The following is a 114660-nucleotide window of genomic DNA, read 5'->3' as shown; positions in this document are numbered from 1 at the left end:
CACATTAGAAAAATTCATTTAAAAGGCTTAATAAATTAGTCTGGGCAGTGGTGGCACACTCCTTTAATCCCAGAATTTAGGAGGCAGAGACAGGTGGATCTCTGTAAGTTTGAGACCAGCATCATCTACAGAGTTAGTTCCAGGACAACTCCAAAGCTACAGAGAAACCCTGTTTCAAAAAACCAAGAAGTAATAAATAAATAGATAAATAAAATAAATAAAAGGCTTAGTATTTTCATAATATTCAAGTTTTTCATTGAGAACTGATATACATTCCTGTCTGATTTGATCTTCTTTTAAGAGCCTTAATAATATTTTTGGGTTTCCTTAATATAATTTTTGCATCTCTCTGGATCAATATAAACCACACATAAATATTTTCAACTGTTTGTGAGAATGGTAAATGGAATCTTTTTCCAGTATTTGCAGATACTTGTGGGCACAAATCCCTCATGTTCTGCCACCCTTCTATGGTATGCCATTGAGAGGTACTTCACAACACATGGCATCGTGAAATCTAACCAGAAGAGAGTTGCTCTTGATCCAATCTGTGGACTGTCTTCCATTGTGTTTCCATCCTTATGATAAAACAGTATGACCAAAATAAAATTGGGTAATAAAAGGTTTATTTCATCTTACAGTTCACAATCCATCATCAAGGAAAGCCAAGGCAGAAACTCAAGACAGGAACATAGGATTCGAAAGCAGAAGCAAAGACCATGGAGGACTATTGCTTACAGGCTTGCTCGCCATGGCTTTCAGGCTCCTGTAGTATCCACCCCAGGACCACCTGCTCAGTGATAGCACTGCCCTGTGCATAGGATACACATCAATCGTTAATCAAGAAAATGTCCCACAGACTTGCCTATAAACAATCGTACGGAGGTATTTTCCTAGTTGGGGGGTCTAGGATAACTCTAGCTTATGTTAGTTGACAAAAAATTAACCAGGACAGTGACTTGGGCAAATTATTATCTCTGAAAAAAATTCCCTGTAGAATAAATAACGATGCTTCTAAAGGCTGTAATAAGAATTTAATTGAATATCACATAAAAAGACTTAGAACAGTCTTTGATACATATTAAATTATATATTAATATTTCATATGATTATAAAAAATGCCTTGTTTTTATGGTTCTGGGAATTGAAGTTTTGCTCATGCAGGGCACTTTTCTATCACTAAGCAAAATCCTAAGCCAGTTAATTAATTCCAAACATTTTAAAAACATAATATCTTGAGTTATCTAGGATACCTATAACTACAGGATTCTGGTTTTATGAAGAATGTGTCAGATCAGGTCAGATTCACAGACAAAAATCAGAGAAAAACAGGGAGCTATTTAATGAGGATTGTGTTTCAATTCTGTAAAACAAACTGCTTCTGGAAGTCTTGTGCAGCAATGTAAACAAATATATTTATGCTACTGAACTGTCTAAGTGTGGTCTGGTTTCTACAAATCACAATAAAAAATTTAAGTAAATAAAAATCAGGCTGGAGAAGTGGATCAAAGTTTAATCCTAGCACTCAGGAGGCAGAGGCAGGCAGATCTCTGAGTTTGAGGCCAGCCTGGTCTACAGAACAAGTTCCAGGACAGCCAAGGTTACACAGAGAAAGCCAGTCAGCGGAGAAAAAAACCAAAACAAAGCACTTACTGCTCAGTGAGAGAACCAGAGTCCAGATCCCAGCACCCACATGAGGTGGCTCACAAGTGTCTGTAGTTTGTGACTCTGGGCTCCCTTCTGATCTCTCTGGGCACACCCCTGCCTTAACACACACACACATACACACACACACACACACATACACACACACACACGCACACATACATAAACACACACGTAGATAAATATGTTTACAAACCTGTGACTACCCACCCCCACACTCACAACCACATGTACACATAAACATATACACATAAAAATATACACAGACCTATGTTCTCATTAGTCTTGCGGTTTTCTTTCTTTCTTTCTTTCTTTCTTTCTTTCTTTCTTTCTTTCTTTCTTTCTTTTTTTTTTTTTACTGTGATGCTGAGCTTCTTATTTTACTGGAATATATATGTTGGATTGACTTCCTTTTGTTTCTTCCTTTCTTTTTGTTTTGGTTTTGGGATCTCACTGATTTGCCAAGTCCAGCACTGGTTCTGAAGATGGCAGAAGCCCAGAGTGCTGCCAAAAAATGGCAAAATGAGGCACACACAGTCCCTGGGGACTTTTCTGAGCCTGGCATAAGGAGTCTCATTCCCTGCAGACACCACCCTCCCTCAGAACAGTTTTCTAGCTCTTCTAGTTGGCCTGGACGGAGCTTTGTATTTCTGCTTTTAGAGACTCCTTCCTGGAGTTGCTCTGCCTGCAGAGTGGGGAGGGGGGTGTCACTGAATATCAAACTCTTGGAGGCGTGATGGCCTCCTTGCCTCAGCACTAATTTATATTCCCAGTTCTATCTCATTAGAAACCAGCATTCAGAGCTATTAAATTTCACTCAACAGGGTCAGAGTTGAACTCTGCACACGAAAGGCTTTATGTATAAGCACAGATAGTCATTATCTCACCAAGGTTGTGCTTCCGTGGAAGAAAACAAGAGAACACTAATAGCTCAGGGGCCTGATCAGACACTGGCTTCCAGGTCTTAGCCCTAGAACCCTGGGCTATGAGTATGTTTTAAGGCACCTAAAAACCAAAGCCCATGCCGCTGACTGAGGAACGGGCTTATTTCCTAGATAGAGACAAGGACTTAGTCCCAACCTCTGCTTCTGTTCTTTCCACCAAGGCCCAGATCAACAACACTTTCTTCCTGAAGGCTTTAACGCACCCCTTAAGAGAAGCACCTTGGTTGATTTATGGTCTCCAGGAAATATCACATCACTGGACTGTAATGGAGCGCTAAGGAAATCGCTGAAGATGGGTAGGTCTTGCTAAGTGCCCTTAGGGGTGCGTGTGCAATATAAGAGAAACCATGGTAGTGCTTAGGCTCCATCTGAGCGTGTTAGAATATTCTATGTGTAGACAGCACAGCTCCTGTCTTCAAACGAAGTCCATGAAACCCCAGGGTTTTACCATTATGATCCAGGAGTCTTGCTGGCCAGTGCAAGCCTTGACCAAGAAGAGCACATGACTTAAAAAGGCTCTCTGAAGACCTTTCTATGGGCTGTAGACTGTGTTTCAATTCACCCAGGAAATGAAACTCCGACAGTGTAGCTGATTTCTCTCTTGAGTCTACGGGTCTGACCTCTGCTACTACACTTCCTGCCTGCATTATCTCAAAGTCCAGGATAATTCTCCTTCCCCATGCTGTCCAGAACCAGTGTTCCTGCTTTAAATGCTCTTAGTAGTGTGGTGCCTGTCTTAAAGTATGGCTTTCCTCCACCATGGGTGTGGTTACTGCTCCTCTCCTAGGTGAGAAGGATTAGTTAGGTTGGACAGATTTCATTTTCTTTCTTTCTTCCTTTTTGTTTTGGGATAGCACTGACTGGCCTGGAAACATATATACAGACCAGGCAGGTCTTGGGTTGTGGCAATACCTCTGCTTTGCCTCCTGAGAGCTAGGTGTACAGGATTGCCTCATCATACCGAGCTCAATCTCTCTTTCTTTTGGGTTTCTGTAGAAAGGCCACTATGTAGACCAGGTTGGTCTTAAACAAACTGTGATCTGCCCAGCACAGCCTCCAAAGTGCTAGGGTTACAGATGTATGCTATCATTCTTGGCTCCAGTTTCTCTTTGGTGTGAGCCACCAAGCATACACGCTCACGCTTTGGTACTCACTGGTTACACCCACCCATTCCCCACCACCCCCACTGGCCCAATAGGGTTTCTCTGAGTAGCCTTGGCTTGCCTGGAACTCATTCTCTAGCCCAGGCTGGCCAGGCTGTAGCTCTATCTGTCTCCACCTCTGCCTCTGCCTCCAGAGTGCTGGAATTCAAGGTGTGCACCACCACAGGCCAGCACTGGATAGGTTCTCAACAGTTATGGGCTAGCTGATATGTTTTTTTTTTTTTTTTTGGTTTTTCGAGACAGGGTTTCTTTGTGGCTTTGGAGCCTGTCCTGGAACTAGCTCTGTAGACCAGGCTGGTCTCGAACTCACAGAGATCCGCCTGCCTCTGCCTCCCGAGTGCTGGGATTAAAGGCGTGCGCCACCATCGCCCGGCTCTGATATGGTTATTTTAATAATTATGATAACTACAAGTTACCACATGCTTGCCATCTGCCTGGCATGATGCTCATCCCTTTATGTGCACTATCTCAGGTTATTGTTGAGATCACGCTGTGCTCAGCACTCAGTTACTCCACATTGTGTAAAACAGTGGGCTTTCACACCTCCTGGCTGCGACAGACTCTATTTCATAAGCAGCTCTTAACCCTGTTTTGAGGATGGAGGATGCTGCTGCACCTGGGTGGACATGTGAATGGCACCGTCTGTCCAGCACCCCCCATGTGTCCCAGACTGACAAACGTCTTAATCCTTGGAGAAGAAAATTTATCTGGGTGCAGTGAATTGGGTGTAATGACACACAGACATATGGAAACTATATCAAGAAAACCAGGCCCAAACCAGGCCCAAGAACTTACTGGGCAAGCTGACAAGGAGAGAAATCCCTTACCTGAACCCCGTAAAGAGGAGGACAGCTAGCGTCGCAATGCCGGTGAACCCCATCTATCTGGAGTGTGTCGAGGGGCAGACAGGCAGAGGGTTATCAATGAGACAGGGACATCAGCTCAGCTTGGCTCTGGCTGCTGAAGTAGGCTACTTAAATAGTCCCTCTGCTGTCCGTCTTCCACCTACATCTGTCTGGGCCTGAACTTGCCTGCTCATTTCTGCTGGACTTAATGCTGCAGCTCTGTTCCAACCTGTGACTGCTGGTGGCAGAGGCAGTAGCACCAGTGACAGCACAGGCAGTGGCTCTCCAGAGAATCCGACTGGCTCATTTATGTCACCCCTGCAGTCTCTCACTTCCCAGTTAATCTCTCAGTTTTTTCCTCTCAGGCCTCTTGGAAACTCCTTACCTCTTTAGACTTTTACAGCCACCCTATAGAACACACACACACACACACACACACACACACACACACACACACGTACAATTACTGTAAAGGTCTACTGTGTCCATGGAAAAATGCACAGACTCCTTCCGAGGATGGTCATAGAAGGGGAGACAGAAACATGGACCTGGGGATAGTCGCCTGTGGTACCAGTGCCCACCAAATTTGCACAGCTCCTCCTGAGAGAACACCTCAGACCAAAGTCTACTTAGATCATCTCCTGTGGGCCTGAAACAACACACAATAAAAGTCAAGACAGCTGCTAAATGACAAGCCAAAGCAGATTTGAAAAGATGAAGCAGATGTGACGCAGGTCTTAGACTAGGTGAGGGACTCCGACATAACTATGATCGAGATGCTGAAAGCCTGAATGGGAAGAAATGGACAAAATGCGTTATTAATTGCTGGGTCATGCAAACAGAAGTGAAAATAGCAAAAGTAATCTAAATAAAAGTGCCCCATTATAGACAGCCGCGTTAGGGAGCCAAGATCTCAGAACTTCTGATCTGTGTACTGGTCTGTCCTGTCCCTTTAAGAGACAAACCCCATCCACTCCCTCCCCTGTCTACCAAGTCAACTGAATTTTCCTTCTGCTTCCAGCCTGAGCTCCTTCTTTTCCCATCTCTCTCCCAAAGAGGTAACTTCTGCTCTCTCTCTCTCTCTCTCTCTCTCTCTCTTGCCCCTCTTCTCTCTCCCCTCTTTCCCTATCTCTCTGTGCCTCTCTCCTGGTCCCCTTCTCCCTCCCTTTCCCCTTTCCCCTTCCCTTCCATAACCCACTAAATAAATATCCAACCTCACTCTGCATGGGCCTGCCTATCCATCTCTCACCAGCAGCACTGAGGGACTGGCTGACGCTCCAAGCTCTCTCATCCACACTGCTCCCAGCCTGGGACCCACTGTCCCTCATCTCCCGAGGTCCATGGCCTGCTGCCCACTGCTGCCACTCAGGGACCCACAGTGTTTTATTTTTACCATAACAGTGGTCTTTTGTGGGACTTCTCCAAGACCCTGACATCCATCTCCTGAGCATCCGGAGTGTTGGGAATACAGAGTGTACCACTACACTGGCTAGTTAGTTCATATCGTCAGCTCAGACCTGGAGAGAACATTTCCAGATGTCATATTAGTCTCCCACAGCGCATTCAGATGAAACTTTGCACTTTGCACTCCTCATTTGGTGCTAGAGGTTTAGACTTTGCATTTGTATGGAATAAGTGCATATGAGAAGGCATGAGTTGGAGGGCTGGAGAAGAAAGTGTTCTCCCCCATGCTCATGTTAGAAACACAGACACTATCCAGTGCTATTGCTAGATGAGACATTCAAAAATATTTTAAATAATATTTTTATAAACATTTTATGGTTTAAATGAGTTCAAACCGAAAGCTGCTTCCTTTTTTAATTATTTATTTTTGTGTGCATTGGTGTTCTGCCTGCATTTTACGTCTGTGTGAGGGAGCCAGGTCCCCTGGAACTGCAGTTACAGACAGTTGTGAACTGCCAAGTCCTCTGGAAGAGCAGCCAGGGTTCTTAAGCACTGTGCCATCTCTCCAGCCCCTTTAAATAATTTTTAATTAAAAAAATATAATTATATAATTCCCCCCTTTACTTTCATCTCCTCACAACCCCCTTCCTTTCACTTATGGCTGCCTTTTCTTTAAGTGATGTTACATGTGAATGTGTGTATGTGTTTATTTGTGAGAGATTCCTAAATACATAAATACAACCTGCTCAGTCAATGTAACATTACTTGCACTTCTATGTTTTCAGGACCGACCGTTTGGTGTTCGATAACCAGTTTTCTCTGGCTCTCAGCATTGCTCAGTTGCCTGTACTTTTTGCAGTGTTGGAATCTCCTGAGGTTCTCCCACCCGTGCTAACAGCCTGTTGGTACGTGCTCCTTAGATAAACACATTTAAGATAGGATGAGATTAGGAAGGCTCCACTCTCATGAATGAATGCTGTATCAAGAATAGTTTCAGGTAGCTTTGTCATTGTCGGAGTGGACTCTGATGAAAGAATCTCCCTCTCACCACTGCTCATTTTCTTGCCCTTCTGTTTTTCCCCAGGGCCTGAAGCAACAAGAGAGGCTTTGTCAGATGCAGGTAGGTGTTAGGTTTCAAATCCAAGACAAACAGCAGAGGTGCCTATTAAACACATCAAAGTAGACACTGGCCTCCAGATTCTCTCAGCAGCCCTCAGTTTCTACCTGTTACAGGGCTCTCCTAGGTGATATACCTCACCCTGTATCCTAAATTTCTCCAGCCCAGGAGCTGGGCTGTCCTTACCTATACAATCCAGTCATTTTGGCTATGCCAGTCTCTTGGCCCAGGTTACCCCTCTTGGTTGGCAGCTCCTCCTTCCTCTTTCCCTTTCCCTCCACCTCTCCTCATATGGCCTGGCTGAATTTGGTTATGTCCAATCTGAACTCTTCCGGATGTGCCTACATCTGGCTATGCTCTTCCATTTATTTACAATAAACTGTTTCCTCCACCATGCGCAGGAGTGTCACATCCTTTTCTTTTCATTTTTTCCCCTATTCATCTGGAGCTGAAACCTGGGACCCATCACTGTTATAAATGAGCCACTCCCTTAGCCTGCCTTTCAGCGACATCAGTCTATGCTTATCTGTGCCTTTCTATGCTGATGGGTTGAAGAACTCAAGATGGCTAAAATGCCAACTGTGTCCAACTTGAACTACAGAGTCAATGAAATGTCAGTAAATCTCCAGAAGGTATCGTGTCGAGATCAACAAGTTGAATTTAAGTTTCTATGGAATGCAAAGAATTTAGAACCACTAATTTAGTGTTGATGTATTTTCACTACCCCATCTCAAGGCTTCCTAGACAGTGGCACTGGTTAAGACCATGACACAGCAACTGTACATGTGCCTCGTGCAGTGGAGAAGGCTAGAAATAGAGTCAGGCAAATGCAGACAACTGATCTTTGACAAATGCACACAGGCGATTCCAGGGAGAAAGGACAGTCCTTCCAATGAGTTGTGCTAGAACTATCAGATGAATATATAACATAAAGAAGACTCTAGATACACACCTTGACCCTTCCACAGAAGTTGATCAAATGAACCATAAGCCTGGCTGTGGGTTGAATGTGGTTAGTTGCCCCATGGGTTATAAGCTGAAAGCTTTGTCCTTAACGTAACAGAGAGGTGGTAGAACCATTAAAAGGAGGAAGGTGATCGGATCATGAGAGTACCACCCTGGAAAAAATTAAGTCTGCCTCCAAGAAACAGGCTGATAACCAAGAGAGCTGGTGTGAAATTTTTCTCCTTGTTGGGGAGGGGGCTTGGCAATGTCTATACTCATTTCTTCTAAGGTCCCAATGACAAAACACAGTAGGATTCCACAAAACTTCCTCTTGGGGAACCAGTGGGTTTATTGGGTTTATTTACAGATCATGGGTGAGGTTTTAGTTTTACTGATAGGAGTGTGGTGACCACAAGGCAGCCACACTGGAAATCCTTCACCCTGCATAAATGATGGCTTCTCATAGGCTCATAGATGGAGCCTTCTTCCTAAACTCCCTGTTTAACAATATATTTTAGCCCCTCTTCTGAGACCCCGAGGCCATATTAAATCAGGACAGAACTGTACACAAATGGCTAGGTGGAAAGTCTGGATGGATACTCAAGTGAGGTTCAAAAGACTCCCCAACTCCCTTTTTCTATGAGGGAAAGTCAACGGTGTACAAGCCCAGCTTGGTCTTTTGCTGCCAGGCACAGATGACCACATAAAGACAGCGACAGATTGCAGAGGACAGTGCTGCACAACAGCTGCTTAGTACAAAATAAGTCACTGTCCTCTGTCCTTTCTCTGGCTCACATGCCTCCTCTTTGCACATGCTGGATTACCCTTTTGCTTTTCAGCAACGTTGGAACACAGCATGATGCCCTTTTGCCAGGGACATGTCACACTCTTGAAATTTCTTCTCTGCCTCCAAAATCAATAGACAAGGCCCTACCCCCAAACAGAATAACAACAAAAAACCTAGCCAACCAACTAAAAACAAAGAAAACACCACCACCACTACCACAAAAACCCTTTCCATAATTCATGCGGCATTCAGTATTCTTATCATAGAAATAGAAAAGGGATTCAGACAGGACTAAGCATACAATAACATGACTTCCTCTTTGTGCTCTCCATTTCACTGATAGCACTTAACACTCTTATGGTAGGTATTCCTTAGCAGTAATGAGGAAAGTGCATGGCAAGGGGGGGTTGAACTTGGTAGGTGCTCAATAAACAATCACTATTAGTTTTGAGTTGTTCCTTGGTTTATTGTATAGCCTATCATTGAGACTTATAAAAGTCAAAGCAGGGGATTTTTTTTTACCTGAAATTGTGTGCAAATTAAATTTTCATGAAAATAAACACAAAAGGAAGCCCCTGGTATGGGAAGTCCTTCTGTATATGTGTGGCTTTTATTGGTTAATGAATAAAGAAGCTGCTCTCTGCCAATGGCTTAGCATAGTATAACCAGGCTGGACGATATCTATCTATCTATCTATCTATCTATCTATCTATCTATCTCCTATCTATCTATCTATCTATCTATCTATCTATCTATCTATCTACAGAGAGAAAGAAGATGTAGGATCAAGGAGATGCAGCCCTGCCAGAGACAGATGCCGGATGGAAACTTGCCAGTAAGCCACAGCCATGTGGCGATATACAGATTAATAGAAATGGGTTAAATTAAGATGTAAAAGCTAACCAATAAGAAGTTAGAGATAATAGGCCAAGCAGTGATTTAATTAATACAGTTTCTGTGTGGTTATTTCAGGGTTGAGCAGCCGGGAACAAACAAGTTGCCTCCTACAACAAGCCCCCCTTTTGTAAACCTTTTAAAAGTATTTCAAGTAGGGTGTAGTGGCACATACCTTTAATCCCAGAACTTGGGAGACAGAGGCAAGTAGATCTGTGAGTTTAAGGCCAACCTGGTCTACAGAGTTAGTTCTAGAATAGGCAGGACCACACACAGAGAAATCCTGTCTCAAAAAATCCAACCCTTGCTGCCTCCCTTCCCTCTTTGGGGCACTGGGGCTGAATCCCGAGGGCAACCTAGCGGTTGGAAGCTCCTTTGTTTCAATAGCCTGCCTGCAGCAAGCAAGGTAGGTGCTTTGTTTACGAGCTACCCAAGCAGCATGGAGATCTGATCTCAGCACCAGGAGAGCCATCATTGGGGTGAGTTTTGGACCTGCAGCAGCAGCCCGGGACAGGGAACTCAGATGTTCCTCATCCTCCCTATACTTCCTGGGCTTCCTGCTGGGCCTATACTCCCAGCATACTGCCTTTCTCTTCCTATCCCACCCAGCTTGCATCCAGAACCCTCCCCCCTTCTGCCTTCCTTCCCTCTTTTGGGTGCTGGGGCCTAATCCCGAGGGCAATTTAGTGGGTGGGAGCTCCTTTGTTTCAATAGCCTGCCTGCAGCAAGCAAGGTACGCTCTTTGTTTATGAGCTACCCAACCAGCACAGAGATCTGATCTCAGCACCAGGAGAGCCATCACTGGGGAGTGCCATCACTGGGAAGGTACATCAGTAGGCAAGGAGACCTGATCCTGTAAAAGAAGATCCATAGGGAAGCATTCGGAGGAAGAGATGGGCAGGCACCAATGCAAGAATTCACCCAACAATCTGAAAAACAACATGAAACCACCAGAACCCAGTGACTTCACAACAGGAGGACAGGAACACCTTAATCAAGAAGTATAAAAAATTGACTTTATGAAAGTGATTGATGCCCTTATATAGCATGTAAAAATGCCCTTATAGAAATGGGTAAGAATTATAACAGAAAGTTTGAAGAATTGAATAAATCAGTGAATGATACCCTAGGAAACCAAGGAAAAACAATCAAACAGATAATGGAAACAGTTCAAGACTTGAAAACTAAAACGGAGGCAAAGAAGAAAACCCACAGAGAGGGCCGGCTGGACATGGAAAATCTAGGTAAACAAATAGAGACTACAGAAACAAGCATAACCAGCAGAATACAAGAGATAGAAGAAAGAATCTCAGATTCTGAAGATAACATAGAGAAAATAAACACACTGATCAAAGAAAACAGCAAGTCCAACAAACTCTCATCACAAAACATTCAGGAAATCTGGGACACAATAAAAAGATCAAACCTAAGAATAATAGGAGTAGAAGAAGGAGAAGTGCAGCTCAATGGTCCAGAAAATATATTTAATAAAATTATAGAAGAAAACTTTCCCAACCTAAAGGAAGATGTACCTATGAAGGTTCAAGAAGCATACAGAACACTGAATAGGCTGGATCAAAAAAAAGTCCCCTCGCCATATAATAATCAAAACACAAAGCATATAGAATAAAGAAAGAATATTAAGAGCTGCAAAGGAAAAAGGCCAAGTTACTTATAAAGGTAAACCTATCAGACTTACACCTGACTTCTCTATGGAAACCATGAAAGCCAGAAGGTCCTGTATAGATGTACTGCAGAAACTAAGAGACCATGGATGCAAGCCCAGACTACTATACCCAGCCAAGTTTTCGTTCACTATAAATGGAGAAAACAAAATTTTCCAGGTTAAAAACAAATTTAAACAATATATAGCCACAAATCCAGCCTTACAGAAAGTAATAGAAGGAAAATCACTAACCAAGGAGTGCAACAATGACCACAATAACTCAGACATCTAGAGACCCTTCACCAGTGCAACTCAAAGAAGGGAAACACACAAACTCTACTACTAAAAAAGTGACCAGAATTAACAACCACTGGTCATTAATATCACTTAATGTCAATGGACTCAACTCACCTATAAAAAGGCACAGGCTAAGAGATTGGATACAAAAACAGGATCCAACATATTGCTGTTTACAAGAAACACACCTCAACCACAAAGACAGGCACCTACTCAGAGTAAAGGGTTGGGAAAAGGCTTATCAAGCAAATGGACCTAAGAAACAAGCAGGTATGGTCATACTAATCTCTAACAAAGTTGACTTCAAACTTAAATCAATTAGAAGAGATGGAGAGGGACATTTTATACTCATAACAGGAACAATTCATCAGGATGAAGTCTCAATCCTGAATATCTATGCCCCTAATATAAAAGCACCCACGTATGTAAAAGAAACATTACTAAAACTCAAGGCAGCCATCAAACCACACACACTAATAGTTGGAGACTTTAACACTCCTCTCTCACCAATGGACAGGTCAATCAGACAGAAACTTAACAGAGAAATTAGAGAATTAATGGAGGTAATGAATCAATTGGACTTAACAGACATCTATAGAATATTCTACCAAATAGGAAAGAATATACCTTCTTCTCTGCAGCTCATGGAACCTTCTTGAAAATTGACCACATACTCGGTAACAAAGCAAACTTACACAGTTACAAAAAAATATTAGTAACCACCTGTGTCTTATCAGATCACCATGGATTAAAGTTAGAATTCAACAACAATGCTATCCCCAGAAAGCCTACAAACTCATGGAAACTGAACAGTCAACTACTGAACCATACCTGGATTAAGGAAGAAATAAAGAAAGAAATTAAAGTCTTCCTGGAATTCAATGAAAATAAAGAAACAACATACTCAAACTTATGGGACACTATGAAAGCAGTCCTAAGAGGAAAGTTCATAGCACTAAGTGCCCACTTAAAGAAAACAGAGAAAGCACACATTGGAGACTTAACAGCCCACCTGAAAGCTCTAGAAAAAAAGAAGCAGACTAACCTAGGAGGAGTAGAAGACTGGAAATAATCAAACTGAGGGCTGAAATCAACAAAATAGAAACACAGAAAACAATCCAAAGAATCAATGAAACAAAAAGCTGGTTCCTGGATAAAATCAACAAGATTGATAAACCCCTATCCAAACTAATCAAACGGCAGAGAGAGAATATGAAAATTAATAAGATCAGAAATGAAAAGGGGGACATAACCACAGACACAGAGGAAATTCAGAGAATCATTAGATCTTACTACAAAAGCCTATATGCCACAAAACTGGAAAATGTAAAAGAAATGGACACTTTTTAAAGATAAATACCACATACCAAAGTTAAACCAGGACCAGGTGAACAATCTAAATAGACCTGTTAGTCGTGAAGAATTAGAAGCTGTTATCAAAAACCTCCCTACCAAAAAAAAGCCCAGGACCAGATGGTTTCAATGTGGAATTCTACCAGAACTTCCAAGAAGACCTAATACCTATACTCCTTAATGTACTTCACAATATAGAAACAGAAGGGTCATTACCAAATTCCTTTTATGAAGCTACCATTACTCTGATACCAAAACCACACAAAGACTCAACCAAGAAAGAGAATTACAGGCCAATCTCACTCATGAACATCGACACAAAAATCCTCAACAAAATTCTGGCAAACCAAATCCAAGAACACATTAGAAAAATTATCCATTATGATCAAGTAGGCTTCATCCCAGAGATGCAGGGCTGGTTCAACATACGAAAATCTATCAATGTAATCCATCATATAAATAAACTGAAAGAAAAAAAAACATATGATTGTTTCATTAGATGCTGAAAAAGCATTTGACAAAATTCAACATCCCTTTATGATAAAAGTATTGGAGAGATTAGGGATACAAGGGTCATACCTAAATATAATGAAATCTATTTACAGCAAGCTGACAGCTAACATCAAATTAAACAGAGAGAAACTCAAAGCCATCCCACTAAAATCAGGAACACGACAAGGCTGTCCACTCTCTCCATACCTCTTCAATATAGTGCTTGAAGTTCTAGCAATAACAATAAGACAACATAAGGGGATCAAGGGGATTCAAATTGGAAAGGAAGAAGTTAAACTTTCGTTAGTTGCAGATGATATGATAGTGTACATAAGCGACCCCAAAAACTCCACCAAAGAACTTTTACAGCTGATAAACACCTTTAGTAATGTGGCAGGATACAAGATCAACTCCAAAAAATCAGTCGCCCTCTTTTACACAAAGGATATGGAAGCAGAGAGGGAAATCAGAGAAGCTTCACCTTTCACTATAGCCACAAACAGCATAAAATATCTTGGGGTAACTCTAACCAAGGAAGTGAAAGATCTATTTGACAAGAACTTTAAGGCATTGAAGAAAGAAATTGAAGAGGATACCAGAAAATGGAAGGATCTCCCTTGCTCTTGGATTGGGAGGATCAACATAGTAAAAATGGCAATTCTATCAAAGGCAATTTATAGATTCAATGCAATCCCCATCAAGGTCCCATCAAAATTCTTCACAGATCTTGAGAGGACAATAATCAACTTTATATGGAAAAACAAAAAACCCAGGATAGCCAAAACAATCCTATACAATAAAGGATCTTCTGGAGGCATTACCATCCCTGACTTCAAACTCTGTTACAGAGCTACAGTAATGAAAACAGTGTGGTACTGGCATAAAAACAGAGAAGTCGACCAATGGAAATCCTGGATTTTAACCCACAAACCTATGAACACCTCATTTTCGATAAAGGAGCTAAAAGTATACAATGGAAGAAAGAAAGCATCTTCAACAAATGGTGCTGGCACAACTGGATGTCAACCTGTAGAAGAATGAAAATAGACCCATATCTATCACCGTGCACAAAACTCAAGCCCAAATGGATCAAAGACCTCAATATCAGTCAGAACACACTAAACCTGATAGAAGAGAAAGTGGGAAGTACCCTACAACAGATGGGCACAGGAGATCGCTTCCTATGTATAACCCCAGCAGCACAAACATTAAGGGCAACATTGAATAAATGGGACCTACTAAAACTGAGAAGCTTCTGTAAAGCAAAGGACACTGTCACTAAGACAAAAAGGCAACCTACTGACTGGGAGAAGATCTTCACCAAAACCGCAACAGACAAAGGTCTGATCTCCAAAATATATAGAGAACTCAAGAAACTAGACTTTAAAATGCTAATTAACCCAATTAAAAAACGAGGCACTGAACTGAACAGAGAATTCTCAACAGAAGAACTTCAAATGGCCAAAAGACACTTAAGGTCATGCTCAACCTCCTTAGCGATCAGGGAAATGCAAATCAAAACAACTTTGAGCTATCATCTTACACCTGTCAGAATGGCTAAAATCAAAAACACCAATGATAGCCTTTCCTGGAGAGGTTGTGGAGTAAGGGGTACCCTCATCCATTGCTGGTGGGAATGCAAACTTGTGCAACCACCTTGGAAGGCAGTGTGGCGGTTTCTCAGGAAATTCGGAATCAACCTACCCCTGGACCCAGCAATACCACTCTTGGGAATATACCCAAGAGATGCCCTATCATATGAAAAAAGCATTTGTTCAACTATGTTCATAGCAGTATTATTTGTAATAGCCAGAACCTGGAAACAACCTAGATGTCCTTCAATGGAAGAATGGATGAAGAAAGTGTGGAATATATACACATTAGAGTACTACGCTGCGGTAAAAAACAATAACTTCTCAAATTTTGCATGCAAATGGATGGAAATAGAAAACACTATCCTGAGTGAGATAAGCCAGACCCAAAAAGATGAACATGGGATGTACTCAATCATAATTGGTTTCTAGCCATAAATAAAGGTCACTGAGTCTATAATTTGTGATCCTAAAGAAGCTAAATAAGAAGGTGAAACCAAAGAAAAACATATAGTTATCCTCCTGGCTATGGGAACTAGACAAAATTGCCGGGGAAAAAATTGGGATCTTGGGGGTGGGTGGGATGGGGGTAAGGGGAGATGGGGAGAGAAAAGTGAGAAGGAGAGGATGGGGGGAACTTGGGGAAACAGGATGATTGGGATAAAGGAAAGTTGGATAGGGGAGCAGGGAAGCACAAATCTTAGTTAAGGGAGCCACTTTAGGATTAGCAAGAGACTTGAACCTAGAGTGGCTCCCAGGAGCCCAAGGCAATGTCTCCAGTTAGTTCCTTGGGCAGCTGAGGATAGGGAACCTGAAATGACCCTATCCTATAGCAATACTTACGAATATCTTGCATATCACCATAGAACCTTCATCTGGTGATGGATGGAGATAGAGACAGAGACCCACACTGGAGCACCGGACTGAGCTCCCAAGGTCCCAATGAGGAGCAAAAGGAGGGAGAGCATAAGCAAGAAGGTCAGGACCACGAGGGGTGCACCCACCCACTGAGACAGTGGAGCTGATCTATTGGGAGCTCACCAAGGCCAGCTGGACTGTGACTGAAAAAGCATGGGATAAAACCGGACTCTGAACATGGCGAACAATGAGGGCTGCTGAGAAGCCAAGGACAATGGCACGGGGTTTTGATCCTACTTCATGTTCTGGCTTTGTGGGAGCCTAGCCAGTTTGGATGTTCACCTTCCTGGATATGGACGGAGCGGGGAGGATCTTGGACTTTCCACGGGGCAGGGAACCCTGACTGCTCTTTGGACTGCAGAGGGAGGGGGAGAGGATTGGGGGAAGGGGGAGAAGGGTGGGAGGAGGGAGAGGGAAATGGGAGGCTGGGAGGAGGAGAAAACTTTTTTTCTTTTTCTCAATAAAAAATTTAAAAAAAAACAACAAAAAAACAAAATAGCCCAAGCTACCTAAGGTGAAACATTGTTGCTAACTAAGGTGAAACATTGTTGCTAACTAAGAAGAAACATTGTCCCTAACTAAGGTGAAACATTGTTGCTAACTAAAGTGAAACATTGTTGCTAACTAAGAAGAAACATTGTCCCTAACTAAGGTGAAACATTATTGCACTCAACTTTTTCTTTTTAACTTTGGGTAGGAGAATGTTCATGATAATAAAAAAAACTTCCCCCCCAAAAATCCAACCCTCCCAAAAAACCATTTTTTTAATTCTCTGAGATTTCATACATGCATATAATATATTTTGATCATATTTTACCTCCACTCCTCCTCTAACTCCTTCCAGACCCATGTCCACCTGTGTTATCTGTTTCTCTTTTATTTTGTCTTAATAATCCATTGAGTTCAGTTTGTGAATGGGGTCAGCTTACCGTTAAAGAAGTCTGACTCCCTTTCCTAGAAGTCATGACTGTGGCTAGCACTCAACTAGGGGTGTGGGCTCCTGAACCTCTTCCTCCTTCATGATGAAGTGTAAACTGGTTTAATCTTGTGCAGGCAACCACAGTTGTGAACTTATATATGCAATCTTCCTGCTGTGTCCGGAACATGCAGATGAATCCTCCTGGACTTCTGGCTCTTACAAGATTTCTACCCTCTTTTCTGCGACAATCCCTTGTCTCTCTCTCTCTGTCTCTGTCTCTCTCTCTCTGTGTCTGTGTGTGTGTGTGCGCGCGCACGTGTGTTTTGTAGATGCTTCCTTTGTAACAGAGCAGTAACAGCAGTCCACAGACAATTATTCACTCTTTGAAGCTCGTGAAAGAGTTCATTGTCTTCTGCTATTGCCCAAGATGATGGAACCGATACTAGGAGGCGGGCCTCTGGAGCTAAGAACTAACCACTTCAAAGAACAGTTTCCAGAGTTTGGGGGTGGGTAGGAGATAAGGGAGTTGGTCAAAAGACACATTTCCATTAGCCAGAAAGAATAAGTTCAAGGGATCTGTTGTCTAGTATGGAGACTATAGTTAATTGAAAAGTCCATGAATGAGAATATAGAAATGTGGATTCCAAAAATGAGAACAAAGAAATAAGGAAATCCAAGTTGTAAGACTAGGAGAATGAGAGCAGGCTGTCGGCAACTTTCGCGGCAGCTTAAGGGTTAACAGTTACAGCCCATAGCTCTATTTGTGAGGCTAAAGCCCCTCTGCAAACGTAGGGTCACTGGAGAAACTGAGGGTCAGCTCTGCAAACTGAGAAATAACCCCCTCCCCCCGCTATTCATGACCAGCAGTTGAGGTGAGCTGAGTTAACTTTTAAATGATGGGATGTTTGTGACTTTTGACTTTTTGGTTTTATATTTTCCCATAAACACCATCAGCAAGTACTAGAGAGAAACAATGGGCGAAATACAGACACCAGTTTAACTGGGGGGATAAAAAAACCCTTTTAATAAAAATTGCAAAGAAGGGCAATTTGTATCTGAGTTTTACCTTGAGATTGTCAAAATTCTTTTGTTATTGACTAATGCTTGCTATAAAAAGAGGAGTCCAGAAACTGACTTTTGCCACAGCCTTTCAAATCCACCTCTGGTTGTGGTCTCAACTATCTGATAAGCTTTTTGTGCCCCAGGGAGATTACTTTTTTATTTTTATTTTTCCTGGACTAAAGTTTGCTTCTGGTTTATTAGACTGCAGTGGTCTGCGCAACCCCCCAAGGACTCAACACTAATCAGGTATTGCATGTAAGAAGATCACTAAGAAACTAGATTTTAAGTGAGCTCACTACAAGAAAAATCGTAAGAATAAGTAATGCATCTGCTAGTTATCTCTCTTTAGTCATTTCACAGTGCAGTGTATACATATTTCAGATCATTATGTTGTATATTATAAATATATATAATTTTTTCTTAGATAAGCCTCCCCCCAAACAAAACAAAACAAGACCAAACAAAATGAAACAAAGCAAAGCAAAACAACACCCAAAGGGGGGAAAAAAAGCCTTAGTTGGTGGAACAGAGCAAAGTTAAAGTTATGAAGTACTGCTGCCACCTTGTGGCTACAAAACGAAAAACGTAGAAAGGACGCGCTGGAAGGAGGGTGGGATGTTGAGTTGAAAAGGGGCTTAAAACAATGTGAGCCCAGCACAATAACCATGATGTTAATAACCACGGCATCACCAGCATCTGGGGGCACTTCTTGGTGATCCAGACATCTCCTTCTAAGTGTTCTTCACAGAATAACTTAGAGAGAAGCTAGGAATGGGTGCGTTTCAGTGGCTTCTTCCCTGTTCAGACGATGGATAATCACATGATCCTGATGAGCCTCACCTCTCCTTCCCTGACCCTAACTTTCCCGTTGCACTGTGGGTAGGGAGACTTCTGGAAGCTCCCAAAGACCTGTTGAGCCTCAGCTAAGGACCAGTAGATTCAGAAGACCAACGGGGACAAATCTTACAGTGCAGCATTAATGCATCTGTCCTGCCCCATGGAGGAACAGGGTCCCAGGACTGTAGATCTCTCCCAATCCAGGCATCCAGAGAGCAGGCAGAAAGGGAAGCAGTCAGGTGTGTTATCCCATGACAGCCAGATACTAGAGAGTTTTCTATCACTGTGAACAGAGGGACACCATGACCAAGGCAACTTATAGGAGAAAGAGCCTACTGGGGATGTACAGTTGCAGAGGGGGAGACATGGCCACCGTGGCAGGGAGCATGGGAGCAGGCAGCGAGGCATGACACTGGAGTAGTAACAGAGCTCATGTCTCATCCACAGTCCTGAGGCAGAGAGAGTGGGGATGGGGGGGGGGGGGAGACAGAGATGGAGGGGGGAGAGGGAGAGCTAACTGGGTTTGGTGTCAGTTTCTGAAACCTCAAGACCTGATCCTAGTGACATACCTTTTCCACAAGAACTCAAACCTTCAAATCTTTTCCAAACAGTTGCAACAACTGGGGACCCAAGCATTCAAACATGGTCCCGGGGGACCGTTCTCATCCAAACTACCATATCATGTAACAGTCACCACGGAGCTAAACTACAAATGGGATTTTACACTGGTGAAGAGGAAGAATGCCGGGGTTCTCTGGCAAAAAGAGCAGGGGCAGAGCCCGACCCACCGGACTCTCCCTGGGGCTGAACGATGATGAGTGTCGCCACTCAGCCCCCCTTCCCTTGGCACCAGGGAGAAACACACCCACTGAGTTGGGAGTCTGTCAAAGCAGGATCTCATTTAATAGTACCAAGCAGGGACTTATATAGGGTTGTGATGGGGATGGAGAAACTTGGGATGGGCCAAGGCAGAGCAAGGAACAAGGGCCAATAATATTCTGCCACATTAGCAGTGGCTGGGCAGAGGTGGGCCTAGGTCGGGTAACCAGAGACAGGTCTCTAAACTCTAGCTAGGCTCAGGAAGTGACAGTGGGCCTCATGAGGCCCAACAGAAGAAACCAAGTTGTCCGTTCTCTTATTAACACGGTTGGCTTAAAATTATTTTCTGCAAATGAAATTTTTGCTTATATGTTTTGAACTTTATAAAGGGTGCAGAATCATGATAGAGACCTTGAAGTGATGCAGAAAAGCACAGCAAAACACAAATTTAGCAGTAATCCTGTCACTCTAATGGCCATCTTTCTTGTTTGTTCTCTGTGCTCGTAGATAATGCATTTGGTATGACAATAAGCAACTTATCACTCTCTCATCTACATTAGTGGAAAATTTCTATGACGAATTCTCTTCCACCTACCCAAATGCCTAAAATATTTAAGAAACTTAAGTGCCATGTCAAACTATTATTTTATACATGGTTCTCTATCTGTTCAGTTCACGTTTGTGCATTTTTGCCTTTGTTCTGTGAGGTTCTTAAGGAAATCCTCAGATCTTTTAAGAGAAGGCTAGATGCTAAGGGTCAGAATCTGGTGTATAAAACAAGATTCTAGAGTTCAATCCACTAGAAACCTGAAATGCCTACCGAGGATGGTTATCAGGTAAGTACCACTTCCTCTCTGGCTCTAGGCTGCCCTCTCGTGGTGGAGAGAGGCAACCAAAGTTGTTGCTAGCAACCTCCAATTAAGTTTGTCTTTTCCTTCTATCTTGTATTGAAGGAAAAAAGCTATGCAACGAGGAAGGGCTTGTGTGACCAAACTTTCCCTGGGAAGATGCGATGTATTTGTTTGCTCACCCCAGATAGGGATTATCTTAGATTGGAGACACTATGACTATGGCAACTATTAAAAGGAAAACATTTAATTAAGGCTTATAGTTTCAGAGGTTTAGTCCATTATCATCTTGGTGGGGAGCAAGGCAGCATGCAGGCAGATGTGTTGCTGGCTACATTTTGGCTTGCAGGAAACAGGAAGTCAATTGACTTGCTGGGAACTATCCTGGGCATAGAAAACCTCAAAGTCCACCCCCACAGTGACATACTTCCTCCAACAAGGCCATGCCCACTCCAGCAAAGCTATTCCTCCTAATAGTGCTACTCCCAATGTGATTATAGGGGTCAATTACATTTAAAATATCACAGGGATCCCATAAGAGACCAAAGTGCAGACAGCATCAAAATCCAAGTTGGTGAAACAATGAGTTTTATTGGTGTTACAGGAGATGGATGAGGGATTATTTACAGGTACAGAAATGACTCAAGGACAGCTACATCACCAAATCCCACCCCAGCAACACAGGTAACAGTTCACAAAGTTGGGAAACCTGGAGCACAGGCAGCTTAACCTGTTGGCGAGTGTACTTTCCATGTGCCCCATTTGGTCGAAACCTTTTCCTCATAGCTCAGCTAGATGCTTCTTCCTGGCAGCTGGTTTGGTCTCCCTCTTAGCAGGTTGGCTTGTGTGTGGCTCTTCTTCTGCAGCTGAGTTTGCTCATCTGGAAGGGACTCTCATCTTTTACTGTTTACTCTGGCAGGGAGGGGCCTGGTGGATTCAGTTTCAGGGACTTCCTGAAGCTATTTTTAGTTCTTTACCTTTCCATTTAAGGAGCTTCCTGCAGGATGGAATGTTTCAATGAAGGAGGCTATGCTGTAAGACAATGGTCTGTACCTTGTCACTTGTATTTTAAATAAATGCTGATTGGCCAGTAGGCAGGGAGGAAGTATAGGTGGGGTGACTAAGCAGGAAGTAGAGGGGAGGCAACAAGAATTCTGGGAAGAGGGAAGTTTCAGTCTGCAGTCATAACTCAGACACAGAGGAAGCCAGACACAGAGCAAGCAAGATGTATCTGCCTCGCCAAAAAAAGGTACCAAGCCACTTGGCTAACACAGACAAGAATTATGGGATAATATAAGTTATAAGAGTTAATAAGAAAAATCTGAGCTAATAGGTCAATCAGTTTATAATTAATGTAGGCCTCTGTGTTTCTTTGGGACTACAGGACTGGGTGGAACAGACACCTTTGTCAACAAGGCTACTGTTATACAACAGGGCTTTATTGAAATGCTGAGTCTCATGAAAAAACATTGCCAAGAATGAGGAGAACCCATCCCCTTTTGCCCCCACTCCCTGGCATCTGTCCTCCTCCCACACACATTATATGGTTCTTTTGCAGTACCTCATTTCCGCTCCCAATAGACATGTGAATTAACTCTGTGATCCATACCTGGGAATATTTTGGTGAATGACTTTGTGTGTCTATCTCAATGCATTAGTGTTCCAGTCAGGGTTCTCTAGAGTAACAGAACCTACAGAGTGAATTTCTCTTTATATATAAATGGGATGTATTAGAATGACTTACAGGCTTTGGTACAACTATTCAAACAATGGCTGCCTCTGAACAAAAGGTTCAAGAATCCAGTAGTTGTTCAGTCTACAAGACTGGATATCTCAGTTGGTCTTCAGTATACACTGCAATCCTGAATAAGTAAGCTCTAATGCCAGCGAAGTAATGGGCATGCTAGTGAGGGCAAGCACAAGTAGGCAAGAATGAGGCTTCCTTTTTCCATGTCTTTCTGTCTGCCATGAAAATATGAGCCCAAGATTAGAGGTGGATTTTCCCACTTCAAAGATCCAGATTAGATTTGGATCTTTCCACTTCAAAGGATTTAATTAAGCAAAATCCCTCACAGGTGTGCCTAGCCATTTGTGGATTTTAGTTAATTCCAGTTGTAGTTAAGTTGGAAACCGAAATAGCCATTGTAATTATAAAGCTCTCTCTTTCCATTTACTTCCTGGGCTCTCACAACTCCTGTTCTGGAAGAAATGCGGCCATAGACACTGACTGGAAGATATTTTACTAGAGAGAATTCTGTAAGTGTGGGCTTCATGGCCAGGAAAAAGTAATGGATGACACAAAGCAGAAAAAGACTCTTTCTCTCACTTCCACCATAAAGCTCCACCTTCAAGGTTCTCTACTTGTGGAGGGAGCAGGTGAGAAGGAGGAGGGAAAGGAGGAGGAGGAGATGGAAACAGTGACCTCTTGGCAGCAGAAACTTTCAGAACAAAGGTGTAAGCAGCCAATCCCATGAACGGGAGAAGGATGTCATAATACCACGTGTGAACTCCCATAAACACCCATGGGAATGAAAAAAGTGATCCCAGAGAGCACTCTTAATGTGATGATCTCAGCATCCAGTGCTGAGCTGGGGAAACAAGGGAAACACCCACTATGTGGTAAGTGCCTGTTCGTGCTAGTACCTCATGGGAACTGTAGAATAATTTTGTGAGGTAAGACCACTAACATTCTAATTGTAGGGGAGATGGGCTACAGCATCACAGAGAGGTTCAGTAACCTAATCTTTCTAACTGGTGCCAGAGTATAGATTTGCAAAGGTAATAACAGAACCCTGCCCCAACCCTTATGAGGTCTTTTTTTACCACCTGATTGGCTGTTACCTCTGTGGATGAGCTGTCTTTTCTCTTTCTCAAGAGATTTCTCTTTTTCAAACTGAATCTTTATTAATTTTGATGGTATCCATAACTTTTCTTCTCCTGTTGAAACAAGAGCAAAACCCCTTCTCCAAAATAGCACATCTCCTGACTTCCATTGTAAGGTCAACACATCCTTGAATTACACTGGCTGATTTAATTCAGAAGACTTTTCTATTATCCGATGTCTCTCTGTTGCTGTTGTCCCTTTCTTATTAGTGTTAAGAAAATTCAAGGTTAATAAAACATTATGTAACCTATTTCTGGGGGTATTTTCCATCCCTTTCTGTTTGTTTAACATATTCTTTATAGTTTGATTTGATCTTTCTATAATTATCTGACTTGTAAGGTTATTTGGTAAACTTGTAATATGCTTTATATTACAATACGCAAAAAACTGTTTCATTTTCTTAGAGACATATGCTGGACCATTACCTGTCTTTATTTGTGCAGGTATACCCCTGATGGCCCTAACTTCTAATAAATGTGTGTTTACTGAATCAGCCTTTTCTGAGCTCAAAGCAGTTGCCCATTGAAAACCTGAATAAGTGTCATTGGTGTGGTGTAAATTAAAATATGTTTTAATTTTCCAAATTCTGCAAAGTAGAACACATCCATCTGCCAGATTTCATTCCTTTGAGTACCCTTTGGGTTACTCCCTGCAGGTAGCAGTGTTTGGTTATAGAAAGAGCAAGTAGGACATCTCTTTATAATCTTCTTAGCTTGTTGCCATGTAATGGAAAATTCTTACTTTAAACCTTTGCTATTGACATGATGTTCCTTATGAAATTCTGAGGCCTTCAATACATTTCCAATCAATAACTGACCAATTTCTGCATTACCTTGTGCCAGAGGACCTGGCAGATCCATATGAGATTAAATGAGTGTTATGTATATATGTGAGAGAGAATATTCCTGATTATATCTTGAACTTGTATGAATAATAAAGTCAATTCTATATCATCTAGTATAAATTCAGTGGTTTCACTATGCAAAAAACCTCTTTCTGAATATTATGAATCAGTAACTATATTAAAAAATTCTTTAAAATCCCTTAGCACCATGAGAAGAACACATAATTCTGCCTTTTGGACAGAATTATATGGGCTTTGTTCCACCTTACTTAAATCTTCTGATTTGTAACCTGCCTTTTCTGATTGATGATTTGCATCAGTATAGAATGTACAGGCTCCAGTTATTGGTGTGTCTCGTACAATGTGGGGATGGATCCAAGTGGTTCTCTTTATAAGGTTAATTCTGTCACTTTTGGGATAATTGCTACTAATCTCTCCTAAAAAATTATCACAAGCTCTTTGCCAAGGTTCATTGTCTTCCCATAATTTTTTAATTTCATCAGAAGTAAAAGGCACTATAATCTCTGCGGGGTCTATACCTGCTAGTTGACAAAGTCTCAATTTTCCTTTTATATTTAACTCAGAGATTTTTCCACATAAATTTTTAATTTTTTGCTTGGTTTATGCAGTAAAAAGGCCCATTCTAAGATAATACCTTCCCTTTGCATTAAAATTCCTGTGGGGAAATTCTGGAATGACTAGAATGCAATTAAGATTTGTATTCACTCTATCCACATGTGCCTCCTGTAATTTTTCTTCAATGACAATCAATTCCTTTTCTGCTTTAGCTGTTAATTCTCTGGGACTATTTAAGTCTTTGATACCATTTAAGATTTTGTTTAAAAGAACTATTAGATTAGGTATTATCCCAACAGCTGGTTGTAGACCAGAAATGTCTCCTGACAATGTTTGAAAGTCATTAAGGGTCTGCAATCAATCTCTTCTAATTTGTGCCTTTTGTGTCTAATTTTCTATAAACCTATTTTATAACCTATGTATTTGACAGAATCTCCTCTCTGTATTTTTTCAGGAGCAATTTGTAATCCCCATTTTGGCAAAATTTTCTTTACTTCTTCAAACATTCTTTCTAAAGTATTTATGTTTGAATCAGACAGCAAAATGTTCTCCATGTAATGGTAAATTATAAATTTAGAAAAATTTTTATGTATTATTTCCAATAGCTGACTTACAAAGTATTGGTATAGGGTGGGCCTATTGAGCATTCCTGCGAAAAGACGATCCATTAGTATTTCCTAGTAGGTTGAGAATTATTATAAGTAGGCATTGTGAAGGCCAATTTTTCTCTGTTCTTTTCTTGTAAAAACATAGTGAAGAAACAATCTTTTAAATCAATAAGTATAAGAGGTCATCTTTTGGTAATAGAGAAGGCAAAGGAATTCCAGATTGTAGAGGGCCCATAGGTTGAATTACCTTTTTGATAGCTCTTAGATCTGTTACCATTCTCCATTCATCAGATTTCGTTTTAACAACAAATGCGGGAGAATTCCAAGGGCTCTGGTTGATTCTTCAATATGGTGAGCATCTAGTTGTTCCTGTACCAGATGTTCTAAAGCCTGCAGTTTATCTTCCGTCAATGGTCACTGTTTAAGCTATATTGGTTTCTCAGTTAACCATTTTAAAGGTAGGGCCCTTGGTATCTCTAAAGGTTTGCAAGTTGCTTTGTGTTCTTGTACACCTTGAATGGCTGGTGACCTTTGTGTATAGTACCTTATAATATTCTTCCCAGAATGTTAATCTGGGTATTCCATTGCTGCAGCAGGTCATGACCCCATAAATTCACTGCAATAATAGCCACATATGTCCTCAGGTTTCCTCTCTGTCCTTCTGGACCTGTGCATTCAACCCATCCTGTGCTTTGTTTCATTTGAGATAGGGTTTCAATTCCTAATAATTGAACATCTGTCTCTTGAAGAGGCTAATTTGGATGCCAAGATTCTGGGGTGATGATACTCACATCTGCACCTGCGTCTATCAACCCACAATTACAATGCCATTGATATGTACTCTTAGCTTTGGTCTTTGATCATTTCAGAAGTCTGCCAGCATATATGTTTCCTATTTACTATTGAAATTTTTGATTTGTCCTTCATGTTTATTCCATCATCCAGAAAAGTATGGACTTTTACAGAAGGCTCTGGATTTTTTAATGTTCCTAGTGAGACATGTCCTCCACAGTGACTGGGAATGACTGGAGGACCACTTTTGGCTTGGGGGCCAAAAGTTTCCTGATGGTATTAGGTTGCCTTGTCTGTTTTTTATTGATCTACATTCATTGGTCCAATGTTGGCTTATGCCATACCTTCTACATATACCTGAAGGCTTATTCTTGCCATTCCCAGAGAAGATATTATTCCTAGGAATTTCTTATCTACAATCCCTTCTCAGATGTCCAATTCTACCACAATTAAAACATTTGGCATTTTGATGTCTCTTCATTCCTTTGGAAATTGCTTCTCCTACCCAAGATCCAGTATTATAGTCAAATGTCTCAATGTTCATTCTATGCAGGATCCATCTATTCATTGGTGCTGATTTAAGCTTTAAAGGCCCAAGTATCTTTTTGAATTCTAAGTTGTCATTTTCAAAAGTCAGAGTCAGAGTACTCGTCTAGCAAATCATGAGTAGATCCTAGATACTGGGTGTTGGAATTTTGCTTGCTTTGGTTGTGACTGTGCCCTGATTTTTCTCTCTTGAAGTAAGAACATATTTTACTGAAGCCCACAGTTGAAAGGCTTTGAAGTTTGAAAGACCTTGAATTTTAAAAGATTGGCTATTAAAATTTCAATGTGTTTGAATTTATAAAGACTGTGGGACTTTTAAAGTTATTTCCGTTGTTAATATGAGATCTTTCTTTGGGGTAAATAAGAAAGGAAGGGTTGTGGTTTATTAGGGATGTGTTCATTAGTTTAAACGTTCTAGACATTATATGCAGAGTCTTTTCTAGTGCCTATAAAATAAGATTTAAAAAAGTGATGTATATGGGGGCTGGAGAGATGGCTCAGTGGTTAAGAGCACTGGTTGCTCTTCCAGAGGTCCTGAGTTCAATTCTCAGCAACCAATGGTGGCTCACAACCATCTGTAATGAGATCTGGCGCCCTCTTCTGGCATGCAGACATACATGGAGGCAGAATGTTGTATACATAATAAATAAATAAAATCTTTAAAAAAAAGTGATGTATATGTACATGTATCTGTGTAAGCACATATGTATGAATGCAGTGGTATTGACTTCCTTGGAGTTAGGATTATAGGCATTTGTGAACTTCCCAGTGTGGGTACCCAGAACTGAACTCAGGTCCCCTGAAAGTTCAGTATACACTCTTAATCCTGAGCTTTTTCTGCAGCCAGTTCTTTTTCCAGTGTCTTTTGTGAAACAATTTTGCCCAATAAACCTTACCTGCAATCTATACATTTTAAATTTTTTCCAGTGATGAGGATCAATATATGGTATCTCATATATGCTATGCAAATTCTGTGCCACTGAGACCTAGCAGCAGCCCTCTGATACTTTTGATTGCCCTATCCTACTTTGGCTAAACTTTCCTACATGTGGGAGTTATTCGGGCAGTGATAGGTTTGGGTGCTATGATTTTCTTCATGGAGATGATCCTTTTGAAGATTAATGGAAACTGTGCTAGTAAGTTTTTGGAATTAGTGTGTTTTGACCAGGACTCTAGGGAACATCAGATCCAGGAGACCTTCAGTAGAGTCAGTTTAGCTCCTGACTTTGGCCCTCAGGTCTGGTTTCTGGGAACTCTTCCAGGGATTCTCTTTCCTCTTGGCATTTGCTTTTTTGTTGAAAGACGTCAGAGGAACTTTACTTTTTTTAACAAATGGACGCAAACAGGAAAGATGGAGATCTGGAATTTTCCTTCACTCTCATGTGGCCTGGGTTGTGACTCAGCAGCCAGCCATGCAGCAGGGTCTAAGGGCTCAAACATCTGACCATCTTCATACTTAGATCATGAGTTTTAACACTGCCTGAAAATGTCATTTATCAGCCTTTCTTTGCTGACAGGCATCTTCTGATACCCACAGTTTTAATTGATTTAAGCCATTTCTGTAGTAATGAGGAGCGGGATGCGTCCCGCTGCCCAGCTAGCTTACATCCGAAATAATCATATGGAAATTGTATTAATCAACAACACTGCCCAGCCCATTAGCTCTAGCCTCTTATGGGCTAACTCTCACATCTTGATGAACCCATTTCCATTAATGTGTATCACCACTTGACTGTGGCTTCTCGGCATGAGTCTAACCAGCGTCCGTCTAGGGCAGGAGAATCATGGCATCTGCCACACTTCCCTTCTTCCCAGCATCCTGTTCTATCTATTAGGCCCACCTAAAGGCTGCCCTATCAAAAGGCCAAGGCAGTCTCTTTATTTAACCAATGAAAGCAACAAAAATACGGAAGGACCTCCTACCCCACATTTCTTTCTCTCACTCGCCTTTTATGTTTTATGACAGGTTTTCATGTAGCCCAGGTAGGCTTTGTACCCCAACTACTATGTAGCCAAGGATGACACACTGCTTTTGATTCTCCTGTCTCTCCTTTCTGAGTGCTGGGATTACAAGTGTGCACCATCATGCCCGGTTTATAGATTAGTGGGTTCCAAACAGGAGTCTTTATGCATGGCTGGCAAGCATCCCACCAACTCAGTTACCTCTCCAGCTCTTATTTCATTCTCACATTCTAAAAATATGTGTTATCACAAATCTTACATGTTTTTACTCCCCAAATTATTTGCCCACAGGAAGAAAAAGAAAATATACTTTCCTATAGGACAGTGGATCATGACCTTTTGGGGAGCGTTGAATGACCCTTTCACAGGGGTTGCATATCCTGCATATCAGATATTTACATTATGATTCATAATTACATTATGAAGTATTAATGAAAATAATTTTAGAGTTGGGGGTCTCCACAACATGAGAAACTGTACTAAAGCATCTCAGCATTAGGAAGGTTGAGGACCACTGCTCTAGGATAGGATTCAACCTTTTGATAAAATATTTATAATCTACATAAAAATATAAGAATGAGATTAATCAGTGCTTATTAGTCAAAGGATGTTTTCACTAGCAGATAATTTTGTCTCACTGGAAGAACATTGATTTATGGACTTCATCATTTATATTGTGAAAGCTTTATCGTTAAAGGACCAAGCATGAATATTTAAAGCTTCCTGTTTGGGATTATAAATGTTTAGAGAGTTAATGTAAGCTGGTAGTATAAAAATGCGTGAGGGAGCTTAAAAGATTGTGAATAATACTACCCATTTGAAAGCTCCAGGAAGGCTTCCTTTCATCAATGGGGCAGGAACAAGGCTGTAATTAACCTGGAGCCAATGGACTCTTACAGAATCCTGTTCGTGATCAGGGTTATTTGGCTTCCTCTGTTAGACTGTCAGGCATGTCTGGAATGGAACTGGCTCTTGAGACAGACCTGAGAACCATCTCTCAATTCTCTGACCATGGCCTCTGCTCATTAGCCTTGCTGAACCTTAGTTGTTTCTTCATCTGTAATGTGAGAGTTTGGAAAGCATCAATCACTTGGAAGTGTGAGAACTGAATGAAATCGTACATGGAAGCTTAGCCCCTTCCCAACACAGGTTAGATAGGTCAAGTAATTCACCTATTATGGGAAACTAAGCCTTCTAAACTATGTCCCTGAGTGAGGCAGCAAATGAACATGTTTTGAGGGGTGGGCGAAGTGTTCCTTTCTTGGCTCTTTGGGAGTGGCCTTTATCTATGTCACTTAAAAAAAGGCTTTGTTTGGGAATGTACTTACTCATATCTTCAATTTGTCCCTAATAAATGGAAGATGGGAGTCATTTAGTCCCCTTCCTCACTGTTGAGTCTGTCTTTCTAGCCTTCTGGAATCCAGACTGCCTATGTGCCCCTCCCTGAGCCTCTTGGACGGTTCCTCTAATCTCTCCTTACTTAGGCACAAGTGAATGCTCACACCTACCCTCATGCTCTTGCATGCGTCTTGCTCCTGGTCTGTGATGTGGTGTGTTCCCTGCACCAGGAATGTTACCGTAATCATTGCATACCTCCTGCATGCTCAGGACAAAATCCCTCACTTCTCTGTCACAGAAGCCACGAGAAGTAGGCAGTCGAGGTTGAGAGCTAGCAAGCCCAAGAACAAGGAAGGGAGGAAAACAGCGGTTTTTTTTTTTTTTTAGCTCACCTGTGAGAGCTAGGCAAGCTTGGCTGGAATTCACATACATAATGGTACCACCTAGAGAGAGGTTAGAAAGGTTGCCTCAGTGAAGGGATTCAACTCCCCTACAACACCGTGCCTTTCAGATGGGGCATTGACAGTGATCTCGAAGCACTGCCTGAAAAAGGGAAGAGGGTGGGAGCTTAGCCATAATACTTTACAGTGTTCAATCCCCGGACAAATAAAACTCTGTGACTGTGACAAGTTTTGTGGCTGTCATGGCCAGCACGTGTAAGTGCAGAGTCAATGGTTACGAAGGCATGTGGCTGAGGGTGTCCACGGAACCTAAGGAAATAGTAGATAATAATAAGCATCTCACTTCTGGCCTTTGGCTTGGGTGATATTGAGGCAGCTGAGAGATCCCAGGTTTGGGTGGTTTTTAGTGGAAATCGTCATGTGTTGCTTGATGGAGGGTTACATTTAGAGAAATCGGTTGCTAGGCAATTTTATCACTGTACAAACATCTTGATGTATACCCACAAACCTAGAAGGAACACCCTGCCATATGCCTAAGCCATGTGGGCAGCCTATTGCTCCAGGCTATGGATCTGCACAGCACACTCATTTAGAAAATATCTGAACGTCTCTAAACAGAGTGTTCACAGTAAAAGTGTGTTATAAAAGATGAAAAACTGGTATACTTGTCTGAAGGCGTAAGTCATAAACAATGCCACACCGGTTTGGAATTATGATTAATAGGGTGGTATTTATTTATAGGGGAAAAAACTTACAGATCACTGTCAGCCCTCTGCGCAACCAGGAAGAGAGTCTAGTCGCCGGTGGAGCAGGAAATGGAGAGAGGAAAGGGAAGTGGCCGCTTTTTTAAAGAGAGAGAGACCACGCCCCAATGGGCTGGTATCTCAGCAGCTATAGGCTGGAGGAACGGGAGGACCTCCCGCAACACCTCCCCCTTTTGTTTAAATAAGAGAGTTCTAAACCTACTATGAAATTATATACAATAAGTACAAATATCCTATTCTAACTAGCTTAGGTCTTGTATAATAAATAACTTGGCCAAGTCATGAGAGAAAGTAACTACATTTATGTAGTCTTCAACCCCATCAAAGATCTGAGAAGGGAAATAATGTTACCTGGGTAATCAGGAAGTTCAGTAAAACAACTTCCAAAGCATGCAACAAATCACAGAGACAACTAGCTACCTGGGCAATCACCAAAAGTCACGTTAGCAGCGTTGAAGCAACCAACTTTGGCTAAGGCCTAACATAACTGACATACCATTTTCAAAGGCAAGCAACTTTTCAAAACTATCTTACCCTGTCTTGGCAGGATATGACAGTCCTGTTTTATCCATTATGCACGCTCTGTATCTTTGTCAGTGGTTGAGGTATGGGCATTTCTTTGCCCCAAGGCCAGTTCTGCCAAAAAGAAAGGCTCCAGGTGGAGTGTCTTTGGTGCTCAACATTCTCTCGGGAATAGAGTGGTGTTGCCAGGAGCAATTGTGTCTCACTACCACAAAACTCTGAGTTAGATTAAAGGCCATTTTCTACAGCTCTTTGAAGAAGTTGAAGATTATCTATCTATACTGAGTATAATCTCTATATATCTAAAGAACCTGATTAGTCTAATTATAAATGACAAACTTAGATGACTATTAGTCTATATAATTCTCAATATCTATCTAACTTAAGGACTAAGACAATAAACGACTGTGTATCTAACTTAAAGACTAAGACAATAAATGACTGTGAAACAAATGAGGACAATGACCTCCAAATATAAACAATGTACAAATATACATTGCAGTAGGTAAATATATATCAATACACAAACATTATATAAGTATCTTAATCTGAGGTAGAAATGTACACTGCAATATGGTAAATATATACAATATATATATCAATACAATATATGTCAACACATAAAAATGTTTTAAACAGAGGTAGAAACATGCATGCATACAATAGTCAATATAATTTAACTTTGTATCAATATACAAGAATCTATACCAATATATTTGTCTAAAAATAGTAACTCACAATTACAAATCTATTATCCCATCATCCCTCTTTTTTTTTTCAAAATGATCCTTGAGCTTATAAAATTCCTCCCCCAACCCTCAATCGTATACTAATTATAATCAACCCCTAAATGATGTCCCTAAACCCAAGGGCAAACTTTACTGGGAGAGGGGACGTCGTCCTTTAGAATTACTTCCAGCTGTCATGGGGGCGACGTTCTTTCTGGGGGATCCTGTGAAAGTAAAATGATGGTTAAATTTCAAGATCAGTGTCTTTTAAAATTGCCAATAGTCTCTGAGTATTTTGTGCAGGTCTGGCCAAAATGTTGTATAAGATGTGCATCATTTCAGCTAACCAAGTTGGAACTGTCTTGTGCAGCTGGTACCCAAAGCAGGTCTTGTAGTAGCGCTATCAGTATCATGACATCATATCAACCAGGTGGTTATACGGCCCCATCTTCTTCCTGGAAACTTCAAATTTCACTTCAGGAAAAACTTATTGTTCATTGTGAAAAACTTAAACATTAATCATATAGACATATATATATATATATATATATATATATATATATATATTCACTGAAAGGCATGATAGATATATTCAATGAAAAGTATGATAGATATGAAGAAAAGCAAAGATGTTTTCTAAACTCATATTTCTTTCTGTCCCATATCACTTGTCCAGGACTTTTCTCATCAAGGGAGCTTGCAGGGCTGGGTATTGCTTTGGGTGGTTTCCGAGGTTGAGTATGCACTGACCATAATGGCTTAGGACATGGCTGTGGTGTTACTGCAACATTATAAACAGCTGCATGGAGGCAACATTAATTTGGGTTTCTTTCTTCCATAATAAACCTAGTTTAATGTAACTTTTTTATTTTATAGCAATGCTTACCTTAAAATTCAAAGACAAGCCAGGCGGTGGTGGCACATGCCTTTAATTCCAGCACTTGAAAGGTAGAGGCTGGTGGATCTTTATAAATGCAAGGCCTGCCTGGTCTACAGAGCGAGTTCCAGGACAGTTTCCAAAGCTACACAGAGAAACTCTTTATCAAAAACAAAACAAAACAATACAAAATAAAAAGGAAAGTACAAAGACAAAACTGTCCTTTTTTTTTTTTAAAAAAAAAGATTCCATTTTTAACCACGTGTATGGGTATTGTCTGTGTGTGCATTTGTGCTTGTGCCAAGATGCCAGAGCTCCCACCTGACGTGGGTGCTGGGAACTGAACTTGTGTCCTCTGTAAGAGCAACAGGTGCTCTTAACTACTGAGCCATCTCTCCAACCCCTTCTTTTGGTGTATTCTCATCCCTGTACTTTTCTGGTAAATTTTTTATTTTGAAAGCTGATGATTTAGCTCTGTTGGCAGAGCACTTGCCCTTGCTTAGCTTGTAAAGGCAATGGGTTCAATACCCAGCACCAGAAAGAAAACTATTTTAACCTGGGCCTGATGGTGCAGGCCTGTAATCTGAGCTATTCAGATGAGGCAGGAGGATCACATATTCAAGGCTGGCCTTTGCTCCTTTGTTAATGGTCAACTGAATATGCTTATGTGTGTTTTTCCTGGGCTCTTTACTGTGGTACAGTGACTAACTTTTCTACTCTTTTTTTTTTAAAAAATATTTATTTATTGATTGATTGATTGTGTACACAGTGTTCAGCCTCCATGTATGCCTGCAGGCCAGAAGAGGGCACCAGATCTCATTACAGATGGTTGTGAGCCACCATGTGGTTGCCGGGAATTGAACTTCGGACCTCCAGAAGAGCAGTCAGTGCTCTTAAACTCTGAGCCATCTCTCCAGCCCACTTTTCTACTCTTTAACCAAGAATCCATCATCTCAATCATGGTAGTTTTATTGTAAGACTTGACATTGGACAGGGTCCATTTCTAGCACTGTTCTTTGGGATGGCGTCAGCTTTGGGGGGGGATTTTTGCCTCTCCATAGGTACCTCATAACCATTAACTGACATATTAACACATGCTCTTTTGCTATTGTTTTTATTTAATTTCACTAATCTATAAAATTGACAGTAACTGGTAAGTTCACAGCATTCAGTCTTGCTATCCATGAACTAGAACGTTTTTGCCTTTAGTTCTTTGACTTCATTCATTGGAGCCCTGTAGTTTTCTTAATAAAGATGTGTGTGTGTGTGTGTGTGTGTGTGTGTGTGTGTCTCACTTGTTCCTAAGTATTTTTGAGGTTGTTAATTTAAATATTATGTTTTAATTTTGATTTTTGTGATAATTGCTGAAACTTAAGGATTTGATTGGCCTCTGCGTTGACCTTGTGTCCTGTAACTATTTGAAATCTGTTTACTAGTTTCAAGAGCCTTTTGTGCTTTCTCTCAGTTACCAACCAACAGTTGGGAAATCTTGAAGAAAGGCAATTTGACATCATTCTTCCCAAAAAAGTACATTGGTGTATTTTTCATTGTTTATTTGAAACTGATCTCTCATAAAAGCTCCTCAAGTTATCCGACTCTTGGACAGGGTCTCTTTCTAGCTTAGGCTGGCCTGGAACTCACTATATAACGCAGTGTGCTGTCAAATTCATGATCCTTCTCCCTCAATGTTCCAAATCCTGGGATTACAAGTGTGCATCTGTACGTATTTATTTTCCTTTGTTTTGTCTTATTGCATTCACATGATTTCAGCAATGATATTGAAAAGGACTCCGGCAAGAAGGAATATCCTTACCTTGTTTATGACTTTAGTGGGAACGATACTTGGATCTTGCCATTAACATTAGCTAAACCAGTTGTGGAATACTTAGGAACCTGAGGCATGAAGATAGTCTGAGGTCAACCTTAGGCCATCCTGAGCTACACCCTGACTTCAAGGTCAGCCTGAGCTATGTAGAGAAACTCTCAAAGTACATGAAACTCCCTGCATACACCAAAAATCTACCTCTGTAAAAAAAATTTTTTTTTTTGAGACAGGGTTTCTCTGTGTAGCCCTGGTTGTCCTGGAACTCACTTTGTAGACCAGGCTGGCCTATAACTCACAGAGATCTTCCTGTCTCTGCCTCCTGAGTATTGGGATTAAGGACATGAGCCACCACCAGCCGGCGATTTTTTTTTTAAAAATAGAATATAGAGGGGGAACTATTTGGAAAGAAGAAGGCAATCAGCTGGAGTTAGAGGCGGGAATGGGGTAGAAGGAGGTGAATATAGACAAAATACATTATGAAAATGCTCTAATGAAACCCATTCTTGGGATAATTAGTATATTTCTAATAAAACAATTTAGAAAGATCTTTGCATGATATGTAACTCAAATTTTATCTTAAGTATGGGCACCATTTGCTAATTTATAGACATTTGGTGACCCTACAAGGTGAAGGCATTGAATTATGGTCTCTGAACTTGAACCTGGGAATGTAAATGTGATATTTTTCAGCTTGGACACCTGGTTGCTAAGAAGTAGCATGGGTTTGAAAAGGTTGCGATTATTCTAAAAGCCCACAAGGTAGGGACATTTCTCAATGAAAAGGTTCTTGATGTTCACCGTGGGAAGTTGGCTTTTCCAACCTCCAGGTGGGCTCTCCCTATTTTCATGTCATTGTCTCCCAAGCAGCCTACACTGAGCCATGCCCACTTTCCGCCACTGTTTGTATTTATTTGCTCTTTGTTTGTGGTTGGTTTTCCTCAGGGTTCTCTGTGAGTCTAATCTCCCTTCTTCATCCACTCATACTTCAGCCCACTGGTTCTTCGAACATCATTGCTCTGTTAAGGCCCCTTCAGCATGAGCCTCATTGACTCTGGTATTCGTCATGTACTATTTTACACTGGCAGTCACAGCTCTTTGCTTCCTAAACACCTTATTGTTTAATGCAGGACTCTGACACAGGCTTAGGTTTCTTATTTCCTAATGTATGTCTGTGCTGTGCTGTGTGTGTGTTTTTGTGCGTGTGCAGAGCTGGTGAACAGCGTGGGATACCATGGCCACAATTGACTTTGAGTTTATTAAAAGTGAACTTGCCATGCTAGGGATGTAGTTCAGTTGGTAGAGTGCTTGCTTAGTAATCATACTTAGTAAGGCTGAAGTCCTGGGTTTGATTCCCCAATGCTACAAAACCTGGTTATGAAGATACATATCTGTAATCAAAGTATTCAGGAGGTGGAGACAAGAGGATACAAAGTTTAAGACCATCCTCTTTATACATCAAAGTTAAGTCCATCCTGGGATACACTGGATTCTATCTCAAGAAGGAAAAAGAATTGAAAAATAAAAATTTAAATGTGGGAACTGTTATGAGTGAATCAAATCTAATCAGGTGAACCCTTAAAGGGAATCAAAGGGATTTTCCTGCTGGCCATAAAGGAGGAAGCAGCATGCTCTAGAAAGGACTCAGTTTAGGGGGACAGACAGACCCCAGAAGCTGCCAGCAAGAAGGAAAGATTCCTGTAAGTGTGAAAAGGGGAATCTCATGTCTATGATAAGATGATTACCATGGTCATCACTATGGTTCTATCTCAAGACTCAATAAGCTGCTTTGTCGTATGGTCTAAGAAACTTCAGTGGGTACAGTTCTAAGTTGCTAGGAGGCAATATTTGTTACTCAGTGAAATAAATGTGTCTAGTATTCTATATTAATATAGAAGGCTTGTTCTAACTCTTGGATGGCCCAATGTGTCCCTGGTTCTTAGTTCTATAGGTTGGCTACATCTGTAGGCAGTGAATGCTAGCTCCACAGGGAGCTTGCTTCCAATGGAAAATGTCTTAGTTAGGGTTTTTATTGCTGGAATGAAACACCATGACCAAAGCAAGCCAGGGACGAAAGGGTTTATTTAGCTTACACTCCCATATCACTGTTCATCATTGAAGGAAGTCAGGACAGGAGCTCAAGTAGAGCAGAACCTGGAGGCAGGAGTTGATGCAGAGGTCATGGAGGAGTGATGCTCACTGGCTTGCTCAGCATGGCTTGCTCAACCTGCTTTCTTATAGAACCCAGGACCACCAGTCCAGAGATGGCACCACTCACAACGGGCTGGGCCTTTTCTATTAATCATTAATTAAAAAAATATTCTACAGCTGGATGTTAAGAAGGCATTTTTCTCAATTGATGTTACCTCCTTTCAGATAACTCTGCTTGTGTCAAGTTGACACAAAGCTATCAAGCAAGCTTGGAAATCTTTTTGAGGAATGTTTGTAAGAGCATTCTAACTTCAAGTTGACTTTGCATTGCCACCAAGAAGTACCATTTTCCCAAAAAGAGGAACATGGGATATACTCACTCATATTTGGTTTCTAGCCATAAATAAAGGACATTGAGCCTATAATTAGTGATCCTAGAGAAGCTAAATAAGAAGGTGAACCCAAAGAAAAATATATAGTCATCCTCCTGGATATTAACCTTCATCAGGCGATGAAAGGAGACAGAGACAGAGACCCACATTGGAGCACCGGACAGAAATCTCAAGGTCCAAATCAGGAGCAGAAGGAGACGGAGCACGAGCAAGGAACTCAGAACAGCGAGGGGTGCACCCACACACTGAGACAATGGGGATGTTCTATCGGGAACTCACCAAGGCCAGCTGGCCTGGGTCTGAAAAAGCATGGGATAAAACTGGACTCGCTGAACATAGGGAACAATGAGGACTACTGAGAACTCAAGAACAATGGCAATGGGTTTTTGATCCTACTGCACGTACTGGCTTTGTGGGAGCCTAGGCAGTTTGGATGCTCACATTACTAGACCTGGATGGAGGTGGGTGGTCCTTGGACTTCCCACAGGGCAGGGAACCCTGATTGCTCTTTGGGCTGATGAGGGAGAGGGAGTTGATTGGGGGAGGGGGAGGGAAATGGGAGGCGGTGGCGGTGGCAGGGAGGAGGCAGAAATCTTTAATAAACAAATAAATAAATAAAATAAAAAAAAGAAGTATCATTTTGCTTTGTTTGGCTTCAATTTACACTAATGGTAAAACTAAGCTGCAAAGTTGAATGCTTTTCTGGGATGATCTCACAGTACTTTATCATTTGCAAGGGTATGGATCATACAAAATAGTGGTCAATGGAAATGGTGACCTTGAAATAGAGTGTATATAGAATTTGTAATCATTTGCAAAAATACGCCACTCTTTGACTGAAATTCCATTAGACAATTCCAAGTTATGTCCAGCAGACATTTTAATACAGGCTTAAACATATCTAAGAATGGATCTGTGAGATGGTTTAGTAGGGCAAAAGTCCCAAGACAACCTGTGGACCCAAATTCCATCCTGAGAACCCATGTGGGAAAAGGAGAGTGCTGAATCCTGAAAGTTCCCATGTAACATGTATTCACATACATACAAGAGTACACACACTAAATACATAAATACATACATATTTATAATATATATTTAGATAAAATTGAGAGGGGGAGAAGGAGAGAGAGACAGAGAAAGAGAATGAGGAAGAAAGTGTGTGTGTGTGTGTGTGTGAGAGAGAGAGAGAGAGAGAGAGAGAGAGAGAGAGAGAGAGAGAGAGAGAGAGAGATCTGAGGCCTCTTCTGATAAATAGCAATACTTCTTCCTGCTCTGGCATCTTATAGAGAAGCCAGGGCTGGCCTGGAGTCTTTGACCTTTCTTGGGGTTGGGGTGGGGACAGTATCTCAGGGCTGCTCTCCTTTGTGATGTTCCCATCCCTTTCACAGGTACCACACACTCAGCATGCCACACTCTTCTGTCCTATACTTAAGGAAAAGTTACCTCCACCCAGCCATGGGATCCAGACAGAAAACATAGCAACCATTTTGGATGACCCACATTCCCAGTCTTGTTATCCTGTCACCAAATGAATCCCCTCTAGTTTCCCTTTGAACTATTTCTCATATCCACAAGCCAGCACACTGCATGATTAAGCTTAGCAATGCTTGCAGTCTATGCTTTCCATATAAGGGTAGAATATTGATCAGCTTTAAGAAGGAAGTTCTGATCCATGTTACAGGGTGAGTGAACCCTGAGGATACAGTATGCCAAATAAAAGCACTAAAGCCTAGTCATGAGAACACCAAGGATTACTACACAATGCTAAATCACATGTGTGTGCACACACACACACGATTCCAGTTATATGAGTTACTTGGAATAGTCAAAACAACCCAGACAAAGTAGAATGATGGTTTCTAGGGTTTGGGGGAAGAGAAAATAGAGTTATTATTCAATGTGACGGAGTTTTACTCCTACAAGGTAAAGGGAGAGTTTGGAGGCTTGTTGGTAGGGATAGCTGTATGGTATGAATGTGTTCAGGTCACTGAACTATGAATTTTATGTCAGGGACTTTATCACAATAAAAAAAAATGGAAATTTTTTTAAGTGTTGACATATAGTGAAGAGAAACACCTGTTATTAGTGCCATGGGCAGCCTCCATGACACCTGTAGGGATTCCCAGAGCCCTGACTGCAGAGCATAGCTAAAGTGAAGAAGAGTACGGGAGAGGGGCAAGCTTTCACACTGTAATGTGGGAGGAGAGGATCTCATTAGTGTGATGCCTTGTTGTATTTAATCTGTGGCCTGGGTTCATTTTTATCCAATAGCTAAAATGTCACATGATTAAACGTATTCATGGTTAGCAGACCAGAGCATCCGTAGACGCCAGCCTCTGCCTCAGACTCTTCAGTCTTAGCTGAGGAGAGAGCTCCTCTTGCAGGCCATTTTCTCAAGAGGTAAAAACCCGTTGAGGCGTTCCTGCAACCACCCCGGAGACACCTGGTGGAGATTCCTGTCTCCTGGTCTCCTCCTCAAGAGGGGCAGTGTCTTTCTGCAGGGCTGGGGTCTTGTTTGAGGAAAGCGCTTCAGGGAGCAGATCCTAAAATGAAAGCACAAAGGAAAGAAGGTAGAGATTAAACATGGGAATTGCAAGAGCACACAACTGCTGTTTTTATGCTGGGCACCAGCAGAGAACAAAGCTGAAATCAGCCTATTGCAAAGAACCGTGAGATCAAACCTGCTGGGATCAAAGTGGTCCCTAGGGACTCAGCAGCCTGCAGGGATAAAACCTCATACAGTGCACTCTAGAATCTCTGCAAACCATCAACCACAATGTTCTGCACACACACAGAAATTACTAGATAAACGAAGAAGTAGAAGAACATGAGCCATTAACTTCAGAATGTCAAAGATGATGGCAATAGTAGACAGGGACTTAAAAAGTCATTTAATATTTTCAAAACTGTATGGGAGAAACACAGATATAATAAGTAAAAATTAAAGTAGGTAGTCAAGAAAATGGAAACAGAGGAACTCTGCAGTTGAAAGGTATATCTGCACTAAAAGAATCATAGAGGGGTTGGGTCATAGAGATGAGTCAAGCAATAGAGAACTTGTTACGCAAGCAGGAAGACCTGTTTGGGTCCCTGAAATGAAGTAAACAACAGCAAACAAAACAAAACAAAACAAAACAAAAAGGCATAATGGTGTGTGCTTGTATTCCCAGTGCTGGGGAAGCCAGTGCAGGCAGATCCCTGGGGCTTACTAGTCTGTCAACCTAGCCTCAGAAAACAATATGGAGGCTAGACAGATGACTTAGTAGTTAAGAGAATTTGCTGCTCTTTCAGGGGACCTAGTTTCGGTTCCCAGTGCCTACGTGGATGCTCACTACTATCTGTAACTCTAATTTCAGGGGATCCAACACCCTCTTCTGGCCTTCATGTGTCCTGTATGCACATGGAACACATAAACACATTTATACAAACATTTGTACTCATAAAATAAATATAAATAAACCTTAAAAAACAAAAACAAAAGACAAGGTGGATGAACTCTGACTTCCATATGAACACACACAGACATAGCCACTTACACAAAAGATAGAGAAAATAATCCTGAAAATGCCTAAATAGGGTGCTGGCCATGGCAGAAGAAAGGTTTAAACATGACAGCAGAGCAACAGAAATGATCCAATCTGAAGCTGAGAAAAAAGCTTCTAAGAATAAGGGACTTAATTATTTAATGCTCAACTCTAAAAGGGACACCCTAAATCACCTCGTCCAAGGCAGCAGAGCGAGGAGAAAGAATGTAAGATCAGAAAGAAGGTGTGGAACATTGCAGAACACTGTCTTCTGGGCATAGTATGCCCAGAACAAAATGAAGAGAGGGTGAAAGAGATGGCTTGGTGGATAAGGCACCAGTCCCAAGAGCAAGCTAACTAGGTAGACTGGCCATATCAGCAAGCTCTCAGTTCAACTGAGCATTCCTGCCTTGATGAATAAGGTGGAGAGCACAGCCTCAGGTTTCCATATTCATGTGTACACATGTGCAGGTGTAAACTCGTACCACACACAAACATGTCCCACATACACATAAACACACACAAATCCAACACACGTAAAGCCCAAAGAAACCCAAGTCCCTGTGATGTATGGGGTTAATGCCTAAAAGTCTAACAACTTGGTTGCTGCAGTCCATGGCTGAGGAAAGAACCCTTGGACCTGACGCTTGATGGGCTAATTCTACCCAGTCTTTGCATGGACACTCTAGAAGTACATTCGACAGTGTGGACTGTTGAGAACATTAATTTAAGATGTGTTACATTCATTCATGCTGTGGAATATTTGTTTAGTGATGCAAAGATGTGTAATAGTTCTCTGATTAAAGAAAATTAACCCACAGTCAGGAGGCTGTCAGCAACTAGCAGACAGGAAATGGCAGTGAGGAACCATGTATAGTTAGGGTTCTTAAGTGGGGGTGCAACAGAAGGATGCCTCTACACCTCTTTGCTTCCTCTTTTCAAATTTGAGTGGGACATTAACCTACTTCTACAAGCAACATCCTATCTGAGAAACTCAAAGACTCAGATCCATGCACAGAGAGTTTTAAGAGAGACAGTTGGAATGGCATCTCATGACTTATATGTGAGCACTAGGAAAGTTGAGGCTGGAGGATTGCTATGAGTTTAGGGTCATCCTTGGCTACCTTGAGAGTTCCAGGCCAACCAGGGCCGAACAATAGGACCTTGTTTCAAAAATTTTAAAACCACAACGAACACCTCCCAAACCCAGAAAAACAATGCAAACTAAACAAAAACAAACCAAAAGATAAGAAGGAAAAATGAAAGTACATGCAAGGCATCAAGTAAAGCCGGGCGATGGTGGCGCACGCCTTTAATACCAGCACTCGGGAGGCAGAGGCAGGCGGATCTCTGTGAGTTCGAGACCAGCCTGGTCTACAGAGCTAGTTCCAGGACAGGCTCCAAAGCCACAGAGAAACCTTGTCTCGAAAAACCAAAAAAAAAAAAAAAAAATCCCAGGCCAGATGAGCTAGTGCCAAACTTATCTTAGGCCTGTCTGAAGCCAAGTTCCCCATACCAGTGGCACAAAATGATCTGAAATCCCCACTAAATCATCCAGGAGCCAGAACTTGCAATTTGTCACATTTGCTGCCTCTCCAGCTCCTTGCCTCATCTTCTCAAATTTGAGTTGGACATTAACCCACTCATGAGTCAGGAGGCCAGGTGAGTGATCCATTCAGCGTGGTTCAGTCTCAGGTTGTCCTCATCCCTTCTAACAAAGGGAATCACTGTCCATAGCTACAGCTTGCCCACAAACAATTTCCAAAGGAAGGGTTTGCACAGTCCAGGCATCACTGGCTCTCCTTTCCCACTTTCCTTACAAGGGCCGCCTCTCACACTTGCGAAAACAATGGTACACTTTTTGTCTATCTAATCTTAGCTACAGAATACAGAAACCTAAATGAACACAAAGGACCAATTCACAATATTAGTGTAAAGGAAGCGTTCTATACAATAACATGAATATATAATATAATATATTATAATGCAGCATAAAACACGGTGGTGCGGGGAGTCATGCCTTACCTTCTGTATTTCTTTTTATTCACAAAACAGTGTCGGGAAGTGATTAACATGGGCAGCAGCAAGTAGTGAGGACTTTGCTTAATGTGCCTCATCTCCTCCATCTCTGTTGCTCAAAGAATGAACCCTGGAGGGCAAATTCCTTTTCATGCACGTCCAACCTTTAATATTGCGAAACATGGCCAACTGCAAAGTTCAAGTCTCAGACCTACAATGGGACTACACGGAAATATATTGCAATATATTCAGCTGTGTTCACAGCTACTTAGGAGTGCATGGACTGGAGTCATGGGATTGTCAAAATTTACTATCAAAATAACTTCCTGATGAGTGTGGTTGCTTGTGATTGTAATTCTTAGCACTTGGGAGGCTAAGGCAAGAAGACTGAACTAAGTTCCTGGGCACATAGTGAATCTCTCTTCTCTACCCTCTCTCTTTCTATCTCTCCCTCTCTCTCTTCCTCTCCCTCTCTCTCTTCATTCTAAGGGATTGAACCCAACATTTGTACACACTAGCTGATTCTCTGATGATGTGGGATGCCCTTCTGCATATGTGTTGCTTTTATTGGTTGATGAATAAAGCTGTTTTGGCCAGTGGCTTAGCAGAGTACAACCAAGTGGGAAATCCACATATATATATATATATATATATATATATATATATATCTGAGAGAGAGAGAGAGAGAGAAAGAGTAGGCAGAGGCAAGAAGATACCATGTAGCTGCCTAAGGAGAAAAACGCTACAGGAACCTTACCGGTAGGCCACAGCTTTGTGGTGATACACAGATTAATAGAAATGGGTTAATTTAAGATGTAAGAGCTAGCTAGGAATATGCCTAAGCTATTGGCCAAACAGTATTGTAATTAATATAAAAGGGTTCCAAGAAATTTGAAATAAAAAATAAAAAATTAAAATATTAAGTTTTGAAAGCCAGTCATATTAATGACATTTTTTTTGAAATCTAAAATAAACCTGTTTGTTTTACACTTCATTTTTCTATTGTCAAGTATGGACAAGCTGTCAGTGAGACTGGCTTATGCCTAACGTGCAACTGTGAGGGAGAAGCAGGCCAAGGGTGGCCTTGGTGTGCTTTGTCCAGTGCTAGGGGCCTTCAGGATTCCTGGAGCCTCTGCCTCATTCTTCCCTCCTACCTGTCGACACTTTTCACACTTCTGTTGAGTCTGATATTCCTCTTGTTTCTGCATTTCGGTCATTTTCACTTCCTGGAGGCTTCTGTCATGCTCCTCTTTTAGCTGTAGCTCTTCTTGCTTTTCCTGGGGTAATATGACAGAGCAAATCAGGCCATATCCCTTACACAGGAACCCTCCCTCACCTGAGATTGGCCTGGATCGCTACCAGGCTCAGTGAACTTCTCATTAGAAGGATTGATTAGCCAGTAACTCCAAACCCAACTCTACCATCGTTTGAGCTAGATTCCCTCCTTAACCCTCAGAGTCCTCATACATCAGAAGTAGCTGGGACTAAGCAATCCTCACAAAGTGGATGAATCAAGAACTCTAGGCCAGCTCAGGACTCTACCTTAGATTTCAAGCTGTTCTGAGCAAGCCACCCCCTCCCCAAGCAGGCCCAGTTCACAAACACACCTTTTCTTTAGCGTTAGTCACATCCCTATAGTGGTAAAGCCAATGAGCCAAGTATTCTATTGGGTCACTAGGGCGCACTCTTGCCACCTCTGCCAGTGCCTGGGTCAGGCTGTTTCCAAAGGTCTTCTTCAGGTAAGCAGTTTCCATACCGGGGACCTTGGAAACATCAAATCAGATACTCTATGTTACAAATGTGATCTAACTTTTTAAATTGATCCATGCGAGCTCGAGAGTTGGCTCAGAGGTTAAGAACACTGTCTGCTCTTCCAGGGGTACTGAGTTCAGTTCCCACCAACCACGTGGAGGCTCACAAGCATCTATAGTGAGATCTGGTGCCCTCTTCTGGCGTGCAGGGATACATGTAGTCAGAACACTATACATAACAAATAAAAAATGGATCCATTCTAACAAACATGTGGTATTTTTGGATCACACTTGTGGTAGTTTTTCATTACAGTGACCTACTATTTGAGATCATCAACTAAAGAAGGAAAAAGTTTTTTTTTTTGTTTTGTTTTTGGCTCTATGACCTTTTGGTTCCATCATGCTGTGCCTATAATAAGGCCAAACATTGTAAGAGAAGGTGCACAGTGGGTAAGAGTAGCTCACTTCAGGAAGAGGGGGAAGGAAGAAAGGAAGGAAGGATGATGGAGGAAGGTCATTGGTTAAGAAATAAAGAAACTGCTTGGCCTCATAGGTTAAAACATAGGTGGAAAGAGTAAACAGAACAGAATGCTGGGAAGAAGAGGAAGTGAGCTCAGACTCGACAGCTCTCCTCTGGGGGCAGACGCCTCAGAGAGACGCCATCCTCCCCTTTCCCAGGCTGACACACGCGATGAAGCTCCGACCCAAGATGGACGTAGGCTAGAATCTTCCCGGTAAGCGCACCTAGCTGTGCTACACAGATGATTAGAAATGGGCTAAATTAATATGTGAGAATTAGCCTAGAAGAGGCTAGATAGAAATGGGCCAAGCAGTGTTTAAAAGAATACAGTTTGTGTGTTGTTATTTCGGAGCATAAGCTAGCCAGGTGGCCAGGGTGCTGGGGACGCAGCCCCACCGCTCCTATTACTACAGAAGGAAGGAAAGATGGAAGAAAGGAAGGAAGGAGAAAAAAAGAAAGAGAGAAACACATGCTTCCACCCCACATACAAGGGAGGGGAGGGGAGGGGAGGGAGAGAGAGAGAGAGAGGGAGGGAGAGAGAGAGAGAGAGAGAGAGAGAGAGCGAGAGAGCGAGAGAAGCTCCTTCCTAAGGGTGTGACCTTAATGACCTAACTGCCTTCTGAAGAGGGACACTAAAAATGAAATCCCACCCTAGCTCAGAATTGAGTATAATAAAAGGTTATTTATTTAGAGAAAGACTCACAGATCAAATCCTCTGCTTGAACAGGGAACAGCAACTGAATCCAGGAGCCAGAAAAGAGAGGCCAGATGCACACATTTTACAGCAGCATATATAGTATATGAGGCCACACCCAAGTGGGTGGGTAACTTAAAGGCTACTGGCTGCAGGAATTCCTACAGTATCCTTCTACTAGGCTTCACCTCTTACAGACTCTACCATTTCCCGATATTGCCACAGCCCCACAAATAAACCTTTAGCATAAGACTGTTTGGGGGATGTTTAAGATCTGAATCACAAAACTCTGCCTCTGGCTCCCAAAGGTGAGTACTTACCCCAACATAAAACATATATTCAGTATATGATATATATTCAGTATATGATATATATTTAGTATGTGATAATATTCAGTATGTGATATATATTCAGTATGTGATATATATTCAGTCTATGATATATATCCAGTATGAGATATATATTTAGTATGTGATAATATTCAGTATGAGATATATATTCAGTATATGATATATATTCAGTATGTGATGTATATTCAGTTTATGATATATATTTAGTATGTGATAATATTTAGTATGAGATATATATTCAGTAAGTGATATATATTCAATATATGATATATATTCAGTGTATGATATATATTCAGTATATCTTCAAGAGTCCCTGAAGTCTTTTGCTGTTGATTTGGGCTCTGGTTTTAAGACAGGTTTTTGTAGTGTATCCCAAGCTGGCCTTGAACTTGTCATCCTGCCTCAGTCCTCTGAGTGATGGGACTACAAGCATGTACAACTGTGCCTGGCACTGAAGTCTTTAATAGTCCCAGAACTATTCAAAAGTCAAAGTCCCGAGTCTCCTGTGAGAGTCGGTAAAACTCGAAGATGTGAGCCTCTGTGGAAATCAACAGAAGTGGGTCAAGGTGGCACATGTCTGCAGTCCCGGCCTTCATGAGGCTGAGGCAAGAGGATCAAGAATGAGATGTAGCAGAGAAGCTTCTCGCTGCAGTGGACAGCGGTTAATATAGGCTCCTGACTGGTCCAAGTGCTGAGATTAACTGTCTATTGAGTGTTCAGCCTTAAATGGGACATCTGCATCAGTCCCCACCCCAGGGTTCAAGAAATATCATAGAAGAGGGATGGAAAGAGTATAAGAGCTAGAGGGTGGGAATGGGGCTGTGGAATGCTCTCTTCGTGATATGACACGGCATAAACTCATTGCAGCTCTAGCTTCCTATACAAGATCAAAGTAGGACAATCAGCCACCACTCTGACAGGCAGCACTCATTAGTCTCAGTGTATTAATTAAGTAGTAAGAAGAGAGAAAAGAGAAAACAACTGCCTCGGAGGCCCATTGGAGGAGTGGGAGGATGAATCTGGGCTGGATGTGATCAAAATGTATTGATTAGATATGCGAGATATCTAAGGACTAAATAAATAATATCCTATTAAAAAGGAAAAGAATTTGAAGCCAGGTTGAACAACATAATGGAACCCTGTCTCAAAAAATTTAAAGAGCGAGTTAGCAAGTCAGTAATACATATTTCTACGAAACAATGGAGGTGAAGGGTGATGATGAGGACCTAAAATTCCAGGTACTTAGGAGTCTAGGGCAAAAGGATTGAAAGTTCAAGGACTCTGGGTGGCAGACCAAGTCCCTTGGCATCTTAGCTAGACCCTGTTTCAAAATGAAGCATCCTTAGAAGGTTAGAGGTATAATTCCATGGAAGAGTAGTTGTCTAGCATGCACAAGGCCCTGGGTTTAATTTTCAATACTACAAAAAGTGCAAGAGGAGGAGGAAGAGAGAAAGAGGGGAAAAGGTAGATGTAGTTGCCTGGAAAAACATTTCTACTCCTAAAGGATAAAATGGACAAAGGAGAAATATGACTTCAGCAAGATCAAAGCCCAGAAGGACAAACATTAAATGGTGTAATTCCACGTCTACTAGCAGAGTAGCATTAAATGGGCTGTAAGTGCTGGGCCGACTCTTTGCATACCTGGCTGTCAGCAGTCTACACAGCCTCTCTCTGGGGCTAGCTCTGCTGTGCACATTTCTGCCATCTCTAACTTTCTGGGCCCTCCCTTGGGGCTTTGGGTTCACTACAAAGCTTCAGATTCTGTCCACACAGGAGCTGCCTGCAGGGATTCTGTCACACACTGCCTGATCTTCCAGGACTTCCTTTGGGATTTAAGTGGAAGCCTTCATGATGCCATCGTTCATCTGTTCTGTGTGCCTGAAAGAACAGCAGGGCATGGCCAATGATAAAATCTGTCACTAGCATGAGCAGTAGTTGGGCCCACTTGGATCATAGATGCAGAAGTTTCTGAATGTCTGGATGGCTAAATACAGGGATAGGAGAAGCCCAGGGAAAGCAATTACCTGGGTATTTCTGAGCTCCTAGAATCCTCTAGGTCCTCTTGTCAATCAGGTCTTAAATATGTTATGGATAGGAACTTGTTGGCTCTTGAGATGCCCTCCAGGGATCTGTTCAACTATGCTGATGTGAGGTACCCAATTATGTCTTCTCTTTCTTTGATGTGTATGTGGGAGGGGGGTGCAGTTGAGACAGGGTCTGTGTAGACAAGGTCTAAAACCCTTAAAGATCTACCTGCCTCAGCCTCTTGAGTGCTAGGATTAAAGACAAGCCTCATTGCATCCATGATGTAGGTATTCTTGGCAATTATGTCCTCCTAGGAAGAGATCATAGAGATACTCCTCAAATTGCAAGTTTTCAAATCCTTCTACTCTGCTCTTTATTCCCACATCTCATGTTAAATCTGGTGAAAAGCAGCCAATGTTTAGCCTGAATACTGTACTGTCCAGCAATGTCTCCTGCCAGGTTATTCTTACCTTTAATTTAGTCTCACGGAAAATCTCAGGGCATGGATCAACCATGGACAAGAAGTTTGCCAGAATACAGCACAAAGGGCCTCTTGTTTGCTTTCAATAGAATTGTCATCTCTCTCTGAATCGGTATGAGTCTCTCCTAACATTCCACATATGTCCTATGCTTCACATCCTTATTGTCAGGTCCAGAGGAAAGAAACTCCACTTCCCCAAAGGCAGAAGAGACTATCTGTGGGGTCTGTTAACGTACCAAAGTGCATGCTGGCCTTCAGGATTCCTCAGTATCCCAGGGGTCTACTGCCCATTTCAAAGTCCACGCTAGCATCCTAGCTCTTCTCACCTCTTGCCCTACACCGAATTCCCCTAGCTCACTGGTTTTCCCTCCCCCAAGTATTCATTCTTCTTGTAGCCCCGCTGTTTTGTCTATGTGTTCTGTCTCCCTCCCCCCTCTCTCTGTCTCTCCCCCATCTCTGTCCCTCTGTCTCTATGTTCCTGCTTCTCTCGTGGTCAGGTCCAGTCCACTGGCCATTCTCTCTCTGCTCTGGCTACTCTCTCTCTCCCATCTACAAGAAATCTTCCTCTTAACCGTTCCATCAAGTGGTCATATCGTCAGTTTACAGCCTTCTCGGTACTCTGGTGTTTGAGCTCTTGCTAGAACTGCCAGTCAAGTTCTGCGTAAAGCAGTGTAGGCCTGTTTCTCCAAAATTTTCAAAATTCCTTCCACAAATCCCAGAGATTTCTGAAGCACATCTTCAAGTAATCAAACCAAGGAGCCTGATTTTGTGGTACCAATTTTCATATTAATAAACTCTGTTGCTAGAGCAAAATGCCTGAAGTAGTCAACTAAAAGAGGCAGGGTTTACTTTTGCCTATGGCTTTGATGTTTCAAGTCAGTCACTTGGCTTCATTGGTTTTGGGACTCTGGAAAGGCAGAGAGAGAACTTCAGGGTAGGGAGCAACACATTAGAACAAAGCTGCTCATCTTATGGAAGTAAGGAGAGAGGGAGGAAGGGGTGGGTCAGTATTCCACAGTTCCCGTCAAGGGTGGGTATGCCTCTGATGATGCACCTTCATCCTGTAGGCCCTACTCATTAATGATTCCTTCAGCCTCCAACAGTGCTACATGTATAAAGTGACCACATGACTTCTCTATGGTATGACTAAGGGGAAGGCTTTTATTGGAGACATGAATGTGTGAATAGCCAGAGCTGGAAGAGCGGGAAGGGGGTAGGGGAGTGAAGGTTGGGGGCAAAGAATAAAGTAGAACATGACCAGCAAACTTGACGTGACTAGGAGAAAGAGAAGCAGGAACAGAGCAGGGGGAGGGGTATGGGGGAGACAGAGAGCATATCAAAAATAGCAGGATTATAAGAAGAACATATAGCTGGGTGGAGGGAAGCCCATGAGTTGGAGGGAAGTCTAGGGTTATGAAAGAGGTGAGAAGAGCTACTTTGGAACAGGTACCTGTGATACAGACAGGGACGGAGCAGGGAGAAGGCAGCTCCCACTTTATGCCAATAGGCAGTACAGGTAGCTTCCCCCAATGATATCGGAAATGTAGAGGGGAACAAGCTTTGGCTTCAAAAGTTCCTGAGGAATGCTGGCTTTAAATAAAAGCCATCAGAAGTCCTCCTATGGTGCAAGTTGAGCCCATTTCTGAATATGTGGACTGCCTTTTGGAGTTTGGGGGAATTGCAAGCCTTCAGCACGTGGCTTTTGGGGGGTCATTTAAGATCCAATCATAACGCTACCTTTCTGAGAAGAACCAATCAAATCACACTTGCCAATAGCTGTTACAGTCACGTAGGCTTCTTTCCTAAGGCCTTCCAGTTGGAATATGTCAGACCATGAGTCCAGGTGGTTATCAGTCTTGAGAAGGCTTGGCCCTTTATTAGTGAAGGGGTGGGGTGAAGGTTTTTAACTAACCCACATATATTTGCCCCAAAGTGCAGAGAAACTTTGGGTAAAAGCAAGCTGTGCTATTGTGAGGTTGGAAGCTAGTCTATGACATAGACAGCAGAGGCTCATCTACTTTACAGGGAGCCAGAAGGAAGAAAGCGATGGGCCCTTCAAGCCACAGCTGACACACTCTTTCAGAGGAGACGATGCTCGATGCAAGATTTCCTAATAGGTGTCAAGAGTGGCAGGTAATGCAGCCAGAGACTGGATGCTGCATTAGGAGCAACGGGGAACCAAAACAGAGCCACAGCAGCGTAAAATACCTGTACCAGGCCTGGTGTTGCCACTTGCAGCTGTGTGATCTTCAGCAAGTTGCTTGTTGTCAGGGTCTTGGTGTGCTTGGGAAAACAGAAACAGAATACATCCCTCATAATATTGAAAGGAAACATTGAGCTATTAACCACATGAAAGGCTCCTAGCCTGGCGCACAGCAAGAATTTAATAAACACGAGCTATTATGGAACAAGACTGTCAATACAGCCTTAGCACCCAGTCTCCATATCCCCATTTTTTTCTTTTAGCTTAAGTATGGATAAGTAAACATGTTGGTATAGAAAACATATGTTTTCTACCCCTCACTACTATCATAGTCTGGGAAACCCAAACATTCTAGAGGCAGTGAGCCTCTGAACATTGTATCTATTTATCTCTTTCTCCTTTAAAAAACGAGACAGAGTCTCACTATGCATAGGTTAGCCTGCAGCTCCCTGAGTAGCCCAGGGTGGCCTTGACTTGTGCTTCTTCTGACTAACCTTTCCCAGTGACGGATGCGAGGTGTGCTCTGCCATATCCAGCTTCAAAGGGGAATGAAATATTGTTCATTACTTCAGGGACCAGAGATCTTTAGAGAAGAGGTTGGTGCCAGAGTTGGGGCAAAGAAAGTCTAACCAGTCAGAGGCAATCATTACACCAGAAAGTAAGAAAACTCTTAACAAATTAAATGTTTGTGGGCATGGGAGCCATCTGGAAGACTTATTCCAGTACTATATTCTTGCTCCTAACAGTGCCCATAGTCTCAAATCTGGAACCCGTGAATGTTACCTTATATGATAATGTTATGCTCAGATCATGGAGTGTCCTAAAAACCAACTAGGAGACTGAATCCTGTATGTAAAAGCAAAGAGTCTTTGTTATTATTCAAGGTGGAACTCGAACTCTCTGTGTGTCCAATGTATTGGTGTGATTGGAGAGCCCTGAACTCAGTTGCGCTGTTTTTTTTTTTTTATAAAAGCAGGGGTTGGGGTGAGGGATTTCTAAGGTTCAGGATCCCTTACTGGCTGGCATTTGTCTAGGGGTGTCCTGGTGAAAAGCTATGGGTTCATGCTGGCAGGTGATCCTATCTACAATGGTTAGATCATTAGGAGTTTCTTTTGGATGATCTGTTCCTGGGTGATGCCTGGGTGGTCTCAGTTTGTGTTCTTTCTTGGAACCAGTATTGCCTTAGGGTAAACTACTGAGCCTTGGGCCTCTGCTGAGCTTGCCATAGCTGGGTCCTCTAAGTAACAGGAGCTTTGCAGTAGTGATTAGGGATCTTGAGATAGTGCATTAGACAAGCTGTCCAACTTAGTTACTTTTCTATTGATATGAAGAGACACCATGACCAAGACAACTCATAAAAGGAAACATTTAATTTGGGGGCTTTATAGTTTCAGAGGGTGACCATTATGGGGGTGGGGAGAGTGGTAGCCTGCAGGAAAGCTTGGTACTGGAGCAGTAGCTAAGAGCTTACTTCTTACCTGCAAGTTGGAGGTGTGTGTGTGTGTGTGTGTGTGTGTGTGTGTGTGTGTGTGTGTGTGTGAGAGAGAGAGAGAGAGAGAGAGAGAGAAAGACAGACAGAGACAGACAGAGAGACACATTGGGCCTACTGTAGGCTTTTGAAGCCTCAAAGGCCACCTCCAATGACACCTCCTCCAACAAGGCCAGACTTTCAAAACAGTTGCATCAACTGGGGACCAAGCATTCAAAGATATGAGCCTATGGCAACCATGCTCACTGAAACCACCACATAGGCACAGCTGTAATTGCTAGGGTCATTAGTAAGGCCAGACATGTCAGATGGCCCAGTGACAAGACAGAGGAAAGAAACAACATAAGATTCAAGATCATGGGCCAATGTCAGCTTCTAGAATCCAGAAGACAAGGAAATGGAACAGCCCTCTATACAAACGTGTTTAAAGCCACTGAGTTTGGGGTAGGTGCAGAGGCTAGGAGATCGGGGCAGGTCATCTTCTCTTTGTGCCCGTGCGGATGAACAATCTTCCAACCCGGCTGCTCTGTGATCTGATGACAAATTGTTGATGGGCTTATTGAAATGCAACTCCCATCATCTCAGATTCAAGACATATATATATATATATATATATATATATATATATATATATATATATATATTTGTAAAATCTCCAATGCGATCCCTGGCCACTGATGTAGCCCTCTGTCATTCTGTCTTTCTGGCACAGAATCACCAGCTGCATTCCCGGGACACCTCCATTCCTGGGTCATTGAGTGACTGACACACTGCTTAAAGCCCTATCTATGAAGATGCTATCCCTGATACTTGGCACACACTAAGTATTCAGTAAATATGTCTGAGGGTTCTGTTGCTGGGCCAAAGGAAGGGCTGATACTTCGTTGAGCCTCTGTCAATGAGCAGTGTCATGATCACAGAAATTAGAAGATAACATGGAGAATCCTGCCCCCACCCAATGTGGTACACACACCATCAGGCCTGTGTCCTAGTCTGCTTTTTGTTGCTTTGATAAACACCATGACCAAAAGAAAATTGGGGGGAGAGTGGGGTAGCCTTGGGGGTGTTATTCAGTGGAAAGGTGATAGTCAGACCACTATCAAGGGAAGCCAAGGGAGAAACTTAATGCAAGAACATGAAGCAGAAACCACGAAGGGAATGCTGCTTACTGGTTTACTTCCCCTGGCTCACTCAACTACCTTTCCTTCTCTCTCTCTCTCTCTCTCTCTCTCTCTCTCTCTCTCTCTCTCTCTCTCTCTCTTCCCTCCCTCCCTCCCTCCCTCCCTCCCTCCCTCCCTCCCTCCCTCCCTCCCTCCCTCCCTCCCTCCCTCCCTCCCTCCCTCCCTCCCTCCCTTCTTTCTTTCTTTCTTTCTTTCTTTCTTTCTTTCTTTCTTTCTTTTTTGGTTTTTCAAGACAGGGATTCTCTGTAGCTTGGGTGCCTGTCCTGGCACTAGCTCTTGTAGACCAGGCTGGCCTGGTACTCACAGAGATCCGCCTGCCTCTGCCTCCCGAGTACTGGGATTAAAGGCGTGCCCACCTCCCAGCTTCCCAAACCCACCCAGGGATAGGCGCTACCTATAGTGGTCCTCCGACATAAATTAGCAATCGAGAAAATGCCTCACAGATATGCCCACAGATCAGTCTGATGGAAGCAATTCTTTATTTGAGAGTGCCTCTTCCCAGGTACGTCTAGGTTTGTGTCACACTGACAAAAGCTAGCAGAGTAAGGGGAGAAAGCATAAGAGTGGAGGATGTCTCTGGGCATCCTGGAGCTGCCTGCGCTTGAGTTGGCTCTGAAAGGAATCTTAAAACTTCCAAGTCACCTAGGCGATCAAAGGTGCCTCCTCTGACTTTCAAAGACCTGTTGATTCTCAGGGATCCTATCTAAGGATCCTTGGCCCTAAAGTCTCTGTCTCTGGGTTCCATCGCTCTGTCCTGATGCTACTCCTTGGTGCTTTCCTAGGAAAACCTGGTTCTCTCATTTGCACGTCCCTTCTCCCTGGCGCACGTTTCCAGTCCCTTCGTGAGCACCCCCCCCCCCCCACATACATCGTCCCCTGCAGGCATTCCCATACAATTTCCCTTTGCCCCCACTGCCTCAGTCTAGATGGAACCTTAGCTCTACCGGCAACTGTACACTCGTTGCCAGGCAACGGGACGCGACTCACTCGCCAGCGGCAGGGACCGGCGTCAGTTGCACTCACCAAGGAGGCTGGAGCGGTTCCCTTAGAACCGATCCTCTAGTGTCTCTGCTGAAGCAATTCTCAACATTACACTTTGCGCGGGTCTCGGGGATCTCACCCGGGGGCTGAGGGCGGGTTAGCTCTCCGGAAGGAGCCGGTGGGCCTGGGTGACTGTCCTTCCACTCTGCTGGCTCCTCCTCCCTTTTTCCTCCTCCCACTTTCCTGCCCTCTAGCCAAACAACACAAAAGGAAAACTAAGGTAAGTATCTAGGTTAGTGGTTGCCTGATTGAGTTTTATTTACAGGTAAACTGGTTATGTTCTAGCCCAAATATAGTATAAGATAATTATTCGTCGTGTTTCTCTGAAACTCAAATTGAACTGAGTCTGCTGTAGTTTTTTTTTTTTTAAAGTGTTGAATCCAGCGCTGATATCCAGGTCCCCTTTCTCTCGTGCCCTGGCAGAGTAACTCCTTCCCTGGCTCACAGTAGCTACTCCAGGCTGGAGGCAGTTATTTCTGTGAGAAGGGCTTTCTTCTGTGGAGCTGGATGCTCACTGATGTTTGTTGGGAAGCAACATTTCTTAGGGTAGAAGTGACGGCTATTATTTTCTCACGTAGACAGGAAATAGGTGTTACAGAGATGACACAGGGACCACATGCAAGCCCCACTAGGCAGCTGCCAGAAGTCCCAGATAGACCCTGGGCAACTCCTTAATTAGTTTTCCCCTTGATGACCATGTCCGGTTACCAGGTTCCATGTTTCTGGAGGTATCCGATGTTTTAAGTAACTAAACTTCAAATGGCATTGAGATGTTCATGTGGTGGTTTTATCTCTGGAGGATTTCCCACTGAAGAAGCACAATGGAGTCCAGTCAGTTGCCATAATCCTTTTCTCTATGTGGTTAGGACACGAAGGCAAGTTGGTAGATCAGCTTGTCAGTTCTTATGGCTACACTTATGCACACATACATTCCTTTGGTGGCAGAAGCAGTTTCTGTGCCACCCTGCATTGTGAGTCACTAGGGAACCACTCCCTATGTTAGAGAGCTTTTCCATTCTCACATATCATTACAAGATCCCACAGTATTGTACCCAATTGACCCTCTTCTTGGGCATTCAGGTGGTACTCCAGTCTGACTACCGTAATGAGGGTGCAAACGCTGTGTTCACATGTTTCAGTCTTGAGACTGCACCTTTGACATGGGACTCAAGAACTGCAATGGTGAACATACTGTGGTGTTTCTAGATGGGACCAAATCTCCCTCACCAATGTCAGTTTTACTCTCCCATCACTATTGCAGGCCAGGTTGGTGTCTACAAGAGGCAAAAATGCCTTTGCCCAGAGGCAAGTCTTGACACACTGGCACCCGGCACCCTGTCTCCTCTGGCTGCTAGAGTTCTTGCTCCTCTCTCTCTCTCTCTCTCTCTCTCTCTCTCTCTCTCTCTCTCTCTCTCTCTCTCTCTCTCTCCCTTATGAATGTTACTGTTTCTTTAGCAAACTTGAGCTTAGCTCAAATATCAACTTATCACAGAAAGTTTTCTTGGCTTTTCTGGTTTGTCAGGGCCCCTGTTGTCTGCTCTAAAGAAAACCTATTTCAGTTTTGATCTTGTATTTACTGATTCGTTATTAAAATTCATCTCCTCAACTCATCTCCATGCCATATGAGGTCAGAGATAGCCTTTAGGTTTAAATGCAGACACCTAACATATGTTTAATGAAGCAATATCAGTAGCCTTCCCACTGCGACATAATCCTCACCTCAGCTTCTGTGAATAACCCCAGTAAACTCACCGGGTCACAGGTCTGAGCTTAGGTAGACTCATTGTTTGGTCTGTTGTTGTGTATCTGCTTGTCCTTCCAGAGTAAATAGCAACAACCCAGGGGATGCCATGCAGCAGTCTTCATATCTGAAGACTGGGGATCAGCTGGAAGGGGGCCCAAACTTGTTCACTTGCCACCAGACAGACACAGGAGCATAGGATGCTCTCGTGCATTCTCTTTCTCAGGTACAAGAAGTAGGTACAAACCCTGTTTTCATCTGCCAGCCCAGCCATCTGGGTTGTTTACTTAAGTTCTTTGAGTCTGGCTCCCTATCTGCCCGTTTCCTGGGATGTTGTGGGTGTTAACTGGCACCAGCATAACTTGGCACAATGTGATGGACAATGCTAGTGTCTAGTTCTGACTCTGGGACTAAATGAGAACCTTCAGGATGGAGAAGCTATTTTAGCTAGGACTTTGACAGCGTCCTTTTGTAGACCATTTGAAGTTTTCTGGGGCCAGCTTGCTGATGTCATCCTTAATGAGAAGTACCCATGACCAGTGACAGGGTGGAATATTCAGGCAGCCTCCTTTGACTTTACTCTTTGTTTACTTTGGGACTGGGTTTTCTCTGTGTATTTCTGTGTATCCTGGAACTCACCTTGTAGCCCAGGCTGGCATTAAACTCAGAGATCTGCCTGCCTCCAGAGTCCAGGGATTATAGGCAAGGGCTACCACTGCTTAGCTTGACTTTACTCTTATCTATGCCTACTCAGAACACTGTTTGGCTCTAATCAAAACTTTTGTAGACGGTTTTGTTTAGGAGTTAGAAATGGAGTCAATGTATCTTCAGCAGTGCCTGGGGACATGCCTAACTCAAGGTCTCGCAGAAGTGGCAAGAGTTCGCCCAATGGATCCAATCGAATATTTAGCCTTGTGGATTTCTAAGTACAAGGACGTTGTGACCTTGGAGCAGCAGGTAAATATGGGTCTCCTTTGAGGGAATTAGAAGAGCACGATAATTAGTTCATATTGTCTATATTTTTATGTCCAATCTTGTTTTTCTATTACAAAAATGTTTATTATCTAAAAACTTTGGGCAATGTGTGAATGAATGTAGAGGGGAAGAAAACAGGAAGAAGGCTTCTGTTTTGATTTTAAATATTTTCAGCTCAATATTGGCTTTTTCTGACATGTTTGCTGTAGCTTGGTTTTCTTTTTCTACTTTTACTTTTTCTTTATATCCAACATACAATATCAATTGCACAGTCTTTGTTTGGCTAAAGCATGAAACTCCCCCAAATTGTTGCATAGTTTCCAAATGAATAGAGCACGGCTTTCTTGACCCTTCTTCTGAAGCTGGTGGTAGGGAGGTTTCTAACATTGCATTGACCGATTGGTCTCTAATAAGCTGTGTGCTGTTACTTTCTCACCAATCGCTAGAGACGGAAAGATATGATTGATTTGGAGCACGAGAGACAATTAGCACGGATGGAGCAGGAAATGATGGAGCGACTCAAAGCAGAGGAACTCTTGTTTCAGCAGGTGAGATAGGAGCTCCAATGTGACAGAAGTTAACAGCGGCACCCTTGGTGTGGTTAACCTGCATCCTGAAATACTCCCTGACTCTGGTCACTTAGACATTGCTCCCTAGTATCCCCATCCTTGTTTGGTGAAGAGGAAATACCATGAGGTAAAAAGTCCACCCAGATACTGGGTTGTTGTGGAAGCCAAGAGGACAACAGTCAACGGTAGCACTGCTCGTTGGTGCTCATTCAGTGCTCAGACAATCTCTCCAGGATCAGTGGTGAGAGTGGGCTATAGTGGGTAGGAAGGGGATGGCGAGTGAGATATTGCTTTCATGGAGTGTGTGAAGGGAAGGACAATGGGTTTGGTTTTGATTTAGGACCACATGGAACACAAGGAGTGGTGTTAGAAAAAATAGAAAAAAATGGTCTAAAACCTTTTATCCACAGTATTAAGAGGAAATGGGTCTGGAAAACAAGTGGATGAGCCCTCCTTTTATTGGAGCTCAGAGACGAAGCATAGGTGGCCCCGGTATAGGGGGGTGCATTGGCTTGTGACATGAAGTGGAAAGCTGACTGTTTCTGTCTTCCCTATGAAGTAAGAATCAACCGTGGCCACACACTTAAAAATCAAGGGATGATGTAGAGGGATAGAAAGAATGATGAAGGTTTGAAATAATAACCCTAGGAAGATGGAAGGGTGGATTGATCAAGCTTTATGTGTTGAACATCTCTAAAAAAAATCCAAAAATGTTTCTAAATATGAAACTTTTGCATGCTTTTGTGGTGTCAAGGAGTGGAAAATTCCACACTGTTAAGCTTGGCTTCCCATAAAAAGTACTAATATGGCATATCATTACTTTGTGTTAGAAGGTAAAATATAGCTGAATTTCATGTTTAGTCTTGGGCACCATACCTGAGGCATCTTATTACAGATTCATAAATATCTCAAAAATATGAGCTCTGAACCACTTCCAGTCCTAAATCACCTGTATAGTATAGCATTTGGGACCAAGTATTCCTAATAGTGCTGTCTGCTTGGACCTGCCCTTCTCTACAGAAGCAGGAATCGTCTGTCAGCTGCTCTCCTTCCCTGAGACCATGTGTTCACCCTGGGAATCTACTTCACTTTCTTTGACGCATCTCCTTCACCATACTGGAAGAAAACTTAGTGACATTAGAAACTCAACATTTCCCTAACATGTTAGCCAGCAAAGCTAATCTGCCTTGTGTTGAACCCAAAGCATTCCATTTGCAGGGGCTGTGAAATGTCGGATAACATTCTGCAGGAGATGCTATGGCTAATTAAAGAAGTGGATTGGTGGGCAGACACAGATGGGAGAAAGAGAGTGGAACCAACAGAAAGGAAATGGTTTAACAGGGAGTGGATTGCGAGGAGAAATAGCAGAGCGTTCTCTCTTGCTCCCTGAAGTATTTGAGTTTGGAGGCTGAGGAGTCATTTCCAACTCAACACTGATGGCTTCAGAGTAACTTGTGGGCACCTTGGGAACATCATATCCTAAACAAAAGCCAGAAAAAACTGGACATGGTGAGACATGCCTCTAATCCCCACCCTGGGAAAGCAGAGGCCTGCCTGGGATACATAGTGAAACTCTGTCAAAAAATAAAAGAAAGCAAGCAAACAAAAATCAACAAAAGTTGAGAGAAAATGCTCAAGGGCAGTTGACTTGATTTTAGTTGACAACTGATATTGCTCCCAGTGTCAACAAATTGACCAGTGAATTGTAGAAGCTGAGTATTATTTGAATATAATAATTTTCCTAATTTCCTGAAATTTAGTTGAGGACTTAAAAGTGACACATAAGCAGGTGTGGTAGCTCCAGTAACGTCAGCACTGGAGAGGTGGAGGCAAGAGGACCGTTATGAGTTAGAATCCAGTCTGGGCTACCTAGATGAGACCCATCCAAACAGACAGGAGTAGTAGAGCTGATGTCTAGCTACTGTTCTGTTCTATCTGCCATACGATTTAAACACCTGTGACCATTCAGCAGCAGCTGGCATTCCAACTGGAGCTGGAAATGCAAGAAAAAGAGAAACAGAAGAATGAAGAACTCCAGCAAGCTGAAGCGTTAAATAAGGTAATGTGAAGTTTGGTAAGTGTCTGCTCCTTAGAAGCCTCTAGACTCTTCGGGCTGTTTCTTTCAGCCATACCAAACACCTGTTCCCCATCACACGTGGGACTTCAAGCCTCAGCCTTTCTGTCTGCTCTCCTGATTCACAACAGCGGCCGCAGCTCAGTGCCACAGGCAGCAAGCAAGGAGTTTAAGTAGTCACGTGTGTGCCTTTGCCAGCCACAGGGGCCTCCAGAGGGGCACTGCCGGTGGCTTTGTCAGGCGACAGCTGTTAATTATGTTAGCTGATCCGAAGGTATTCTGGGGGATGAGATAGCAGTATGTTGCTCTTCTTCATGTTAGATAGACCAAGAAAGTCATTTACATTTTTAAAATCTGTTCTTATGTCGATTCTTATGTCTCTCATGAAAACAAACAGTGCAGTGACTTAGTTAAAAAAAAGTCCATTTTCAGTGGTAATACATACATAAAGTCAAATCTCTAGTTTGTCCATTAATTGCTGATCTACTGAAAAACGTGTGCCATACAGGCCTCACTTCTGAGTGACTACACAAATGGCTACTGTCTTCCCTACCCAACTACAGCTCCCTATATTGAACCCGCAATTAAAACTGAAATCAGAAGCAAATTTTATCAAATATATGTGATATATTTATTAATGGATTAAATGAGGAAAAAATAATCATTTGAAATGTTTCTTTTTTTCCTTCCTTCACTCCATCCTTTCTCTCTCTCTCTCTCTTTCTTTCTTTTTTCCAAGACAAGGTTTCTTTGTGTAGTGCTAACTGTCCTGGGACTCACTATGCATACCAGGCTGGCTTAGAACCCCGAGCTCCACTTGCCACTGTCTCCGGATTGCTGGGTTTAAACATAATTTCTTTAAAAACCTATAAGGTGGTGAATTGAAAAAATACATGAGATATTGGAAGGATAAATTCAAGTATCTGTGCATAGTTTTAATATCCAGATACTGGTGATGGCTTGTACAAGGGGCATTTTTGGAGTGATGTACATAAGCTCACACACGTATTAACACAGACAGCAAGCCTCTGTGACCAGTCAACACAACTTGAACACGTTCATGTCCACATTGGCCTAGTGTCGCCCATCTCTACCCTGGGAAATATCCCTGTCTCACTCACCACTCAAACTCCATCGATCTACAGATGCGCCGTGTAAATTGTCATTCTCAGAGATATCTGAAGAATCCTGAGTTGAACAGGGGTTGGACTCTGGGGTGTTTGCCTCAGACCCTTGGGGGCAAGAGAGTCAGGAGTTAGCAGGAATTGTCTTCCCTTTTGCTGACTGTCACTGATTTCACCTCCTTCCTGGTGCTTTTGTTTGTGGCAAAGGATGAGGAACTTGGGTCTGATTGTTGTACTTTCAAACATCGAGGAGGAGCAGATTTATTTTCTGGTTTTAGTTAAAAGAACTAGGGGAAAGATTAGTGTCGAATATTCATCTTTATGGTTTAGGGTAGTGGTCCTGTAAGAATATAAACTGCCTGGGGCTGCTGTGTGGATTCAGGATAAGAACTTTCTAGAAAATCCAGTACAGCAGTGCACACCTTTGATCTCAGCATTCTCATGGCAGAGGCAGGAGTACCTCTGAGTTCAAAGCTAACTTGGTCCTCAGAGCAAATTTCAGGATAGCCAGGACTACGTGGAGAAACCCTGTCTCAAACAGCAAAAAATAAACATAAGAATTTCCTAAAAAAAAAAAATCATCTTTGTAAAATAGTACCGCAGATACCCCTATAATTAGGGTGGCCATATGCGCAGTCACAAGATGAGTAATCTTCCAACTGCCAAAATGGCTCATTAGAGTATGAGTCATGTGACTTTGCTGCAAATGATGGAGGCCGTAGGAGGTTGGCTTGGTTAGAAGAACCTTTTCATTTAGTAGTGGCCTCTCGTGCTGGGCCCAACATTTCCCCTGCAGCATGTGAGTGTTGTTAAGGACCCATGGAGACCCCTTGGGCTTTGGAGAGTAACTTGCACATGGTGAATTCAATTAGGAATATGTCCTCCTGTCTTCTTGTCTATAAAGCCTGACTTCAAACTCTCTTTAAAAATCTCTTATTATGAAACGTTACTTTAACATTGTTGCTTTTCATAGTTGCTAGAACTTTTGCTTCAAGTTTAATGTTTCATTCAGCCTGTTTTTAAAATTCATATTTTTATTAAGTCTTAGAAAATTTTATACAATGTATCTTTTTATTTATTTTTGAGAACATATCATTTCTCTATTTCCTTTCCTCCCACTGAGCCCTCCCATATACCTCTCCTTACTCTCTTTCAAATTCATGGTATCCTTTTCATTAATTGTTGTTACACACACACACACACACACACACACACACACACACACACACACATATGTATGTATATATCCCTAAGTATAACCTGCTCTGTCTGTATAATGTTACTTTTGTGTACGTTTTCAGGGCTGACCATTTGAGATTGGACACTCAATTGGTGCGCTTGTCCATGGGGAAGACTGTTTGTCCTGTTCTCAGCATTTCTTAGTTGCCTGCAGTTCTTAGTGTAGGGTTGTGGTCTTATGGGCTTTCCCCTGTCCACTTTGATGTATCTATTATTGCCCTTGTTCAGCTCATGTTCTCAAAGTCATGCTAGTGAGACTTTATGGATATGACTTCTGACATCACGAGGAGACAGTGTCTCATAGCAAGCCCCCCATCCTCTGGTTCTTGTAGTCTTTCCACCCTCCCTGCTGTGTCCCCCGAGCCTTAGGTGTAGGAATTGTTTCGTAGATGTACACACTGAAACTGGACTCCACAATGCTGCATTTTAATTTTAATTGATTGTGGTTTTATTTTAATTTAATTTTAATGTGGCTTAAGTTGAATTTAATGTGGTTTTTCTGTAATGGTCTCTGTCTGTTGCAAAGGGAAGTTTCCCTAATGAGGGGTGAGGACTACGTTTATCTCTGGGTACAAGGACAAACATTTAGAGTGTAGTTAGGGATTGTGCTGGTGTAGTAAATTGGTTGCAGGTTCTTCAAGATCCATGAATTCGCTTGACCTGAACTAGGTTTCCAGTACCAAGCAAGACTCCACTCTTGTTAATCTGATCTTAAGAGATCTGGAGAGCGGTTGGTTACCACTAAGGTAGGTGTGCTAGGGTTATCGTGCCATGCTGGTCATCGCTGTGGTTTGTAGGCATCATAACTGGCTAGGACTGTTGTTTGTTTCTTTCCTTTGGAAGCTCTCATGGCACCTTCTGGTATCACGAAACCTTGTCCCCAGGAGAAAAGGCATTCCGGTCAGTTTCAGCTCAGGGCTGTGTGTCTGAAGTGTGTGATATCTTCAAGAATTGAGATTTATCTCCCATCTCCGGTCAGTCCATTTTGAAAGAGTTTTTATTTAATTTTAAAGAGTTATGTCCTATTAGTATATAGTAATAAACGAAGCTGTGATCCATTGTTTTGTGTGCACTATATTTTAGTCACTCCTTGGAAAGTGGCATTGTTTTTTTTCTATTAAACTGATCATAGCACTTTATAAAAAAAATTAAAAGCCGAACTTGAAATAGAAATGAACTATATTCGGTGTTTTCTTCATTTTTTTCTAGGAGATGAGTATGGAAAGCATCGCTCGGGGTGAGGAGCCTATACCGTCGTCAGAGGTGAGAAGGGATAGCTACTGTGTGTTCTGTGAAAGGAACACTTATCCCAGAAGAGAAACCTTACTTTTGCAACAGTGGCTAAAGTTCTAATAAGGGCACTGTCAGGACCTCTGGTACAGGGTGAGCGTGGAGGTGCACACGCTGTCATAGTGCCTGAGGCTGGAGAGTTGTGACTCCTGGCACGCCTAAAGCGACATAGTGAGGAATAAACAAAAGCAAAACCAAAAACCCCGTGAAAGCGACAGTTCAAATGGATATTCTAACAAGTCACAAGTGCGTGGTGCTTTGAAGTAAACCTCAAAATATATAAAATTTGGACATACAGTATGTACTTTTATATTTTGAAGCTACAATGTCCTGTTATATTGCACATAGAATTACTTATACATTATGGATTTTGAAATTCCAAATTATTTAAAAATAACTTTTAGTACTTCTTAATGTAATTCTCTTATCATTTACAGGCATTGGTGAATTCTACTAGTTAACAGTGTTTAGTTTGTGTGCTTAATTCAGAAATTTTATATCAAAATTGCAAGAAAAAGAACACGTTCATTTTGAAGGCATGTGAAAGTAAAAACTGCCTTTTATGACTGTAGGACTTAATGATGGACTCGGGCAAAACCCTGGCTGAAATAAGTGATCGCTACGGGGCTCCTAACTTGAGCAGAGTGGAAGAGCTTGATGAGCCCATGTTATCTGATGTAAGTATCAAAATGTATCCCAGAAGAGACTGTTTTTCATGTTGATGAAGTCTAGTATACGAGAGGTGGGTTGACAAATAATACCTTTCCCTCATGCAAAGAAGAACAAATGTGTAGGTGCTAACCAATTTTGAAAAAAAAAGTGCCTTTATTTTATGTGTATGAGTATTTTGACTGCATGTAGGTATATGTCTTTGTGTTATATGTGTATAGTGCCAGTGGAGGCCAAAAGAGGGTGCCAGATCCCCCGGGACTGGAGTTCCAGAAGTTTGTGAGCTGCTATATAGGTGCTAAGATTCAAACTCAGGTCCTCTAAAAGAACAGCATTGCTCTTGACTGCTGAGCCTCTTTCCCAGTCCCGCTAACCAGATTCTTAATTGGTGCTCTGTCTGTTGATGAGGCATCACTGGCATATGTCTAACTAGATATATGATATAGCATATATAACCTCTATAGCTTCATAGCTGTCTATGCTTTTAACTATTTCTAAACATCCATATCCGTGCATGTTACAATTAGATTTTGAAAACACAAATAGGGCAGCATTTGATGTTTATCGTTAGAATGACCGGGAGTTCTACTGTCCATCCCAGTGTAGTTCATGACTGAAGGAAGAGCCCGTGTTAACTGACTCTGATCAGCAGGGGACTGCCCTGAAAGGAAGGCCATGTGATGGCTAACCTTGACTATCAACTTGATACACCTGGAAATGAATTTGAACTGCCTCCGTCAGGTTAGCCTGTGGGTGCATTCATGGAGGCATTTTCTTGATAGCTGGTTGATGTAGGAGAGCACAGCCTACTGAGAGCTTGGTCTGAATAAGAAATAAGGAAAGTGAGGGAACGAAACAGTAAGCAGTGGTCTGGCCTGGTCCAGTCCGCTATAGCTTCTGCTTCGGTTATTTCTCCATCATTCCTCGGTGATGAATTGCAATTTGGAAGTGCAAGCCAAAAAGCCCCCTCCTTCCATGTTGCGTTGGTCATGGTGTTTTGTCACAACAGAAAGAAAACAAACGAAAACAGGTGCATCTTGTTACTTTGTTCTGTGGGCATTGAGAGGGTGGGCTATGATGAGGATGGAGGAATCTTGATGAGGAAAGAATTCCATGCAGAAATCCTAAGAAGAAGAAAGACCCAGGTAGGAGAGAGCAAAATGTGATGCATAGGGCAATAAGGGATGAGGTCAGGAGACAACAGGAGCCAGACCCTGAAAGGACTTGGAGTCCTTGCTCTGGATCTCAGATATTTTCCTACAGGAAGTGGAGACCTCTATCATCAGAGCTGTATTTTAGAAAGAGCGTCTGGCTACAATAAGGGAGAAGAGTGGGGAACTAGGTGTGAGGAGATCAACTAGGTTTTCATAGTAATCCAGAAAGAGCATGGATGCTAACTGAGATGAGGGAAGGAGCAAGGTGTTGAGAAGAGTGTACAGGGTGAGAAGGCCTGCAGGCTGGGGTGGGGGGACCCATACGGAATTGCAAGATTTAATGGTGGCTACTGGAAGTAAAAGAAAACATGTGTTTAGGTGTCTCCAAAGCTATTCAGAAAGCAGGGCTAGAAGTGCCTAGTGGCAGACAGTAGTGAGCTACAAATAATAAACAGCTCTATTCCTTTGAGCCCATAGGCCATTGGGAGGGGGCTATAAGAGACCAAACAATGAGACTTGGAACTAGAGATGGCAGGAAGCTGCCAAACAGCCCAATGTTCAAGCTGGGCTTTACAGAGCTGGGAGAGACATGAGACTTAACAGCAGGGAGCTGAGAAAAGCCAGATCACATGAGCATGTAGCTTACGCAGATGGGACTTAGGAGCAGAGGGAGTTATTGGGAGGATAGAGGGTTTTTTATCAGGTGGAGAGTTAGAAAAAGGCAGGTATTTAAAAGGGAGACCATATGGGGCTGTATTTAGTCATCTGCATGCTCAGATGTGACCAGAATGGACTTGAGTTTGGCTCAAGAAATGGGGAGAGGGGACCAAGAATGAATCCTAGCTTTTAGCCGTGAGCAACTGAGCTGTGAGTGTTATCCTGGGATGAGTTGGTAAACATAAGAAAAGGAAGAAGGGTTTTGAACAGGGAGGCTTTAGTCATGGAGACTTGAATTTCTGATGATTCTGGGATCTATATGCACATGACCAAAACCCATTTTATGTATGGTATAGCTCTGGTAGGGACAGGAGGGCCATGCAGAAGATTCAAATTCAGCAGCCAAGGATATATGTGTTAACTGATCTAGAGGAGGCGACATGGTGTTGAGCAATGAACACAGTGTGTGAAGGTCTAAGTTGTATGTAGGAAGGAGCCAGTAGGATTTCCAGTAAGAGGAGCCTGGACTAGAGAGATGACTACATCCTTAAAGGCCAAAGCTCACAAGGACGTTATTCCCAATGGCAGGTGGCTCAGGAAAGGGTGTTGCTCTTAGGAAGGGTGAGAAAGACAAGGGTAAGTAAGCCTTCATTGGGAGCATCAGTTATAATTATATACTACCTGGGTACTCTTCTAAAATTAACCGGAACTCAAAAACCTTCCTTTACAGGATCGCATTGACAGTAGTTAAGCTCTATTGTCTTTTGTGTCTTTTCATTGTAGTAAAGTTTATTTATTCTGTATTTTTCTTTTAGGTTGCATTAAACATTGATCAAGATTTGTAGGATCAATCAACTGTGAAGAAATATTGTCTACCTATTTCAGACTTCAAATCACAAGGGCCCTTATATGTAATTTCCCCCCTCCAAACTTGAACTCTACTCCCCACCACCACCCACTAACTTTGTAAATGGGACTCAAGGGTATCCTTAAAACAGAGTTTTCTCAGTACATCTGGTTACTTGTGTGATCTATTGTAGAAGCATAACAGAATTTGCTGAAGCAGCAAAAAGAGGCAAGAGATGAGCCAAAATAAAATTTACATCTCTACAAAGAACAAAATTACTTGGAAAGAAAGTTCTAGTAAAGCAACTACTACTGAACGAAGGATGGAGTTTCAACAAGTCTCAAATAGTGTGTCTGCTTTAGGAATGAACTGAAAAACATTTTTCAAGTTGCTGGCAGGTGGCACCTCATAGGAACACTTAATCAAAATTCCATGATGTAGCCAGATTTGAACAGAGTATTTTCCCATTGCTCTGTTGGTGGGTGTTTTCGAACTCGACTCAACTGTATCCACTCAGGAACAGGTCTGGGGTTTCCTTTTCTTTACTCTCTGTGCAGTTGGCTATCCAGGTCCCATCTTCCTTTACAGAGTTTGTGAAAGTAGGGTTGTTGAAATGAGTGTTCACACAGAGGCAGTGGAGTGGGAAAGTCTTGGAAGGTCTGGAGCATGCTTTTCTTTTCTTTTCCTTCCTTCCTTCCTTCCTTCCTTCCTTCCTTCCTTCCTTCCTTCCTTCCTTCCTTCCTTCCTTCCTTTTTTCCTTCCTTCCTCCCTCCCTCCCTCCCTCCCTCCCTCCCTCCCTCCCTCCCTCCCTCCCTTCCTTCCTTCCTTCTTTCTTTTTCTTTTTTGTTTGTTTTTTTGAGACAGGGTTTCCTCTGTGTAACAACCCTAGCTGTCCTGGAACTAGCTCTTGTAGACCAGGCTGGCCTCAAACTCACAGAGCTCCACCTGCCTCTGCATCTTAAGTGCTGGGGTTAAAGGCGTGTGCCACCACCGCCCGGCACTTGCTTTTTCTTGATCAGTCAGTAGGCTCAGACATTGGGGCACCATGATCAGACAGATTTTTTGGTCCCTTTGAAATTTCAGGATATGTCTAGCACCCTCGGGAGAATTTTTACAAAACGCTTCCACATCTAAGGCTATGGTGTTGAGTTTTCAGTTCTTAAAGACAAGGATATAAAACCACAAATGCTAGAAAGAAACCCTTTTGCTTTTAATGTTTTTTTGTATATAATATCATTTTTCCAAGCCATTGTTCAGTTGGAAAGTGAATCAGTGAAAAAACAGGAGAAATTACTTATTTTATTAAATGTAAATATTATCGTGTCATACCTGTTCTACACATTTTCACAAAAAGCTCTGGAGTGATGTGTTCTCTAGGAATCTGCCAGGCACTAGGGTACAGCATGACATACCATCATTCACACCCATAAACAAAAGTCTGTTAGAGAAGGGAACTTGTGGTGATACTTCATTTGTATTTTAGTAAATAAAGCTTGCCTGAAGATCAGAGAGTAAAACAGCCCCACTGTTCAGCCTTACAGACTAGGCAGTATTGGCACACACCTTTAATCCCAATAGCCACACTAGTTTGCCATAAGAACTGGGTGGTAGTGGTGCACACCTTTAATCCCAGCCCTCAAGAGGAATTAAGATGGGAGAAGACAGCTCTCACTCACAGTCTCATTCCGAGATTCTTGGAGGCAGGATCGCCATTTCAGACTGAGGTAGAGGTAAGAGTCAGTGGCAGGCTGTTTTGCTTTTCTGACCTTCAGGTTGAACCCCAACATCTGTCTCGGGTTTTTATTAATTGTGCTACAGGAACTGTGTCTTTGCAGGTCTACTCTGCCTAAGACTACTCCATCATGGATGGCTGGAGGTGAGAGACAGGAAGGAGATGAGGTGGGAGGGGAGGTGATATTTTTTAACTTTGCACAGCCTGGGACAGTTTTCAACAGGAATAGGTGGATTTGGCTGGTCACAGGCTGAGACATTGCGGTTCCAAGTAGGGTACAGTTTTTGTTTAAAATACTCCTGACCAGAACTAGGTGAAAAGGGGGAGAAGTGGGTATTCTTCACCTTTAAGTGAGTTGGGTGTCAAATAGGGCAGCTAATCCTGGCTGTCCATCAGAGCCACAGACTCCTTTGCTGGTGGAAACTAGGCTCCTTTTGATAGACTGTCTACTGTTGGACCACATCCTGAGCTTAATATGAAAGGACCTAGATCTTCTCTGTCTGAACCAGGCTCAAGGATGCTGAAGAATCCTGGAGTGGAGAAAGCAGATGGGAAAAGGATGCAAGCATAGGTAATTGTCTTAGTCAGGGTTTCTATTGCTATGAAGAGATACCATGACTACAGCAAGTCTTATAAAGGAAGATATTTAATTAGGGTGGGTCACTTTCAGTTCAGCTTTGGTCCATTATTGTCATTGTGGGAAACAAGACCGTATGCAGGCAGACATGGTGTGGGAGAAGGAGCTGAGGGTTCTTACACCTTGGCCTGTAAGCGTCAGGAAGTGGTCTGTCTCACTGGGCATGGCTTGAGCATATATGAGACCTTAAAGCCTGCCTCCACAGTGACACACTTCCTTCATCAAGGCCACACCTCCTTACAGTGCCTTTCCCTTTGGTGGGTATTTTCTTTCAAACCACCACAGTAATTAAATTAATTTCTTCCACTGCAAAAGACGAGACCATTAAAAATGACAATGTTTGCAGACACACGGAATCTGGAATGGAAGGATGCTGATACTGAGCAAAATTAAGGATCAAATTATGTATCAGTATAATAAAAAGTATACACAATTAGGCAACTTTTGTCTGTTCCACCAGCTCTCCACTCTCTCCTTTTTGAGAACCCCTAGATTTATCCAGAAGAGAGAATTTAGAATGTCATTACCACAAAGAAGTGGTAAATATTTAAGGTAACAGAAACACTAATTGTTCCATTAGTTGTTACCTGTATATATGTGTGTATGTATGCGTGCATGTATGTATGTATATATATATATTTAGCACACATAAATAATGTAAATTATGCGTTATTAAAATAAAATACTTTGGGGCTGGCGAGACAGTTCAGCGAGTAAAAGCTCCTGCCGTTAAGCCTGACTCTCTGAGTTCTCTACCCGGAACCCACATGGTGGAAGAAGAAAACATTCCTGCAGGTTGTCCTTTGACAATCACATGCACACAGCATGCGTGTGCCTATAACACATAATATACAATACACAATAATACACAATAAATACACAATAACAACATTTCAAACTTTTTCATATTCACTTTATTTTTGTGCCTGGAAATCTTCAGATTCCTCACGGGCAACGAGAAATTTGTATTTGTAGTACCTTAACTACGATTAACTACAATTCCTCATGTGAAAGTAAAATAACATTTAACTGTTTTGTTGATTACCAAGGTTAAAGTATGTAGAGTTTTATTTTTTCTGGATTTATTTTTAAAATCTAACTTAATGTGTGTGTGTGTGTGTGTGTGTGTGTGTGTGTGTATGCATGTGTATGTATGCTCACTCGTGCAAGGGCAGATGTCTGTTCCATGGTGCATGCATAGAGGTCAGAACTATACCGGCGACCAGGTTTTTTCTTCTACATTGTTAGGCAGGGTCTTTTCTTCCCACTCTGCTGCATATTCTAAACTGACTCAGGAGCTTCTGAGTAATTCTCCTGTCTTCACCTCCCATCTCACAGTACTGGGACACGTGCTATGAGACACATGCCACCACAACCAGCCCTCTCCCCCATTTTTAACAGAAGTTCAAGGTCAAACTCAAATTATCAGGCTCATATAGCAAGCACTTTTATCAAACCTCAGTTACCCTAGTTTTCCTTTAATCGATGCTTATTTCTATGGATTTATGGTGTTTAATTAATTTGCTATTTTTAAATTGTGCTACAAATATGATGATGGGGGGGTGGTGTGCATGTCCCTGTACTTGTAGAGGTCAGAGGTTGGCTTTGGGTCTCTTCCTCTCTTGCTCTCTGCTTTTTAGTTTTTGAAACAGATTCTCTTCAATGAACATGGAGTCCACCTCTTGGCTAGACTGGCTGGTCAGTGAGCCCTCAAGACCCGCTGGGGCTATAGGTATGCACACTCACCTTTGACTTCTAGGTGGCTGTTACATATCCAGCTGCAGTTCTCATGCTTGTGCAGTAAGCACCCTGCACACTCAACCATTTCTCCAGGTTCAGTGTTTTAAAACCGTTGGGAATGCAGATTGCCTTTGCTGAGGACCCGAGTTTCGTTCCCAGCACACACATCGAGAGCTAGAAATGTCTTCTGTTGTTCTCTCTGACTTAGAGGGTGTGACGAGAGGACTTTTCTGGATATATGGGAACCGACACAGTGGTTACATTTGCCAGGAGACTGGCAGCTGAACCACATGATTTATGTATACAAGGAACCCGTTACCAAGTGCCCTACCCATTGAAAAGACCAAGCAATAGCGGATGGGAAGCAGCAAGTAAAAAAGTGAAAGCAGGAACCTTTTGGAAAATCCAGGAACCCAGATATGAAGGATTCATTAAGTTGTACTTGTTTCTGGTTATGTGCCAAGCTGTAACACTTCTTGTCACCACTAGAAGTCACAAAGGTTCAATTTAGGTCCTAGAGCCTTACAATGTTGGACAGCTCAACAAATCCACGTGTAATATTGCCATTCTGCCAACCATTATAATTCAGCCGAGCCCAACCTAACCATGTCAGGGACACTTACTTTAAGCCTATAGTTAGACAGAATCCCTTAAAGCCAAAGTTACAACAAAGGGTTTCATACCTGTGAGGCTTCTTACATGCTGTGTAGAAAGTGAAAACCAGAACGGTTGAACAGGTTCTTACCATTAACCCATAGAGCTGAAGGTACTTGCTGGCTTGAGGATACTGAAACTGAAACATCTCACTAAGATCACTGGCTGGGAGCTATGATGACGTAATCATCATTTTCTCTCTTTTCTGATGAGACTCAAGTACAGGAAGCAGAAGGTGCAAAGGTGTGGACACCCACTGTTTGAGCAGGTGCAGAATTCTTTGGGCAGACGCAAGTGTTGACTGGGTCATTTGTTTCCCCCTTTGATGTTGTTTCTTCATGGTGAGCAAGAGCAGCCTGCATCTGTCTGATCCCATGAACCAGTGCTGTCCACCTTGCCTCATTTCTGTCCCCTTTGTTGAGAGTGTCCTTTCCCACTGCCAGAGTCTTTGTTGTGAATCTTCTTGCTTTTAATTCTTCCTTTTCTACCACTTTGTGGTTTTTGTTGTCATCCGATTCCTTCTGTTCATCATTGGAAGCTCTTCAGTCTCCCTGCCAAGGGGCTTGTGAAGATCTTTATCAGCAGTCAATTCTGGAAGTTTCCCAACTAACTGTTAGCCTAAGTCTGTTACAAGTCTTAGGTCACATGCTAATTATGCCTGCTTCCTTACAGTGCAAGACCTCTCTACTCTCCCCAGAAACTGTTGAGAGTAGAAATCTTGCCAAACAAAGCTGTGACTGAAGCTTTTTACCTCAGACTCCTGCCATACTGCTTGCTAAGATGCTAATAAACCTTGTACATCGAGGACAACCCTAACCTTTGGGTGTGTTTTTAAATTGTTCTTCCAAATGCCTATAGTGTGTCTGGTGCGAGTTCTGTCCCTGCAGCATTCTGGACAGCAGAACGTTAATATTATTCAAGGATCCTGGCAGCTTTCATCCATATTTGATCACTTCCGATGACCTACGCAATCATTTGTTGTAAATAGGATGCTTTGGCTAAAGCGCTCGCATGTTGGTCCATTGGTTGGTTGAATGAATGCAGTTACAGTTGGTGGTAGACACACAGCCTTTACGCTAGTGTGGATTGTGCCCATGTGCTGTGGCTATCCATTAGACCAGAAGACTCTTGAATTAAATGCTGTTTCTGTTTATAGAATACTCTTGTCTGTAAAATAAAACAGTTCAAAAACCAATCCTTAGGCGATGCTGGTGTTACCCAGGCTCTCTCTTTCTTGTGATAATAAACAGGGAAAGTCGGCTTGCTCATGTTCTTGAATGTTCTAGGCTTCTTTAGCTGTAGGAAGATTTTTATTTGTACCCTACAACATCTCCACCCAAAAGCAGCATCTCACAGTCTTTAAATGCATAGTCTTCATGCTTCTAAGACAGGATCATTTCATCAATGTTAAACAGTTGGTTTTACAGATTTTTCTCAACCACAGAAACCCCAAGCAGCTTGCTCATCCTTCTGGATCAACACTTGCTACCCACTTTAGGTCTTCAGATTTGGAAAATTATGATACTCCAACTCCCACTACGCAAGCCTGGGCTGGGGCAGAAAAACTTATACTCCTTCCTGCTTTGCCTTTATTTATTTAGAAAGAGTCTTCCGTAGCCGTGAGCTCCCAATTCTCTTGCCTCCACCATCACACCCCAGCTGAGAATTAGTATTACTACCATGTTTCCGACTTGAGTGTTTGAGAGTCAGAAGCGGTGCGTTAGGGTACACAAGGTACACTTGTGAAAGCTCTGGGCACAGGTTGTGCTTTCCAAAGTCCCACTGCTCTCAGCAGGTTGTGGGTGTCCCTATCGCGGTGGCCCTGCTGGTGCCTGGTAAAGCTTCACTTCCGCCATCCCCCACCACAGGAATACACTTTGCAGTTTCTTTGTGGTTTAAGTCACATTTTCTTCTATTGCTAGTGCGATGCAGCCTCTTCTTGTGTTTGCTGCGGATTGATTTGCCCATCTGTGCACGGCATGCTCAGTATTTGCTTACACACCGTATTGATTTGTTTGTCTCTGTCTTATTGATTTTCTTTGTTGATTATGTGTGTTGGGAAAGTGTTCAGGTGGTAGGCTGACTTTGCCTGTTTTGCTGTGCTTATCGCTTGGTAAAATTGTTCAGTTTTATTTTATTTAAATATCGCATTCATGACTTCATTCTTTCATTAATTAATGAACCGTTTTCAAATCTCCTAGGGTAGGTCACTTGATCAAAGGATTATTTTTTCAAGTTAATTCTCTGTCTATCTGATCTCTGTCCAAACTTACAATTTAAAATTATGGCAAAGTGTGCTTTTAGCAGTTGTACCAAATAATAAGAATTTTGGCTCAGGATTTGAATGGTGGTGGCAAATGGCATCTCAGATACTGAAGTTAAGTGTGTTTGCTCCAGTTTAAATGTGTCAGCCTCTTCTAGCTGTTTGGTTGAAAGTGAGACCCCAGCCCCCTGATACCCCTAAATCCAAGATGTCTGGGATGTTTGGGTGAAAGCGTCACTCCAGCCCCTGGCACCCATCCTTGGAGTGCCAATGGAGCAGGAAGCTTCATTTCAAGCCCCCTCCCCTGTGAATTGCCTTGGTCCAGACTCCACCTCTGGGAAAGTTTGCCAAGCGCTGACCCCTGCCCAGGGAGGGTGAGGACCACGCCCACAGGCTATTCAGGCTGCAGCCCAGAAAAGGAACACACAGTCTCCGGGTTTTGCATGCTCTCTCCTTCTCTCTTTCCCTCGCCGGTGGGCCACCCAAGAGCACTGCATTAAACATGGGCATCTTTTATTTGGTCTAATTTGGTCTGATTAGAATTATTTGTGTTGGTGGAGAGGCTCGTCTTAAGAAATATTCCTAACATATGGAGGTTCCACCTCTCAGCGAGGCTTGGCTTTCATGGCATGATTGTGACTTCAACGGAAAGCCTGAAAATCAACAAAAATAAATGCGAATGGGTCCCGTAGCCCTGCTGGAATTGAGCAAAAAATAAGGGGGGGGGAACTCAATGAGACGAAGCCGATCTTATCTTGGCGGAGAGTGTGCAAGAAGGGCGTTTTTCCAACAAGTGGCCCTGGGCCCATGGGAAAAACAGGTCCCCTCGGTGGAGTCCTCCATAAATTAGGAATATTTCATAAGACAAGCCGCTCACCTGATGCAAATAATTCTAATCAAACCAAGTTAGATCAAATAAAAGATGCCCATGTTTTATGTAGTACTCCTGGGTGGCCTGGGAAAGAACTTGCAAGGGAAAGAAAGAAGGGGAGACCACATAAAACCTGGAGACCATATGTTTCTTTTCTGGGCTGCAGCCTAAATAGCCTGTGGGAGTGGTCCTGACCCTCTCTGGGCAGGGGTCAGCTCTTGGCAGGCTTTCCTGGAGGTGGAGTCTGGACCAAGATGACTCCCAGGGGAGAGGGCTTGAAATGGAGCTTCCTGCTCCATGCCTGCTCCATTGGCACAGCCTTGTCTTTATTCTCAGTGTTTTAACTTCTTTTCTTTGGGGTTAGTGTGGGAGGTGGGAGAATCCACAACTATGAGGTACACGGAATGACTTCTCAGGCTGAGAGAGACTGGCCCTCGTTGATGGATGGCTCTTACGAGTTACAAGATATGTTCACATGCTCTGGAATGACTCCCACAGGGCCATTCCTCCTAACTAGGTGTTTGCTTTAATCTATTCTGTCTTGAAATTCGGTTGTCTCTGACATTATGGTTCTCTCATTTAAAAGGAAAAAAAAAATCACCTACCACCCTAACCCTGACTCTACTGCATTATCTGGACTGCATTTAGTTTAGATAGCACTTGTAGTTTATAGAAGCAGAAGTGCCAGCTCCAACATCATGGTCTGGAGACCAAAGGAAAGAAGTTTGACAGACATGCATGCTGGAGAGGTCTGAGGGCTGAGCATCTGCCCCAAGGAAAGCATGGAAGGGCGGTAGGGGAGAAGTGGGTGGTAGACTCAATGCTGGTCAGCCTCTGGGCCACAGTGTGGTGCCGAATCCAGTCCAAGCACTGTTGTTGCTTTGCCCTTTCTGATGTCTGATGACTCTATACTCAAGGCTTTGTTACCAGGGATAATTACAAATCAGAAGACACTGGTATAATAACCCCAACACTTAGCAGACAAACAGAAGAGAACCAGGAGTTCAAGGTCATCTTTGGCTATGTAGGTGTTTGGGGCCTAAGGTATATAAGACACTTGGGAGGTAAAAATGACAGGGCAGCAGGATGACGCAGCGGGATGGGGAGGTAAAAATGGCAGGGCAGTAAGATAATACAGCAGCAGTACTTGCTGCCAAGCCTGATGAACTGAGTTTGATCTGAACTCACATGGTGAAGGACATAACTCCTGCCTTCTAAGCCAGTGGTTCTCAATCTGGGGATTGAATAACCCTTGCATATCAGATATCCTGTATATCAGATATTTATATTACAATTCAGAACAGTAGCATTATAGTTATGAAGTAGCAATGAAAGTAATTTATGTTTGTGAATCACCACAAATAAGGAATGGTATTATAGAGTTGCAGCAATAGGAAGGTTGAGAACCATTGCTCTAAGATACCCTGTGACTTCTACAAAGAACCATGGCATGGCTTCCCACCCTCTCCGCAAAGTAGATAAATGAATGCAATCAACAAAATTAAATCAGTCAAAGCACATTATATGAACAGCAGAATTAGAGATGCGTTTCCTTTGTCCTTCAAAGATGCTTTGTTTATAATTATAGAAGATTCAAAGTCAAGCCCTCAGTAGTTACAACTGTGAAAGGTCTTCCTCCCCATAGAAAAGCAATGGAACCGAGGGGAACTACTAAATAATCAACCATTGTGTGTAAGTAGCCATAATAGGCAGTCATAATCACCATTTATAGGGAGCTACTTTAATTATCTTGAATTACTCAGGAAAAAGGAATTGAAGCCTGTTGGGTGGACAGTACAGAGCAGTGAATTAATACATGGAATAGGAAGAACTGAGTTTAAATGTTGTGCCACCTACTGATCACAGAACCTGAATAAATCACCTAACGTCTGTGGACCTGAGCTTTCTCCTCTATTAAGTGGGATCAGTACTGATCGCAACATACATTGTGAGAAGCTGAGGGGGCCAATGTATGCAGGAATATTTTATAAATTACAAGATATGATATAATTGTTGATAAGAAAAATTGTTAGCAGAGAAGATGAGTGGGCAGCTTTTTTCCACATAAATGTTTTCAAACTCTGCTCTCAGCTCCTCAATGAGACAAGTTTACAGACATTTCCAGACATGAAACAGTTTGGGGCCAAGTCTTGCGTAGTTTTTTTTAAGTGAAAGCTTGGGTGGAAGAGATAGGCTGGCCAAATATAAGTGACTAAAGTATTTTAGCTTCTTATTTCATACAAAAATATTTAAACTCGAACATTCAATTCTAATATATACATATATACACACATATATACATATATATGTACACACACACATATGTAATTTCCCAGGGAGATAGCTGAAAAGAAGGTTCAGAGGGTAAAATGCTTACTTTGCAACCATGAAGATCTGAGTTTGATCCCCAGAACTAATGTAGAAAACTGGGCATTGTGGCATTCACTTTTAATTCCAGCACTGAGAAGGCAGAGACAGGATGATCCTTAGAACTTTCTGGTCAGCCAGCCTAGCTGAATAAGCAAGCCTCAATCAGGTCAGTAAGAGAATAATCTGTGAAATATAGAACAAAGTGCAGGGCTCCAGAGAAACGACATTCCAGGCCATCCTTTGCTCACCATTTGCATATACACATGTTAGAATACAAGCATTCATACATGAACATACACAAACACAAATGAGAGACAGAGAGACACATGGAGACAGAGAGACAGAGAGATACACAGAGAGACAGAAAGAGAGACAGAGATACAGAGACAGAAGACAGAAGACAGATAGGCAGGCAGACAGACAGACAGGGACACGCATATATACCCCAGGGGGGAGGAATGAAGAGATGCCTTAGCAGGCAAGGACTCTTGCTATTCCTGCAAAGTTTAGTTACCAGCTGTATCTGTAGCTTCAGGGGATCTGACATGCTCCATGGGCATCTTTACCACAGACAGACAGACACACACACACACGGACAAACGTAAAGAAAAAGAAAATAAATCTGATTTTTCTAGAGCACAAAAGATAATAAAATACGGAGAGCTATCATTTTCATGCCCCCATACTTTTTGTCTTTGAAGTGGTACAAATCCCTGTTTTGTTGACGTGATCGTGGTTTGTTTAGTAGAGAAGTAGTTCTGGGGAAGCATGACTTGTCAGTGACTTTGCCACAGCGGTTGGTGATATTACACAACCTTAGGCTGATGACCTAATAGCAGCTAGGGAATCAAAGGCTGAGGTCATTCAGTTTTGGCAGTGTGCAGTTTCTAGCTTTCCTGTCTTTGTTGTTGAATTTTGACGAGTTGACTTAGACTAGTTTACATTTCTATAAATTTAATAACGGTGATGAAGACCATCTTCAGTTTCAAAAATAAGACCACTTTATATATAGTAGCTGTGGCCATGATGATCTTATTTCAAAGTGGCCTCAGGGATGCATCCAGATCTCTAGTGGAATATTCTCAACACATCAGATCAAAGCTCTAAGTGAAAAGGTTTAGAACTGAGATGTGACACCTGATTCCCTAGTAGAACATTTAGTAAATTGATTGCTGTAACTTTTCTCCTTGAAAAATATTGGAAACCCTTCCCGAGCAGAGTTCCATGAGCTGGGCAGAGTCCTTGGCTGCACTCCTCATTCCTGATACACTGGGTGTCATTGCCTTCCTTCTTCCTCCCCTCACTGTGGTTACCTTGGTTGGGAGATAAACTGGCCAATCCTGACCTGCTCTTCAATCCCACCCAATTTTGTATTTTGTCCACTGAAATTATTGGCTACTTCTAAATACACCCATGTTCGTTCTAGCTTTGACACAGGTGGAACATTTGTCTTGGTGAGTGTATTTGCTTATGCAAGATGAGTATTGTTGACATAGTGATACCAACAGGCTTCAGAATATTGCCTGGTTAATAGAATCATATATTCTTAACATTCTTTGTAAAAATTACTCTTCTTGCCAGAGTTTGGGATTACTTTTGTATTTTTTTTTTAATCCAAGAAAGAGTTTTAACTCATACTTCTTGGACGCTCGTTAAAATACATCCTCACACACTGACAAGATGTTGAGTTATCATACAAGAGCCTACCAGTGTCAGCAGAGGAGGGAGGCCACGTGAGATCACTGAGCATACTCTGTGTACACTGAGATCATCTTCATCCAGGGCACAGCACTCGCCTCCTGCCTATGCTGGACACATGTTGGTGGTACACTGTGTTTGTGCCTATTGCCATTGTTGTTTCTTCTGGGCTACTGCATGTTTATTTAGGCCAGAAAGTTGGAAGTCACTCCCGAATCTTGCTACTCCCCTGCTTACCACACTCCACGAAGTAGCAGACCCTAATCCTACTCTGACTACATGAATCAGTTAGCTCCTGCAGGGCAGTCTTGTCTAGTCCAGTGACTTGACATAGCTATAGTTTGCAGCGTTTCTACAAGCAACTGTATCTGGTTACGTTCCAAGTGGACTGACATAGTTTGTTTGATATCCTTCTTGCATTTCTCTCTGTCATCAAGGTAAACGCTAAACTCTTGATAGGACTTAGAAAGCTCTTTGTGGTGTGGCTTCTGCCTCTTTCTTGGTACCCTGACTGTTTATTAAATCACACTCCATGACATATGAAGCGTCCCCAAGACTCCATGCACTCCCATTTCCCGGATGTAGTACCTTTTTTCCCTCTTGCACCAGGTCCTTTTACTAGCCTACCATAGGATTGGTATATGGCAGTTGTTTAATTTACATTCAGAGAATGAAAAGAATGGAAGAATGGAGGATGAATGTATGTCTAGATGGCTACTTCAGAGACAGGATTCCAGCAACACAGGTAGATTTCTGCTTAAATCTTGATCCCCAGAACTGATCCGATTTAGAAAGGCCAAGAGTCAGTCTGGCTTTACGACGTAACTCTAGACTTAGAATCATAGTTATTAAGATAGTGAGGATGGGTCTCTTCCCAGAGAATCTGAATTAATTGGTTGAGGGGCTGTGTTTTGTTCCTTTTTAAAAATCAAACTATTTGATTATCAAATAGCCAGGTTATGTGGTGTTGAAACCTTTCCCCAAGGTTCTCTCTATAAGAAAGACCGAGGAAGGCAATTCTTCATTTTGAAAATAGTTACTGATTTGTTCTATGGCTTAAGCATTATGTAGTACTCATGGTTTTGCTTCTCACTGGATGATAAGCATAGCAGGAGGAATAAGAGGAAGTTGGTCATATTTAACCAGGACCCCATGGAATGATGCCACCCAATCAGCTTCCTAATTAACCTAACCCAGAAACTGCCCCAACAGGAGTTCACAGAGCTTTGCTCCCATGATGGTTTTAAATTTCATCAGGCTGTCCATTAAGATTAACCATTACAACTCTACTTCTTGACAACCTTTGTACTTAAACACATCCCTTTAGGCCATAACATTCTACTCTTTGTCCCCATAGGCACATGGACCTCTCAAAATACAAAATGAATTCAGTTGAAGTTAAGTTTCCACAGTCTTTAATAGCTATAACACTGCTCAAAAATTTAAATTTTGTCTGCAAAGTTTTTTTTCTAAAATCCAGCCAACTTCTTAACTATGAACTCCTAACAGTCAAATAGTCAAACCAGAAACAAATTATATACTTCCAACATACAATAGTACGGAGTAAATAAATATTCCCATTCCAAAAGGGAAGAGGGGGAGGCATATCTAAGACAGATAAGACAAAAGCAAAGCAAAAAAAAAAAAAAAATCCCAGCATGGTGAACAGCAAATCATGTAATTCTATCTTCAGTATCCAGGGCTCATAACACATTATCTGGTCTCCAAAGGGCTTGGGTAGCCATTTTTTTTTCTAGCCTTGCTACCTGCAGTACACATAGCCTCTCCCTTAAACCAGCCCCACGCCGTGCATGCAACATTACACAGTGTGTTCCTTGATTCTGTATCTCTAACATCCTGGAATCATCATTGTAACTTTAACTTCACACTGTAGTTCCTCAGGGTCTCACTGCTGGATTCCAACTCTTTCACACATTTCCTTGCTTCAGTATCTCTCTGAAATTATGTTTCAGGCCTCCATGGGCTTCTGCTGAGTCTCTATGTTCTGACTCTGGGAAAACATCTTCCTAGACAGTTGATTTTGACAAGGGAAACCTCTTCAGTGACGTTCTCAGTTTAGGCTCCCTGCTTTTAGATGAATCTTTGCTTTTGCAACATGGAGCTTTTCATCTTGATAATCTGGGAGCCCTCATCCTATTGTAGTAATGCAAAGGACTGGGTATTTCTTTAATGGTGCTAATCTCTTTAACAATTATAGGTGCTTCCAAACCTGCCTTATCTTCAACTGCTGGTTTTGTTTTCTTCCTCCTCCACATTTTGCTACCTGTCATTGTAGGGCTGGATAGGCACAGCGAACAGTAATTATGAAACAGTCACTGTGATATTATCTTGAAACTTCCTATGCCAAACAAGCTAATCCATTTTTGTTACTTTTTATCTTAGCCTCACTCAAGTTCTTAGGACTCGGGTAGAATGTAGGCAGATTCTTTCCCAGACTATGACATTAATAGCCTCCAGTTCAGTTCCCAGCAGAGTCCTTGCTCTCTTCTGAAACCTTATAAGCTAAGACTCCAGGGTCCTTGTATCTGTTAGGATTTTTGCCTCTCAACCTCCCACTATAATGGTCTACTGGTCTCTGCTGATAGCATTCTAGAGTTTTTCTAGCTTAACGTTCCAAACTTGCCTACATTCCTCTTGAAAAGACTTTCCAAAGACCTGTAACCACACAGCCAAACTTATCACAGCAATGACCCCACTCCTGGTGCTGTTTTTTTCCCATTAGTTTCTGTTTTTGTTTCTGTGATAAAACACCTGGAAGAACAACCTCAGGAAGGAATTGTTTATACGGGCTCACATTTAGAAACTATAATTCACAAGGCAGCACAGCAAGAGCTTGTGAGCTGATTAGATTACCATGAAGCAAAAAGCAGTGAATTCTGGTATAAAACTCACTTTTATTTTCTACTTTTTATCCAGTTCAAGACTTCAGCACTTTGAATAGTACAATCCACATTTAAGGTAAAAAATTCTCCACCTCAGTTAACATAGTGAAGAAACTTCCTCAGAGACATATCCAGAAGTTTCCATGGCCACTCCACATCCCACTGTGAGTTCACAACCAAGCTTATCCATCACAGTTAGGGATTATGTATCTAGGGATTTGTTCATTTCTTCTAGATTTTCTAGTTTATTGTAATATAAGTTTTCAAAATATTCTCTGCTGTTCCTTTTGAATTCAGTGTATTGATCTGTTTTAACATCACTTTTAGTTTTAAAATTTATTAATTTGAATATCTTTTTCTTTTATTTATTTGGCTGTCTTATTTATCTTTACAAATAATGATTTCATTGACTATATGTATTATTTTTTCATCTCCGCTTTGTTAACTTCCACCCTGATCTTTATGATTTATTTACATCTCCAAATTTAAGTTTGGCTTGTTCCTGTTTTCCTAAGACCCTGAGTCATATCATTAGGTGATTTATTTGAGAACAGCCTCATCTTATATATAAAACACTCACAAACTTTCCTTTGAGAACTGTAAGCCAAGTTTCTTCAGGGATTTGTCAATTGTGTTTCAGAGATTGAGGTTGCTACATGAAAATGAGGTCAAATTTGACGTTTCACATGTTGAACTTGGGTTATCAGTGGGGCTGGGGGAGGTATGAGGACAATTCATGCATATGGGAGACCAGGGCAGTCTGCGCACAGGAGGATTCAATTTACGTTTAGTTGACAATTTAGAGCTATGAAGTCTTTGTGGGGTTGTCTCTTAGAGTAATTATACCTCTGCGAGGATCTGTTAGTTCTTTTTGGAGAGGGTAGACTAGACCTACTATTTTAGTTCTTGGGTAGATTTGTGTTCATCTTATCTAATTAATAACATTTACAATGGATGTTAAATCTTTAGCTGATTTGGCATTGCTAAAGCCTGCGTATGTTTTTGTTTGGAAACATCATCTTGCTATGAATCCAAAACTGGCCTCCAACTCACAATCCTCTTGCCCCAGACTCCTGAATGCTTCATTTTATAGGTGTAAACAGCCACACCTATTTTCATATTATATTTTACAAAAACATGCATATAATGAATTTATTTGTGACAGCATTATTGTGATGTTAATATAATTGAAAAAACAAAAAATTTAACCATCAGGCAATGAAGAGCCAAATAATATGAAGTAAATTCCCACTGTGGGATACTGTACAGGTGCTAAAAGAAATAGCTACTGTATATAGACTATAAAAAGGACTAAGCATATGACATGGAAAAGAGTGAAATGTTAATATATGTATGTGGATAAACATACAGACAAACACAATGTTCTATTTTTCTTCAAAAGAACACTATGCTTACATGTATAGCTTGCTTAATTATGTTTATTAATATTTATAACTTCATATTGCTTTCTAGCAGTATGTTAAATACTCATAATGTCTAAGTGGTCTAATCTCATTCTATAGTCTTACAGTCATTCTATAAAGCAGGTAATTATTTTACCTGCTGCAGAACTTTGGAGGTCTGCGCTGGGTTGCTTAGTGTTGGTCGAGCCCCAAAGAAGCTTACAAGCTCCTTTTATAGTACGTTAGAGAAACAACTGAGGCTCCAGCCGAGAAGCCTGTACTTCCAGCTGCCATGGTCTGTGATGTGATTGCTTATCATCTATTCTGTGAAAGAACACAAGGCATCCTTGTATTTAGTGGCCATGTTGTACGCAGGTCACACACGAGCTCATCTGAGTAAGTTGCTTTCAAGATCGTCCCTCCTTCTGAATTGCTGCTCCCGCTTCAGAATCCTCCTGCACACACTTCTGAAGGATCTACTTCTATATAAAAGACACCTTCAAATGGCACCATGATGTTACTACTCATTTTAGAATTCAAAAAAGAGTTGGCTTCTTGCTGGATTTAGGAACTTTGATGAATTCTGGATTTAGACTTTAAGTCCCTCTTGAAACAAATTTGTAACAATGTAACGTAATTGTTACAGTTCTAGCTGTTAGGGTAACCCAGGTCTACAGTCCAAATTAAACATTAGCTTGTACTGTGTCTAGGCTCGAAGCTGATGTACCCAAAAGAAATTTACAGAGACAATGATGTTGAAATATTTTAAGTACAAACAGGAAAGTTCTGCGCAGGCAATGAGATGGCCATTTGATCTAGTTTCCCAATCTGATTCATTTGTCGGTCCTTTCCCAGTGACACCCCCCCCCCCAACTTTTAGCAGTTAACTTAGCTCACTCTTTGTTAAGAGTTTTTGACAGCTGTGTATACACAAGTTGCCTCCTAGCCTTCCATATTGATTTAATATAGTTTGAATTCCATAGAGCAACTGTGTTCACTGACTAACCTCAAGGTTTGGAATACTAAAATTTGTGCCAGAGGGCAGGGGGAGAAAGTTTTAAGTGCCTGTGTAAGTGCAGAGGAGAAGGTTTTCGTCACTAAGATTATTTTTTGGGAGCAATCAATTCCCCCCTACCTTGTGCTTTCCACAGTCCAACTTGTACACACAAAGTTTTGGTTGGTTACTTTTTAGTACATTCTAGAAGGAACCGGTTTCTCACCATTCTCTGTGATTTCCATTACCTGTTTTTCAAAGGTTGTAGGTCTGAGAGTGGGAGAAAAGCTGGGGACAGATGCTATTGTTTATGACACAGCTAATTAAGGGTATCTTCATCCTGCTTACTCCCGTTTTTGGGCAAATCAAAAAGCATGAGAAGTTAAGTTATAGAAACAGGATGTTTAGGAGAGGAACAGAACCAAATACATGGAAGTTTATCACGTTGGGGGATACTAACTTGACTACCAATTTCCACATAATGGATCTGTTTCTCAAAATTACATTATTAATAAGTAAAGATCTTTGTTACCCGGATCACCCGCTGCCGCCACCCCCACCCCCAAACGCCTTGCTAGCTAATTTGTTTGCAGGCCTCTTAAAGACATTGACAGTTTAGGTGATTTCTGGTGGCAGAAAAATGCGGGCTCCAAAGCTTTTCCTCTAACTGCAATGAATCTGTTGTGTAACGCTACAGCTGGTTCAGAGTACAGGTGCGTGCTCTTGGCTCCCTTTCTGCCCTGAGGAGGTAGAGGGGGTGAGCCCAATCAGATCAGGTGCGGGGGAGGAGAGGAGCGCTCAGCAGGGACGCACTGTGTTGCAACCCTAGCCCATACCAAATCTCTGGGAGAGTTTCTGACAGACTGTAAGTCTCTGTGAGTTACTCCAGACCCCCAACTCTCCAGAGTAGAAAGTTAACCCTGGAACCATTCAGATTCAGGGAATCGATGCAACTCTGAGAAACACTTCCGGTCTGAGAACCTACACAGTTTTCTTCACCTCTCGTGAACCAAAGGCTTCACATTTGAGACATCAGAACTGAAGGCTGAAATTCCTCAAGGTAAGAAGTCTCCCCTCCCAGGAAATGGACTCCTCCAATGTCCTTTTATGATTATTCAGGAACTTTCACTTTTCCATATATAGGAGTCACCCGGGAGCAAACTGTGCCGGCCGAAGGGAGCGACACATCTGTATTACATCCATTCTCTCCCTCTGCCCATCCTTACCCTGCTCTCACCTGCTCATAGGTACTTAGGCAGAAGTCATCCCCGCGACTCCGCCAAAGACCAGCCTGTTGGTTTTGCAGGGGGAGGAAAAAGGAAAAAAGAGACTGCAGGCAAAGTTACAGCATTTTGAAGTTGTCACCTTGGAAAAGTGAAGTCGGAAAGTGTGCCACAATGAATGGACCTGTGGATGGCTTGTGTGACCATTCTCTAAATGAAGAAGGAGCCTTCATGTTTACATCAGAATCTGTAGGAGAGGGGCATCCAGGTAAGTGGGTTGTCCTGAGCTCATAGGCGAGCCTGCCATCTCCAGCCTGTGCCCAGGGAGTCACTTTTACTAGACACCTTAAAAAAACGGTTCATCAGTTGCTGTAGAGACTCTCTCCAGAGTGTGAGCTACTTCTGAAGCTGTCACTCATTTTGACGCCTAGGTTGATGATGCTGCCGCCCGGCATCTCAGCCACAAGGAATAGTTGCTATATGCTATGTGTATTAACGGAACTGAATTAAATAATACATTTTTAAGTAATGCTTTCATCTATTACTGGTGACCTATTAAAGTCAATGAAAAATGGTCCTCAAGCAGGAACAAGTTTTGCACATAGATTGTGCGCAGATTAGAAAGGAACAGCTCTCAGTTCTAAGGACGGTTGAGCCAGAGCTCCAGATGACAAGGTTCTCAGAGATGTTTTCTGATACAAGTATAAACTTCCTAAAGATCAGTGATTCTCAACCTGTGGGTCATGTTAAACAACTCTTACACAGGGGCTGCCTAAGACCATGGGAAAACACAGATACTTACATTGCAAAACACAAAAGTAGCAAAATTACAGTTAAGAAGTAGCAAAGAAATTTTTTCTTTTGGACTTTCAAGACTTAGTTTTTCTCTGCAACAGAACTTGTTCTGTTGACCAGGCTGGCTTCAAACTCACAGAGATACACTTGCCTTCACCTCCTGAGTGCTGGGATTACAGGCATGCACCACCATGCCTGGCTAAGAAAATAATTTTATGGTTGTGGCAGGGGGAGTCGCCATAACCTGGGAAACTGTATTAAAGGGTTGTAACACTAGAAAGATTGAGAACGACTGCTATAGAGGAACATTCAAGCATTGTTTGTTGATTGTGAGGTAGGGAAGCTAAAGAGAATTCTCAGTAACAGGACTATGAGCCAGAAGCTCTGATTAAGCTGTGGAATGCAGATGCATCACCCTGCAAGGCTTGATGAAGGCAAAGGCTGGGACTGACTCCCATAGTGTCCAGTTTGCTACGTCTTGGTAGAACCTTAAGAATTCTAATTTGTAACAGCTCTAGAAGGGGCTGCTTCTGCTAGTACTGGAACACCACATTGAGAACCAGTGTTCTGGAAGAACTCTGGGAATAGGCACCTGATTTGAAGATTTAAGCACTTCTTCACGTTTATTTTGAGTGCTTATGGTGTGTGTTGACTTGCCACAGAGTCTAACTTTCCCACCTTCCTTCTTTCTCCAAGAGATTTAACTTGAAACTTGGCTTTGGACTTTTCATTACACTACACCTGTGTGCCTCATCCCCTGGCCCTCAACTGAAGGCAATCCTGGCTGCCTTCTTCTGGAAGCATTTGGTTATGTCTAGGAACATTTTTGATTGTTACATCCTAGGGCTTGGAGGCAAGATGCTCTTGGAGTCTGTTGGGTAGAGGCCAGCCATGAAGCTAAACATTGCACAATCTATTCGAGAGTTCCCACAACCAAGAATTATTTGATGCAAAATGTTTGAAAAATCTTAGGTTGGGGCTGGAGAGATAGCTCAGAGGTTAAGAGCACTGGCTACTCTTCCAGAGGACCTGGGTTCAGTTCCCAGCACCCACACGACAGCTCACAACTATTTATAACTCTAGTTCCAGGGGATCTGGTACCCTCACACAGCCGTACATACATGTAGGTAAAACACCAATGCACATAAAATAAGTATAAAATTGATTAAAAAACTTGGGATAGATTATTTAGTATGAGGTTTAATGTGCTATAAATAACTGTCCTCATCATATTTCTTTGTAGATCAATTTCCAGATCTATGTATGATTTTAGATACATCCCTAGTACTTGACCTATATTTGGCAGCTCTATAGTTCCTGAAAGTCATCTCTATGTTAGAAGAACTTCCTATGCCCAGAGGAAGTGAGTTCTTTGGCTTCCAGTGGCTACTTGCCTCAAGTGTGGCCCATCGTACATAGCAGCAATGTGCTTAGTGGACAGAGCATGAAAACTTGCACCATTTCACTGACTCTTTTCCTTCTTAGTGGTCTCACTATCAATTTATTTCATCTGCCATTTACTTTCTACTATACATATAATGTCCAAGTAAATTGGTTTTCTCTAATGCTGTTTACTGTTCCATGGTTGAATTCTCCCTGATCAGAAAGATGAAATTCATGTTTCTTCTTAATCTTCCAAGAGATCTACCATTGACTGTCTTAACCCTACTGATGAGACTTTGAAAGCCCGAGCTTTCTCAGAAAGAATCTTCCAGGAATGGATGTGGTTCAGTGGTACAGAGCTTGCCTGGCATGTGAAAGGCCCTAGATTTTAGTGGATTTGCCCCCAGCAAGAGAAAGAAGATTTGAACCGTAATCCCAACACTTGGAAGCTGGAGAAAGTGGGGGTTAACATATGAATATTATCTTTGGCTAGATAGCAAGTTCAAGGCAAACTTCATGTGTGACTGTGTCTTAAAATTCCCAGATAGAAGGATTAGGGAAGAGAGAGAGGTAGGTCCCTCAGGGGATTTAGGAATTATCAATCAGCTATCTAGCTGAACTTGCCGAACTCTAACTTGCCCCTAGATGTATAATTCCCTACATAGTGGTACCTGCATGAGCTGGGTCCTTTAAATAAATGGGATATCAGAAGTCTGTCCGTAGTTAACCTATGAATTGCTTCTAGGCATCCAGACATGTCAACACTGGCCATCTGTAATTTTTTTAGGATGTCAGGAGGCCTTTCCTGGTAGGAGTGGCAGGAGCCATGGACTCACATGTGCCAGCCTTTGCCATTGCCGGGAGGATGGCTAGGACAATCCACTGTTTCTGAAGGAAAAATCAGAAAGTTTACCTTTAATGGCAAGTTAATCAATATCTTAGTATCTACTTTTGAGAGCTAAATTTCTTGACTCAGGATCTGAATTTTCAAAACTAATCTGTTGGGCCAGGAGAGATGCACAGTGGTAAGAGCAGTCCCTGCTTTTGCAGAAGGCTAGAGCGTGGTTCCCAGCATCCAATCCATCTTCAGGGGACCCAGCATCCTCTTCTCAACTCCACTGGCATCTGTGCTTGCACATGCACATTCTCCCACACAGATTACATACATGTATATACACAGTTAAAAATAAATCTTTACAAAAATACTCTTCAAGAACAGACTCTCTGGGCATTTTGAACATTAAGTGGAAAACAATATTCATTAAATAGGAGTCTCTTTTATTTCTTAATCTGTCAGTAGACACACTCTAATGGGAAAGCAGGAGTGAATCTGTGCACAGTGTCACTTGGAGATCTCCACATTAGACCATGGGAGTCCTTCAAGGCAAACATCAGAACAATGTCAGTTCCCAGGTCCTGCTGAGTTATATGTCAGTCCTAGTTTAGCTCCACTATCAGGACATCTGCCTTGAGGAGGCTGAATGACCAGAGGGAGGTTCTGAGGGCTTATAGGAATGTTCAGCATTAAGCTTATAGGAATGAACAGCACTGGTGCTGATGGGTTCCCCTGTGTTGGTCTCTAGGGTGGCACCATCTGCCTGGCTTTGTGTTTTGCATCAAATTGATTGCATCGATGGAGCCTTCAGTATGGCATTTATCTTGCCTTATCACTTAGTACCCAATCTTACAGATGTTATGAAGGATTTTAGACTGCATCCATAATTTTCCAGATGTTAGAAATAAGGAATAGGTTTGGGGAATGAAAGACTTTTTATTATAATGTGATTGTGAATTGCTTAGACTCTTAGATAAGCTAGCTTTGAAATCTATTTTCCTTTTAAGGAATTCTATAATTTTTTTTCTTAATGCATACTATCCAATATGAGGTGGGAATTAGAAGAAATTAAGAGTTCAAAATATTTTTTATTTCTGGGACCTCCTAGGCCAAGGAGCTGTTATATTGGCAGTTATTGGCAGCTAAAGGAGGGAAGGTAATTTTCCTCCTGTGCTATAACCACTGGCAAGTCTGTCGTGCTTCAGTAAATAGCACCTCACCCACAGCCAAACTCAGTGGGTCACCAAAGCAAAACACCAAAGTAGAGGCAGAACCTTAGAAAAGGTTCAGAGGGACTTGAGGGGCATAAGAGAGAGCAGTGGGAATTGAGTACGATCAACATGTATTATATACACTCATGAAAGTGTCAGAAAATAAGTAAAAATTTCAAAATCTGCAAGGAACCATCTGATGAAATATTTATTGTATTTAAGAAAATATCTTTTTTATTTTGATAGATTTGATATGCAGACTGATAAAAATGTCAAATTATTTTTAGCATTTAGTTTTGTCATGCTTAACAATGGTGTAATCGGTTACACTTAGTATTTGTTCCTTTTTAGATAAGATCTGTGACCAGATTAGTGATGCAGTGCTGGATGCCCATCTCAAGCAAGACCCCAATGCCAAGGTGGCCTGTGGTAAGAGACAAGTACCCTTTTTGCTGGAGACCTAAGTATGTTGGACAGAGAAGTTCATGGTGGACATAAGACCATATCATCAGGTCCAAAGTCAATGTTCTCTTGTCTGCAGGAGATTTCTTCTTCAAGTGACCTTCCTATGTTGTATCAGGGAGGAAAAGCATTTCTATCCATGAGATAGATTCAACTAGGATTTGACATTAGATGTCATCACTACCATAACTACCAGAGGGCTGGGTAGAAATATGATCCTCCTAACACAGGTTTCGTTAGGAGTAAGGGAGCCTCTAAAAGTTCTTGGATGAATCTTCCAGAAGTAAAAAGCTCAAAATGTCTGGAGTTGTCTAGAAACTCATTTTTGATGGCTCTGCATGTCTGGAACCTCCTCTGGTTTTCTTCCCTAGCTTGTGGTATACCTCACATGTTAAAATAATTTAGGCATCTCATTTACCAGTGTCTAGGAACAGCAGTTCCATCAATTGTTCAAAATCAAACCAACAGCTTTCCAGAGGGTTATTATTGTTGAATAAATCATTGAGGCCCTTGTCTACTCCCATACCCGCTAATGTTTCTTGGAACTCCATGTAGGCAAAATACCTTTACTGTTGCTTGTGGGATAAGTCCTCCAACGTCAAATCTTTGCCTGATAGAAGGCCTTGTCACACAAGATAGCCCTTGACTCCAGAGCCTGAAGACCCAGGTCTGACTTCTGACCTTACTAATGGGTCCACAGTGTTGGTTGTACCTGGACCTTTGCTTATGGGGCAGGAAGCCTCAGTGTGGAGACCAGAGTCCACTGTCAGTGTCTGTTCTGTGTCCCCTCATCTAGAGGCATCTCAGCCCATGTCATGTACATCAGATCCCATGCTACTCTGAGGGTAGATCCCCACACTGATAGCTTTGAAACAAATCGTAGCACTTTCTGGAAGTGCCCATGCACACTAGCTTCTTAGATAGGGCTCTCGCTCCAGTTCTGAAAGATTTCATGAGATATCTCATCAGATATTACATGCAATTCCAGTTTTAAATGAAAATTTTCCTTTGAGAAAGTTGGTTTGTCTTGATCCTTGGATGAGGATCTCACTCATTATAGCAGAGTTTTGGCATCGTGTATATGTGTATGTGTGTGTGCATGAGAGAGAGAGAGAGAGTAAGGGGGGGGAGAGGGAAAGAGAGAGATTCATTCATCATGCTCATTATGAAAGCTACATTATTTGAGAAAGATTAAGTAGGTTGTCCAAGATAACAGAAGCAGTGAATTCTTTGCACAAAACTCAAATATAAGTCATTCCTCCCAAAGCTCTATTCTCTGGCAGCACTTGAAGATACTCAGTGTTTAGTGCTGACTTTGCTCTTTTTGTTGGCACAATTATGCTTTCTTAGAAAGTACTCCTTGTGAATTTCCTAATGAGTCTTTTCATCTCCATCTTGAGAAGTCTAGACCCTTGAGCTTCTGTCTGCTGTTCCATGACTCTTTCCTGCCTTCCTTCCCTTCCAGAGACAGTGTGCAAGACAGGTATGGTGTTGCTGTGTGGGGAGATCACCTCAGTGGCCATGGTTGACTACCAGCGGGTGGTGAGAGACACCATTAAGTACATCGGTTATGACGACTCTGCCAAGGGTAAGGATGGGCTTGCTGCTTCTCTGTGTGTAGATCTCTACTGAGTGCACCCGTCTCCCATAGGGAGTCAAATCTGGTGCTTCAGTTTTATAGAAATATAAATTCTGTTAGGAGGGCAAACAGCTGTGACTGCAGCTGGTGGGGCCAGCATGTACCTGTCCACTACTGACAGGTCTCATTTAAGGTCCAGCCTTCCTGGTGCTGGCAGATTGGAACAGACCTCTTAATGAAGACATCTCCCCTCTAGTGACAGCATGCTCTGTGCCAAGGACAGGTGCTAGTGTCTACATATGTCCTCTGACTTCATCATTCCAGAACCCCTGGCGTGTTTCTTATGGACATGAGGCTATCCCGATTTAGAGTATAAATACAGTGAGATGCCACGGGGTCAGTGCTCCTATACTTTCTACTGAGCTATACTGCATCTCACTGTAGATGCAGGGAATGGAGCCTCATTTTCAAGCACCAGACCCTGATCACAGGTAAAAGAGACAGGGCAGCTCAGGTTAGCACCCATTCCAGGTGGTGTAGAAGCTGACACCCAAGGGAGGAGTATAGACCAGGTGAGGAAGGGAGGGGACTGGGAAGCACCAGGTAATGCAAGCAGAGGTGAGGGCTTCTTGGGAGATGCCACTGCTCAATGCCCATGTGGGTCAGGAAACCACCAAGCCTGGGAGTGCATCAGGAGACTCAGGGCATAAGTGCCCTCTTTGCAAACATGTTTTGCTAGAGCTCCCAGTGCCCTTTATCTCAGTGCCCATGTGGGTCAGGAAACCACCAAGCCTGGGAGTGCATCAGGAGACTCAGGGCATGAGTGCCCTCTTTGCAGACATGTTTTGCTAGAGCCCCCATTGTCCTTTATCTACACGGGCTTCCTGCATAGGGTTCTGACCTGACTTCTTAAAAGTTCCACTATAGTCTCTAACAGTAGATACTCAGGTAATCCCAGTCTTAACCTTTTTTTCCCCAGATTTATTTATTTAAAGAAAAACTCCCTTTGTGTCTCTGTTCATTCTCTCTCAATTCCCAGAGGTCACTGTGAGAGATGTGTTGACTTTGAACAATCATAGGAAAGCCTACTTCTTGGGGGTTGGGGGTGTTTAAGAGTGGCTAGAAAGAGAAAGAGTGCATGCAAGTTAATTTTTCACTTAATATGTGAGGGCTTCATAGAAGAAACATCCTCCCGGAGAACAGCATCTTGAGATGTTACCATGTATAGCCTTTTCCCATTATACCTTAAGAAACAGTTTATTTATTCAATACCAAACCTTGCATTAGATAACAAAGAAAATTTCCATGTCCTTTAGAAAGGGCTAACTGAAACAGCCCAAGTCTGGCTGAACTGTACTTGCAAGGTTAATACTAGGACGATATATTATTTAGACTCGATGATTAGGCAAAATGAAAAAAGTCATAATAAACAGATCAGAGACCTTTGGCACCTCTAAAGACTATTCACTGATTTCTTCACCACAAACATCCACTGGGGGATGGCGGGGAGTGGGGAGGGTAGGCAAAGAGCAATGATGACCACATGCTTGGGGTAGGGGGACTGCTTGTCCTCAGATGACCCACTGTGAGGTATTCTACGTGAATCTGTTTTCATCTTATGCAATAAGGGAGGAGAATTGCATAAGTAAAATGTCCAGAGACACTAACTAGAAGCTAGTCAAGTTTGGGTGTGTGGGGAGGAGCCATAGGAGGAACATTCTGTCCAGAGATACCTAGAGGAGGTGGAAAAATACATAATGCTTAAGGCTAGCTCTAAGTTTGTTGTCTAAAGGAGTTCTGGCTCCGTGACAGGGGTTGCTGTTAGTAAGGCTTCCTTGAGTTAGCACCCAGAATGCCAGAGAGGAACCCCCAACTCTGTGCTGCAGATTTGAAGAGGGGGCCTGGGCCCCAGATGTTTAACTCTTTTATTTGTCATAGGATCCCAGATCTAGAAGACCTTCTAGATGATTCACATACATGGTGCTTATTATTCAGGATGTGTGTATATAATAAATATAGATATATGTGTGGGTAAAGCGTATAGTTCGACTTCTAAGTGACAACATTGGAAAGAGCCTTGCTCTTCAATAAGTATAGGGATAATTTCTCTTTCCCTTCCACTCTCTTCTTCCCCCATCTCTTCCTCCCTCCATCCATTTCTTTCTCTCCTTTTCTTTTTATTAGATAGGGCTTAACATAGCCCAGGCTGGCCTAAAACTCTGAATGCAGCCAAGGACAGCCTCCTGCCTTCACTTTAAAAGAGTTGGGGATTACAAGCAGGCACCGCCATGTCCTACTGGTGCTGTGATTTTCAGATGGGATTCTGGATGGAGGGCTCCTCTGTGACACTCAGGGAAGCAAGGCTTTAAGTTGCTCACCTCCTTGTCAGAGTGTCCTTCATGCTGTCTGGTTTGGGTCATTGTTGTGGGTTGTTACATTTCTGTGTAGGGTATACTTTTTTTTAAACCAAGATATAATTGAATACAGTAAAATATGTCATGGGGAATCTTTTCTTTTGAAAGAGTTCTATATGGCCAAGGAAGAAAATTTAAGGTCTTTCAATATCCTGAGTCTCAGCTGGGAACAAGAGGCTCCCTCCCCTAACACCAAATGCCACTTCAGTGATTTCGAAGCCCACCAAGAAACTTATAGTCCTGTCTTGATACATGTCCCCACTCGCCTTGCTTTTGCCCAGGCTTCGACTTCAAGACCTGTAATGTGTTAGTGGCCCTGGAGCAACAGTCCCCAGATATTGCCCAATGTGTCCATCTGGATAGAAATGAAGAGGATGTCGGTGCAGGAGATCAGGTATGTTGACTGTGTGAGGGGTGAACCCTGTGGTTTGTTTGGACTCAGCTGTGATCCATGATGTATGTGAAGCTGGTCTGGTTAATAACACTATGGGTAGTCTCATCACTCTAGAGATCCTGTAATAAGCTAAATACTGTTTGCAACCTGGCAGGCTGTGTGGTAGAAGGCTCTGCTTGCTAATAACAGATATAGGCTTGCCTCTTCCTTCCAGAGTGTTGGGGGTCAGAGGCAATGCCTTCCCCTTCTAAAATGCCCAGTGCAAAGTGTTCTGTAGAGGGAACCCCCATAACTGTTGAAACACCAAACAAAATATGAGATCTGGAAAATGTTACTGCTCTGAGCTCTAAGGCAGGTGTCTTACTCCAGGGCCTGATGTTCGGCTATGCCACGGATGAGACAGAAGAATGTATGCCCCTCACCATTGTTCTTGCCCACAAACTCAACACCCGGATGGCAGAGCTAAGGCGCTCTGGTGTACTTCCTTGGTTGAGACCTGATTCTAAAACTCAGGTGAGCTGCATTCATCGCCTCCTGCAGGAGCTTCATGTTCAATAAATCATTTTTGGTTCTGGCCATATTTATTTTATTTTAAATTAACTGATTTTACAACACACACACACACACACACACACACACACACACACACACACACACATTCTCTGTGTTTGATTTGATGCCCTGTTATCCTCCCTTCTCTCTCCCACTTCCGTTAAGCCTTCTTTCTAACAAGTTCTCCCTCCCACTGCTTTTAATTATATGAGTTCGAGTAGGGGGGTTACTTACTTGAAGAAAGGTACCTTGCCGTTTATTGCCTATAATTCTTCAGGGAGAGTGGGATGTTATGAGCCTGTCTCCTTTCCATAATAAAAGTTGGTAGGCCCAGCCTTGTGCTGATATTATGCAGAGAGCCAAAGCTGCTGTGGATTCATGGGAACAATGCTATGTCCGATCCAGAAATCAGCATTTCACAACATTCCTTCCCACCTTCTGGCTCTTCCTGCACTCTTTCCACTGCCCTGTTCCCTGCATTTTCAAGGGTGCAATAGAGACATTCCATTCAGGGAGAGGTATTTAACGATCACTTATTCTTAGCGCTTTGACCAGTTATGAGTCTTCGCATTGCTGTCACCTAGAGCAGACAGGATCTTTTCCCACCAAGGCCAATACATCAGCAGTTTATGAATATAAACCCAACTATTTAGAAGGCAACTTGACACCACATGTATTTAGTAAAGCGATGGTAGTAGGTTCCTTAGTAGGGCCTGTGCTCTCCTCAGCTTTTGACCAGGTTTACAGTACCAGGTATGAATTTCCTCCCGTGGGGGAGCCTCAACTCTATTTAGAAAGTGATTACACCTCGGTCCTGTTTTTAAGATGAAAATATTCTATTCCGGCACTCCATTTTGAAAACAATCATCATTTGAAAACTTTCAGGCTAAACAAAAAATCAGGCAGGCTGGAAATATAATTCTATTTTTTGTTTTGTTTGGTTAGCATGTGCAGACTCTAATGATTCTTCAGTTCCTGTCACAGGCTTATTCTTCACCAGCTTCAGACATGGTGGTTCCTGTCTTTATATGCACACAGGTCTGGTCTCCTGACCGTGAGCAGATTTGTCTCTCTGAGGTCACCTTCCTTGTCTTTATTTCTCGTATACCCTTGATGTGTCCAGTTCCCACCCCGTTGGCTCTGGCCTCCCACCTCCCCATCATGTTGAAACCCGTTTCTGTTTCAAGGACAATGGTGATGTAAACACAACCCACGTGGAGCTCCCATATCACTCTTCAGTCTCCCGATGGCCTTTGGCCAGTGGCTGCCTGCCCTGGCTCCTTTCCTGTGTTCCAAAGTGTGACGCCCCAAGGTCTTGGCACATCTTCACTCATGTTTTCTCCATCTCGTCACACCCTTGGCTCATACATCTTCTACCACGGTCCCTCCAAAACAGTAGCCCCCTTTCTTACTCACTCTGCAAACTCACATGCTGAGAGCCCATTAGATGCTTCTCACTGTCACCTCTGACTAAGCTGACACCTGCCCAGTACGTTCTTCAGTCCAGCTTGGTGTCTTCTGTCTCCATGGTATTGGCATCTCACGTTTTGTCAGATGAGCATCCCTCTCCCTGCCGGCCAGCTTCCCTTGGAGTGGTTCCCACTCCACCCAAGGCAGAAATAATACTCTCTGTCCCCGAAAGGTCCTCCCTGCTTGAGAACTGCAGTTAATGTTTCCTCTTAACTGTCACATCTCTTCAGAATTCTCATGAGTTCCTACTTCCTGTGAGAGGGGGGCAGAACCTACTCGTCATTCTGCATTCAGACTTTCATGATATTTCCACCATAACTTTGCCTGTCCCCTTCTTGGCATTTCCACTTAACTGGCATCATTTCTCTCAGGTTGTCCTTGGATTATAGGACTTTTGCTCTATCCTTCATCTTGTTTGGGTTCCTTTTCTTGGGACAGTAAAGTCAATATCCTTGTGACCGCCACTTCTGACCCACCACTAGGTAGTCTTCCCCACTCCTGGCCTTGTAATTGCTTTATATGCTTTGATGATAAAGTGTGTCTGTCTGTGTCCAGTTCCTCCAGCAACCAGATAGAACCTTCTCAGTGAGGTGGGCTTCTCACTGAGCAGAGATCTCACATTTTTCCACCTAAAGCAAGTGAGGGGCTTATGACCCCAGTAGAATATTGTCTTGGGTTTTCATGTGCTATTCTTATGACTTTCAAGGTGGAAATGGGGTCATCAACACCTCTCAGGTATAGTTGGAGGTTATGGGACAGGACAGCTAACATGTAGACTGTGGTGGTACCAAAAGAAAGGGCTCTACAGAAAAGACAACTCCAGAACAGGGGTGGGAAGAAGGCAACAGGCCCCTAATGTCTTTTCCCTCTGGTAAGAGAGGAACAGAGGGAATGCTTTGAGAGCAAGTGTGGTAGAAAAGGCCTCGTTCATTCTCCCTGCTTAAAAAGAAAGAGCTTCCCAAGGCTCAGGAGCACCAAGGAAAAGAGGGAGAGGATGCATTGAGTTCTCATAAGATGCTAGTATTTGATGCCTATCATGGAGGACCATGAGCCTACTCTAGTTAATGGGGATATATGCCTGCTGGTGGTCCTATGTGGGGCTTGTCAGCTGGTCACTTGTTAGCCCCATGGCCTCCTTGGTCTGCCTCCATGCTGTGTCAGGAGAGTAGCCAGCTTCCTCCTCTATAGTTCCTTTGTAAAGGATTTCCACTGTCACCTGTGTTGACTGTGGCCAGGATGAGTCTTTCCACCTGAACAAATTGCTGCTGCTGATATTGATAACCAGGGTTGGCAGTCCAGAGGCTATTTTTGTACCAGGTCAGAGCTCTGGTTTCCATAGTGTATTTTTCCCCGTATCTGCTGACATGGCAAGATAAGAGCGGAGCTCAGGCCCTTCACTCTGCTACCCCGTTCCAGGAGTTCTGCAAGGATACAGCATGGTATTTGCCTAGGAGGGATAGAGACATTAGGGCTCAGTTGGAAACTGCCAGGTTAGAGCATTTCCTCGAGACTGAGCCTCCTCCAAGGCTACAGGAGATAACTCTGATCCTAGAGCTTGCCATGGGTCTCCTTGGGAATCCACATCCCACACTCTAGCTCCCTCTAGCCCTATGCCTGGATAATTCCCATGGATGAACAGTGTAGAATTTAAACATTAGTCTCCAATGATTGTACACTTGCCCATCTTACTAAGGTCATATGGCAAGTGGCCAGGGCTCTTTCTCTCCCTTCCTCTAGATCATACTCTGTTGCTTTTTGGATCAGCAGGACACACAGAGTCAAAGTATAATATGTATCTCATTGGCTATACTCGATCTTAGCCAAAAGACTCAAAAGTTGTAGATACCTTTGGATGGCTGTCTAAGGCACCTTGGGTGCCTTATAATAATAAGACCTCATTGCAGCACACCTCAACAGGGCAATGCTTGCTGCAGGGTCTGAACTGGGCTCTGTAGTGGAAAACTGTTCTATGCCTGCCAGCCAGTCAGTCAGACTCCTACTTAGGTATTTGGTATAGGCACACTTCTGCAAGCATCTCATGCCCCTAAACTTTGTAGATACTGATCTGATGGGTACATACTGTCTCAAGCATGGAACATGTAGTTCAGCATATAGTTCATGGACTTAAGTAGCAATTTTCTGCTAGTCAGAGCCTCGGCTATAAGTCTCTGGGTCACACCTCCACAATATTTTGTGTCATCCTGATGAAGGTGTTTGTAAATCTGCAACCTAAGTTTTGTTGTATGTGGAATGGGGCAACGATGGCACCCAATCTTTGATGTGGCTTCCAGCATGCAAAGCTTATTCCTTTATTGCTGCTTTCTTGACCCTCATTTGCTGCCCCATCCCACTTTTCCACTATGCAAGCCCAGGGCATCCTATCTGCTTTTCCCTGCCACCTGAGATATCAGCTGTCTGTGCCCAGTGATGTATCAGTAGAGCACTGGGTCTCCTGATAGCATTATGTCTGTGCTACTGTGGGAATGAAGAGCTTTGGTTCAGCCTGAGCAAGGTTTGGCTCTTGGGCATTTCACAAACTGGCTGTGTGATGTCAGGCAAGTTCTGATCTCTTAGTTTATTTCATTTGTAAAGTGGGGGTCACAACACCTCCTCACTTGGTAATATACCGGATGGGCACAGGACTGGACGTGGTGGAGGTGAATGGTTAAGGCGTTTGCATGGCTCGAGCTGTCAGGAGCTTGTAAGTCGGAACCCGATCCCCACTCACGTGGCCACCACTTTACCTTCTTTGGGTGAAGCACCAAGACAAAGGGGATTCAGAGCTTGTTGCCCTTCTGACTTAACTGTCCTAACTAGAGATGCTATCATCCTGTCCCTACAGATGACAAAGTTTGCTGGCCCATTATCCTTCACTGAGGGTAGAGGATCACTTGCCAGGCTTTTTTTCTGTCTCAGAGGCTCAATATATGCAAAAATATGGCCTTGGTGAAAGATTCTTCTTGGTCTTTCACATTCTAGGACCAAGGTACCCTTGTCTCTGCCAATGACAGGTGGACCGTGAATGCCTGTGTTCACTCATAGAAGTGGGGCCAGTCCAGAGGAAGTGGCAAGAGGGTTTTGGCTGGAGAGGGTCATTGGCACTAACGGTGTCTGGGATAGAAGAAAAGCCTGGTCATCAGTTGAAAGACAGTGCCCCACGTGTGTACATTACGCTGTCATCTGTGGTACTGAGCAAATTAACAAATGTACGCATGTGTCATAGGAGCTCTCCAAAGAGGCTCTAAGGACAAGGGGACTCACTTGGTCCCTCAGGACCTCAATCGGCTTCCTGGGGGATCTGTGCCTGGCAACCATGTGGCCTCAGCTCAGGCCTGGGTCTCACAGTATCTCCCTGATGGACAGGTGACAGTTCAGTACGTGCAGGATAATGGTGCGGTCATCCCCATACGCATCCATACCATCGTCATCTCTGTGCAACACAATGAAGACATAACGCTGGAGGCCATGCGCGAGGCCCTGAAGGAGCAGGTCATCAAAGCTGTGGTGCCAGCCAAGTACCTGGATGAAGACACTATCTACCACCTGCAGCCAAGTGGGCGGTTCGTCATCGGAGGTCCCCAGGCGAGTACTTGTCTCCAGGAACGGCCCTGCTGCTAGATCTTGGTGACTAAACTGCTTGTTTTTCAGAATACACCCATGACAAGAGGTCGTTCTGAGTGGCTTAGCAGTGTCTGCCAATCAGCTAAATTGCTCGGTGATCTTTGACCTATTTTGAAGATACTCTGTATCTGTTAATATGTCATAAGTGGGAACATGTCTATAGCAATCTCCACTTAGGGCTGTCAAGTCCTATCACCCAGCTCTTCCAGATGTTATCATGCTTGCCCACAGCTGCCACCACCTCCCCGTACTCGGTTAGGCACTCACTCATGCTTGCTCATGGCAGACGTTCCCGGGCAGTGCTTGCTGAATATTTGCTCTGGGGTCCCTAGCTGTTATAGGCAGGGCAATGGATCTGGGTTTTATAAAAGCATATAGAGCTGTTGCTCCTTTCTCCTCTATGCACACAGCACTAGGGAGGTTGGGATTGGCAGAGCTGATGGTGTCTGTCAAGGCTGTGTACCCATCACAGGTTCTGTGGTCAAACAGTGTTGGTATTGGGCAGGAGGAAGGTTAAAGTCCTTGTTCTCTTGATGGATGTCTCAAAGTCTAGATAGGTAAGTGTGACATGTGGATCTCTAAATAGGATTAGAGTTACTGGGTTCTCTCGCCAAGTTGTTAAATTTAGCTCCGTTGCAAGGTAATCCTGAAGTGCCGCTGCTCAGAGCACATTTGTGAAGTGAGCGACAGGAGGCACTGGCCTGAACCACACCCCCAGGTTGTATTTACTGCAGTACAATTCTGCCACAGGTGGACCGCTTCTTATAATGGACTCAAAAGTGAAGGCATGACCCCCAGATGACCTCTGGCCCGTTTCCTGCACTTTCCAATGAGGCCTTGGCAGGTTGCCCGATTTTCATAGCTGGTCAGTGCCAGGACTGGGACGAGAGCCTATGGTTTCTGCCTGATTAAAAAGGGCCTTTGAGAATGCCCACAGGTGACTCAGGACATCCTTTCTAAGGCCTCCTGCTTTCTCCAGCATCCGGGGCCTCTGGTTCTCATCTCTTTTCCATTCGTTGACCTCTGCAGGGGGATGCAGGTGTCACAGGCCGCAAGATTATTGTGGACACGTATGGAGGCTGGGGTGCTCATGGTGGCGGTGCCTTCTCAGGAAAGGACTACACCAAAGTGGACCGCTCAGCAGCTTATGCTGCCCGCTGGGTGGCCAAGTCCCTGGTGAAGGCTGGGCTCTGCCGGAGAGTACTTGTTCAGGTAGGCTGCCCCCATCTTGTTCTTGCCAAAGACCTCAGTCCCACCTGTGGTTGGGAGATACTGGCTTAATGGGAAAGCCCCCTCTTTGACATTGGTTGCAACCCTGCATATATTGCCCTGGTCACTATGGCTGGAGCTGTGGCAAACTAGGGAAGGAGAGGAAAGAAGGGCTGCCAGGCAGGAGAGGTAGTGGCCCTGTCAGTAGGGGAAATGTGATCCCTGCTGCTCTGCTCTGTGAAATCTCTCCGATGACGTGAGTCCCTGAGTCAGATCTTTCTGGAAGGTGTCCTACGCCATTGGTGTGGCAGAACCGCTGTCCATTTCCATCTTCACCTACGGAACCTCCAAGAAGACCGAGCGGGAGCTGCTGGAGGTGGTGAATAAGAACTTCGACCTCCGGCCTGGTGTTATTGTCAGGTAAAAACGCTAGCATGCTGCTGTTGCATGGGACCTTGCCACGCCTACACCCAGGTGGACACCTGCACAGAAAGAGCTTTGCAGCCTCTTAACCAGCAAGAGGCTCTCAAGTTCTGCCCTGTAGCACAGTTCATGACCCCAGTGTGGGTTGCCTGCTTTTCAGCTAAAGGAGGCCCTGCAGACATGATCCCTGGTGAGGCCATCTTTTCTCAGCTGTGGCATCTCAAGCCAAAGACTAGGAATCCAGTAGGCACATCCATTCCTCCAGGCTCCCATGGCATCTCTATTTTCTGGTTCTTGGCTATGATAGCACTGGCCTAGGCAAAGCCAAGAGAGTGCAGAGAGTTCCCTCAGGTGGTGTTTACATCCTGGTGAACCCTCAGCTGTCTCTGACCTTGGAGCCTTCACTTCCTAACCTGAACAGGATAGGGCTGTGGTATTGATAGGGAACAGGTGTGTGGGGGGAAAGCTCTCTGAGGACACCCCTGTAGTGTAACCTTTCCCATTTAAAAATGATCCTTGCCTCCTCTGACTGCAGGGACTTGGACCTGAAAAAGCCTATCTACCAGAAGACTGCGTGCTACGGCCATTTCGGGAGAAAAGAGTTTCCCTGGGAGGTCCCCAAGAAGCTTGTGTTTTAGAGCTGATGGGAGGTTTGGCTTTGTTTCATACTCTCCTTTCCTCGACGGAGACTCCCAGGTCTCCTTAGCCTCTTTCTCCCCGCTCTCACCCCGGAGGCCAAGCCAGCTTCTTCAAACTTTCTCCTACCCCGCAATCTGCAAGCATCTCATGAATGACATTGGCAGATGGCTTTCTGGTGTGAGGTTACCAGGTCTCCTTGCAAGGATAGTCAATGTTCCCTGTCTGTCTCTCAGATAACAGCAATGTTGATTTTGTGAAAAAGTCACCCCTGTTAGGCATGAAGTCGCTCCCTCATCTTTTCCCATAGTCTGAACCTGACTAGGCCATCTCTTCCTCCCAGCTGGGCATGGGCCCAGATGAATATATTGCATATACCTCAGGCTTCCCTTCACATTTGCAACCAGAGCTCCTGAGCCAGGGCTTTTTCAATGAAATGTGGTCAGTGTCCCTTGAGCAACTGCACTGTTTGAGGGACTGAGCTGTGTTTTCTCCATCACAGCACAATAAGGTGGCCTCCTTACCCTCCACACTAACAGACGAGGAAACCGAGGCGCAGAGAGTCTACAGAGCTCTTGCTGGTTTCCACAGCCACGTGTATCAGTGCCAAGAAATAGAGTTGGAGTTTTGACTTTATCACTCTCATATCTGCATCCCAAACCAGATGTTGGCTTGAGTGAGGACCAAGTGGATTGGCTTGAGGCTGTGGGGCCTTCCTGGGAATTAGGAGATGAACTCGGTGGCTCTTGGTAAGCTCTGGAAAGTGTTACAGAAAATCACATTTGTTCTGGAAGAGAGCTGAGGGCAAAATTGTCAAGCTGGCTGTAATCTGGAACTAAGACGCTTCATGGTCCTTGCTCCCATCTTTCAAAGACAGGTGTGCGAGTGCCCTGGCAATGGAGTTTAAACACAGACAGCCTCGTGTGTTTTCATCCCCATAGAGGAGAGGCCTCTTGTTTCAGCACAGGCAACCAGTCTCTGATGGGGACCCTTCCCCCTTCAAGGCTTTCTCCTTTCCTGGACCTTCATGAGTATGCAGTCTAACTGCTGCTTGGGAAATGAATGACTTAGGTGCAGAGCCAGCCTCCAAGCAGTGGACAAGTTACCCAAGATCTCATAAGAACCTGCTTTAACCAGGTGGCCTTTGAAGGGCGTGACTATCTACCAGGGTCCTGGAAGCCCCATGTTCCTATGCTGTCTCATCATGATTGGCACCACCTATCCAACCTGTCCCTAGCCAGGACCTCCCCACATCAGAACCCTTCCAGCTTCCAGAGCCACGGGTTCAGGAAGGGCCCTGGTTCACAGTGCTGGGTCTGGCTAGGAGAACCTAGCTGGGGCAGCTTTTTCAAGGAGCAGATGCCTTGACTGGCCCACAGAGACCTCAGCATTTCCCTTTCCGTCAGGTTGAGGGATAGCAGAAGGGAAAGTCCTAATGGCCAAAAAACCCTGGAGCCATGTGTGACATAGAAGAAACCTGGGTCTCTCCATAGGTTTCCTGGCTGCCTGGAGCCAAGTTCCTCATCCCAGAGGGTAGGATGGGTGTGCTGATGGCAGAGTTCCTGTAACTGAAACTATATCTAAACACAAAAATCCAGAATTGTATACTTCCCTCAACCGTAAGAGTAATGAGACTCTCTTTTTTTCTTTCAACATTTCAGATGAAACAAAGCCAATATTTGTTACAATTACCTGCTAGTACCGTGAATAAAAACCCAAGGAGCAACGACTCTGTGTTTTCTGTCCCCCTAGTGCGTATGTGTGTGTGTTCATGCATGTCTGGAGAGGACACTGGCTGTCTTGCTCCATCAAATTCTGCCTTATTCCCTTGAGAGTCTCTCTTATCAAACCTGGAGCTAGGCTGGAGGTCAGCAAGCCCTAGTGATTCTAGTGATTCCTTATCTTCATTCCCCAGCATCACTGTGCTGGAGTGATGGGTGAGTGCAGGACCACACAACTTTTAAAGATGAGTGCCAAGGATTTGAACTCAGTATTCTTTTTTTTTTTAAATTTATTTATTTATTAAGGATTTCTGCCTCCTCCCCGCAACCGCCTCCCATTTCCCTCCCCCTCCCCCGATCAAGTCACCCTCCCTCATCTGCTCGAAGAGCAATCAGGGTTCCCTGACCTGTGGGAAGCCCAAGGACCGCCCACCTCTATCCAGGTCTCCTAAGGTGAGCATCCAAACTGCCTAGGCTCCCCCAAAGCCAGTAAGTGCAGTAGGATCAAAAACCCACTGCGATTGTTCTTGAGTTCTCAGTATTCCTCATTGCCCTCTATGTTCAGCTAGTCCGGATTTATCCCATGCTTTTTCAGACCCAGGCCAGCTGGCCTTGGTGAGTTCCCGATAGAACATCTCCATTGTCTCAGTGTGTGGGTGCGCCCCTCGCGGTCCTGAGTTCCTTGCTCGTGCTCCATCTCCTTCTGCTCCTGATTTGGACCTTGAGATTTCTGTCCCGTGCTCCTCTGTCTCTGTCTCCTTTCATCGCCTGATGAAGGTTAATATTCATGAGGATGAACTCAGTATTCTTATCCACAAAGAAGTCTCCCCGGCCCCACTACGCTTGTGTGTGTGTGTTTTTTTTTGTAAAGCACTTCTGACTTCCCAACCCCCAGAAATTCTGGGTACCTTTTTTTTTTAAAGAAGATTTATTTATTTATTATGTATATAGTGTTCTGTCTGCCCTTATGCTTTCTGGCCAGAAAAGGGCACCAGATCTCATTACAGATGGCTGTGAGCCACCATGTGGTTGCTGGGAATTGAACTCAGGACCTCTGGAAGAGCAGTCAGTTGCTCTTAACCTCTGAGCCATCTCTGCAGCCATGGGTACCTTTTTCAGGATTGCTCCAGCCTTGACCCGTATGACTTCTCCCAGCCCCTGTGTACCAATGCTTTCTCATCAACCAGCTCCTGTACTGTGACTGAGTTATTAGAAGTGCTCCATGGCCCTCTGAGTTAGAGATGCTTTGTAATTCCCCTTGCAGTGGCCATCAAACCCTGGGGCTGTGTTGAAGCAAGTGGGGGCTGGGACCTTTGCAGTCTCCTAGGAGGAGGTTGGGGGAAGGTGTCAGTTTTGGGACACGTGCTTACATGCAGGCTGAGAGCAGGTCTATATTGCTCTTCATTCTCATCACCTGGATGCCAGGAAAGACTGGGGTGTAACTAAGACCCAGGCCTATTGAGGAGAGGAGAGACAGCTGGTCTCAGGTCCTGTGGGTGACTGATTCTGTATCTCAAGCAGCCTCTAGACCTCATAGAAAACGGGCACACCTTCTGCAAGAATTTCTGTTGAGCATCAATACCACCCACCAAACACCTGGGTGTTGCAGGAGCTGCGGTCTGCATTCCTGCCACCCTAGCTACCTAACTTTCTGTCCTATCAAAGGGCCAAAGCAGTGTCTTTATTTAACCAATGAAATTAACACAAAACAGAAGACTCTCCCCATCACCTGGGAATGCTTATTTGTGGGAGGAAGGTTTACGAACGAAAAGGGAAAACCATTACTAAAAATAAGAAGCAAAGGGCTCAAAATTCCAGGCTGGGTGGGAGGGGTGGTATGAAGTTCTACCACCTGCTGAGGACCTATTGGCAATTGTTGATGCTGAGGAAAGGAAGAGCAAGTCCTGAGAGGCTCCAGGAGATGAACCTATTCCCATGCAAATACAGGTAACACTACGTGCAATCAGTGATTTTTTTTTTTTTGCACATGTAGTTGGGAGAAAATAGGGGTGGGTACAGGGGTGGAAGTGGAGGGGAGGGAAATGGGTGGATTAGGTAAAAGTACATTTACATACATGTATGACATTCTTAAACAATAAAAGAAGAAAGAAGGGTTAGGAACATGGATCAACAGTTAAGATGCTTGATGTGCAAGCAGCAAGCATAAGGAGTAGTGTTCAGGTCCCCAGAATCCAGCTTAATTTTGGATGGGCATGAGAGCCCACCTATAATTCTAGTTCTTAGAAGGTAGAGGCAGGGAATTCCCCGAGAGCAAGCTAGACTATCCCAACAAGCTCTGAGTTCAACGGAGAGATCTTGCCTTAAGAAATAAGGTGGAGAATGATTGTGGAAGATTGCCAATGTCAGCCTCTACTTGTGTGTGCACATATGCATACACACATGTGCTCACATACACAAGGACATGCGTATTCACACCACACACACATGCAAAAAGAAAATAAGAAGGAGAATATACCTTTTGAGCTATGGAATTCTCAAAAGTCAAGATTGTAGCAAAATAGGGATGTCTATTTTCTATCCCTGTGATGAAACGCCATGACCAAAAGCAACTGAGTGACAAGGGATTTATTTCAGCTTACAGCTGTAGTATATCGTGTGATGAAGTCAGGGCAGGAGCCCAGAGCAAGGAACTGAGCCATAGAGGAAGGAAGTCAGGGCAAGAGCCCAGAGCAAGGAACTGAGCCATGAAGGAACACTATTTACTGGCTTGTTCCTCTCAACTGGCTCAGCCTGCTTTCTTATACAACCCAGGACAGTCCGGAAGTGACACCATTCCCAGTGAGCTGGGACTTCACACTGCAATTATTAGTCAAGACAATCTCCAAAGGCTTGCCTGTGGGCAATCAGACAGAGTTATTTTCCCAACCAATGTTTCCCCTTCCCAGATGACTCTAGTTTGTGTCAAGTTGACAGAAAACCCAAGCAGCACCGTAGAAGAAGCAAAGGAGGTTGGGAAGGGACAAAGGGCACAGAGGAGGGGACTCAGGAGGAGGGTTGTCTTTGGAAGTCAAGACTGAGAAATACCGCTATGAGTTTGATAATCTGAGGTTTAGAAAGGTCTTACTGTGCCAAATCTCTGCTCTGTGTGATGTTCTATGTAATTTTTTTTCAAGATAGAGTTTCTCAGTAGCTATGGAGTCAGTCCTGGAACTCACTCTGTAGATGAGGCTGGCCTCGGACTCACAGAGATCCACCTGTCCCTGCCTCCCATAGTATTTTAATTTTAATTAGCTAAAAAGGAAAGCATCCTTTTTCCTCAAACTGCATCCCAGCACTATTATAGAATTTAATAATTCGTGGCCACTTAACTATCCACATTACGATTTCTAGAATATACAAATCATTAGTTTTAGCTAGGTGTTTGGTAATATGGGTGTTCCTAAACATGATGGCCCAGCTGATCTGGGATCAGCTCAGCAAGAAACCTTTAAAATGTCAGAACATTCTAGGTTCCTGCTTTTGTGTGGCTCAGTGAAGAGATCAAAAGAGGCTCTCAGTAGCTTTCCCTGATTTGATGCAATCATGATTGGATTAGGGTGACTTCGGGCAATGTAGGTGTAGGAAATGAGGGCCCAGGGGGGGCGTTGCTGGTCTGGCTTCAGCAGGGTTGTTACCCCATGGCTATCGGATACTGGCCATAGTGGGGCTGAGCTCAGCCTTCATGGAAAGGGAAATTAAGTGGTCTTTTGTGTCCCTCAGCCCTTCTTCACCTCATCAGAACATCTGGGCCACAACACCTGCCTCATCACCACCACCATTCATCAGGTTCCCATCCTGAGGGCTTCAGGGTAACCTGTATGGGGTTTGTGGTATCTGCAACCTCGGGGCCAAGACTGCTGAAGTCAGTGCTGTTATGCTCAGGACCCTGGCTGAACTAAGGTCCAACATGTCAGGGCTGTGTGCACCATGGACAAAGAATAAGGCCAGAGCTTCTAGGTGATTTCGGGGGCAGTCTGGAGAGCTGAGGCCTGGGCCGGGTCAACCCTGAAGATCGAAAGACTAATCTGAGCTTGCCGCATGGCTTTGGGTATTGTGGACAGACAGAGCCTGAACTGGAGTCTTTATGAAAACCTAAATAGAGCTTCCAGGGCCACGCAAGATGAGGTGTGAACCAGGCTTATGAGCTATAATGAGACTCAGTTCCTTCATGTGATGTTGGGAATAAAAGACAGATCCTGCTGGAAGGTGAGTCAGAGATGGATGTTGAAGGCACAAAGGGCCCATCTAGTACCTACTACTCTCTAGCCTCTAGTACCTAGTACTACTATTATCTAGTACCTAGTACTCAAGATCTAGTGTCTAATACCCAGCACCTACTATTATCTAGTGTCTCGCATCTGGTACCTCACAAGAAGTCTGGAATGTGCCGTGGCTCCTGTTAGGCGTCTCCAGGTGTACAGCACCGATCTGCACGCTGTGGGGAGCAGAGATGGGCAGGCAGTCATAAGAGCCCTGGCTAGAGGAAACACACAAGAACAAAGATTCTGCCTCTCAGACTAGGAGAGTCGAAGCAGGAGAGAAATTCACTAGAAGGTTTAGTGAAGTCACCCCATATCCTACCTTATCAGGCCTTCTGAGTCAAAGCAGCCCTCTGTGAACCTGGAATCTGATGAAGAGGGCGCATTCTGAAGGCTTGTTTGCACAGCCCTCCAGTTGGCTGCAATTTTCCATGCAGCCAGCAGAGGGTAGAGCTGACCCACACAACCATTGTGGAAAGGCCCCTCTGACAGTAATACTCATTCAAGGAGACAGGATGAGCCCCCTAACGGATGTTTTATTACTTTTCCTACCCATCCACCCAGGGCTCTTGGATGCCTTAGTGTACCTGTGCCCCAGAATCCCCCTGTCCCATATAAAGCTTCGTTTTTCTCCTTTGTTGAGAGAGTCCTTTATTAAAGAGTAGAACCGAACACAAAATGTTATATCATGCAATACTTGCAGCAAAGATCAACTATGAACTGTCTATATTACAAATGTAAGATACCGAGGCCTGTTGCAAGGTTACTATGGCCAACAAGTAACACAGCCCAGGAAGTGTCGAGGTAAATTCTGTGGGTCTGTGTTTCCATCTTTCCCCAACCACCCTCCCCTTCCCCCCAGCCTGCTTGAGGTACTAAAGCATGGTGCTTATGATGGTTTCCCACCTTTTCAGAGTTGGAAATAGTGGCTGAAATTAATCCCTGCTGCTCTCAGAACAGTTATTTTAGAGTCCAAAGTAGAAGGGAGCCACAGGCTTAGAAACAACCCTCTACGTGGGTTCTGTGGGTATTTCTGCTTAAGGACACCAGCCCATATTTCACGGTGGCATATGCTGCGGCGTCCTGGAGCTTTATAACCCCCCGCCCAGCACTGTTTTGTCCATCCTGACCTCGGGGGGGGGGAGGGGCTCCATGATAGAAACAGTGCCGCTGTGTTGCTTCTGGGGACATCAAAGGATGCAGCACGTCCGCGCGGGGTTCTTGCTTTCTTTGGAGGTGCTCAGGTAGGTAAGCAATCTACCAGACCTATTCTCAGCCCCCTCTTTTCACTTTTCTTATTTTTTTTCAGATACTCTCTCACTAAGTTGTTCTGGCTGGTCTTGAACTCACTCTTTAGCCCGGGCAAGCTTTGAGTTTGCAATCCTCCTGTCTCAGATGCCTTCATAGTTAGAGCTATAGGCCCGTGCCAATAGGCGCATCTACCTTTAACAGAAATATTTAGTACACTGACATCTAAGGAAGTTGCTGATGAGTAACCATTTTTGTTTATTTGGTTACTTTTTGAGACAGGAACTTATTCTGTAGTGTAGCATTCCTTTGAATTTCCCAAGTAGCTACCCTGTCAGCCTTGCAGGGACTAGGATTATATGTATGAGTTGCAACAAAAGCAAGATGTTATTTAGCTAAATAAACGTCTTTTTAAATGCATTATCTGGGATCAAATATTTTGTTGTAAAAACAAAAAGTGGATTAATATACATTTTACAAATGTCATCATTTTAAACTGTGTAAGCAATGGCCTTACAAGTTGTTTCATTACCATTATTTAATTCTTGAATATTTTAATTAAATTTATTTATTCATTTTACATTTCGACCCCAATTTTCCCTCCCTCCTCTTCTATTCCCTCTTGCCACCTCCCCTCCCCAATTCACTCCTTCTCTGCTTATGTTTAGAAACAGGTAGGCCACCCATGACATATCACATTGTAGTAAGACTAAGCACATCCTTTGTACTGAGACTGGGCAAGGCAATCCAGTATGAGGACCGGGTCCCCAAAAGCCAGTCAGAGCATTAGGGACAGCCTCTGCTCCCACTGTTAGGAATCCCACAAGTAGACCTAGCTACACAACTGTCAACAAGTATTAGAGGGTCTAGGTCTGTTCGAGACAGGTTCCCTGGTTGCTGGTTCAGTCTCTGTGAGCTTGTATGAGTCCAGGTTAGTTGTTTATGTGAGTTTTCTTGAGTTGTCCATGACCCCTCTGGCTCCTACAATCCTTCCTCCCTCTTGTCAGCAGGATTTCCTGAGCTCCGCTTAATGTGACTGTGACTGTGAGTCTCTGTGTCTTTTTCACCAGTTACTGGATGAAGGCTCTCTGATGGCAATTGTGGCATCCACCGTTCTATAAGTAGAGCAGAATGTTATTAAATATCATCATGTTGACTTTTTCCCCTCTCCTGTCATGTTTGGTTCTATCCTGGTCTCTGGGCAGTCTGGCCTCTGGATCCTAGCACTCCAGGCAGTGCCAAGAATGATGGGCTTGCTTTCCTAGCATGGGTCTCAGGCTGGACCAATCACTGGCTGGCCACTGCCACCAGGGGGCTCAGCCCCCAGCAGGTTCTCAGCCGGTCAGAGAAACTGGAGAGGAGATGAGGATAGGTGAATTATTGAACAGATGCACAGAGATACACTTTATCTGTGGACCAACACTTAATCCTTCATTTTATTTTTCTCTTATCCCTTTTATACCACCCAAGACAAAAATTTCTATGCCAGGAAAGATTACTTCATAACCGCAAGTTACATATTTTCCAAAACCAAATTAAAGTCTTTACATAGGAAGAAATCACAATAAGATCACAAGTCACATGTTTCCTTGGAAGCCCACAAGTAGTTAAACATTTTTCTTTGTATTAATTTTCCCACCATAACATCTTCACTCCACAGTAATGATTTTTTTTATTACTGATTAACAAAGTTTTAAGCAAACAAAATATATTTCTGCCAGTTTCCTTTGTACTAGCAGGCAGCTGTTTGAGGTTTCAGTGTGACAGATTTCGGTTCTTAACTACTCTAGAGAAACTTTAAACCAGTGGCCCCTTCACCATCTTCCTTTACACACAGGAGGGTCATTTAATTCTCTTCACAACTTTGTGTCTTCATGGTGCACACCGGGGCTTGCGATTAATTCTGTAAGCTCCATGACCAAGGAACTCAGACCTAACCCTGGGTGTAGGGACATAATTGCTTTCTTTGATCATGAGCCTGTTTCCCACAGGCAGAATTCATGGGTCTATAATGCATGAATCCTTGTTCTTATTTTCCATCCTCTGCAAATCTCAAATCTAATGAAGGGAAAAGTAACTTTAAGCCTATTTTTGTCTTTTTTTGTATCTCTTATTGGAGCAATTGGCAGAAGAGCTAGCCTAAACCATTTCCCTAATCATCTTTACTATCTGTCCTAACCACGACTCTTTGAGACTAACTCAGAAAGTCCAGTTAAATCATAGATCTAACTAATCATCTTGGCTTTTATAAAAATCATCTTCATTATGATATGCAAATAAGTTGCCCAGCGAGGAGTGGGATTTTCCCAAGAAACAATCACACTATACTAGATACAATACTATTCTTTTACATTGTAATCATAATGCCAAATACTGTAAGAACATGGCAGCAGCAAGCTAGGAGTCTTAGCTGGGGTCATTGTTATAGATTCCTGGGAGTTCCCCTTGTACCAGGTTTCTGTCTGACCCTGAGATGTACCCCTTTTCCTGTCATCTCTTTCAGCATTCTTCCCCTCCATCCACCCCCAATCCTATTCTTCATGTTCTCATCCCCACTTCTCCCAGCCCACCTACAAGCTCTCTTTTATTTCCTCTTCCCAGAGAGATCCATGTGTTCTCCTTTCGACCTTGTTACCTAGTCTCCCTGGGTCTGTGGATTGTAGCATTGTTATCCTTTACTTTATAGATAATACCCACTTACAAGTGAGTACATACTATTTTTATGAGCTTAGGTTACCTCACTTAAGATGACTTTTTTCTAGTTCCATCCATTTGCCTTCAAATTTCATGATGTCATTGTTTTAAACAGCTGAGTAATATTGTACTGTGTAAATGTACCACACTTTCTCTACCCATTCTTCAATTGAGGGACACTGTGGTTATTGCCAGGTTCTGGCTATTATGAATAATGAAGTTATGAACATAGTTGAGCAAGTGTCCTTGTGGTATGGTTGAGTACCCCTTGGGTATATACCCAAGAGTGGTATATAGCTGAGTCTTGAGGTAGATTTTCTGAGAAAATCCCATATTGATCCCCAAAGTTAACTCCAGAATTAATATTTTTATCTTTTCTCCAAAAAACCCTGTATTCAACAGTCACTCTCAGTTTCCCTATCCCTTACCCATTAGTGATGACTATTTACTTTCTGTCTGGATGACTTGCCTACTCTAGACATTTAATATAATTAGGATAATTATATGTATTGTCTTTTGTACCTTTCATTTGGCAAAATGCTTGCAAGGTTTATCCATACCGTAGCACATATCCTTACTTTTGTCCTTTCTTTGCCTAAATAATGCGCCATTACATGTTGTTTGCTCATCAGTGGGTCATGAATAAATACCGGGGCTGTTTAGACCATCTGGATCTGAGCAGCTGTGGACAGGTTTTGTAATACCTATTTCTAGGTATTTTAGGTATAAATCTAGGAATTGAATTGTTGCATCGTAAGAACAATGATTTGTTTAATATGCTGGGGAGCTCCCACAGTGTCTTCCAAAACCACTCTCCTATTTTCCACTCAACTAGAAGAGTCTGAGCTGCGAAGTTTCTTTGTGCGCCCAGGACTTGTTGCTCGTCCTCTGGCTTGTTAGATGACAGTGTTGCTTCGCATTTCCCTGCGTGATAAAGTGCTGAATCTCTTTTAATGTGCAAATGGTTGTTTCTGTATCTCCTTTGCATGTTTGTGTGTGTGTGTGAACGTGGACATGCATATGGTGTTGCATGCTTGGGGAGGCTGGAGGACAGCGCGAGCGTCAGTCCTCGCCTTCCACCTTGTTTCATAAGGGTTCAGATTGCTGCTGTGCACTCCAGGCTAGCTGACGAGGGAGCTTCAGCAGGTTCTCCTGTATCCACTTCCATCTGGACAGAGGGCAGCTGGGACTACAGAGGACCACTGCCGCTCCATCATGTTGGATGTGGATGCAGTCTCACAGCAAGCCCTTTACTGGCTGAGCCGTCTTCTGCCCTTGCATTGCACTTTATTTTATTCTGAAAAGCATTTTTCAATTCTTCTCTTCCTCTTCTCACCTTGAACTACCTTTGTGTGTTTTTTACTTTATAAATAGACTTTTTGTGTGTGCTTCTTTCCTCTTCTTTCTTCCCCCCTATTCTTTTATTTAACCAGGCTTCATTTTTTTTCCTGATCCTCCTTTATTTAATCTCCTTAATTCCTAATACCTTTATCAATTTTCATCATTATAATTTGCTTTCTGCTTTCTTTTCTATGGCCATGGGTGGAGCATAGAGTAGCTAGCCTTTGCCATGTTTCTGTGTCAGGCTTGTTCTGATGCTTTGTTTCTTCTCTGAGTGGTAGTGGATCTTCATCAGAACCTGAGTAAAGGTTTTCAGTCTGTGCTGCCAGCCAGCGGTGTTAATTCAGAAGGGAGGGGCGACTTTGATTGAGACAAAGATTCCCTTCCCACACACTTGGAGTTTGCTTCCTGCAGATTCCGTGCTCTGCTCAAGGGTTCTAAGTGCTTTTCTTGTGAAGTACTCTGAAGGAAACTGAGCTGTGTAAATGAGATGTCTGCTTCCTGCCAGGCCCTCCCTTGTGATAGGGACTCTGA

General features: G+C 43.0%; 3 protein-coding genes across 6 annotated transcripts; 2 read left to right on the top strand and 1 right to left on the bottom strand.

Annotated features, from left to right (window-relative positions):
* Positions 1 to 37294: 37294 nt before the first annotated feature.
* Dydc2 (DPY30 domain containing 2) lies at positions 37295 to 55171 on the bottom strand. Its single transcript, XM_075987499.1, has 5 exons — positions 55035 to 55171; positions 51347 to 51421; positions 44925 to 45080; positions 44472 to 44594; positions 37295 to 40317 (listed from the first exon to the last, which is right to left on the bottom strand). The coding sequence occupies exons 3-5, from the start codon at positions 45069 to 45071 to the stop codon at positions 40168 to 40170; spliced, it is 420 nt and encodes a 139-aa protein (XP_075843614.1). The 5' UTR covers positions 45072 to 45080; positions 51347 to 51421; positions 55035 to 55171; the 3' UTR covers positions 37295 to 40167.
* Positions 55172 to 57596: 2425 nt separating this feature from the next.
* On the top strand, positions 57597 to 67513 carry Dydc1 (DPY30 domain containing 1). 2 transcript variants are annotated; one of them, XM_075987498.1, is made up of 6 exons: positions 57597 to 57750; positions 58215 to 58316; positions 60310 to 60396; positions 63984 to 64037; positions 64637 to 64741; positions 67360 to 67513. In XM_075987498.1, the coding sequence occupies exons 1-6, from the start codon at positions 57604 to 57606 to the stop codon at positions 67387 to 67389; spliced, it is 525 nt and encodes a 174-aa protein (XP_075843613.1). In that variant the 5' UTR covers positions 57597 to 57603; the 3' UTR covers positions 67390 to 67513. The 2 variants fall into 2 exon arrangements, with proteins under 2 accessions (XP_075843613.1, XP_075843612.1); XM_075987497.1 differs by having other exon boundaries at positions 60307 to 60396.
* An 18011-nt stretch (positions 67514 to 85524) lies between these two features.
* On the top strand, positions 85525 to 104589 carry Mat1a (methionine adenosyltransferase 1A). 3 transcript variants are annotated; one of them, XM_075988663.1, is made up of 10 exons: positions 85525 to 85716; positions 85963 to 86147; positions 90455 to 90532; positions 92031 to 92153; positions 94840 to 94952; positions 95322 to 95465; positions 100338 to 100556; positions 101625 to 101807; positions 102091 to 102224; positions 102763 to 104589. In XM_075988663.1, the coding sequence occupies exons 2-10, from the start codon at positions 86054 to 86056 to the stop codon at positions 102863 to 102865; spliced, it is 1191 nt and encodes a 396-aa protein (XP_075844778.1). In that variant the 5' UTR covers positions 85525 to 85716; positions 85963 to 86053; the 3' UTR covers positions 102866 to 104589. The 3 variants fall into 3 exon arrangements, with proteins under 3 accessions (XP_075844778.1, XP_075844776.1, XP_075844777.1); XM_075988661.1 differs by having other exon boundaries at positions 85800 to 86147; XM_075988662.1 differs by having other exon boundaries at positions 85525 to 85723; positions 85912 to 86147.
* Positions 104590 to 114660: the final 10071 nt, after the last annotated feature.

Source organism: Microtus pennsylvanicus, chromosome 10 (assembly GCF_037038515.1).
Source record: "Microtus pennsylvanicus isolate mMicPen1 chromosome 10, mMicPen1.hap1, whole genome shotgun sequence".
Classification (NCBI taxonomy): Eukaryota; Metazoa; Chordata; class Mammalia; order Rodentia; family Cricetidae; genus Microtus; species Microtus pennsylvanicus.
The sequence above is the reverse complement of the archived record's forward strand: the minus strand, read 5'-3'. Positions and strand labels throughout refer to the sequence as shown.

Excerpts from the sequence above, each read along its gene's own strand:
- Dydc2 (XM_075987499.1), bottom strand. The coding sequence starts at position 45,071 with ATGGAAACTGCTTACCTGAAGAAGACCTTTGGAAACAGCCTGACCCAG. Across the intron at positions 44,595-44,924 it reads TGACTAACGCTAAAGAAAAG|GAAAAGCAAGAAGAGCTACA; the intron begins GTGTGTTTGTGA and ends ATATTACCCCAG. Across the intron at positions 40,318-44,471 it reads AGTGTGAAAAGTGTCGACAG|GATCTGCTCCCTGAAGCGCT; the intron begins GTAGGAGGGAAG and ends CTTTCATTTTAG.
- Dydc1 (XM_075987497.1), top strand. The coding sequence starts at position 57,604 with ATGGAGTCAATGTATCTTCAGCAGTGCCTGGGGACATGCCTAACTCAA. Across the intron at positions 57,751-58,214 it reads TTGTGACCTTGGAGCAGCAG|AGACGGAAAGATATGATTGA; the intron begins GTAAATATGGGT and ends ACCAATCGCTAG. Across the intron at positions 58,317-60,306 it reads AGGAACTCTTGTTTCAGCAG|CAGCAGCTGGCATTCCAACT; the intron begins GTGAGATAGGAG and ends GTGACCATTCAG.
- Mat1a (XM_075988663.1), top strand. The coding sequence starts at position 86,054 with ATGAATGGACCTGTGGATGGCTTGTGTGACCATTCTCTAAATGAAGAA. Across the intron at positions 86,148-90,454 it reads TGTAGGAGAGGGGCATCCAG|ATAAGATCTGTGACCAGATT; the intron begins GTAAGTGGGTTG and ends GTTCCTTTTTAG. Across the intron at positions 100,557-101,624 it reads TCGTCATCGGAGGTCCCCAG|GGGGATGCAGGTGTCACAGG; the intron begins GCGAGTACTTGT and ends TGACCTCTGCAG.